Genomic DNA, 121,896 nt, shown 5'->3' with positions numbered 1-121,896 from the left:
AGCTGAGATCTGCCGGCACAGCGCCTGTGGGTAGGATGGAGCATGGCAGTGAAACGTGGGGAATCACACACGGCAAAAACACAGCCAAGGCGTGGCTGCCCAGGCCCAGGAGGAGCACTGGCTTTCTGTGAGTGCTGTTCTGGCAAATGAAGAGCTGCTGGCCATGGGCACAGTGAGCCCCAGGGACCTGTGAGTGGGGCTCTGAGTGTGGAGGAGCCTCCTCCCATCCTCCCCTGCAGAGGAGACTCTCAGGGCCGAGGAGGCCGTGGTTGCATCCCGATGCTGGGTGGGTGAGGTGAGCTCTCGTTCCTCCCAGAGGTGTCCTGCCCCGTGCCCTCGGCCGCCTCCCTCCTGCCCTGGGCCATAAATCAGGGTGGCCCTGGGTGCTGGGGCACTCTGGTGCCCCCCACCTCCCTGCGGGGTCTCCCTCCCGGGGCACCTTATCTGCTCCAGGGGTTCAACTTATCTTCGCTGTCACTTTCTAATGCTAGTTTATGGGCAGCGTTTTGTAGCTTAATTATGATGTTTTTCAGCATGGTCACGTGGCTCCAGAAGCCAATAAGGCACCGAAGTGGGTCCATCCTGGCTGAGCCTGGCCCCCATGGGGAGGAGATTGGCCGGTGTCCTGCCCAGGGCGGCGTGTGCGCAGCCAGAGCCCCAACACCTTCCCAAGAGACGCAGGTCCCCATAAATCCCCCAGCCTGCCGTGGACAGGGCACGGTACCCACGCCCCACGGAGGCTCCTCGGGTCGCAGCTCCTGGCCGGTGGCCGAGCGAGGCTCTCCCAGCCGCCGGCCCCACGCGCAGCAGCCGTGCAGCCGCCTCGCGGTGAGTACGTGTCCGTGGGGGGATCCGCTCCCCATCCCGGCCATCTCCCAGCCACGGCCGCCATTCCCCGCCATGGTGGCAGCCAAGGCCGGAGCTGGGGACGCGGCAGGGCTTGGTGAGGAAGCGGGAGTCGTGTGTGGGCCTCCGCTTCCCGTCCCGGCCCTCGGCGAGCGTGGGGATGGCGGCTCTGCAGATCACGGGCAGCAGAGCGAGGCCTCACCACAGCCTTGGCCCCGCGGCCGAGCTGCTGCTCAGAAGTGACAGATCAGGCTGCTGAGGGGTTCTGGGAGCCCAGCTGGCAGTACCTGGGGGTCCCCGGTCACCCAAGGGTTGAGAGTTGCCCATTGGAGCACAGGCAGCCTCCACACCCTGGAGCGGGCATGGGAGGCATCTGAGACCCCTTGACTTGTGGGGTTGGCTGAGCCTGTGTCCTGTCCCCACCCCACAATGGCAGGGATCACAGCCTTCAGCCCTGAGTTGCTTTTGTTCCTTGCAGTGTTTGCTCAGTTCTCCCAGCTCAGAGCCCCTCCCGGGCTCCTTTTCCAGGATGGCAGGTCCTGCTCCGTGGCTGCCTGGCAGCTCCCCCGGGAGCTGTGGTGACTGTGGGGGCCCTGGCTGAGGGCTGTGCCGGCGGTGGGAGCGCTCCTTCCCAGCCGAGCAGCGGCTGACCCGCGCTGCAGAGCGCTCTGCTGCTATTCTTAGCCCGGGCTCCATTGCTGGTGGCTCTGGAGTGATGCTCCACTGAGCCTGTTTCCTGCTTGCTGCTCTCCCTGCCAGCACTGCTTCCTACCCACTGCACCCGTGGGCAGCTGTGTGTGGGGTGAGCTGGGTGGCATGAGATCTGTGGGATGACGAGACAAACCATGCAGGGTCAGCCTGGCAGGATCAGCCGTGTGGGGCCGTCAGCCATGCCCTTCCTTTGCAGGGCACTGCCAGCAGCTCAGTCCCCAGCTGTGTGGGGCTCCAGGCACCCAGAGCCTCGGGCCCCAGAGCTGCTGTGCTGGCAGCAGGCTCCCACCATGCTGGGACAGGCTCTGCACCAGCCACGAAGGGTCCCTGACTCGATGGGTCAGCCCTGCAGGATGGGCTCAGCTCCAGTGCCTGGCTCAGAGCTGGAGCCTCGAGCTCCCGGTAGCCAAGTCCCAGGCGAGGTGTGTGGCCCGGGGGCATCCTGATAAACAGGACATGCTGGGAGCCAGGGTGCTCCTGTGCTGGCCTGCTGCCGTCATTTCATTTCATCAAGAAACCCTAATTGTGAAGCAGGATTCAATACCTGCTGTCTGACAGGCAGACCAGGACACCATTGGGTGCTCCTGGTGGGGTGCCCAGGGCTAGGTCCAAACTCATCTCCTCAGTGGTGGCCCCAGGGGAGATTTCAGGAGCTGCTGCACACCCCAGTGTTCCCCACACAGCTCTCCTGGGGCTGGCAGGAGCAGCTGGTGGGGGTGATTTTTTTCTCACAAAGCTGGTGGTCCAGGGCTGTGCACCGAGCAGAGCAGGCTCTTGCCCAGGCATGGTGAATTTTGCTCCAGCCCTGAGACTCCTGGTTCTCAGCAGGTCCTGCCTCTCTCAGGCTGTGCCCTCCAGAGAGGTTGGGGGACTTGTTGTTCCCCATAGATGGTGTGAGGGAGCAAGGAGGGTCTCACGCCCCTTCCCGCAGAGCGGTGCCCCTTGCCTGTCCCTGGGGGAGTCCCCGGGGGGATCCCCGATGCTGCCGAGGCCTGGCCGAGCCGCTCCCCAGCCCGGCCGCGGTGTCCCCGCTCCCCGGGCCTGGCGGGTCCCTCCGCCCCCGCCCCGTCCCTGCCGCCGCGAGCCGCCCGCTCTCCCAGAGGAGGTTCCCCAGCCCCGGGGGGCTGGCCGTGAGCCCGCACCAACATGGAGATGCTCTTCCAGGCGCTATAAAGAGCTCCGGCTCCCGCACCTGCCGCTCGGTCTCCACCGCGCCCACTCCCGGTCCGCACCCAGCGCCGGGGCTGGGGCCGCCGTCCGTCCCCTTCCCCGTCCCATCCCGTCCCGCTGACCACGGCTCGTCCCGCAGCAGGGCCGCTGGAGGGGATGGACTATTCCTATGATGAGGACCTGGACGAGCTGTGTCCGGTCTGCGGGGACAAGGTCTCCGGGTACCACTACGGGCTGCTCACCTGCGAGAGCTGCAAGGTAGGACCGGCCGGGGCCGTGCGGGGTCGGGGCTGCGGAGCCGGGGCCGTGCGGGGCCGGGGAAGCGCAGCTGGGGCCGTGCGGGGCCGGGAAGCGGGGCTGGGGCTCTGCGTGACCGGCGCCTTGTGGGGCCGGGGCTGTGGGGAGAGCGCTGCGCGGGGACGGGGGGTCCGGGGCTGTGCAGGGAGCGGGGACGGGGCTCTGCAGGGGCCGGGGCAGCGGGACCGGCCGCGGGGCTTCTCTCGCCCGTTTTCGTTAGCGGCGGATTCGCACCCGGTGGCGGGAGGGGAGCGCGGCCGCGACGGGAGCCCCGAGCGCGGCGGGAGCTTCTGCCGAAGGCGGGTGGCGGGGACGGGGTGTCGGTGCCGGGATGCCGGTGTCGGTGACCACCGCATCGCCGCCGCCCGCCGCCACAGGGCTTCTTCAAGCGCACGGTGCAGAACAACAAGCACTACACCTGCACCGAGAGCCAGAGCTGCAAGATCGACAAGACCCAGCGCAAGCGCTGCCCCTACTGCCGCTTCCAGAAGTGCCTGACCGTGGGGATGCGCCTGGAAGGTAGGCACGGCACGGCACGGCACGGCACGGCGGGGCGGGGGGCGGCGGGGCCGGGGACTGGGTCGGGACTGTGCGGTTGCCGGGACCGGTCGCGCTGTCCTCGCCGCCGCCACCTCCCCGGGCCGGTCAGTCCCGCCGCCGCTTCGATTCCGTTTTTCCCTCCCAAGTTAAGAAAAAAATCGTTTTTTCGCGTCGTGTCCTTCTTTTCCTTGTTTCATTTTGTTTGTTTCCCCGTGGTTCCCGCTGCTACGGCTTCAACTTTCCAGGATTTTTTTTTTTACTGGCAGGAAGGTTGGGAAATAGCAAATAAATTACTGTTTTCCTTAAGCACATAATTCCAGAAGCCGAGACTTAAGGAAAAACGTTAAAAATTATGGGGATCGCAATAAAACTGCCACAGACCCACCACGAATTATATTTTTCCTCTCGGTGACATTTAATATAACGGATTTCTGACCCCCGGGGGGACGATTCCAGCCCCACAGCCTCCGCCTCTCTCTGATGTCGGCGCAGAGGATCCCGACATCAGAGTCGGGCCCCGACAGCCCCTGCCGCGGGTTCTGCAATGCTCAGCATCCAGGAACGAAATGTGTTTGAGGGGACAGGTCGCCGGCACGGGATGGCAGAGCAAAGGCAGGGGCAGAGGAGCCCCCCACCCCCGAGCCGGCCGCCCCCTCCCCACACCTCCCCTGAAATCGTTTGCGTTTTGCAGCGGGTGGGAGTGGGCTGAGTCCTCCCGCCCGACCCCGGCGGGGCTGAGCCGGGCTCGCTGCTCGGGACGCAGCGCGGTTCATCGCGAAGTCCTTCGTGCTCTGGCAGGGCGGCCGCTCGCTCCGGGAGCGGGGTGGGAGCCTGCGCGCAGAAGCGCAGGAGTAAGACACAACATCGAGCTGCAGATTCAGCCCCTGCAAACTCCCTGCGTGGGCTGCCTTCCAAAACAGATCCCAGTTCCACTCTCCTCCCTGGGCTGGGGTTACTGGTGCCCTAAATCCCTCGGTGCATGCTCTGGCTGTTTTGATCGATGTCGCAAGGGGATTCGGGCGCTGGGCAGGAGCTGCAGACCCCACGGCAGACAGGCAGGGACAGTGCTTGGGGTGCCGGGGGAAAAAGGCATGGTCTCAATTTGTCCCTTTCCAGCAGTTTCTTTCGTGTACGTGTGAAGGTGCGTTAATCCCAGAGCTGTCCCAACAGGCTTTTCGTGTGTGTTTTCTTGCTGCTGGCTCCTCAGCAGAGCTGGGCAGATGAGGCAATCACCCAGCAAAGGCGACATTCCATGGAACCGTCTCTTTTGTAGTAAAAAAGAGACCACCTTTTTCAGCTCCGAGTATTTTTGGGCAAGGCATCTGAGGTGATGCTTTGGAGGTGAGTCTACAGGTCCACACAACAAGAGCACCGCCGAGGTGATTGATTTTGGGAACACAGTGTTGACACAGGCACCCCTCAGAGTGCCTGAAGGGAGGTGGCAGCGGGAGGAGAAGCACAGCCCTGGCTGAAGGCTGCCCACGGCCCTGGGGGCACTACCCATGGCACCTTCCACGTCCCTGCCCAGGCAAAGAAAGGTGGCCAAAGGGAGGCAGAGCCTGGCCAGCAGCCTGCCCCAGCCAGGGCTCTGCACTGCTATGAGAGCAGGCAAAGCAGTGCAGGTGGGAAGGGGGCTGAGGGTGCTGGAGACCCCTCCTGCCACCGTCTGGGTGTGTGCCTCGGGGGCCATCTGCAGATGGTTTTGGGGTTGTTGCTGGGGGTGCAAGCACTTCGTGGGTGGCTCCACTTGAGCCCCCTTGCCCTGGAGGTCAGGATGCATCATCTTCCTCTCGGCTGTCAGCCGGGACACAGCAAATGACAAGTTGCTCCCAATCCCAAGTGTAGCACAAATGGCAGGAAAAGCAGAGCAGGAGGGAATTAGAAGGCCTTTTCTCCCTTTGTGTTCTTGCTGGGAGAGGGGAGGAGGTGTATGCAGTTGCCTCTGGAGGGCTTGTGAGACCAGGCTGTGAGCACCTCTCGCTGTGTGTGGGAGTGCAGGCAGCCCTAGGAGGGTCTCTGCCTGTGCACCTTTGCCAGGGTCACAGGGGTTTGCTTTGGGATGCCGTCCCTGGGTGTCACTGTGCCCGACCTCGGGCAGTGCTGGGATAACTTCGAGCGCTTGTGCGATTTGGGTTTTGGTGCTCTCTGAGGTTTTTGGCCAGGGCTACCAGACCTGCCTGTGCCAGCTTGGACTGCCATCCTCTCTGCCTGTGTGGGACCCCAGCCGGGGTGTGCACAGGTCTGAGTGTGGCCGCTCTCTGGGACCCGAGCCGGGAGCTGCCCCGGGACAGCTCCGTGCGGCCCAGAGGGGCGTGGGCCGGCTCTGGGGAGCGGGGACACAGCACCCCTCTCTTCAGAGGCTGCCGCTGGCAGCCCGCTCCCAGCGAGATGCTGTTTTCATGAATAAAGAATGAGGGAGGAAGCCAGGGCGGCTCTCCTGGGAGCGCATTCCTGCTCGTCCTGGAAATGCTGCTGCTCCCGGCCACCCTCCGCCTTTCCAGCCTGCCTTGGGAGCGCTGGGGAGGTGCTCCAGCTCTCGGAGGGGGGGGCTGGCTGTGAGCCCCAGGATAAGTAGGCGAAAGAAAGGCAGAGGTAACAGCTGAGAGGCAAAGCAAGACCCGCTGGCTGTCAGCAGGAACACGAGATAGCGGAGGGGTTCTGCCTTTGATGCTCGCTGCGGGCTGCTCTCGCCGGCGCACTCCTCCGCTGCCGTCCAGCCCCCGCTCCTGCCTTCCAGCGATCTGGGGCTCTTCCGAGGGGGTGGCCGGGCAGAGCCCCCGGAGCACGGCAGGGCAGGCAGCGGGACAGGCTCCTTCTGCAGAGGAGCACCTGCTCCGTCGCACGTTGGCAGATCCTTGGGGTTTTTGGTTTGGTGGGAACATCTGCTTTGCTGCAGCGTCAGAGGGACTCTGCCAGCGGGATGCTCCAGCGGAGCCCTCGCCAGGGCTGGGATCCCCAGGGCCGGTGGGGTGAAGTGCATCCCAGCCGTGCTGCCCGAAAAAGGGGCAGAGATCTGATGAGAAGTAGCACGTGCAGTCTGGATGGAGGGAACCTCAGTCCTGAGGGGCCTGTGGGGTCCCAGGCTCTGCAGGGACAAAGAAATCCCAGGGCTGGTCCAGTGACATGGGTTGTCAAAACTAAAGTGAGTGTCAAATCCCCTCCTCTGCTCAGGCTTTAAGGGCTGTCCCCTCAACCCACGGGGACTGAAAGCTGCTTTTTCCCCCAGCTCATTTTGAAGTGAAAGCCAAATGTCTCTTCCTTTTCTGCAATCCCCAGAGGCTCTGGGGGTGACATTGGCTGGGCTGGGAGTGACACAGTCTTTCTGGGAAGGTTTCCCCAGTGCTCCCCAAACCCTTTTTGCCATGAAGTCGTGTCCCCCAGCATTTTCTCTGTGCCCTGTGGAAGCCCTGGTCTCTCTCCATGTGGGTCCACTGCAGTGTCTGCCCTCTCTCTGTCTCCAGCTGTGCGTGCAGACCGGATGCGTGGAGGGAGGAACAAGTTTGGACCCATGTACAAGCGGGACCGTGCCTTAAAGCAGCAGAAGAAAGCTCTGATCCGAGCCAACGGCTTCAAGCTGGAGAGCGTGCCTCAGATCATGTCCCCGGTGCAGAGTGACTACAGCCTGTCCTCCACCATCCACAGCATCCACGCCATGTCCAAGCCCCTGCCGCCCAACCCGGCCGCCCTGACGCCCGTGGACTACGAGCGCAGCCCCTACGGGACCCCATCCCTGGGCATGGCCGTGCCCGGCCACGCGCCCCTGCCCGGCTACCACTACCCCTCCTTCCCCAACCGCACCATCAAGTCCGAGTACCCCGACCACTACACAGCCGCCCACGAGGCCGTGCCTGCCTACATGTACCCAGAGACCTACCCCAGCAGCTCCCCCCCCGACATCCCCGAGCTCATCCTGAAGCTGCTGCAGCTGGAGCCCGACGAGGCCCAGGTGAAGGCACGGATACTGTCCTGCCTGCAGCAGGAGCAGGGCAAAGGCCGGCACGAGAAGCTCAGCACCTTCGGCCTCATGTGCAAGATGGCCGACCAGACCCTCTTCTCCATCGTGGAGTGGGCACGGAGCTGCATCTTCTTCAAGGAGCTGGAGGTAGGAGCTGTCAGTGGGATGGGCGCTGCTCCGGGGGGACAATGGGACACGGGCAGGATTGAGGCTGCTGTGATGTGAGGATGGGATGTGGCTGTGGGCAGGACTGAGGTGAAATGTTGTGAGGATGGGGAAACACCCGTGGGCACAGGCCTGGGGCCATCACTGCAGATCTGCTGACACGTGCCAGTCCTGCTCCCAGCTCCTGCAGGGCTGGAGGTGCCAGGGCCTGGCTGTGGTGCTGGAGCGATTCCCACTCTGTGTGGGGCTAATGATTTCAGATTCATTACAGCAGGGGCAGCTGTTGAGGCAATTGCCGGCAGAGTGACTGTGGTGTCAAGCTCAAGACATAATTGAAAAATGTAACGTTGAGGAATTATAGTTGAGACAATTCTCTCCCCTGCCTTTAGGAGGAAAATCGATGTGGTCAGGTGGGTGCTATTAGCAGCAGGCAGCAGGGGCAGCCCGAGCCTGCTCCAGAGCCACGTCTGCTGCCAGCAGCCCACGAGCGTGCCTGGCTGGGGGACACGGAGCTGACCTCCATCCTGCCAAGACATCCCCTCTAGCAAATGTCTCTGAACATTTACTGTGGCCAAAGGGGGGTTAGCAGGGCTAGAGCAGCTTCTGCCATCCTGCATATCTTGCCAAGCTTTCGGAAATTTTCCATTCATGTTCTGGGCTGACCTGTGATCCCAAATAGGAGAGAAAATTTTGCAACATGGTCGAAACCCAGAGAGCAACATCCTGGGGCAGCTGTGATGAGACTCAGGTGCTTTCTTGTGTTTCCAGGATGAGACTGTGCTGCCTGGCTTTGGCCAAAATCACCTTCTTCCAGTGGGACTGTGCTGTAGGACAGGACCAGGCTCTTCCCTGTGCCATGGGCGCCATGGGGCTGAGTGTGGCCAAGCCTCATGGCTCAAAATAGCCCCCATCGTTCAGAACAGTGTCAGGAAATGGCATTGTGGGGGTGGGTTGGGCTTGTTTCAATCATATCAGTGTCCAGCCTGGATTTTGGGAACAGGGTGGTTGTTGTTTTGCAGGAGATATTGTAAACAGTGTAAATTCAGTTCCCAGCTGTATAGCTGTGTAGCCTTGTAACTCCATTGTCAGCGTGATTGTGCCACCAAAATAGGCTGTTCCTGTGTGAATCGGTGTTGGCGGGTGCTCCTCCCTCCGTGGGACTCTGAGGGGGATGGCAGTGCCACAGGCCTCACCTGGGCAGAGCTACCAGTGTCCTGCTGGCAGCAGAGCACGTGCCCTGCCATGCTCAGGACAGGAGGTTTGGTGCTCAGTGGGTGCCCACATCCATCGCTGCCATCCTGGGGGCTCAAGTTTTTGCCTTATCCACATGGTGATTGTGGGGTGCATTCCCAGCATCTCCCAGGGCTGGGGACTGTAGGACCCAGAGCCCACCCTGGCTCCACTGGGTGAGGGAGAATGAGGCTTGGCTGTCCTTGGCTCCCTCCTGCGCACAGAGCCCTGGGCAGCTCCGAGCCCAGCACAGAGCAGCGCTGGTATCCTCAGTGCCCCCACCTGGGGCTGCCCCTGCCCACCCCACACAGCTCATCCTCCCTGGCCGGGGCAGAGGCTTTTCCTCAGGCATGGGAGAGCAGCCAGTGGGAAGCAGGAGCAGCTCTGAGAACCTGAATCCCCATTCCTGCTCCTGCCTGGCACATAAAAGGCAGCGGCGCTGGGGCGGTAAATGAACTCCTGCTAGTGCAGGGTTTATGGCTCTGCCCTAAAGCCAGCACGGAGCAGCATCGCAATCTCCGGGATCGATGGCACTGGCAGTCCCTGCTGGGGGCTCGGGGCTCTCAGGCAGGGCTGCAGCAGCCCTCTCCATCCCCTGGGAAGGTCTCTGTGAAGGTGACGGTCCCCAGCCCCAGCAGGGAAGGGCGGTTGGCTGAGGCCAGAGCAGGGATCCAGGCTGGAAAGGCACCGTGCCAGGACACCTCTCCAGGGCATCGTGCCAGACTGGCACTACATGGGAGGAGGTGCAGGCAGGTGAGAAGGGAGGGGTGGGCACGATTGCCCCATCACGGATTGCCCTGCCTGAGCTTGCCCAGCACTGCCATGCTCCTTCCACGGGGCTGTTAGCAGAGACCTGGCTTCTCCCCAGGGCCTCACAGAGAGCCTGGAGAGGAAGGAGCAAATCTCCAGGGGCAACTGCTGGCACACGCCTGGTTAGGACGAGCCTTTGGTGCCTGCCCAGGGAGAGTGGGAGCAGTCTCCCCTGGAGCTGGCCAGTCTAGTTCCCATTCCCATTCCCACCCTAGCAATCTGCCGAGGGCCGGAATGGGTGCTCTGCTGTCTCCACACTCCTGGCGTGGTGGCTGGGCTGGGAGACATCGGGGAGAGCCCCCCTGGCTCCAGCGCTGCGCCCGGGGAAGGAGGGGGGCCACGGGCTAATGGCCTCTTGACATCGGCTCGCACGCCACGTCCGCCCGCAGGCGCGGGGCAGTCAGATTGAAAACAGATTTAACTTCCCAGATATATCGTTTCATTTAAGGGCCAGTAATTCTGTCAGTCTGCCACTGACAAACGAGGGTCCCCATGCCAATCCGCCGGGAGACTGATGTCGCGGCACTCATCCCGTGTCACCAGGAGGAGAATTACGGACTGCGCTGGCCTTCGGAGGCAAGACTAATAACGCTGCTGGGCAGAGGGGATTTGGGGGCCCGCCTGCTCATCGAGGGCCGGCCAGAGCCGCGGCGCGAGGCCGCGCGGGCGGAGGGGGAAGAGGTCAGCGCTGACGCCCATAAATACGAACTTTAACTGAGTCTAGATGAGATGTGTCAGGACTGAGGGAAGATTTGCAGCATCTTTTCAGGAAGAAAAATATAGGCCGGGGGTGAAATATATTTTGTTGGGTTGTGAGTCTCAGGCAACTTTGTCCTTTCAGATGTAATTTTTTTATATGTATATGGAGAGATAGACAGAGGGATGTGCACGCATGCAGGCGCTTTTGCACACTCACATTGTGTCTGGTTTTGGTGAGGTTTATACACACGAGTCTTGCACAGCCTGGCTTATATAGGTGTCACTGCCATACCTACATATCAATATCGTGAACACAGGGTTGCTGTGACCTTTAGATTGGGATGAGCAGCCAGGAATGTTAAACAAATTGCCACGGTTTCAGCCCGAAGGCCAGGCAGGGCTGGGTGTGCAGCGGGTCCCTGCAGCGCTGGAGGGGCACAGCACAGCCGTAGGGTGGTGGGATGGTGCCGACCCCTTCCTCAGCTCTTTTGTGCCAAGGGCCTGGGGCAAACCACCCTCCATCCACAGGCAAGCTCCAGGGATGGGGCATGCTGAGGGCAGCACTGTTCCCACAGACCCAGGGGTCCCTGAGGTCACTGGGTCTGTTTGCCGGGCTGCCCTCCCTCAGCTGTGCTCAGAGATCCCAGAGCCACGACAAAGCCTATTTGCAGTCAATTGCTCCTCTGCCTTTAACATGTGGGTCATCTTGACCCCATCTCCTGGCCAATGGCCAGAGTGTTTTTGGCAGATTTAAAATCTCCTTCTGGTGGTGGATGCTGCAGCAATGTTTAGCATCCCGTGCACTGGGGGAAATGTGACTCTGCCCTGCATGCAGAGCCGTGGTGCCCGTGCAGCCAGGGCTGCAGCAGCCTGGGAGCCAGCAGGGAGATGGGATCCTGGCCTAGCCACACTGGTGTTGGTGGGTATTTGTTTTAAGATGCACATTGTGGTGGTATCTGGGCAGGGTAATGTGGACTGCACTGACCATTAACACCTTGGACGTGCGTGGGTTTGCCATTGCGGGGGGCTGGTGGACACCAATCCACTTTCACACTTCTCAGTAGCCAAGGTGATGGCTCCTGCTTGCACTCAGGAATTGCTGGGGCTGCTCAGGGCGCCGGCATGTGCCACACACCTGGCAGAGGATGTGGGGCAAATCCTGCACCTGAGATCTGGGAGGAAGGCCAGAGGGCATCTGTGTGGTGGGGTCGGGTCGAGGGTATCCGAGTGCTGCTGGGGCCCGTGGCTGGGGATGGATGTCCTGGCACCAGCTCAGGGCTTCCTGCCAAAGAAGGGCTGCTGGTGGGTCACTCTCCTTCCCAAAGCAGTGGCACCCAGGGTGAGGCTGCCCTGAACCAGCCATGCAGGGAGCAGTGAGCACTGAGGGGCTGCACCATCCCTGCATGGCCTGGGCACATTCTGGGAGCCCCAACACTCGCAGGGGCTCCCTCACCTTGTACCTATGAACCCACAGGGAAGGCTGCAGAAGATTTAAAACTACACCCACATGCAGGTCCTGCATTACCATTCCTGGGCAACACCATCCCTGCCTCTGCATGCCCTGCCTCCCCTCCAGCACCTTTCCCACAGAGAACTGCATTTTCTGTGGGTTGCAGCCCATCAGGGATTGCTCTTCCAGAGTGGGGAGGGTTTCACCACGTGTTTTGTGAATGGGTTAAATGCTCGCTTCAAAAAAAGATAAGGATTGCCTCTCAAAGACAGCTAGCATCAGGCCTTTGATAAAGCACTCTGAGGAAAAGCCTTGACATTAAAAGAGGAAGATCCTTTGCTTAACTTTTAACGGGAGCGCGTGTGCTGCCGCCTCGCTGGGAGGATTGATTGCCTCTGAGTGCCCTCCATTAGCAGCCCCTGCTCCTTCAGGCCAGGCCAGGGCGGGGTGCACCGGAGACCCCCAGCCTGAGCCCCCTGCAGCAGAGCCTCAGTGCCAGAGCAGGGCCGTGGGGGCTGCCTGCTGCCACCCAGCCTGGGCATGGGCACAGCCTGCCTGGTGCTGGGCACAACCCCACAGACCCCAGCCAGCCCTGACTGGCCCACGGAGCCCCCAGCCCACCCCATCACGTCCACAGGCACATTCCCCCGTGCCATGGCCATGTGGCTCTGGTGCACTGCGACGTTCCCAGGAAACACCGCGGCACGTTGGAGCGTGCTGGAAAAGGAACAGCCCTGCAGCAGCCATGAAGGGTGAAATGTGCTGCTGAGGGGCTTCAGGCTTCAGCCAAACACCCCTCAGAGTTTGGGAGAAGCTGATTAGTAATTTTTAAGGGAAGAAAATAAGATTTCAGAATTATTGAAGTGCTTTCTTTGGAAAAGCTAACTTTTAAAAATGGTTTTCAAGGCAAAACCTTCTGTCTGCCTCTTCTGGAGCTCATCCCGCTCAGGAATGAGGCACAGGAAAGAACTTCCAAAACAACACCCTGACTGAGCCAGAGCGGAGGCACTGTCCGGGACTGTGCAGCTGGGCTGGCCCCAGCTCCCTGCTCGGGTTAGCCCAGCTCCCTGCTCGGGTTAGCCACAGCTGCCTGCTTGGGTTAGCCACAGCTCCCTGCTCGGGTTAGCCACAGCTCCCTGCTCGGGTTAGCCACAGCTCCCTGCTCGGGTTAGCCACAGCTCCCTGCTCGGGCTAGACCCAGCTCCCTGCTGGGGTTAGCCACAGCTCCCTGCTCGGGCTGGCCACAGCTCCCTGCTCGGGTTAGCCACAGCTCCCTGCTCGGGCTGGCCCCAGCTCCCTGCTCGGGTTAGCCGCAGCTCCCTGCTCGGGTTAGCCACAGCTCCCTGCTCGGGTTAGCCGCAGCTCCCTGCTCAGGCTAGACGAAGCTCCCTGCTGGGGTTAGCCACAGCTCCCTGCTCGGTTTAGCCACAGCTCCCTGCTCGGTTTAGCCACAGCTCCCTGCTCGGGTTAGCCGCAGCTCCCTGCTCGGGCTGGCCACAGCCCCTGCTCGGGCTGGCCCCAGCTCCCTGCTCGGGCTGGCCACAGCCCCTGCTCGGGCTGGCCACTGCCACAGCCGGCCACTCGCCTTCTGGCAGGGGGCACCAGGGGTGCAGAAAGTCTCTATTTTGGTTTAGTGCAGAATGAGATTTTCCCCAGGGTTTTGTCGAGCAGCTGACCAGGAGCCTCACGCTCTGAAGTGCTGGGCCACGAACAGCAGCTGCTGCACTGGCTGGGGGACGAGGGGCAGCCCCACAGGTGGGCAGGAGTGGTGCCACAGCCCGGTCACAGTGCCCACAGCCCCACAGGTGGGCAGGAGTGGTGCCACAGCCCAGTTACAGTGCCCATGGCCCAGCAGGTGGGCAGCAGTCACTGCCTTCCCACCCCACCTGGTTCCCTGCACTGCCACACTCCCAGCTCTGGCCACCCACCACCCTCGAGAGACAAATCCCGGCGGCTCGCGCCAGCTCTGAGACCATAAAGCTCTTTCTCATCTTGCTTCTATTCCTTTTGCAATCTCCCAGCGTGGGTTTATTGCAGCCTCTTCAGCAGAACGAGGGCATTATCCAGCCCTGTGATGCTGCATCTGTCTTCCCTCTATTAACGGGGGAGCACAATGGCCCTGCAGAGCTCAGCTGCTGGCACTGGATTTGCTCCTCTGGGTGGTGGTGGAGGCAGTTCCGTAACCCCAACCCTTTCCCTACACCGGCCCTGCAGCAGAGGGGAGTCCAGGCAGGGCAGGAGCTCAGTTCTTTGTGGGAAGGAGTTGGGGTTCAGCGGAGAGCAGTGCCGAGGGGATGAAGCTGGTGACCTGTGGTGTTTCTTGGCAGGACAGTGGGGAAGGCAGCGTGATGTCTCTGCAGCTGCTGGCTCTGGCAGCTCACCCCACCAGCCACTGCTGCCTGCAGTCCCAGTGCCCTGTGAGACCTTTGGGGACCCTTCCAGGCAGTGTCCTGGCTCAGCCCCTCTCAGGGACAGTCCCAGGTGTTTCTCTGGGCACACACACACAGTGGCACATGTGCACCAGGGCACGTGGTCACAAGTGTGTGTTGGTGCGTGGGCAGGGCCGGGCTGGCAGCTGCAGGGCACAGCGATGTCCCACGCCTGGCGGCTCCCCCACGGCCCTGCTGCCCCCCCAGCCTGCCATCCTGGCCAGGACTCAGGATGGGCACTGCCTTCTTTCGTTTTAAAGTATCCAGAGGGGCTGTCTGGACACACAGGCTCTTTGTGCAGCCACCGCGTGCTCCTCCCGCGGTCATTTTGTTAAAATTTGTGTGCGATTTGAGGAGGTTGTGCCTGCTGGGGGAAGACCCGTGCTGATAAGAGCCAGCAAGTGCCACTGAAACATGTTGAGCTGCTTTGAAGCCAGCTCTGCAAAGCCACCTGCCCAGGGTCCCCCTTTCTGGGGTGCAGCTCCAGCTCCCCATGCTCACCCCAAGGGACTCCCCTCCCATGGGATGCCTGCTAGGCACAGGGTGGGTGCTGTGCACTGCAGCACGGTGGGTGTCAGCTCCTGCTCTCTTTCAGGTGGGTGACCAGATGAAGCTGCTGCAGAACTGCTGGAGTGAGCTGCTGGTGTTTGACCACATCTACCGGCAGCTGCAGCACGGCAAGGAGCACAGCGTGCTGCTGGTCACTGGCCAGGAGGTGAGGAATGGCCTCGGGACTGTGCCGGTGCTGTGGAGGGGCAGTGGGGATGGGCAGGGGCTGCATGGGGGAATGGAGTGATTTCTTTCTTTCTTTCGTCCCAGTGTGGCCAACTCGGCATAGGGCAGGCAGGGGGTGTTGTTACACTCTGGGTCTGCTTGTGCAGAAGGTCCCACCCTGTCCCATCCTGTCCCATCCTGCCGCACAGTTTCTGGCTCTGGAGAATAATGTTTCCTAAGGAAGACCAACAGTTCCCCCTGTACTGTCAGCAGTGGGATGGGAGCAGGGGCCCCTTCCCTCTCTGGAGGTGGCTTTTGGAGATGTGGTGCCTACAATTCCAGCACCCTGTTTAAAATGGTGTTCCCATTTCACCCATCAGTCTTTTTTTGACACCCCTGCTGCTCAGTCAGTGCTCAGGGCGGGACCCAGCTCCTGCCCCGTGTGAGGTGCCCTGCAGCAGGCTGTAGGGGGGACTGGGGCTGCCAAGGCTGATGCCACCCTGTCCTCCTGGCAGGTGGACATGTCGGCCATCGCAGCCCAGGCCGGCTCCATCCTGAACACGCTGGTGCTGCGGGCACAGGAGCTCGTCCTGCACCTGCACTCGCTCCAGGTGGACCGGCACGAATTTGTCTGCCTCAAGTTCCTCATCCTCTTCAGCCTCGGTGAGTGCAGCTGGGGGGCACGGGGGCAGCGCTCCGGGGTCACGGCCGTGCTGCACACACGGCCCGGGGTCCGGCTGTGCCACAAAGGGGCTTTTAACGGGGAGCCGGGAGCGAGAGCTGGCTCCTGCCCGTCCCCCTCTCCTGGCCCGGGACACAAAACCTCTCCCTTTGCGGGGCCGGGCTCGGCTCCAGCTGCAGGGGACGTTGTCACCCTCCGGCCGAGGGGAGCCTGTTTTGGTGGCTCTCCCATCGCAGCGGGCAGGGAAACAAGCGCTGATACGGCCGCGGAAAACAGGCGTGTTGACAGAGGCGGCCGGGCCGGGCCGGCCCTATCAGCCGGGATTTGCGTCAGAGAGCCCGGGCAGAGCCGCTGGGCTCGGCTCCGCGCTCTGATTAGGCTCAGCCTGGAGCCTGCGGTCGGGCACAGCCGGCGCGTTCACACCTCCCACCTCAGGCAGACTAAATAACTCCGGGGCCGTGCGCGCTGCTGCCAGAGCCCGAAACGCGCCCGGGGTGGCAGAGCCCGCTCCTGCCCCTGGGGTCCATCCCGGTGTCAGCCGAGCGCTGGCGCTGGCACGGTGAGCTTGGTGAGCATGGTGAGCATGGTGAGCATGGTGAGCCCAGCGCCGTCCGTGGCAGACCTGTCCCCGTCCCCACCCCTGTCCCCATCCCCATCCCTGTCCCTGTGCCCGCCCTGTCCCCGTTCCAGTGCCTTGGCTCTGTGCTTGCGCTTCTGCACCCGCGGGGTCCCGCCCAGGGACCAGCGGTGGGAGCTGCGCTGCTGCCCCGTTCTGCACCTGCAGCATCTCCTCCCTCGGCTTTCCTTTCCTCTGGAGCTGTTTGGAAACCCAGAGAAGCGAGAGACGATAATTGGCTGCTCAAGCAGTGATAAGGTGTGGCACAAACAGTGCCCAGGCTGGGAAATGAACGAGCCGGGGGGGCTCGACCCCGAGCCAGGACCTGCCCCGGCTGCTGCCCCGCGGGCTCAGCACCAACAGGGCCGGGTCCCCCCGTCTGCCCGGGTCCCCCTGTGCCCCCTGGCACGGCACAGCACAGCACAGCACAGCACGGCACGGCACAGCACAGCAGAGAGAGTGTCCCCCCCCGATGGCTTCCCCAGAGCAGCGGCGTTCAGGGAGGGCGTGGAATCCAATAGCCGTGTTTTCCCTTACATCATTTTGCCCCAAATGCAACTTTTTCTCTCCATATTGCAGAGCTCACTTGGAGTAATTTGCCCTTCGTAGGCTCAGCTGTAGAGGACGGGATTGTGTATTATGTGCAGAGGATGTAATTGCCTTTAACAAGAGAATTTCCACATTTACCACTCTGCCACAGCACAGTCAAAGCCAAGCCCTGTTCACAAGAGCTGCCATTTGAGTTCTAAATAGATTTCTCTCCTGAGCAGGTAAAGAGATTTAATTAAAATTAGGGCTTCTCAAAATAGCAATATTTATGAGGACGGCACAGGTTAGCTTTGTTCTACAGAAGGGCTTAATAGAGCCTTAATGGATTGACCTATCATTCGATTTCATGACTTACATTCATGAAGCAGCTACTCTTGGGGAGGGGAGGAAGAGAGGCTTTTATAGCCCACATTCCCTTAAGCGTTTGCAATTTATCAGCAGCTTCTCCCAAACAAAAGGAGCTGTGAATAGGAAGAACACTTGAGGGCATAGAAATAATCCTAGGCATATCTGTATGTGTGATGGGAGGCTTTGTCACAGGACAGTCTTTGCAACTGCTGCAGTGTCTCTAAATGAAGTGAGTCAATGTTATTTGGACAACATTCTTTATTCCTTGCAGGAATGAAAAGATTATTCAAATATTCAATTAAACAGTGAATAGGGTCTTTCAGAGAACCAGGTGAGTTCATCGAGTAGAACTAGCTATTGTTGAGCCAACTCAGGGGATAGATTTGACATTTATCAATATAACTTCTTTTTTTTAATGACATGCACAATAACCTTATGCAGATAAAGAGATTTCATAACAACAACCCGGGTAGCAGGAGACAATAGGAGCAAATGTGCTGTCAGAGAGAAAAGGGAAGGGTGATCTGATCCTCTGCATCTTGGCACAACCTGTGCCCTTTGTGCCTGCCCCCGCAGTGCCCGTGGCCGTGGGCATGGCCCTGGCTGTGCTGTGCCTCCCCTCCCTGGGTCTCCTCAATCCCCTCGGCCACACCTCTGCTCCCGGCTGGGCTGCAGCAGCCTTGGGTGCCACAATCCCTTCAAGGGACCCCAAACTCCCAGCTGCTTGGCCAGACCCTGAGCAGATTTCTCCGTTTGCAGCCACTGAGTGGGGATTTGGCACATCAGGCTGTGTGCAGCACAGCCAGGGGGCTGTGAGTGAGGCAGTGCTCCCAAGTACCTCATCCTGCACAGTGAATCCACTGAATCCACTTGGCCTGGATGGACCGTGCCAAGGTTCCTGAGGACCCTGCTGGGCAGGTGTGTGGGACCATGGCTGTGTGCAGGTGGCGATGGGGCAGTGCCCAGCACTGGTTCCTAAAGCCACTGAAATCTGTGTGCGGGGGCAATTGACCCTGCCTGCCCTGGTGCAGCTGCCTGCTGAGCTGTCACTGCCCTGCTGAGCTGTCACTGCCCTGCTGGCACCGGAGCTGGCAGCAGGATTATGGGAAGCTGCTGTGGCCCTGGCCAGGCGTGGAGGATTAGGGTTTCCAGGCTGGTGAGCCTGGTTGCCACATTGGAAAGACCAGGTTTATCAGGGAATTAATTCAGCCGCTTCCTCGACCTTCAGGAATTAAAGAGGGCTGACGGCAGCAGCTCCCAATGTGTCGGCACAGCTGGCAGCACCTTCTGGCTTTGCAGCTTCCTGGGCAGCGAGGGCAGGGAGACACCAGCCCTACTGCCAGGGGGTTTGGAATCTGTCTCCAGCATCAGGGAAGACCTGGGCAGTAGGGTAGGGATGGAGAGCCCGTGGCTGGGTAGGGATGGGGTGTGGGACCCTCCTGCACTGTTTTCATGCAGGAGCGTGGGTCCCTCCTGGCTCAGCCAGCACGGTGTGGCACAGAGGGGGCAGACCCGTGAGTTTGGCACCATTTCATGCCCATGCTCCCCCCTGCAGACGTGAAGTACCTGGAGAACCACACGCTGGCCAAGGATGCTCAGGAGAAGGCCAACGCGGCGCTGCTGGAGTACACGGTGTGCCACTACCCCCACTCCACGGACAAGTTCCGCCAGCTGCTGCTCTGGCTGGCCGAGGTGCGGGCGCTGAGCCTGCAGGCCGAGGAGTACCTGTACCACAAGCACCTCAGCGGGGAGGTGCCCTGCAACAACCTCCTCATCGAGATGCTGCACGCCAAGCGGACTTGAGCGGCCAGGGCAGGAGCCGGCAGCACCCCAGTGCCTCCAGCAGGGGCAGGGCCGGTGCTGGGGCGGGCAGGAGCCTCCCACCCTGCCTTCCTCAGCCATGCTATTTAACCTCTGCTATTGGAAACGCCCCAGCAGGTTTTGTACACAGCAAGGACAGTTGAGGCTGCAGGGCCGTGGCTTGGCACTGCCCCGTTGGCAGTGCTGACCTCCAGCTCCACCGCACACCCGGTGCCCAAACCTCTCACTTGCCAACCCGGCCCAGCAGCACCGAGGAGGGGAAACCCTGTCCCGGTTCTTCTCCTATTTCTGTTCCTCCTGCTGCCCCCACCAGCTGTTTCTTGACTGCCGCCATCCCTCCCCGACCCTGCCCATGTCTCAGGGCCCCTCGTGCACAGGGCAGGAGAGAGGGGAGGTGAAACCCCTCCAGGCTGGGGTTTTATGATGGCTGAGGTGTCTCCAGGCACCAGGGAACACACAGAGGTGCTGGATTTCTGCAGGAATCCACACAGAATGTGGGGGCTGTGCTGGAGATTTCGGCCCCATGCAGCAGTGCCAGGACCCCAAGGTGCAGATGCCGGGTTCCTGTTGCTGCCAGCTCTGTCCTGAAGCTGCCCTGGCCAAGACAGGGCAGGCAGGGCTGGGCAGTGCTGAATCCTCAGCTGAGGAGCGTTTTCCTAGTGCCTGCTGGTGCTGGAGGCAGCAGCTCTGTGCCAGCCACAGTGCCCAGAGCCCAGAGCTGCCCACGGGCAGCACAGCTCAGTCCTGCCCACAGCTGTGGTGGCAGAGCAGCCAGGCAGGAGGGAGGGGCAAGCTCCAGCATGTGCTCAGGATCTTGGGGACACCTTGGGATCTTGGGAGCTCTGCAGTGCCTCCCTGCATTTATCTGCTGAGCGAGTGGGTAAGGAGGAATAAGGATTGACCTGCACTTCGTGCTGGGCCTCCTGGCCCCCTCCTTTGCTCTGCCATGTCCCCAGGGGACAGCAAATGCTGTCAGCCACAGGCAAAGAGCTCTCTGTTCCTCCCCCATCATGGGATTTGGGCTCACAGACAGGACTGGGAGCACTGGGGTCTCAACCCCCCCAAGCTGGGCCGTGCTGGACTCTCACTGTTGCTTTCTCTCGGTCTCAGCCCCACCACTGGGGCTGGCCCAGCCCCTGCCCCACAGACCCCCAGCCCTGGGGGTCCTGCAGCATGGCTGGGGCTGTCCAGGGCTGTTCCCAGGGCTGTCCTGGTGCCCAGGGGCCACTGCAGCTCTGCAGAGCCGGTGCCTTGAGGAGCCACAGGGGCTGCGCCCGGAGCCGTTTGTGAAGCTTGTTAGACACAGAAGAAAGAGCATGTTTGTCTCTGCTTTAACACATTTGTGCATTTTCCTCCTGAAGTCTGTGGTTTGGTTTCACCTTCTTCTTTTTGTGAACTTAACTGGAGAAAATGTTTTGGGAGGTAAAAGACGTTTTATTTTCAGAAAATGAGAAGTGTCCTTAAGTGTCTCTCTCTGTCTCTTACATCCTTTCCTCCCTCTCATCCCTGCCCTTCCCCACTCCTCCCCCTTCCTTCCCAGGCAGAAGGTTACCAACTTCCTTGTCAGGAGCAAACCACTGTAATAAATTTTGCAGTTCATTTAAAATGGCAAACTTTGTATTTTTTGGCTGTCTTTCTAACCCTGGTGGTTGGTGCTCGGCATGGGGAGGGCTGGGTGTTTGTGGGTGCACTCCTGGGGTGTCACCTGCCTTTGTGGGACTGGGACAGCATGGCTGTAGCAGGGGGCTGCTGCTGCCTTTGCTTCTGGGCACTGGGGACCCCAGATTGGTTCACAGTGCTCCTGGGAATTGCCACAGTGACTCTTAAAGTGTTTTGCAAGTGAGTGCAGGAACAGCAACATTTGTGGGCAATTAGTGGTCCTTGCACCATGGCCAAACCCCCATCTCTGGGCTCAGCCACACAGAGCTGGCCATGAGCCCCTTCCCTTGGACACAGTGCAACAAGGAGAGGAGGTTGTCTTTAAAATCAGCATTTACTGTTGTCATAATCAGCAAAACCCACCACATTTTCTCTGTCTAAACTCTACAGAGGTAATAGGAGGAGAGGGAAGGAAAGCAGCACCCAGCTGGAGACGGGCCAGGCCAGCCGGGCAGGAACCCAAGCAGGAGCAGGGAGAGGATTTTTGTCCTAAGCAGCAGAAGATGCTATTGATGTCAGCTGGTGCAGAAAAGGCTTGGGGCCAGCTGCTGGCTTCCCTAGTGCATGTGCCTGTCCCAGCCCTGCCCCAGCTCAGGGTGCTCCCATCCTCACCACCGTGGGACCGTGGGCACTGCCTGGGCACAGCTGCCCTGGGCAAAGCTGGGCTTGTCCCCATCCCACTGCTCCAGCTCCCCCAACAGCAGCAACGAGAGCCACGCCCTGCAGTGCCAGTGCTGCCAGCAGGGACAGGGACAGCGGTGGCAGAGCCACAGCCCTGCAGTGCCAGTGCTGCCAGCTGGGACAGGGACAGCAGTGGCAGAGCCACGCCCTGCAGTGCCAGTGCTGCCAGCAGGGACAGGGACAGCGGTGGCAGAGCCATGCCCTGCAGTGCCAGTGCTGCCAGCAGGGACAGGGACAGGGGTGGCAGAGCCACAGCCCTGCAGTGCCAGTGCTGCCAGCAGGGACAGGGACAGCGGTGGCAGCGCTGCCCAGGCCAGCCCTGGCTGCCCTTCCAGGGGCTGCAGGAGCCGTGGGGAGCCCAGAACACAAGTACCCACCCGGGGGAGGAGCAGGGCAGTCATCAGCAGCAGACAAAGCCCCATGAGACCCCACACTGGCCCTGCCTTGGTCTGGCCCGTGGGGCTGGGAAGGAGTGCAGGGTGACAGCTCTGCCCGGGCTGGAAGCTCTCCAAGGGAAGCCAGCTCCTCCAACCTGCCATCCTTCCTGCTGGAGGAGCCTCTGCACTGCAGGCTCAGCACCCAGAAACTTCTCAGAAACCTAAAGCAAAAGAGAGAAGGTCTCAGCTCTGCTGGCAGCAGGGGAGGGCAGGGGTCCCTCCCAGGCCTGGGGGAGAACTGGTGGGACCCCACAGCCCCAACCTGCCGCAGGGCAGAGCTGTGGGTGCAGCTGGCATGGGCTGGCACAGCCAGCCCTGCCTGCCTGTGGTACAGCTCTGCCACCCCAGAGACCCCCTGTCCCTTTGGGGGTCCTTGTGACAGGGACCCAAAGCAGTCTCCATGCACAGGGCCATGGCTGTAGGGAAACCTCCTCTCCCCTGTCAGCCTGAGCACAGCACCCAGTGCTGGGAGCATGGGACAATGAGCTTTAAATGGCATTTAGGGACAACAGCAGCTCTGCCGTGGCAGGAGTGCCAGTGCCCCGTGGGCTGCTGCTCCTCCCCAGGGTACACGAGGGACTGCCCAGGAAGGGCCTTGGCACCAGCGCTGATCCCACCACGGTCACCCAGCAGGGCTGGCATGGACGGGGTCCATTTCTCCCCGTGACACTCAGGTGCTTTTCTGGCTTTGAATCCCAAAGACTCACAGATTCCTTATTATTTCAGTCCAAGCTTATGGAACACAATATGGTGAGAGTTGCAGAATTACTCAGTATCGATCAGTGGAAGGCTGGGCTGCACAGACAAGATCCATGTTGCTATGTGTGGCTTAGCAACATATAAATGTATTCAAACAGAATAATGAAATTATCGTGGGGAAACAAAGCAGCCATCACTTGAGGAGATGGAGGATGTGGAGGCCTCTTGGAGCCCTTGTTTGTCAAGACAAGGAAGATGGGACTTATTGTTTGTGCAAATATGTGAACCGCCCCAGCCATGCCCTGCTCACAAAATGTGTGTAATGAAGGCAGGCTGGGCTGGCTGCACAGAGCAGCTCCCTACAGCTGCCTGGAGCTCATTACTGCAGAACTGCTCCGTGGACTGAGCCCTTGTGGGGGGAGGCCCTGCCTGGCTCTTGCCACAGCCACACTGCAAAACTCCCCATTTCCCTGGCTCTGGCCTGGCACTCACCTGGATTTCATCCACCCTTATCCTCACCCATCCCACCTCCCACCTCCCCATGGACCCACTGTCTGTCCCTCCACTTGGAGCCACTGCAACACCCAGGGTTCTCACAGGAGTGTGGCTGAGGCCCTGGAGCAGAGAGGTGCTGGACCCCTCCCCAGACCCAGCACAGCTTTCCTGGGAGACACAGGTGGAACAGGGAACACCTTTCCTGTGTCTGCCACAGCTCCTGCTGGCAGCAGCACCATTTTCATCAGCTGGCTGGCAGCTTTCAAGTAAAGATATCTGGGGCTAAACACATCTCTTTTCATTAAACTGTTTGGGAGAGAACAAACAGAAGTGGGACAGTGTCTGTGCTGGGATGGTCTGTCCCCATCCTGGCACCCGAGGGCTCTGCAGCGCTTTGCTGTGTGAGCAGAATGTGAAGGCACAGGCCTGGGTGAGGCTGAGCTGCCCTGGGCCCCCCAGCACCCCTCAGCTGGGCATTGCAGCCTTTTGTTATCTGCTCCCATGGCTGGAGGCTCTCTGGCAGAGCCTGGAGCAGCAGGGGCAGCACCACTGCACGAACACAAGAGTGAGAGGAGAGCTCTTCTGCATCGAGACCTTCTCCTTCACCCTGGGCTCAAGGATTGCCCAGCCCCGGGGGCAGCCTGGGGGCTCAGGGGGTGCACAGCACTCCTTCCACCCTGGGCACAGCCTGGGGGCTCAGGGGGTGCACTGCACTCCCACCATGGGCACAGCCTGGGGGCTCAGGGGGTGCACAGCACTCCTTCCACCCTGGGCACAGCCTGGGGGCTCAGGGGGTGCACTGCACTCCTTCCACCCTGGGCACAGCCTGGGGGCTCAGGGGGTGCACAGCACTCCCACCATGGGCACAGCCTGGGGGCTCAGGGGGTGCACTGCACTCCTTCCACCCCTGGCACTCCCATGGCACTGAGCCCAGCCTGGTGTTCCATCACCCTCTGTGCAGACCTGGGCTTCCAAAAACACACTGAGGGCTCACCTGAGGAAACAAAACCAAACTAAACAACCCACATCTTTGCACAGCTGGAGTTTAATAACACACGTGGGCTATAAGATATGCAGCAGAAGGTGAGGGTGGGTGGACAGAGCACAAATGGCCGTGGTGGGTGCAGGTGTTGCTGCCTCTGAGACCCCACTCCTGCCCGAAATGCCACTGCAGCATGGTAATATTCCAATAGCTGCACAGCTACTCTGGGTGTTTCTGCCTTTCCCATGTGTCCAGTGTGGGGAGGAAAGCTGCACTGCTGCTGGGTGGCACCGTCTCGAAAATAGCCTGAGGATGCCCTGCTTAGACACTTCATGTGGAACAAAATCAGAGACCTGCTACTGCACTGCTTGCCTTGACAAAAGAAAATGTCACCGTGCAGAAAAAATATGATCACTGCACCCCTGGTGTGTCCTCACTGCACTGTCCACCTGAGGGTCCCCACCCAGAAGCAGCACTGGGAGTACCCAGCAGTGGTTCTTAGAGAAAATAAAGTGAGATATGCTGCACTTGTATTCTGAGGAGCTGGGGACTTGCCCAAAGCCAGGCTGGGAAGCTGAGGAGGTGGCAGGGAGCTGCCATCCAGCAGAGGGCTGGGGCTTAGGAGGGATTTCTGGTTTTAATTCTACCCACCTCCATGGTGACATTGGCCTTTCTACAACCTGAAACAGAAGAAGCTAAATGGCTGCTTTTAAGCTCATAAATCCAGCCCTGTCTGAATACCCACCTTCCGCAGCTTCCCTTCTTTGGGAAGCACCCACCAGTGCTTTCTGCCACAGCTGCTGGTTTGAAATAGCCCAGGGCAGAAAGAGCTGCTGCCCCCTGGGACAGCCCAGGCCCTGCCTCAGAGCAGTGGGGCTGGGGGCAGGCAGAGAGCTCAGCACCAGGAGCCTGCAGGGCCCCTCTGCCCCCTGCCCCTGCCCGTGTCCCCCAGGAGCTGGGGCAGACAAGGGTGTGCAGCAAGAAAGGTGCAGAGACATGGGCAGAAACCAGGCAGGGGCCCTGGGATGGGACCTTTGGCTGATCCGCAGTGCTGCCAGGAGAGGCAGTGCCACGGGCAGGGCTGCTGGGGCTGCACAGCCTGTCCCTCATCTGCTCAGGGGACACAGATCCCACAGCCTGGCCAGGACAGCACCCACCAGGGCAGTTTGGAAACAATGCTGTCCTGGAGCCTGAGCAGAAAGCAGCCGCCCTCTGGGCAGCCCTCCAGCACACAGCCACAGGAGCCAGCACCACCAACAAAAACTACAGAACGTGATGGAGGCAAACCTTACCTGAGCATTTGAACGCCGTCAGCTCCACGGCCTGGAAGAGGAGAGGAGGTGTTAGCAGAGGGTACGGCTCTGGTGCCTTTGCTGCTGGCTGCCCCCAACACATCCCTGGGGCCAGGCAGGGCTCCCCAGAGCCCACCCACCTCCTGTGCCTGCCCAGGAACCAGAGCCTTCGTCCCAGCCCCAGGGACGGGCACCCAGCAGAGGGTCCCCGGACCCAGGCGCACCTCTCAGGGTGAGGAGCTGACACCCTGCTCCTAACACCCGCTCTGGGGACCCTGCCAGCCCCGTGGGCACCCACCAGGCTGGATGCCATGCTGGACACCACAGGAAAAGCCAGGAAAGGATGAGGGCACCCCTGTGCTGCGGTGGGAAGAGCCCACACAGTCTGCACTCCGTGTTCAAAGGGTGGTAATGCTCTGGGAGATGTGAAATTCCTACTCCCAGTCCAACAACAACAACAAAGATCACCAAACAACATTTACAAAAGCTGAAACACGAAGAACATCTTGTCTGTGTTTGTATCTCCATTTGCTCAGTGTTTTGTCATTTTAAGTGTTTTCAAACGCCTTTAAGTAGCATCTTCTCTTCATCCAAACTATTGTGCAGCTGCCAGTGACATTCTGAGTGTACTGCTCACTGTGACTCAGCCAGGGAGCAGGGAAACAGCCTGGCTTACATAACTGAGGGCACTGACAGCAGCCCCAGCCCCCTGCAGCACAGGGCACACCCAGAGGGCACAGGTGTGCCCAGCACTCTGTGTGCCCAGCACTCTGTGTGCCCAGAACTGTGCCATGCCCAGCACTCTGTGTGCCCAGCACTCTGTGTGCCCAGAACTGTGCCATGCCCAGCACTCTGTGTGCCCAGCACTCTGTGTGCCCAGTGCTGTGCCGTGCCCAGAACTGTGCCATGCCCAGCACTCTGTGTGCCCAGTGCTGTGCCGTGCCCAGAACTGTGCCATGCCCAGCACTCTGTGTGCCCAGAACTGTGCCATGCCCAGCACTCTGTGTGCCCAGCACTTCCATGCCCAGCCCTGCCGTGTCTGGCACTGCCATGCCAAGAACTGTGCTGTGCCCAGCCCTGTGCCGTGCCCAGCCCTCTCCTATGCCCAGCCCTCTGTGTGCCCAGCCCTGTGCCCAGCCCTGCCATGCCCTGCCCTCTCCCATGCCCAGCTCTGCCCTGGGAGCTGCAGCAGCACCAGGAGCAGCCCCAGCCCTGCAGCACCTGCCTTGGCCAAGCAGGGAACCAGCACATTAAAAATGCAGTGTTTGTGCACAGCAAAGCCCCCAGTGACCCTCACAGGAGGGAAGCACTTTCTGTCTGTGCCTGCTGAGAAATGCCACGGCCTTGGCATTCAGGGGATCTGCTGCTCCTGCTGCCCCTGCCTCAGGGATCTCGGGTCCTTGGGCTCATCCCTGGGGCCCACGTCCTGCGCCTGTGCCAGGAGCTAACCCTGACCCTGGCTCACCCAGCCAGCACCTGTGCCTGGGAAAAGCATCACCTGAGAGAGCCCTGGTGCTTTACAGCACAGGGGGCCTGGTGCTGCAGCATTAACCACAATATAAATCATGAGAAATGGAAATATGGATTTTACTGAGTGGCTACAGAACGATATGCCAGCTGTAGAAGTATTATCTATTGGATAAATAAGAGCTGTCTATGTGACATAGGTTTTCAAAGGATAAATATTAGAGAGGGAAAGAGAGATCCTTCAGTGAGAGACTCATGAAAGTAGTGCTGGATTTTATTCTGAGGGAATTACAGCTCTTGTATGTCAAGTACACAAGGACTGATGATCATTTCAAAAGCAGGAGATGGAAGTGGGAGCAGAGTAGTCAAATTTAAATTGTTCCCTGCTTTAGGCCGTCCTTGCTGAGCTCTCCATCCCATGCAGGCAGCACAGCCCTCCTGGCAGAGGTGAGACTTGCCCATGGCACCTGCCCCACTGCCTGATTCAATCTGCTGTCCTTGGGAAAGCCTCCTGCTCGATCCATACCAGCCCCAGCCTAGGGCTTTATGGCCCAAATTCAGCAGCACCTCGTGCTCCTCTGGGGCCCTGCTCTGAGCCCCCTCCTGGCTCCCCATGGGCTCAGGGTGAGCCTTTGCCTTGGAATTTGGCTGAATTTGACACAGAAGTGTTCTGGGCCCACTTCTCTCCCTGTTGTCCCCCTGCCCAGGCTCAGGTGGTGTCCCCACAGAACTGCTGTGCTCTGGCAGGGTGCAGGTGAATAACAGGAGCTGTTACATACCGGTCTCTCAGGTGACATGATGGATGAAATGCCCATGGGAATTCTGGCTCCAAAATTTCCTAAAGGGTGAAGCAGCACAGTGAGTTCATAGACCAGAGAACAGAAATATTCCTGCTTTCCCAAGAACTTGGTGCTTTGTGTCCCCCACTGAAGCAAAGAGACCAAACGGGTTTTCTGCATCACTGCACCCACAAACTGGTTGGAAAATGCAAAACCTTTTTGCCCCAAAGCCAAAATCCCTATTTTCAACTGTCACCTTTGCCTCTCCTCCAGAAAATTAATTTTCAGATGCTGAGATGGATTTTTGCCTCAGGAGAATGCAACGCTGCCTAAGATGCTGATGAGACCACCCAGCCTGGGCTAACAACAATCCTCTCACCTCTGCTGGTGATGCTCTTCACTGGAGGGTCTCTGTGCACAGGGCTTGGCAGGGCAGTCTCAGGGGCAGGACTCAGCCTCCCCATGTCCCAGGAGGTCGTGTTCCTCGGGCTGGATAAGTAGTTGATGGGATGAGAGCAGTTCTGGAACGACAGGCAGGAGACACAGGACAGTGAAAGTTGCAATGAGCCTTTGCTACACCCAGATCCGACTTCAAAGATGGATTTCATCATCACTGCTTTGGCTCCCATCCCACCCTGGCAGAGCAGGCTGCTGCCTAATAGGGGATAGGCTATCTTAGGGTCTGTGGTGTCCAACAAGACCACAAGGAAGGCAGACAAAAATAAAAAAATAAGATTTCTTTCCATCATCCTCTCCTCAAAGCAGACCCACAGTACAGCTGGGACCCTCCTCTGGTGGGTGGCTGATGGATGAAGAGGCAGCAGGGATTCCTCCCAGCTTACTGTGAATGAGAGGGCTTTCTTCTTGTCCTTCATCCTCTGGATGGCATTCCTCACCTGCAGCAGAGCAAGGACATGAGAGAGGCCACAGCAGCTCCAGCACAGCTGGAGATGCTCCAGCAAGTCATGGAGAAAAAGTAGCCAGGGCTCCAGCAGCACATGGGGCTGTGCTGCCACTGCCAGAACCCAGCTCCCCCCAGTGCCAACACAGAGCTGCTGTGACCAGGGACTGAACCCATCTCTTACCTCACTGTTATAGACAGCATAGACCAGGAATATGTACAGGCCCTGGAAGGGACAGAGCAGAGGAAGGGTCAGAGATGCACAGCTGGTTTGTGCTCCTCCGCACAGAGCAAAGGGGCTGAGGAGCCCTGGGGTGGGTGAGGCTGGCACAGAGGGTGGGCACAGCCCAGCAGGGACAGCCAGGCGGGGGAAGCCTCCAACACCTGAGACCAGGCTGCTCACAGAGCTGCTGTCACACGCCAGGAGAGGGGCAGAGAGCAGTGGCACCTCGGGCACCGCTGGGCACAGCTGTGTGAGGGACGTGCCCAGAGCGAGCCTTGCCCGGGGGCCACAGCCTGGGGCTAATTACAGCTCCAGACCCACGGTTCTGGCCTTAAGGCAGCCCTATCTGGCCCACCAGATTTATGTTGTATCTGTGGGTGTTTTGTTATCGCAGCTAGATAAATCAGCTGCAGCAGGAGATGCAATCCATCTTGTCTGCAACGAGCCCTGCTCTCATCTGCGAGCTCTTGGCAGGCCATGGCAGCGGCCCCTGGCACCGTGCCCTGACCTGTCCTTCAGCCAGCAACGCTGCTCACTCCCCCAGACCAGATTTCTGGCCAGCCTTGCAAGGCAGGTCTTCCTTGAAGGAATCATTCTGGATGAGCGTGGGGAGGGGCCGCGGGGAGGGCGGCTGGGAGCAGAGGAGGAAGGAGAGGAGGCCCAGCTGCAGCAGAGGCTGGGAGCAGAGAGCCCCTCCTGCCCCCTCCCCTTCCACCCTGCTCCTGCCCCTGCCCCTGCCCCTGCTCTGCCCCACAGCACCACGGGCTCCCTCCTGCTGCTCAGCCCCTCTCTGGGTTCCTGCACTGCCTGGCTGCAGGAGGAGCTGTCATGTTTGGTGCCAGCACACAGCGCAGCCCTGAAGTCAGGCTGGGGCTGCTGCAGGCAAACAGAAAAGAGTCAAACAAAAGCCAACCCCAGCCACAGAGCAACTGCGCAGGACCCACACGTGAAGGAACGCTCTGGCCTCAAAGGAAATTCCAAGTGATCCGTAGGAAGTAAGCAAAGGGGCTGAAACAGGATGGCTTTCTCTCAACTCTGCAGCTTCTCACCAGCATTTATTTCTCCTCTGGGGCGATCTGCAGATTGTCCTGAACTTGGTAATGAGGGGATGTGTGCACATGGTGACAGGGCCACCACGGGCTGGGGTTCACCTGGCAGAGCAGGGCCAGCTCCAGGCTGGAGACAGCCAAGGGTGCCAGGGGAGCACTGCAGGCCTGGGTACAACAGGGGCCCATTTCTATTGAAACAGAAGGAAAATGGGAGATGGGTTGCAAAACTCTGATCCCAGTGGTTTGGAGGGCAGGCCCCAGTTGCTCTCTTGGCTTGGATCCCCTGGAGAAGGATTTGCCCTCAAGCACTGGGCAAGGGACCCTGAATACACAGTGCCAAGGGCTGTGACAGTCCAGGGAGTGCCCGTGGGCACCTCTGGTGAGGCTCAGCCCCAGCCCCAGGGCTGGGCTGCCCCGTGCTCAGCCCTCCCTGCTCCCACCTGCCTGCTGAGAACTCCCCCTTCCCTCAGACTGTGCTGGGAGAGTGGTGTGCAGGGCTGTGCAGGGATGTGCAAGGGTGTGCAGGGGTGTGCAGAGGTGTGCAGGGCTGTGCAGGGATGTGCAAGGGTGTGCAGGGGTGTGCAGAGGTGTGCAGGAGTGTGCAGGGATGTGCAGGGGTGTGCAGGGATGTGTAGGGGTGTGCAGGGATGTGCAGGAGTGTGCAGGGGTGTGCAGGGATGTGCAGGGCTGTGCAGGGGTGTGCAGGAGTGTGCAGGGGTGTGCAGGGATGTGCAGGGCTGTGCAGGGGTGTGCAGGGGTGTGCAGGGATGTGCAGGAGTGTGCAGGGATGTGCAAGGGTGTGCAGGGGTGTGCAAGGGTGTGCAGGGGTGTGCAGGGATGTGCAGGGGCGTGCAGGGCTGTGCAAGGGTGTGCAGGGATGTGCAGGGGTGGGCAGGGATGTGCAGGGATGTGCAGGGCTGTGCAAGGGTGTGCAGGGATGTGCAGGGGCGTGCAAGAGTGTGCAGGGGTGTGCAAGAGTGTGCAGGGGCGTGCAGGGATGTGCAAGAGTGTGCAGGGGTGTGCAGGAGTGTGCAAGGGTGTGCAGGAGTGTGCAAGAGTGTGCAAGGATGTGCAGGGGCGTGCAAGAGTGTGCAGGGGTGTGCAAGAGTGTGCAGGGATGTGCAAGGGTGTGCAGGGGCGTGCAAGAGTGTGCAGGGGTGTGCAGGGATGTTCAGGGGTGTTCAGGGATATTCAGGGGTGTGCAGGGATGTTCAGGGGTGTTCAGGGATGTGCAGGGATGTTCAGGGGTGTGCAGGGGTGTTCAGGGGTGTGCAGGGATATTCAGGGGCGTTCAGGGGTGTGCAGGGGTGTTCAGTGCTTCTCTAGCTCCATCTACAGCTCCCTTCTCTCAAGGTCTGCCGGCCTCTGTTGATGCTTTGGCTCGCAGGTGCTGAGCACACGTTCCAGGAGGTTTTGTCACCGCGTGTCCCTGGGTTCAGATATCCCCAGGCCCTGGAACAGCCCCAGGCCCAGCCATGTCCCGCAGCAGGGGCTCATTCCCCAGGTGCAAACTGCAGGAGGGATGCCTGCCCCATTTGGCTGCACAGGTACCATGTTAATTACCCATTATACGAGCAGATAAAAACTCTAATGAGTTTGTAACTGCCAATTTGGAACCACGCTGATGTGAGAAAAACTAGCACAAGAAACAAAATCTGAACTGGAAACCCGTGGCACCGGCAGGACCCTGCCAGAGAGGGCCGTGCAAGGTCTCCAGAGTCATATCTTGTATCTTGGAAGGATGAAATGAGTTTCCTCGGACAAAATGGCCCAGTGCCTGGGGAAAGCTGGGCTGGCTTCAGAGCTCAGGTGTCCCTGGCTGCAAGGACAGGCAGAGTGCCCTGCAGGTGCCAGCCTGGCCGTGCCCTGGCGCCCTGGGCACCCCCGTGGGGCAGGACTCACCTGGAGGGAGTTCAGCACGATGAAGACATAGGCCCAGACGATGCTGAGGTGCACCAGGAGCCCACAGAGCCAGGTGAGCCCCAGCACAGGCAGCAGCACCAGCACGGGTTTGGCCGTGGCCCTGGTGGGAGGGAGAGCTCAGGGTTACCCGGGCACATTTCAGGGATGGAACGCTGCAAGACAGGAGCTGTGGAACAAATTCCTCTGCAAACAAAATAAGTTAAGACAGGAAAAACCAAATATTTCACCTCCCAGACCCCAGTGTGCCAGCCCTGCTCCTCATTTATCACTGCAAGTTAGCAAGAAGGGAGCTCTTTGACGTCATCAGCCACGAGAAAACAGCTATTTCCCCCCAATTTCTGCTACAAGGAGGGTTTCTCTATTTGTTTTATTTGCACATGGATGTCACCCTGCCCTCCAGCAATGCCCTATCTTTGTGCTTCTGTAAATTTGGGAAAATTTATTTATGCTACAGGGGAACAATGCGTGTCTAGCAGGGGTATCCGGCGCCAGCTAACAACAATAAAAATTCACAGAGCATGATAAAGTAATGACTCAGACAGCAGTTTTTTAGAGGTCTCTCAGTATTGACTGATTACAGAAGTCCCCACTGCCTCTTCCCCTGTGTGTGTAACCCCCACCAGCCTTACTTTCAACCCACCAAGTCCCAGGCTTGGATTTCTGCAGGCACTGCCAAGGGTCTCCTGTCCCAAAGGGGTGAGAGTCAGGAGTGTGAGTGCAGATGGAGACCAGCACTGGTTCCCTAAGCTGAAGGTGCTGGCTGGGCTTCTCATCTGGGGGTAGAGACTGCCTTTGGGTGGGACACAGATACCCTGGGGGAGAGAATCCCTGCTGCCCCTGCTGCTCTGGCTCTCACAGCTCACTGTCTCTCACTCGGCTGAGCCTCTCTGGCCAACCTGTGCCAGTGCCTCAGCAGCTTCACTGGAAAGGATTTCTTCCACGTATCTAACACTACCTCACAGATTTCACACCCAGGGCAGCCCAGCTGGGAGAGCCAGGCCCTTCCCTGCTCACCAGAGCTGTGTTCCAATCTGGCTCTCCAGGCTGCTGTTGGGTGTCAGCATCTTGGATCTCCTGCGGGCGCTGGCCACGGTCACGGTCACCACGCGGAGCAGCACCAGGCTGTTCACCTGCCAGGGACAGAGCTGGGCTCACTGACATCCTGCAGCCTCAGCTCCACAGGGGGAGGCTCCTCTGCTGGAAACTGGGGTCAGAACTCGGGGACAAATGTCACTGCCAGGAAAGGCTTCACAGAGCTCTCTGCACAGGTGTGAAATCTGGGAAACTTATCCCAAAACTGCTCCTACAGAGCTCTTCCCTGTTAAAGGTGTGTTCTGGACCCCATGAACATTGGACCTTTTTCTGCTGCTGTGTTTTGTGTATTTCAAGGATGCAGATATTCCTGTATTAAAATCAGACCTTTAGCTAAGGCAAAGTCACACAGCACATTCCTAACTGAACAGCCAACCAAGGACTGGTCAGCAAAATTTTCTTAAAGCACTTTTTCCTATCAAAAAGCTTTTTTGATTAAAGAGATTTACTTGTACTGCAGAAGTCTATATAAAGCAAAACAACACTTTTCCTCTAAAAGCAGCAGGCAGAATGAGCTGCACCCCTGACTCTGCATTGCTTTTCTGGGAGCAGCCCCAAGGGAGTCCCCCCTTCCCAGCAGGGTTTGGCACTTACAGCCAGGATGAGGAGCACAGGCCCCACGAAGGCCCAGATGACGTTGGTCTGCGCGTTCAGCCAGCAGTGGTTGGCTGCCACATACTTGTTAAAGGAACTGGCAAGGGTCACCCCCACGATGAGGACTGGAAGCCCTGCAGAAAAACCCACGGGTTAAACCCTGGGAAAGGCAGAGGTGCCCCATGCAGGGTGCTGTGCACCAGACAATTGCTTCAAAACCCCCCTGACCAGACAGACTTCAGCATGAGCCTCCAAAACCCCACAAGCAACATCAATCCTCTGCAGCTGAAATCTGTCCTGGCTCAACACAGGCAGATTTACAAGCTGTCAGCATCTGTCTCTGAGGTATAAAGCATCCCAAGTCCTGAGTCCTGACCAAAGCAATTTATTCCTCAGATTGCTTTTTTAACAAAATGGACAATCAAAGACATAAACCAATCCAAAATACTTGAAGTGGTTGCCCAGTGTCCAACGAGGTGTGTGCTCCTTGAGCAGCACATCCTTAAAGAGGCCCCTCTTTGACACAAATCTCAGCTTATTCATATAATTCTATGTCCCTAAAGGGCTCCCTCAGAATAAAAGATGCTTAGTGAGGAACACATTTATATTTAATTACTATCAAACAACAGTGATGCTCTCCAAGAACAAGAACTTACCATAAATCTCCTCCTCCATTTTTTCTTTTTTTACTGAACTCCTGGATTAGAAGTATAACAAATGCTGCTCAACTTATATTTTAAGACTAGCAATTTGACAAATAATTCCAGAGAGCCTCTGCAGGGCACTGGCGCCCAGTTCTCATATTAAATTAAATCAAACAACTGTGTATATCTCCTATTAAAACTTTCACTAGAAAAGGAAAAGAATATTTTCCTGAGGAGCCAAGGCAGAGGAGTGTGCAGATACCCCAGCCTGTCATGTAGTAGAACTTCATTCTCCTGCCTTCACTCATGTTGACTGCCACCACTTTGCTCCAGAGGAGAAGCCCCTCCACCAGCATCCATGAGAAGGCTGCCATGAAGAAGAGGTGCAGGAAGGCAGTGACCATGAAACACAGCACCTGGAGGGACAGAAACCACACTGCACAATATAGATTTGTGCATCTCCAAACAGAGAGACACTTCTACCAGTTACAGGTAATTAATAAAAGGGTAAGGTGATTAGACTTTAATTTATTTAAGGGAATTAATAAACACTTCTGTTCTCTTGCTCTGACAGAGGCACTGGAGCCTGGCCACGTGGGCTGAACGGGCCATTCCTGCTGAGCTCACCTGGTTGGGCTTGGCCAACTCACTGACCATGAGCAGAGCTTCCCCTGCAGCCAGGGCAAGGATCAGGTTCTTGTGCACAGTCGTTCGTTCACTCTTGGGGACACTGGGGAGGGACAGAGGGAGCCCTGAGCTGCAGCCACACAAAAGGTTCCTCCCTGTCCCCTCGGGCTGTGCAGGCCTGCCTGGGCCACTTGCGGTCCCTCTGCCACTCCCTGCAAAGATGACAGTCAGAGGGGCAGAGCACAGCCCTGCTGTGCCAGCCCTTGGTGCTGGGGCCACTCTTGGGTGCAGCTGCTGAGCCCTTGGCCAGCTCCAGGGCACAGGCAGGGAGGGAGAGGTGGAGGGAGCCCCTGCCATGCTCACAAGGCAGATCTCTGTGCTTGCCAAGTGACACAGAAGGGTTGGCAATCAAAGAAATAGTCCTTGCTCCATTTATTTTATAAAAATTAATTCTAGCAGAGCAGCTTTTATAGTAAACATCGTTAGTAATTGATAGAAACCTTGCCACAGACATGCAGGTGTGTGCACAGATCAGTGAGCATCCCCACAGAAACAGCCAGGGCTGAGCCCCTCTCCAGCCAGCAACAAGAACTCCCCTGTACCACCGAGCAGCTCCCAGCTCTTCCCACACACCTGCCCCACCCCACGCTGACAAAGGACACTCTGAGAAAGGCTCAGAAAGGAGGAAAATATCAAGTAGAAAATACAGGGAAGGCTGCAAGTGCCCAGGCTTTTCTTACCCAACTACCAGGAACAAAATGAAGGTGACCATCAAGGCACAGAAGGAAACTCCACATCCAATGAAAGTCAAAGTCTGCAGGGTGAACTCCTCCTTGCTGGTCCTCTGCTCCACACATGAAACGACAGAAGACTCAAATCCCTCCTGAGTTAACCCCACCAGCTGGCAGTGCCAGCACCCACCCAGAGCCAGGCTCCTCACTCACCTCCATCTCATAGACCTGCAGCAGGATGGCAAAATTGGTGGTGTGGTTGCAAAAACAGGCAGTGGAGTCTGGGAGAGACTTGGCCACAGAGCAGCCAGCTGTGGACCACATCCCACCAGCATCTGGGCTAACGTGCAGCAAAAGCAGAGAAAACACAGGGAAATTACCCTTCACTTCCACAGAAAGCCAGGGCACAATGGGAATTGCAGTGTCCCAGAAAAGGCCGAGTTTAAAGGAGGAAGATGAGGATATCAGAAACAGGTCTTCACCTGGACTTCCCTTTGGTTCACCCTTTGTCTCAGCAGCTTTGCCTCACTCCGCAGGCACACAACGAAAACAGATCTGGTGTCAATGTGCGCATTAAAGAGTGGAGTTCAGCCATGACAGCTTCAAACAGAGCCCAGCTACTGCATGGCTCTGGGAAGGGCTCCCTGCACAGCCCCTTCACTGAGAGCAGCCCTGGGCTGGCTGTGCCCAACTCTGCCACCAGCTCAGCCTGCCCCAAACCCAGCATGGTGCCCTGCTCCCCAGGACAGGCCTGTCCCAGCCCAAGTTTTTTTTCACTTGAATGACTTAATTACCAATCTATAATATATCACAGCCTCAGTGTTCTCACCACAGGGACATCCAGCAAAAACACCTCCCAGTGCCAGGCAGGATCTATGAGGCTGGGAGTCCTGCATGTCTTTGGGTCAGCCCTGCATCTTGGGCTGACTCTTCTTTGCCACAGGTAACAACCATAATTAACTAGGGCTTTCCATTTGAGCTGGATATACCTCATTAAAGGTCACTTGCTTGTGAGTGACTTCTCCAAAGGAAATCTTCCCAGGAAAGCATTCTGCTCCCCAGACAGGGGATGTCAGCACACAAAGGAGGCGAAAAATTCCAGATCTCTACTCTTACCATTACATTTATATTGAGATGTTTGGTTTTCCAGTGCAAATAAAAAGCTCGTAAATCTAGGGACCTGAACCGAGACAAGGCACCTGAGGCTGAAGTTCCAGAAGGCACAGACGGGCCCCACCAGAGTATTGGGCAGGTCCTGCAGGCAGAGAGGGGAGAGAAGGGGTCACACAGGCACTCCCTGCAGGACACGGGGCGCAGTCACTGCCCCGGCTGTGACGGCTCTGCCAGAGCAGGACAAGCACAGCGTCGGGGCAGGGACAGCCCCTTCCCAAAGCTCGGGGACCGTGCCGTGCCCGGACAGCCGGGCGGGGCCGTGCGGTGCCAGGACAGCCGGGCGGGGCCGTGCCAGGACAGCCGGGCGGGGCCGTGCCGTGCCAGGACAGCCGGGTGGGGCCGTGCCGTGCCAGGACAGCCGGGCGGGGCCGTGCCAGGACAGCCGGGCGGGGCCGTGCCAGGACAGCCGGGCGGGGCCGTGCCGTGCCAGGACAGCCGGGCGGGGCCGTGCCAGGACAGCCGGGCGGAGCCGTGCGGTGCCAGGACAGCCGGGCGGGGCCGTGCCAGGACAGCCGGGCGGAGCCGTGCGGTGCCAGGACAGCCGGGCGGGGCCGTGCCAGGACAGCCGGGCGGAGCCGTGCCGTGCCAGGACAGCCGGGCGGGGCCGTGCGGTGCCAGGACAGCCGGGCGGGGCCGTGCCGTGCCAGGACAGCCGGGCGGGGCCGTGCCAGGACAGCCGGGCGGAGCCGTGCGGTGCCAGGACAGCCGGGCGGGGCCGTGCCAGGACAGCCGGGCGGAGCCGTGCCGTGCCAGGACAGCCGGGCGGGGCCGTGCGGTGCCAGGACAGCCGGGCGGGGCCGTGCCGTGCCAGGACAGCCGGGCGGGGCCGTGCCAGGACAGCCGGGCGGGGCCGTGCGGTGCCAGGACAGCCGGGCGGAGCCGTGCGGTGCCAGGACAGCCGGGCGGGGCCGTGCGGTGCCAGGACAGCCGGGCGGGGCCGTGCGGTGCCGCTGGCAGCGGGCACAGCCCGGGGTACCTGGGCACGGTGCTGCAGGCGGTAGCGCACGGCCGTGCTGATCTCCTGCTGGTCACTGAGCAGGGTGGCTGAGATCACCGCTGTGCCCACCGAGGTGCCCAGGTACCTGCCGGGGAAGGAGCTGCTCTCAGGCACAGGAAGCACGAACGGGATCTCCCGGGGTACCGGAACGGCTGCGGGGATCCGGGTGCTGCCGAGGGCCGGGCACGGGGCACAGCGGACCCTGGGGTACCGGGCACAGCCCCAGCGCTGCCCGTCACTGCGGCGGGCACCGGAGCATCCCCAGGGCTCCGGCGGAGCGGCTGAGCCGTGCGCGGGATGCGCGGGCGGCCATCCCCACCTAGCGTCCGGAGCTCCGGGAGCGCAGCGAGCCCAGAGCCACCGTCCAGGGACACCTTGTGCCAGCCGGGGGCACCTGCAGCAGCCCCCGGGGGCTCTGTGCCCCGCACCCCGGCAGAGCCGGTGACCCGCGGGACCAAAGGCACACAGGACACCCCACGGGGCAGCCCCAGTGCGAGGGCCGAGATGGATCGGGATAAAGCTGACCCCAAAACCCTGGCACCAGCTCAATGCAGATTTGAAAACGAGCCCTTCCGTGGCGCTGAGGGCAGCCCTGGGGTGCGGGGGGCTCAGTTTCACTCACTTCTGTCCCCCATCAGGGGCAGCCGTGTCCTGGGCCACAGCACTGCTGGACAGGCAGCGCTGCAGGGAGCCGTAGCCAAACCACATGTTCTTCACTGTGACTCTGTGCAGACCTGCAGGGACAGGGACAGGGACAGGGACAGGCACAGGGCAGCGCTGGACACCCCTGCCCTCCCTGGGGGTGATGCTGGGGGTCCAGAACGCCCTCAGCTCCGAGCTGTGTCTCTAGAGGGGCTGTGCAGATCCTCTCCCCCACAGCCCATCTCCCTTTTAGCAGGAGTGTCCCCTCCCCACGCCTCTCCAGACCTTATGTGGCCAAGGTAAGGAGTTTGTGGCACTAAGGAAGGCCATGCAGAGGTACCGGGGGAGCTCAGGTGTGGTTACAAACCTCTGGATTTCAGCCTTTGCATTTCTTCCGCGGGAACTTCAATGAAGTCGTGCCTGCCCTTCTCAGGGGTCTGACCATGTAGGCCTCATCACTCAGCTGCTGCTCACTCAGCTCCAGCTCCCTCACCTCCATCCCTGTGCAGAGGTCAAATCAGGTGCTGAACCAGGTCAGCCTTCCTCCAGAGCCACTGCTGCAGCAAAGTACCACAGGGACACTGGACCCAGCCAAGGCCAGCCAGGACCCACAGCAGCAGCAGCAGGCAGGCAGGTTCCTTTCCTTGCAAACCAAGAGCATCTGGGCTCAGCTTCTCCCATGCCCAAGGGTTTCTTACAATGCTCTTGCAATCCACAGCCTGAGAGGTGCCCTCACACTGTGACACTCTGCACAGAGGAAACGGGGAGCAGGCTGCAGGGCTGGCAAGAGTGAGCCAGAGGAGCAGAGGAGCCAGGAGTGGATTTGGGCTGGGAACCAGACAGGGTGACTGATCTGGGTCTTGGTGAGATGCCCTCCAGTGCCACTCACCAATATTCCCATGTTGGATCGTGATCTTTGTCCTCTCTGTGGTCAGCAGTGGGACCAAGAGTGACACCATTCTGTCACAGAGCTCAACCACAGCCATGGGCCCCCTGATAACCTGCAAAGGCAGAGAGAGCAATGGAAATCAGCACCTGTACCATCAGCCCTCCCTCCCCACAGCTCACAAGAGTTCCCTTAAACGTTTGGTCCTTGGCAGAAAAAAAAAAAGAGAAGTTGAGACTCAAGGACAGCACAAGAGCCCGTGGTGGTGCAGCAGGCCAAGGAGGAGCAGGTGAGGCACACAGCACCACACTGGTGACACCAGTACCTGGCTGATCAATGACCACGTCCCAGTGTTCTGCTCTTCCAGAATTAACTCTGCTACTTCCATGTAATACTGGCCCAACTGCTCCAGCATCTCCAGCTCATCTCCCTCCTGGATTTCCAAATCTGAAACTTGCTTTAGTAATTGAAGGACTGCAAGGAGGTCAGATGGCTCAAGCACGGGCACTTCTCCTTCTCTCAGAACACTTGCCAAGATATCCAGAGCATCCAGAGCCACAGAGAGGTTCATGTCTTGCACACCACTCATGAAGACACTGTCAGGAATCTGTCATGGAAAAGGGGGTTTAGTCCAGTGCAGAGCCCTGACTCTCCCTGATCCTCAGCTGTGCCTTGGCAATGCCCTGCATGCCCCTGCTGGCACCAGGACCTATCTGGCCAAGCAGGAATATCCTGGGGGAAGGGATCTCTTGTCCTCTGTGCAATGAGTCAATCTGAAGCAACGCTGCTTGTTTGATCACAGCAGAAGTTACAGCTGTGTTGGTCACAATCTCCAACAGCAGCTCAGGAAAGGTCCCAGGCAGAACTGCTGGCAAGGTGACCTCAAACAGCTCTAGGTGCCAACACACCCACCCCAGCAGCTCCTGCCTGCCCCAGGTGCCAGCTGCCCCTGCTGGGGCTGCAGGACTCACCACAGTCCTCACTGCAAGGGTGTTCACACGGCTGGCAAGCGAGTGGCTGGACTCCAGCTGAGCTCTTTTCAGCTGCCAGTATGCATCTGGGGACAAACCAGAACCACAACCACTGCTGAGGTGTCCCACAGCGTGGTTAACACATGCCACGTTCAAAGCCTGGGCAATGGTCCTCAGATGGTGGCTAAGTCTGCAGGACAGGCAGGACAAGGAAACTTCACAGCTGCATTTTATTTTTAGCACAAGATCCCATCTGGAGAGACAGTTTCACACTCCCTTTCTGCCTCTCCCCATGCTCCCCTGGCCAGCGAGTCTGGGAATGCCTGGACTGGGAGGCACTGACAGCCCTGCACCCAGAGCCATGCAGGGTGTGCCACCACTGCCCAGCCCAGCTGGGGAAGCGCCAGCCCCAGAGGGTTTTGCATGTGACCCCTTCAGAGCAGGGGCCTCCCCATCCCTGGCCACCAGCCTAGCCAGGACCTCCAGGAGTCTGAAGCAATGCATGAATAACTAACAGATGCTGTACCCTTGCTGTAGTGACAGATGAAAGGCAAAGGCTGCAAACAAGATGCATAACTGAATCCACTGCTGCCAACTTCCAAAACTCTGCATTCCTCCACAGGCCCTGTGGAAACACACACAGACAGAGCGGTCTCCTGGGGACACGGCATCCCCAGCAGGCATTGCCTTTCCTGGAAGCCCTGGCACAACAAATGCTCTGGGCTGTGCCTGCAGAGCCAGGATAGCGGCCACAAGGACACTGAGACTTACCTGGGCAAAGAAGCTGCAGGGCCACTGCCTGGATAGTGCTCTCCACTTCCAGGGCATTGGAGCTCCACCCAAAAACCAGGTCCTGCTCTACCACCCAGCAGGAGCGAACTTTCTCAATGTGCTCGGTGCTGAGGACTTTGTGCCAGATGTGCAAGTCAGTGATGTTCCCACTGAAGGACTCCTTTGCCCTGAAGGTGCCCCCCAGGGAATCCTGGTCCTGCCCAATGATGAAGGTGCCCTGGCCAGAGATGGCCTGGGGGGCACAGGGTCCCACGGAGCACAAACCACTGGCTGCTGCCCTCCTCTTCCCATCAGCATAGATGGCCCAGGTCCCGTTGTCCTGCTGCCAGGTCACACAGAAGTGATGCCACTGCCCATCAGCACGGAACACGGGCAGGTAGGGGGAATGGTGCCCGTGGACAATGAGAGCAAACCGAACAAAGCCCTCCTCATCCACAAAGCCACGCAGCTGGAACTCGTTGATGAAAGCAGGCACGGCGTAGGAGAAGATGGTGGCAATCTCCTGGCTCCTGGTGTCCCACTGCAGGTGGGCACAGGCTGTGACAGCAGGCAGGGCTGGGAAGTCAGAGAGCACCTTCACATATTTTGTGTCTGTTTTGTCTCTGAATACCAGGACTGGGACAATGTGGCCACCTAGAAGGAGAAATTTCAGTCAGCAGAAAGGAAGAAGCATAGGCCAATAAAGTGACAATAAAAAAACCAAGGGACAATTTCTCCAGTCATATTTTTCAGTATGAAAGCACCTCTCAATAGCCCATGTCCACTTATACTCACGTCTCCTCTTTGTTTTGTGCAGCACACTGTCCCTTTCCTTTAGCCAGACAGAGCCTCTGATGTGGTGGGACTGCAGCAGTTTGCTGAAGGAGCCTCGTTCACTGTCCTGGGGTTCAAGGAGCAGCTGGGCAAAGTGCTGCTCACAGTACCTGTCAGCTTGCCACCAGTCCAGAGCAGCGCCCACATATTCATATGTGTGTCCTGGGGTCTCAATTGTGACGGGAGCAAAACCTGGAGGAAGACACACACACAGCCTGGGGAAACAGAAAGCCTCTCCAGCCCACAGTTAAAATCACTGCCTCGTGCACCTTGGGAGAGCTGCTGGCAGGAGCTCAGGTCCCCATTCAGCCCTTGGGCACAGTGTGACAGAGCTCAGACCACATGGGACCTGAACTGAGGGGTGCTGTGGCTGCTCTCTGCCCAGGGCTGGAGCTGGGCACACGCCTGTGGGACACACAGACCACGCTCAGCTCAGCACAAGGGAAAAGCTCACTCTGCTATGCCTAGAGATGGCCCTCAGAAAAGCTTGTTCAAAGCAGCTATGCAAAAACAACTTCACTTGCTTTATCCCCGAAAAGCTCATCTCAGCTTTTGCACTTGCAGATGCAATTTTCAGGCACAAAATAATCTGTTTGATTTGCAGTTGCAGTGGGGCACAGAGCAGCAGCTGAGCAAACAGCCTGGCAAATATCAGCTCTGCGAACAACATTTTAGGCACAAAACAGAGTAACAGAAAAAGTTTCTTTACCTTTGTTTGCACCACCAGACACCTTTTTTTTCTCTGTGCTGGATATTGCTTGTAAAACACATAGAGAGTGCTGATAAAAACACTAACCTTTAGAAGTCTGGTTCTTGGCAAGGGTTGCAAAGGCAAGGAGACTCCTGGACAGACTGACCTGGTGGAGAGGATGTGTTGTAACATGCAGAGAAACCCAGAATAAAATAAAACCCCAAACACCCAGAATAAAAAAAAAAAAAACAAACCCCAGTAATACTTACCAGAAAGCTGAAGAAGCAAGAATCATGTCTCAAGTCTCTCCTAACCATGCTGACCAGCTGGGAAGGTTTCACCCTTTGCTAGAATAAATAAAGTATTACTGGAGATGCATCATGGAGACAGAAGCACTCTGCAGAAATGGCATTCCCTGACAATGCTGCTTTCCTCAGAAAGTCTCAAAACAAAAAGGAGAAAATTACTCCCTCTGAAATACCTGTCCTCAATAGTATCTTATCCAAAGAATTCCCAGATCTTCTCGAAGACCTTAAGGTCTCAGTTTAACATTTGTTTGCAGCATATAAAATAATTAAGCATAAAACACAGAGATGTGTGATATCAAGGAACAGGCAAGACCGCAGAGCCTCTTCATCTGCATTAACTAAATAAAAAAGCCACCATAAATGGCATCATTAAACTGTGTTGCATCACCGTCAGCTTTTCTTGTTGCCTTTAAAACCTGCAGGACCAGAGCACCAGAGCAGACCCTGCAGAGCAGCAAATCCAGCCTCCGTGAGCCCAAACACAGAGCCCAGCACCACGGAGCCATCCCGGGGAGCTCAGGGCTCGGCAGCGATCCCCCATCTCCCCACCCCTGCCCCAGGGGGAGCAAACTCCGAGTGCAGACAGTAAAAAGCCCAGTAAAATCATAGATGAGGCACGTAAAGACACAGGATGGAAACTGGCAACGCCAATGCAAACAAGCCCCGGCGCTCCGGGCACCGGCACCGCCGGCTGTGAGTGATCTCTGCTCCCCGCGGGCTCTCCCCTGGCGCTGTAAAAGCGCATTTAAGCACTTTGCTGCTAAGGGACTTGGGAGATCCGCTCTGCAGCCCGGGCTCTGGGCTCACAGTCTTCCAAAGTTCAGCGGAGACTTTGGAAACACCCAGCACAGCTCTTGGCCCTCCAGGGAAAAGTATAAATCTGATGGGTGAGAGGGAGCCATGGCTTTGCCGATCTCCCTCTCCTCAGCCCGCACCCGTAGCCTCAGGTGTCCTCTTCTCCAAGGAGGGCCCTGGAGATGGTGCGGACGAAACCTGGGACCCGCTTTGGGCAGAAAAACGGAGCAGTGGGGAGAGCCCGGTGTCCCTGCGGGGAGAGCCCGGTGTCCCTGCGAGGAGAGCCCGGTAACCCAGCGGGGAGAGCCCGGTGTCCCTGCGAGGAGAGCCCGGTGTCCCAGCGAGGAGAGCCCGGTGTCCCTGCGAGGAGAGCCCGGTAACCCAGCTGGGAGAGCCCGGTGTCCCTGCGGGGAGAGCCCGGTAACCCAGCGGGGAGAGCCCGGTGTCCCAGGGGGGAGAGCCCGGTGTCCCAGCTGGGAGAGCCCGGTGTCCCAGCTGGGAGAGCCCGGTGTCCCTGCGGGAAGAGCCCGGTGTCCATGCAGGGAGAGCCCGGTGTCCATGCAGGGAGAGCCCGGTGTCCCTGCGGGAGAGCCCGGTAACCCAGCGGGGAGAGCCCGGTGTCCCAGCGGGGAGAGCCCGGTGTCCCAGCTGGGAGAGCCCGGTGTCCATGCAGGGAGAGCCCGGTGTCCCTGCGGGAGAGCCCGGTAACCCAGCGGGGAGAGCCCGGTAACCCAGCGGGGAGAGCCCGGTAACCCAGCGGGGAGAGCCCGGTGTCCATGCAGGGAGAGCCCGGTGTCCCTGCGGGGAGAGCCCGGTGTCCCAGCTGGGAGAGCCCGGTGGCTCAGGGCACCCCGGGTCTGGGGCCGCCCCGGGGAGCCCGGGCAGGGCCGAGCTCCTGCACGGCCACGGCGGGACAAGGGCGAGAGCCCGGCGGGGCACGGAGCTGCGGTGTCCGGAGCGGCGGAGAGCGGGAACCGCGGCCGGTCCGCTCCGCTCCGAGGGACCACGGCTCCGCAGCCGCTCCGCATCCCTCTCCGCATCCCTCTCCGCATCCCTCTCCGCATCCCTCTCCGCACATCTCCCGCACGCCGCCCCTCGCAGCCCCGCCGGGCCCCGCACACCGCAGGTGCCGCCGCTCCCTGCTCGCTCCGGGCCCGCTGGGCAGCGGGACGGTGACTCCGAATTCCCGGGGCGCTGCTGGGCACCCGCACCCCACTGCCCCCGTCCTCACCCCACATGGCCCCCAGGACGCCCCTCCAGCCCACCCCATCACCAACATCAAAGCACTCACAGCCCTCCCTGCTCCGCTGTGCCAGCAGCGCCGGGATCTTCTTCCCGGGCGGTCACTGCTCCATAGAAGTGTCCAGTAAACCTTCCCAGAAAACCTGGCACATGATCATGGCAAAGAAATCAGGGAGTGGGGGAGTGACTCGGGATCCTCACGGCAGAGAGAGCCCCAAACAGCCCAGGAGTGCAGCTGAAGGGGGGCAGCTCTAGAGATGTCCAGGGGGCTCCTGGTGCAACGTCCTCACCCAGCAGCTTCAGCATCCCGGCGTTTCCTCCCACCAGAGCCTGCAGCTGCCCCGGGGGGAATGCCAAGGCCGGAGGGTCCAGGTCACCCCCATGGCTGTGGCACTCCCCAGCTCACCAGCCAGAGCTGCTCCTTTGGTTGATGCCCACTCACCTTTGCTACAGCAACAGGCACACAGTTCCCACTCCTCCCGTCCCAGGAAATGCTTGAATCACACCATGGATTCACCAGCAACTGGCTTTTGTTCTTCAGGGTCTTCGTCTGGGAATGAAGGCAGTTTTCCCATCCCAACGCCTCTGCTCTTGGCAATAAATCTCCCACAGAAGAATGGACCTTGGAGGCAGCTGCTCTGGAGCTTAGGTGCCTGTTGGAAGTGGCCTGGCGTCCCTGGCAGCGTGGCACGGAGCGCCAAGGGCCGGCCAGCAGCATGGCAGCCCTGCAGGAGGCTCTGCTGCCCACTGAGGCTTGGCCAAAACTGGATCCTGCTTCCCCTGGGAATGGAGAGAGCAAAGGGCACGAGGCAGAGCCCAGCTTTAGGCCAAAGAACTCAGAGGGAAACTGCAAAATGATTTCAAATTTAGGGCTGGATTAGGTTTAATGAGAGTTAGAGTTTCCCAGTACACAGCAAAACTGTGGTCTTTGTGCCTGTGTCTTAGAGAGAATGAATCACCTTTTGTAAGAGCACAAAGTACGGTTTTCTGGTAGCATCAGAAAAGGGATCAAGCCCTCAGCCTCACTCTTCTCTGCATATTCAAATAAACCTTCCTCTGTGCACATGCAGGGAGGTGAAGGGAAGTTTCCTGTGATCACTGAATGCCACCCAGGTTTCCAACCTCACCTACACCAGTTACCTAGATTTAAACATTAACTGATTTCCATAAGTATACACTGAATTTTCAAATAAGACTTGATGCTTTGGCTGGCATCCAGGATGTCTCTAGAGACCCTGGCAAGAAGGCACCACTGGCATTTCAAAGGAAAGGTCACAGCCAGCAAGTGGGAACCAACAGTTGGAATCTCATTGGCTTCACCTAGAATCACACTGAAAAGGCTCCAGAGAGTACAGCCCAGGAAGAGTGGTTCCTTTGGACCTCCCAGCTCTCCAGATGATTTCTGTGCCCACATGGGCACTGCCAGCTGTTTGCTCCCTGCCACGGAGCAGATTCGTTGCCATCAGTGCTGGCAGCTCCTCCCTGTATCAGCACTAATTCCCACAAAGGCAGTCAGCTGTCTCCTTAGGGCAACTCAGCTTCTGGAATCACCTTCATGCATACACCTTAACATAAATCAGAGATGACAGAGTTCCTGGAGTTAAGAGGTGTCTGTCCAGCACATGAAGACCTTGGCAAGCAGACATACGACCTTGGGATGGTTGGATGGCAAAATCCCAAAGCACTTTTAATGCTGGTAAATCTCTCTAACAAGCAGCTGAGCAAAGGGCAAGTTGTTTTGTGCCATTTGGGTGATGCTGTCACTTTGGGTTAGCTTGGTTTGGAATAGGCTGCAGTTCTGTTTACACTCAGTCAATTTAAAAAATCAGCTCAGGTGCATTTTAGGGGACGTTTCCTTAGCAGTGAGTAAACCCTGAGCTGCCACCCTCAAGGCACATCTTTCACACAAGCCTTCCCAGCACATGGGCGAGCAACATGTTAATCTTTATAAATCAAATATTTGCCAAATGGAGTAGAAGCCATGTGTCTGAGCAAGATGCACTGAGAAATGGAACAAAGCACAGAGCGTGTCAGAGATCACTCAGTCATGTGCAAGTCTGTCCCTTGCAGAGTTATCCTTCAAAACAGCATTCCCCTAGCCCAGTTGTACAAATTATTCTCCTCCAGTCTCTTTTTGTCCTGCTGTTTGCTGCTCAGAACTGACAGTCTCTAACCCAACTCCTCCTCACTTGGTTTAGTGTCACCCAAAGTTTCATCAGCACCAGTTTTGACCCAAGGCAGGGTTTCCCAAGGGCTGATTCAGTAGAAGAGGTGCAGACTTACCTCCCTCCCCAGCACTGGGGCTGTGAAAGTGTGTCACACCACTGCCATAGCACAATTATTTTACCCTTTCACACATCTGAATGTTTCTCAAGCTGCTGCTGGCCTGTGCTGCTGCAGGTTCTCCACAAAAGGAGATTCATCAGCACTCAGGAAGCAACTAACGCTGCACTGCAGTGCTCAGGCCATGGCACAGCTCCTGCTCCTGCTCCCAGGGAGCCCTCAGGGCAGGACATCCCATCCCTGACACTCCAAGCAGGCTCTTACACACACTGCCACTCTCACATGGACCAAGCTGGCAGAAGCAGCAGTGCCTGGAAAAATCCAGACAGCTCTCGCAGCCCCTCTGGACACAGGCACAGGGTCAGCACCTGGCCCCACACTCCCCTAGCCTAGAAAACAGGTCTGTACCTGCACAGCCACCTCTGACTGGCCAGGGAGCAGCCGTCAAGTGCCCAGCTGGGACCTGGGATGGCAGCTGCCATTTCCCATCCACAGCTTTCTTCAGGTACCCAAACAAGTTCCTCACCCTGCACACTGGAGGTCTGCACTGATGTGATTTTATGGCCAGACACACACATCTTTTGCAATGCCACTATTTGTCTATTTCTCTCGTTTTCCTCTCCCCTTCTCCTTTCAAGTCTGTCACATCAGGGTTGCCCAAACTTCCCGATGCTACAGGCTTCCCATCAAGAGCCTGGCAGGTGATGGATATGTCCCCAGGAAGCTGAGGGGAGAGGGCACAGGGCACAGGCAGAGCAAAACCTCCCCAAGGGGACAGGGTGGCCCAGGGAGGTCTCAAGAGCCTGCCTGTACCAACCACCTCCTCACACAGAGCATGCACATCTCTCCTCAGTCCTGACTTGCATCCTGGGGACATGGAGCTGATAGCAAGGAAAAGATTTTCCTAATTTTCCTCTGGCTTTCCTGATTCCTGTGTGTTGGAAGAACACCTGCACCAGGAGAAAAAAAAGTCTGAGACTTGCTGACCAAATGAGTTCCTTTCTAGCAGCTGCTCCCTTCCAGACGCAGGGCTGGTCACAAGCAGCCACTGACACAGCTTGTGTCACTCACTGCTTGTGTCACACACTGCCCGTGTTACACACCACTTGTGTCACACACTGCTTGTGTCATACACCGCTTGTGTCACACACCACTTGTGTCACACACCACTTGTGTCACACACTGCCTGTGTCACACACCGCTTGTGTCACACACTGCCTGTGTCACACACTGCTTGTGTCACACACTGCCTGTGTCACACGCTGCTTGTGTCACACACTGCCTGTGTCACACACTGCCTGTGTCACACGCTGCTTGTGTCACACACTGCTTGTGTCACACACCGCCTGTGTCACACACTGCCTGTGTCACACACTGCTTGTGTCACACACTGCCTGTGTCACACGCTGCTTGTGTCACACACTGCTTGTGTCACACACCGCCTGTGTCACACACCGCCTATGTCACACACTGCCTGTGTCACACACTGCTTGTGTCACACACTGCTTGTGTCACACACCGCCTGTGTCACACACTGCTTGTGTCACACACTGCCTGTGTCACACGCTGCTTGTGTCACACACTGCTTGTGTCACACACCTGCCTGTGTCACACACTGCCTATGTCACACACTGCTTGTGTCACACACTGCCTGTGTCACACACTGCTTGTGTCACACACAGCTTGTGTCACACACTGCCTGTGTCACACACTGCCTGTGTCACACACTGCCTGTGTCACACACTGCTTGTGTCACACACTGCTTGTGTCACACACTGCTTGTGTCACACACCACTTGTGTCACACACTGCCTGTGTCACACACTGCTTGTGTCACACACTGCTTGTGTCACACACTGCCTGTGTCACACACCGCCTGTGTCACACACCTCTTGTGTCACACACTGCCTGTGTCACACACTGCTTGTGTCACACACTGCTTGTGTCACACACTGCCTGTGTCACACACCGCCTGTGTCACACACTGCTTGTGTCACACACTGCTTGTGTCACACACTGCCTGTGTCACACACTGCCTGTGTCACACACCTCTTGTGTCACACACTGCCTGTGTCACACACTGCCTGTGTCACACACCGCCTGTGTCACACACCACTTGTGTCACACACCGCTTGTGTCACACACTGCTTGTGTCACACACCACTTGTGTCACACACTGCCTGTGTCACACACTGCTTGTGTCACTCACCACTTGTGTCACACACTGCTTGTGTCACACACCACTTGTGTCACACACTGCCTGTGTCACACACTGCCTGTGTCACTCACCACTTGTGTCACACACCACTTGTGTCACACACCACTTGTGTCACACACTGCCTGTGTCACACACTGCCTGTGTCACTCACCACTTGTGTCACACACTGCTTGTGTCACACACCGCTTGTGTCACTCACTGCTTGTGTCACACACTGCCTGTGTCACACACTGCCTGTGTCACACACCGCTTGTGTCACACACCACTTGTCTCACACACTGCCTGTGTCACACACTGCCTGTGTCACACACTGCTTGTGTCACACACTGCTTGTGCTGCTGCTTTGCTTTCAGGGCCTTTGTAGGGCCAGTCATTTGGGAGACCTTTAAACATTCAGAGTGCAAGGTATGGAGTCCCCAGTGTGGAACTTGCATTAGTTAGGTAAAAAATCTTCTCTGTGGAGGCTGCTGCTTATTCCTGGTCCTGGCTGAGCAATGCAGAGCTGCCAGAACTCTGCAGCCCTCGAGTGCAGAACCTGCCTTGGTTTCATTTCCTGTCGTATACTGACAACTACGAGACATCTCAGCTGAGAAGAAAGTTTCCTCTGCATCCCCAGACTCACATTTCTAATGCAAAGAATCCTGTTCAAGTGCTATTTTGCTTTCTAACTAGTTTGCAGAGTTAGATTTAACCAGGGTTTTATTTTCTTGTTTTTGCTTCTTAAATGCCCCCAAATCTCAGTGAGGTTGGTTTCAGCAATCTCATGTGGACATGCCAGCCTTAATCTCACTCTTCCAGGCCCTTCTCATTGTGTGGGATGAAAGCCCAGCACAGAGCCTCCCCGTTAATTGCCAGCTTTCTGTTCCCAGTGACAGGTGTATTGTCTGGAGGAACAGACCCAATTGTGTCCCTGCACTGTGGGACATCAGCTGCTGATATTCCAGAGCCTTTCAGGGAGCTTGGGCATGGCTGCTTATTTAGTGCCATCATTTACAAATCTGTGTAGCCCAGAAACTTCATAGAAAAAACAGGAGCTGCCTGTTTTACTCATCTTTTTGGTGTTGGTTTTTTTTTTTTTCCCCTCAAGCTAACTACCCCTAAATCTCCCATCGTCCTACCAGCAAGACAGGGCATTTGGTTCTGATTCTCTTTGAGACACTAAATCTTTCTGATACCTTTTTTCCATACTTTTCTAATGAAGGGGTTTTGCTGGTTTAACCAGACACCCACTGTGCATCTGCTTGAACCTGGAATCGCATCTAGGAAAACCGCTGCAAACAGTCATTTCTGTGAGGTGTCAATATGCACAGGCTGAGGTCACAACCATCGTGGGGAGATGGTTCCTGTCCTCTGGAGGCCCTGAGGAACACCCTCAGCGGGGATCTGGACTTGGGGGACAGTGGCTGTGCCTGCTTTATCGAGTAAAAAGGGGAGCTCTGGTGCTCAGAGTGAGGAAAGGCAGCAGCAAGAGAGCTCCTGAGAGATGACAGAAAGCATACAAGAGCAATATTAGCCCCAGATTGCATCTGTCTTTCCCGTTTTTCACATGAAAGGCTAAAGCTTTCATACGTGGCTGTTGCACAACAGCAGAGCTGCAGCCACCAGAAACACAACAGACCATTCAGCAGATGGCCCAAGCCTCTGCTGCAGGAGCCTGGCACAGAGAAACCATCTCTTTGCTGGCTTTAATCACGCCAGGCACAAGACAGGAGGGTCTACAAACAACTGGCAAAAGCAGCTCCACACCACTTTAGAGGAACACAGATGCTGAGAATGAGCCAGCACGTTGTGTCCAGCTGGGCCCCAGGGCCTCCAGGGTTTGGGAGGTCAGATAACTCAAGTGTGCATTCCCAACCTGCACTGGGAATCCCCCCTCACCTCCCTTCTGCTGACATCCTGTCCCACGGAGGGAGACAGTGTTCCCACATCTACACCTCTGCCAGAAGCTGCTCCCATTCAGAAAATGGCTCTTCAGGAGCTCTGTGGAACTTCCTTCACATCTCACCTCTTGTCTGCTCCAGCTTCAACCTCTTCTTTCAGTTTCCAAGAAATGAGGGCATCCTCTTGGACTCAAATCAACACTCCATTTCCTCTTATGAATTTAAATATGTCAAATCAGTCTGCTTTTGGGAGTTTCAGTTGCAATGAAGAGGATCCCAGTAAGCTCACCTTCTCTCCTGCCTGGGCAAACACTCACTCCGTTAGCTTAGGTTTAGCCACAGGTTGGTAAAGTTTGAGTCTGTCTAGTTCTGATCCTGTCAGAATTGTATTGAAATTCTTCTGACAGATTCTTGGCTTGCAGCTCGTTAACAGATCGTTGTTGAGGCGAGATGTTTGAAATTAGGGCGGTTTGGAACAGGAGAGACACATGGCGCGTTTATTCTCCAGTTCAGCCTTTCTCTCCCTGCCTGGCTCCACTCCTGACACAAGTTCACCTTGGGACATTACAGGGGTTGCTGTTTGGGAGTTAGGAACACACAGCAAGCAGGAGTGTGCTGGAATAGGCAGCAGGCAGAGCCGTGGGGAGGATCAGGAGCACTCCCAGGGCTCTCCCTCCTGGCCAGTTTGCTTTGCCTCTGACCAGCTCTAATGAAAACCTGTCCTGAGCAGGGCTGGGTGGTGCAGAGGCCAGCCTCACCCTGTGAGACTTGGCTTTTTCTAACTCCTTTATTCTAGAGAGCAAAAAATTGCCGGGTGATTTCCTCTAGCTACCCTGCAACAGCATGTTTGCCTCTCCCTCTGCAAGAGCAGGTGCAAGCTTCGTAGAGGAGAACCATACTGAAAATTCTGTTAAACATTCCAAGTTACCCAATGTGTCTTCAAAAGGTCCAAGAATTCAAGATGTCATTTGTCATTCACACTTTGAGAAAGCACTGAACACAAAAGTGGGAAAGCAGGCAGGTGTCAGTGCAGGCACCAAAATACCTGGGAGTTTGTACATGACACACACAGTGAAGACAGAGCTCAGCACCTGCTGAGATAGCACCAAACATTCCTCCCATCCCAAGCAAGTTTTAAAAAACGTGTCTGGAGTGCTATTTAACTTCCCTATCAGATGTCTTGTAGGATGACAAACCTGGATTGCAGCTTTGTTAAGGCTAGAAACAGATTTCAGGACTGCTTAAAAAAATAAAGAGAAAAGTTTGTGTTTTTCAGGCTTGGGTGCAGTTCATTGTAGCAAGTTGAGGTGAGCTCTGAGGTGTGCAGCCCTCTGAGTGTTCCCAGATGTACAACCAGCACTTCTTTAGAGATGGGACCAGAGTATTAAAAATTGAACCTGTCACTCTCCTTCCCAGTGTTAATTCTTCTTTTGGACTTCCCCAGCTCATCAGAACAGCAGCATCCTCCAGCTCTGCACAGAGGGGGTGTCCAGGGACACCTTCTGTCACCCAGAACTGCTACCAGGGCTCAGGGCCACCAAAGGGCTCTCGAGGACATCAACAGACACTGGTGTCTGCAGTGCACACCAGCCCAGAATTGCTACATTGCCAAAGTATTGCTATATTAAATATAACAGGTGTGGGAAAGCCCATGGCAGACGATCAGAGAAGATTTTATCCTTTACACCATCAGCTGTGTCTCCATTAATGGCACTGGAAATGGGCGTCCCAGGCAGCTGAGGGAGAGACGAGGCTGTGTGTGACTCCCAGCCAGGCGTTTCCCAGCAGTAGATGGAGCTGGTGGTGCACCAGGGTGGCTCTGGAGCAGGGAGGAGAGGCACCTGCACATCTGCAAAGGGCCAGTCCTGTGGACCTGGAGGATGGGAGAAGGCACTCTGTTTCTGGAAGGTAAAACAATAATTGTGGGACATCTGCTTAGTTGTCAAGGACCAAAAGGGAAATAAAGCTGTTGTCCCCTCTAGCTAAAACCTGCTGTTTCCTTTTCCCCAGACTCCCCACCACCAACTGCTCCACAGTTTACATGCCAATCCAATTTTGATGCCTGTAATTCACCCCAGAGACTGTTTATTTTAACTTTATCAAGTGAAGAGAAAAACAACTGTGTTAGAATGAAAAAAGAGCATCTGGCAGCAGGATATTCTGTCTCTCAGACAGTTTCCCAGCTTTACTGGTGCGCAAGAACTTGGGATTTCAGTTACCCAAGGGCTGAAAGAAGGGGAGAAGAGCGTGCAGAGCACAGGTTCTCTGGGTGTTTACTTCAAGGATGGTCTTGCCTGGTCTGGTGGCTTTTTTCTGCAAGATTGTCACAACCAAGAGAGAGGCTGGGGTTTGGATTTCTTCCCGTTTTTGTTCTCTCCCATTGGCAAGTTTTTTTGAGCATTGGAGGAAAAAGTAGACATTGTCCAATAGCTTTGCCCACCCATCCCATTTTTGTTGTTCATCTGGAGAACACCCTGATGGAGAACAATAATTTTTCAATAATTAGGAGGGACAGTGCAGACATGCAGATCTGGTTTGACACAGGGGACCCTGGGTTCATTTTCCTGCAAGAGAAAGGGTGTCAAGTAATTAATATTTAATGTTTGGAACGAATGGCACTTTATTTTTTTAATTAATGAGGTTTTTAATTTCAGGCACTTATAATATCTGGAAAGCAACTGTGCGTGAACTTTGGAAAAATCTCACTCTCTGCCTTGCTTTTTGCACATCCTTTCTGCAGATGTTCCAGAAGTTCTGCTCTCCGTGGATACATTTGAGCATTCCTTTAATGGTTCAGGACACTGGAGGAAAAGTTAAACTGGAGGCTGGATGTAGTTTACTCAGAAAGCACTAAATTAATTTTAGTGACATACAGCAGAACTCCTGCAACTTTGAAAATGGTTTTTTGTTTGTTTTTTTGTTTTGTTTTGTTTTGTTTGGTGATTTTTTTTTGGTTTTGTTTGGGTTTTTGGTTTTTGGTTTTGGGGGTTTTTTTGCCACTGAACCATTGCCAGCACGTCGGTTTGGGGTCGGTTTTGGGTCGGTTTCGGCTCCGTTTCACGCAATTTGTACGGGCGGAACCCAACGCTCGGGCCGGGCCCCGCAGCGCCCCCCTGCGGCCGCCCCTCCCCGTTCTGTCAGGCCCCGCCCTGTCAGGCCCCGCCCCGCCAGGCCCCGCCCCGCCAGGCCCCGCCCCTCAGCGCGCGGCCCCGCCAGACCCCGCCCCTCAGCGCGCGGCCCCGCCGCCATTTCGCTGCCCCGGAAGCGCTCGCGGCCCCCCCCCCCCGTGCCCGGCGGAACATGGCGGCCGTGTCCGTGCTGCGCGCGCCCGCCGGCGGCTTCAGCTTCGACAACTGCGCTCGGTGAGGCCGGGAGCGGGACGGGGCCGGGGGTAGCTGCGCGGGGCCGGGGGAGTGCGGGGGCCGTGGGGCCGGGCCGGGCGGCAGAGGCGGCACCGTTCCGCCCGGCCCCACCGGCCCGCTGTGTTGCAGGAACTCGCTGCTGGAGGCCGAGCTCACCCAGAAGGGGCTGCGGGTGCCTGCGCCGCGCAAGACCGGCACCACCATCGCCGGCGTCATCTTCAAGGTGAGGCGGGTGGCGGCGAGGCCGGGCCGGGCCCGCGGCGGAGGCTCCGCGCTGCTGAGTCAGCCCCGGTGTGTGCCCGGCCCGGCCCATCCTGGCCCCGGCCCGGCCCCCGAGCTGCCCCCGGAGGAGGTCGCGGCCTTGGGAATAATTCTCCCTTCCTGCAGGATGGCGTCGTCCTCGGAGCGGATACGAGAGCGACTGAGGGGATGGTTGTTGCTGACAAGAACTGTTCCAAAATACACTTCATTTCCCCTAATATCTAGTAAGTGTTACAGTGCTTTGTTGGGTAGTAAATTGTTTATTTGGTATGGTATTGCGAATTGTTGGTACCGGGGCTTTTAGCAGTGTTCTTTACTAAGAGCAAATATTAAGCTTTCTTTCAAAATTATATTTTATTAGCAAGGCTTGGGGGTTCATGGTATTCCATTTACACTTAAGCAGGCTCTCTTGTTTCACACTCTCTGTGCGAGAACTTAATTCTCTCAATTTTACAATGAGAAAGTTTCTGCTTGTCGCCTGAAGCACGGAGGTTTCTGTCTCCTTTTCCTCACTTGCTGATCACGTTCCTCAGCTGCTGCGGTGCGGGCACAGCTGCAGACACCGAGATGACCACTCAGCTGATCTCCTCCAACCTGGAGCTCCACGCCCTGTCCACGGGTCGGCTCCCTCGAGTGGTCACTGCCAACAGAATGCTCAAGCAGATGCTCTTCAGGTAACTGAGGGGTTTCTTGTTTATTACCCCTGCTGGTAAGACCACCAGATAATGCTTAAGGAGTGTCCTGTCTCAGCCTGCTTGACCTTCATAACAAGACTTCAGGAAAGATTTCATAATTGCTCTTTGTTTCATGAGCTTCTTAACTGAGATGGAAGAGAAATGGAGTCTGTGGTGTTTTACAGAATTATGTAGTGATCACACAACAGAAATAGAAGGGTATTAGTTTAAAACATAATCCCACCCGTGAAAACTGCTGTGTATCCTTGTGGTGAGAAGGCTGGACCAGTAACAGAGTAATGTGCAAGCTTATAAAGCTGGGAGTGATTTGCAATAGAATCACTGCCTCAGAAGGTCTGCTGGACACTGAAATAAGCCATATTTTAGTACATTTCTCACTTTACTGCTGCCAGCTGGTGAAAGCAGCCTGTTCAGTGCAGAGCTGTACCTGCTAGTTGGGGAGCAGTTCCCAAGCCCTGTATGGTGTTGAACAGCCCCAGCTGAGCCCTGAGCCTCAGACTCACAGACAAACATTGCTCCCAGGTACCAGGGCTACATCGGGGCCTCGCTGGTGCTGGGGGGCGTGGACGTGACGGGCCCCCACCTGTACAGCATCCACCCCCACGGATCCACCGACAAGCTGCCCTACGTCACCATGGGTGAGTGCTGCTCCGGGGCCAGGGCAGGGAATGCCTCACATTGCTACCTACAGGGGTTTTAGTTAGAGCTCCTTGTGGGCTGAGAGCTCGTGGGCATCAGACCACAAAGATAAAGTTGTACCTGGGTTTATAAGGCAGGTGCACTGTTCTGTTTCCTCACAAACATGGGCTGGGATAAAACTCAGCTGCCAGGAAACTGATATTGGGAACATTGCTCTGTGTGATTTCACTTGGGGAACTTGTGTATTGTTTGGAAGACTTGGGTTATTTTAAAAGGAAGCTTGTGTTTGGTAGAGCCACGAGAGTGTAAGAGAAAGTTCAAATAAATATATCAGCTAATCTGAAAACAAAGTGTGTCAGATTAGCAAATCAGCCTGTGCCTGGTGCAGCTTTTGAGCTGCTTCTGTGGTGGGAAAATACACATTTATGGATTGTCATTAATATTCTCTGTTTCTGGCTGGCATCTTTGGCTGGAACAGCTGCTCGGGAGGCGGCGGAGGTTCCAGTTTCCGCGGGTAGCGGTGTAGCGAGGCCGGCCTGATGAACGCCCGCAATTAGCGGCGCCGCGCGGGCCGGGCGCTGCGGCGGCCGCTGGGTGGCGCCGGCGGGCCGGGCACGGCGGGCAGGGCGCGTGACGTCATCGGGGGCTGTGAGGGCTGTGGGGCCGCGGAACCGGCCCGAACGGGGCCATGGAACCGGCCCGAACGGGGCCATGGAACCGGCCCGAACGGGGCTGTGGGGCCATGGAACCGGCCCGAACGGGGCCATGGAACCGGCCCGAACGGGGCCGTGGGGCCGCGGAACCGGCCCGAACGGGGCCATGGAACCGGCCCGAACGGGGCCGTGGGGCCGCGGAACCGGCCCGAACGGGGCCATGGAACCGGCCCGAACGGGGCCGTGGGGCCGCGGAACCGGCCCGAACGGGGCCATGGAACCGGCCCGAACGGGGCCGTGGGGCCGCGGAACCGCGGAACCGGCCCGAACGGGGCTGTGGGGCCGCTCTGCTCTCCGCACATGCTGGCTTTCCTGCCTCAGTTTTCCTGCCTGTCGGGAAATGCTGGCAGCTCCTCTTTCTCTCCACAAAAATAGCACGGTAGCACACTTAAATTCAAACGAGGGGGCAGTAGAATATCAGAGGATTAAGTTTCGTGTAGCTTAAACTTCGTTTTGCTGCGGGCAGTACCAGGTGTCTGCGGTGCCCACATTCTTTTTGGCCACGCTGTCAGACAAAGCCCTTCTCAGCATCAGGGTCCTTCACCTTCCCACCCCTGGTGCACTGACACTTCCTCCAGTGACCAGCATCTGTTTTAGTAAAAAATTAGGTAATGCATATAGGTGAAAGATAGAATCGAGCCAGCCCAAAAACTATGACAAGTCAAATTTAAGATAACAGTTGGAAATGTATTTCAGTCTTACTTAGACTAATCTATTGTTTTTTGGGGTATTTTATCCCAAATGTTCGAAAGGCGGTTTATTAAATCGGGGAGGTGTGTTTGGCCAATTAACTTCTGGAAATTAAATAGGAACGGTGATTGAGAAGTTGAGTTTTATTTTGGTGTGCTGGTCTGTCTGGATGGATAGTGATGTCCCACCTTGCAGGAGAGATTTAAAGGGTACACAGTGCTTACTCAGGAGTGAGAACATCAAATTAAACTGTTTATGCTGACAAAGGACAAAATTGGATTTCAGCAAACGATGCAAGATTGTCTGATTGCTTGGCTTGTCTAGGAAAGCTTCTGGCCAAGGCTTATAATGAAATGCATGCATAAAATTAAAGCCCTTGAAGTGTGTAGTTGAGCTTTCGGAAGCAGGCAGAGTGCTCAGGAGTCTCTGGTGGCTGGAGCTGCTCCCCTGGTGCCAGTGGTGCTTCATATTCATAAATCAGCTCTTCATTGCAGTGGCAGTGTCGTGCTGCAGAGCAAGAACTCCCACTGCTGGGAGCCAGCCCCCAGCCAGGAGCCACGCTGAAAAATGATCCCAGTCCAAGGGGCTGCCGAGATCACGGAATTCTTACCTGGGATGAGCAGCAAATTGAATAACAATCAGTGCGTGTGAATAAATGCCCTGTCACAGAGCCTTGGCAGTGATGGATGAGCAAGTGCTAAATGTTGCTCTCCTAGCTCTGCACATCCTCTGGTGTGGCAGCAAACAGGTCCTTGGGTGAGAGATGGACTGTACCTGGCAATGAGAACTTGTCTTCAGTGAAGGCTCTGCTGAAAAGATCCAGGGCATCTGCTTTAGAAAAGCTCCTGCAGTTTTAATTCACAGTGAAAATTTTTTTTGCTATGTATCAATAATTATCTTTCACTTAAAATCAATACTGAAGTGGCACAACTCTCGAGTGAAGACCAGATGGTATTTTTAGTCAGTTTATTAAAGTTGCATACAGAAAATTTAACACCTTGGTTGGGAAAAATCAGGAAATGACCAGTGTTACTTAAAGAAGAGAACAGTAAATTCTCTTATCATTTCATAACTTCCCTGGTTCATACTGAAAAGCATTTGCCTCAGAGTAGTTCAGCTTCTGTAGTTCTGTAGAATTTGTTTGCAGTCAATATTTTTATTTATGTAGATATTAGATTAATGCTTCCTGAATATTTGGTTCTGAAGTAGCTTACTGAAAATATATGCAAAGTAAATTCTTTGGAATTGAGATGGCATTTTTTACTTGATGTTAAGTGTAAGCATTCTTAGCAGATAGATGGGTTTTAAAGATCTGAATGGATTTTTTCCTGAGTGCTATATAATACAAATAAATTATGACTTTGCTAATTATCCTTATGACACATTATCAGATGGCTTTCCTGGAGGTTTTAATGGATTTGAGCTTGAACTGCTGCTGAATCTGAACTGGTAGTGGCTCAAATCAGTTACTGTGTGTATGAGGTGGGGAATCCATCCCAAGTTAATGGATGGTGTTTTGCTGTGTTTGGATTTTGTCCTTCTCCAGACTTTATGTTTGGGAATTGTGAAGCTTGTTTCTGCATAAAGGCAAAGCATGCTTGTTAAAAATGAATTATTGGTGGGCACTGAGTGCACGGACAAGAGAGCAGCTGTTTCCCCACACACAAACAAGTTCTCCATAGACCCTTAATATCCAAGTTTTCTGTGTTTTTATAGGAGCTGCAATAAGAAAACCGTGCTTGCAATGTTTACTTAAGTTGCCAGTTTTATTGCCCACTCTCCTGTCACAATGCAGCTTTCAGGAGGCAGCTGGAGGGGCTGGAACATTGTGGGGCTGTTTGGAAGGCCAGTGGGGTGGGACAGGGACAGGGATGCTTGGCTGGGCTGGGAGGCTTTTGCTAAGGGAAATTTTAAACGTAGGCTTGTTTAGGATTTATAAGCACTAGAGAAAAAATGAAGCCAGTCTATTCAGCTGTTCCAGCTTCCTGTTCTGCTAGAACCTCCTTAGGATCTTGGGTTTCTGATGTAAATGTCTACATGTAGGTTTAATTAAGTTAAGACTTTAAACAACTCTTTGAAAATTTACATTTTAGGACTGTCTGGATTTATTTATTTAAGGTTGATAGTAGATTTAGCATTTATTTGTGTCTCGGTAACATAGTGAGATAAATAATTAAGTGTAATTCTTTATGTATAAAGGATTTCATGCACTGTAACATAAAATTCTCCCTGCTTTTTTCTGTTTTTTGTCTTTAAGTTACTGATTTCCTGCCCATAGTTCTTTTGGGAACTTCTTTTTTAAAGGAGCTGGAGGAATTCAGCATGAGCCATGTATGCAATTGTGTTATCAATAATCTTTTATTTGTCACTAGAAGTTTTAAGAAATTAAGATCACTTTTCCCCAACTAAATAGCTAATGTAGTAATTTTGGTCAGATATTACATTTTGAGCTTTCTTTTTTTTTTTTGCACTTTTTCTGGTCTTTGTAATCTGATTTTGTGAACCTTTCCCCAGGAACAGGGCTGTTTTCCAGCTTTGAGGCTTCCCACTCAGCTCATGGTCGGCCTTCATTTGGGAATAGCACGAATGTGGGCTTGGTTTGAGACCATAGCCCAGATTTTTTTCCCCCTCTCATTAGAAATATTCCTATATAATTCCAGAAGAATTATTATTTTATTGTTCAGGTTCCTTTATTTGTTTTGGCACGTGCTTTATTTTGACCTTGTTTGAAGGGTCAGTAAAACTCCTTTTATTTGTGATTTGTTCTGTGATATCAGCTGTTTGCATCAGCAGTTCAGCTTTCCTATTAGTTGCTTTAAAATCGTCTTTATTCTCAGTTTCAGCATTTAAAAAATGGGGTTGTGTATTGCTCCAAGGTGTAAATGAATAGTCATTGCCAGCAATACAAGTGCATACTTAGAGTGTCCTACTGCTTTTAGATGTGATGTATTTGGTACTGTAAAGGTAATGATCCTCGACCACAGCAATATTCTGTAACAGGAATATCTGTCATATTCATCAGGATTACCATGTTCATTGATTTGTGTCTGTAAATCTGCTGTTTCAACCCTTTAAATTTGATCTATAATTGGACCTCCTTAAATGGTTCAGCTAAGGTAGTCTGTATTTTCTCAACAGTGTCACTGTCAGCTTCTCCTTTTTCATTATACATTCAGCAGACTTGATAAAATCAGCAGGACACCTCATTTGAAACTGTTTAATCGCTGCCTTTTGCTTTCACTAAACCATTGAGGTGGTCAAGCGATATACACAAATCATTTTAAATAGGAAATATGGCTTTCTCTGTGACCCAGCTAAACAGATAGCACTATGCAAAACAAGTTAAAAAGTAATAAATGCCAAAAAATCTTCTAATTGGAGTAAAAAATTGCAGCTAACTTTATTCACTCCCCAAAAGTAGTGCTCTCTGAAATATGGGTAGGGCCACCGACAGACAAGAAAATCTTCCTGAAGGCTCACTCTTTCTGAACAAAGCAAGTTTACAGTTTCAAATAGTGCCATCCTGCTTTTTGTGTACAAATGTGACAAAAAGAACATTTATAAGCCTGCAGTCACAGTGCTTTGGGCAGAGATGGCTCCTGTTCCATCACTGCACTTGTACTTGGTCCTTTCTGGAGAGGAACGTTAAACTTGTGGCTTTGTCTCTGGCACTTTGTTCAGCTGTTATTGCTCATTATTGTAAGAATAATGGCACAGAGCAGGAGCACAATTCACTGTTTAACTGCAGGGAAATCTGCTGGCGGCAGCAGCCCCTGCCCTGTCCCACTGCTGGGCTGCTCATCCAGCCTTGGAGCCATCTCCTCTCCCCAGCACCCCTCAAAGAGGGGCAGGCACGGACGTGGGGCGGGAGGGATGGAGGAGCAGTGACTGCAGACTGTGGCATTCCCCTAACTCTCTGTTTCTAACCCCATTTTTGTGCCTTGTGTTCAAGATGGCAAGGAGGAAAGGCTGTCAGGATGGGCCTGTGCCCAAAGCTGTACCCCCAGGATTAAATCGGGTTCTCACTTAGTGTAGACGCTGTACAGTGCAGAGGAAGCTGTGGTGGGCTTGGTTTGGTTTGTGCTGATGAAATGACTGTATTTTTCTCTAAAAAATGGCCATACCTAAATGCACTGGCTGAAGGGCTGTCCTGGTGTTGTCACCACAGGTTCTGGATCGTTCGCGGCCATGGCAGTGTTTGAAGATAAATACAAACCCGACATGGAGGTGAGTCCTGGCTTTTAAACCTCAGCCTTTCTTCTCTCAGCAATCCTCATCATCATAAGAATTTAGGAGGTTCGAAACTCTAAAAAAGGTAAATATGCTCTAGTGTTGCTGCACTTAAAATGTTCTAATGTCAGCTTTCTGCAAAGCTGTAAAAATTGATGGGGAAAATCAATAAATTTGCAAGAAGCTGTATATATGTATGGGAAAATGTGCAATTTGAATGTAGGTGAAGGCTTTAAAAACATACAGCTTACTGGTTGTAGTTTACTTCAGCAATTTACCAGCCCTTGCACAGTCAATATTTTTGTTTTTCTGTCCCTCTGTCCTTCTCTCTCAGTCTTGAGAAGAGAATGCATCTAAAAGTCTTCAGATGCTCCTCATTTTTGTAATGCAGCTGCTGTGGGTGATTTCCTCCTCCTGAAGTGCACTGTGGTTTCAGGTGATGGTCCTGTAAATCCACAGTTCTTTTCTACAAAGCTGGTAAATGAAGTTTAAAATGTGAGATGATCTCCTGTACCGTGGTACATCTCCTGACAAATCACAGTGTGCAATTCCAGCAGATTTTGTAAAAAGCAGTCAAGTGCCCCACCTTGTTTTGAGAAGTTTGCCATTAGTTAATTGCCTCAGCATGAGTAAAAAGCAGTTTTCCAGTTATCCCTGGCCCCTCTCCTGCCAGTACCTAAGCAAGAGTTGTAGGTGTGCAAAGTTAGGGACACACAGTGGGATCAGGATGGCTGTGATTTGGGCAGCATCTGAAGATGCTGGACTTGTGGCCTCAAGTATATTTACAGTTGTTATCAGGAATACTGGACTATGTTTAATAGGCTCCCAAGTGTCTCTGGGAAGGATCCTCACACCAGATGGCTGATAGAGCCACAAGAGAGAGAGGAAGACTCTGTTTTTCCCTCTCCCCTCGCGCTGCTGCAGGAGTGAGCGCTCCCTTGTGCAGCCTCCTGCGTGACTGCACTTGGCACGTGTGCCATCCACTGCAACCACGGATGCAATCCCTGGGAGCAGCAGCTCCAGCACTACGCTCCTCTTTCCAACAACAAACAGCAAAGAGCTGGGCTGTGGGACTAAAGTTTTCATTTATTCTCCAGCTAGCTTTCAAGCTTAGATTTTAAGTCATTTCTTGTGTTAGAGCAACCAAAAAAGGCACCAAAAACTGGTAAATCTCTAAATTTTCCTATTTCGAAAGGTCACCCTCATTAAACTGTCTTCACACACTACCATAAGTGGCAGCAGATAGTCACTTATAACAGGCATGGAGAAATGCAGCCTACCAATTTGTTGAAATAGATATTTAGATCTTTGAGACTTGCATGCACCTTAACCCTTCCTTTGGTTTTCCTGGATAATCTGTTATCTAGTAACAGTTCAGGAATTGTATTAACCGAGCCAGCAAAGTTTCATGTGCTAAAGTTCAATGGTACTCTTAAACACTTCCTCATATTCTGTTATGGCTGTGAGTTTGTATTTACATTCCAAGTCAGATGTGGGATTTTTTTTTCAATTAATTAATAAAATAACAAATATTTCAATTGAAATGAATCCAAATTAAATCTGAAATATGCTATGTATATTTTACATAAAACTGGCTACAAAATGGCAATGAAGATAAAATTGCTGGAGACTCATTTAATAAAATTGGTAGAAAATTATTATTTTTCTGTCAAGATCAATGCTCCTTTCTTTTGCACTAATTGTCAGAATAGCTTGCTAGGGCTACTGGAGGGTAGTGGTGTGCTTCAAGACCATCACATCACAGAAAAATGATTCAAAGGCAAACTGTCCTGCACCCTCTGGTATCAACTTGCAAATTAGCATCTGGAATGTAATTAAACAAGCTTAATGAAAGTAGCAGCTGAATACTACTGGAAAAGACAATCAGCTTTTTTGCCTCTGATATATATTCTGTACTATTGAAGCTGATCACCAAACACATCGTGTGAGCACAGTTAAAAAAAATTAGCATTTATTTGAAGAATAGGAACTGTTTTTCATTCTGTTATGCTTTTGGCATGCACTGGTGTCCCAGGAGAGCCGTGCCACAGCAGATAGTGCACAATATTTATAAATCCATGACAGGCAATAATAGCAACTTGAAAAATTCTTTTGCTAGAATTTCAAGTTGAGAGCTGCCAAAAGCTGAGAGGATCAAATCTGCAGTGGCAGCTGCTGTGCCCTACAGTTAGAATTGTAGACTTTGAAGATGCTCAACTAAAAAAAAATAAAAAAATAATAAAATAAAAAAAGACTGCAGGCTTAGCCAATTTTTGCAGGTTTCTAGAGCCCTGGCTCCCTGTCTTTTGAAGATGAGTTGCTGAAGCTTCTCCCAGTGCCTGAGGCATGCTAACACCAGCAGGATGTATTTTTTCCATAGACTTAGTGTGTCTTCAGATTTAAGTAGCACATGCGTTATCAGTGCCAGCTGTGATGGTCCTTCCCTGGCTGCAGTGCTGGGAGAGGATCTTTACCCCCGTCCTTCAGGGCAGCTCTGGAGATGGATGGCAACGCCCCCGAGTGCCCCTCGTGAGCCTGATTTATGGAGGCAGGGTGTGTTTGTGGGGAAGGAGTGCTGGCCTCTAGAGGAACCATTATAGATCGCTGAGGATGGGAGCACTTTCAGCCCTGAAGGCCTCTAGATGCTTCAAAAATGTAATGCCAAGCACCTAACTACTGTGGAACAATATTAATCTGTCATGTGGGCAGCTATAGATCTGCTTTAAAAAACGTACGTGGAAGAACAGCACATCTAATGGAGCGTTTCCAGCTTAGATCTTTCATTGGAGCCAATTTTTCTTCCAATAGAGCCGCCACTGGTTTTAAACCTTACAGTCATTTTGTAAATGCACTTGTGCCTTCTGGTGTTAAACAATAGTGAAGAAATACTTTGAGTCAGTGGATATGGAAAGCATTGTGAGCTGGGGAAAAAAGTCTACAGTATTAAATGCTGGAATTCTGCATTTATGTATCCTGTGGTGGTGGAATTCCTCAGGAGATGGGGAGAGGGATATATTTTCTTCTGGTATTTGATTTCTGGTGTTTGAAAGTAGAAGCATTTTGTCTGTAGAATTACTTGATGCTCAGTGGGGCTACGTTGTAGACTTCTTGTTTAAGCAAGGAAAGGCTGCTTGTAACTTCATTTCTTTTCTGTATTTCATCAAAACAACCAGGTTTAATAAAAAGAGGGTGCAAAAGGAAGAGAATCAGAAACCTCAGAAAACAGAACTTTTGCAAAGAAAAGAAAGTAAATCTGGGAGTAGCAAGTTAGGAGCAGAACAGGTGGAAGACAGGAGATAAGAGACAGTCTGGCAGATACTTAATTATTTCTAGGATAGATCACCACAAAGGTGTGAGATTATACTTCCAGTCATTTCAACCATTTCTTAAGTGTGGCAGGAAATCAAGTGGTGCTGAATAAAAACAAAAATACCCTGGAGGGTAAGAAAGATGAGTAAGAGAGGACTGTTCTGTGTTCCACATGGAGCACAGACCTCTCGGTGCTGCAGCAGCAGCTGTGCTGTCCCAAAACCTGCAGCTGGCTGTCTCCTGGTGTGCCTCAGTGACCACTCTGCAGTGGGGGCTTTGGCTCACCTGCTTGGGTGGGACCTGCAGGGGCTGGTGAGCAGTTTGGCAGGCAGGTTTGGGTGGAGTGGCTTTTGAGACACTTCTGAGTCGCCCCTAAGCCATAAGTGAAGTAGGTGAGGAGCAGAGAGCTTTCCTCAGGATGCTCCATGTGCTCTGGGATCTTTGCAGTATCGAAATGCAAAGTAGCCTAATGCAGCTTTTGCTGTGCATCTCTAATTCCAGTAAAAAAAATGCATCAGGCACACTACAAAATATGAAAACATGTAACTTTCTTCCATTTTTAAGCAGCTGACACATAGATCCTTCAAATGTTCCTGTGCTCACATTTCCTACTGTCCCTCAATATGGGAGAATTATTTTTGTTTATTAACTAGTGACAACAATGCTGAGCTATTTTTGGGACCTGTCACGAGTCTCTAATCTGCAGCAGTGGTTGTCTCCGCGGCCCTGGTGCGGTGTGACAGGGTGGGAGCAGTGACAGGCTGCAGATGAGCCCGCTTCATTAGCCATGGTGATCAGCTCTGGGCTCAGGTGTGGCAGCCGCGCTGATCCCCAGCTGACACTGCTGCCTTAATGACTCTGCAGGACGGGCACCACTTGCTGGGAGGTTTGTGGGCTCCACTCTGGCAGCAGACAATGGAGATCAAGCCAGACTATGGGAGTTAGGCTGGAGAGCCTGCCTGAGATACTTGAACCCCCGTTGGTGTCAAACACGGAATTAAGTAAATGGGGGAGGGACATGAGACAAAATCTGACTTGGTGAGCAAAAATCAGGACTTTGTGTTTCTGTGCCTGTGTATTTCATTATCCAGTGACAGCAACTGAGGCTGTTAGTGGCAGCATCTTCACTCGTTGCTGCCAGAGCTTGTGGCACTGCAGTTTTCAGCTTTCCTGACATAGCTGTGTTTGTGTCTCCTGGAGACAGGGATTTCCATGGGTAAATATCAGGTCTTAGTGCATACAGTCAGCCAGAAAATAAAGGCTTATCATACCTGTTTCTTATTCTTAGGTTAGATCACAATTATCCCGTGGCAGCCTGGTTTCTGCCTGACACGTTGGACAGTTTGTATTGTTTTCATCATCTTTCACAGAACTGTGCCGTGGATCAATTTCCTTTGTGGAACTAGTGTTAAACAGGAAGTCTGGGCTGATTTGGAATATGCCAGCTAGGTGTGCTCTGGCATGGCTGGGATTGCAGCAGAGGTGTTTTGTGGGGTGCTTTCTGAAGGAGAGAAAGCCTGGTTTGTGTGCTAAAGTCGCTGGGACACTGCCGGCAGCACCAGTCTGAGATCCCAGAGATACCCAGCAGTGCTGCCTTCCAGTTTGCTGATTGCAGACTGTATCAAGGGAAATAAATGTTACCTTTGTGTAAATTGGGCCTTGCTGCATGTCAAAGAGCAACAATTTCTTCACCTTTATGAAAGTAACACTTAAACTTTGTCCATAATAATGTAGACAAGCTGGCCAGAAGCAGAGCGCTGTGTTAAGGGATCATTTCACTGCACAGGGTAGGGGAAGGACAGGTAATTATTTTTGATGCATTTCTCAGGAGCAGGTGTTCCAGTTTAAATTGTTCCAGTTTGTATATCTCCCATAACTGCAGAACACAGGCAAAATGTACTGGCAGATATTTCACATGGCACGCAGCCTGAGCGCTGCTCCCGCGGCGAGGCCGGCGGGGCTGAGGGCAATTGCTGTGAGGGAGAGGGGAGGAGGAGGAGGAGGGAGCCAGCCTGGCCTTTATGGAGCATTTTGGTGTGTTAGGAAGGATATATTACCAGAGGGCCCAAAGCTTCTTCTCCAAATAAAACATTGACCTTCATTCCCTTCCATCCTTTTGTCAGAGGTAAAGCAATGGTCAGATGGGCAGAGTTTGCTTTATTTTAAGCCAGACGTGTTATTGCTTGATATTAATTTTTTTATATGCAGTAACATAAAATAACTTTAAGTGTAGTCTTTTGCAGGGTTTGCATATCTGGGTGGCTGAGGGTCGGTGTGTTACTGCAGAGCAGCACAGAGGGGCCAGAGGAGGAGCTGCAGCCTGGCAGCATTAACAGCTCTGGTGCTGTTAAGCCAGTTCCAATTTTGAGAATCAGTTCCCTAAAATCCCAAGAACTTTACTAAGTGATGGATTGAATGAGTTTTTGTAATCGTTCTTAGTTCAGAGAATAGGAATAGTGTTAGAAGAAATCCCATAGTTGTGAGAAGAGCTTGTAATTTAATTCTGTGCCATCGGAAATATGGATTGTACTAATCCCCGTGTAGGGAATGACATACAGCAACTAATGTTATTGAATAGTAGTTCCAATCATATAAGTTTCTTGTCTTGGCAGGTAATTTGGCATAAATTGTTAATGTAAATCCAGGTTAGTGGGGAAGACATTATTTTACTAAAAAAGATAAACTGCTGATTAATTCAGTATAGAACTCAATTACAAATTGAAAGTGTCTCTGCGGGACGCCAGTACCCTAAAGACAGCAGATGTTGAATTGATACTCCAGCATATTTCACCCTGGTATGAAATATTAACGTGGTTTATTATACTGATGGTGTATGATATCAGAGAGGGGGTGGGGATGAGCCTGTGCTCACAGGCAGCTTCCTCAGAATGGGAAAAAACTGTTATCTCTGAGAATAATTACCAGGGACTACTGAGCTGTTTATTTGAAAGTTCTTAGCAGAAGATGGTTAGAAAAATAAACATTTAGTGACACTTCAGTCACAGTGAATCCAAACATAAAACACATAGATCTAATTTTAAAATTTTTAAAAAGAGACAAGTTGGGTCATTCCTTATTCTAAGGCAGCACTGGAAATGCTCTTTTTGGGGGGGAGACTTGTTAAACCTGAGCGGTTTAAAGGACATATGCCAGCCCCTTTCCTGACAGCCATACCAAATCTGTTCTTGCTGCTGGAGCCTTCCAGCCTCCCTTACAAGAAACAGAAAGTCCTTTGCCTCTCAGGTTTGTTCTCTTTGGACTTAGAGCAGACTTCAGCATCTCTTCCAGGTACAGACTGATCTCCACCCCAGCCCCTCACTCCCCATACGCTGCTGATTCTCTTCCAGACTCTAATTATGCTCCTGTAGGTGCTTATGTCCTTCAAGAGGTATTGCTTTCTACCCCCGAATTCCCAACACTCCTTTATCGATTTATTTTTTGTTGCCATTGTCCTTCCTGAAGCTTCTGATTTTTTTTTCTTCCCTTCTCTTCCCAAAAACTCTTGGGGATTCTCATTTTAAGTAGTATCAACTTTTTATATGATAGTATTTGAAAAAATCTCATTGTAAAAGACTGTTTTGGTAAGTATTTGCATTTGTTTATTCTTACAAAAATACTTGTTTATGTTGATATTGTACTGATCGTGCATTGCATTTCAAATACTTTCTAAGAATTGCTTTGGGGAACTGCACAATGTATTGCATCTCTAACAGCATCTGGTAACCTGCAGAAGGGATTAATTTTATTTTGGTAAGAGAAAAAAAAATCAGGAATTTCTAAAGTTTTAAAATCTGGAAAAGACATCTCCTGTTTAACTTGCTTGTGAAGTTACAGAATGTGAGGAAATAGTGTTCACAAAGCCATTCCAGCTGCTTCCTTTGCTGCTGGAGCGTAATGATAAAATTGTTTACAGGTTATTAGTGAAGACAGTATTAATACAGTGTAGAAGTAGCCTCATCTCCTGTAGGAAAGTCTCTTTTTTCCTTCAGTAGCACTTGAAATTTGGAAATTGCTCAAGTGAGAAGAGAAAGTTGATCCAAGTCATATAGAAGAATAATGTGTAAAAGTTGCTCCTTGGTGCTGTTTGGGACTCATGGCACAGCAGCTGTGAGAGGCAATCCATCAGCTCTGAGTGTCTGCAAACTGCAACTCTCCAGATAACAGGTTTAAAGTAAAGATTTAATACAGCCTCTATCTGCTGTGATGTTGCAGTGACAGTTTAAAACTCATTCTCTAAATCTCAGCAGACTTTATAGCCAGCAGTGGGCCCATATAAAGCTTAATGGCATTACAACACATAAATCATCTTTTAAAGATGCTACCAGTAGCGCCAATATTAAATGCAGACAATTGTCTGCGTTATAAATAATTTATCAAACAGCGTTTCAGATGAGCCTTCCGTGCTGAGTTATTTATTTTAGCCCTTGCTGCCCTGTTCCTCAGGCAGCCCTTGGCAGTCCCTGCAATGCTGTGGTCAGTGTAATGAAGCTGTCCCACGGCTCAGCCCTGCTGACCATTGCAGCGCCGCCGCCAAGCGCTGCCGTTTGTCAGGCGCGGGTAAATGGAGCTGCACATTGGAGCCAGGGGACACATTGTGGGCTCTGGGATGGGGACAGACAGATCGCCCCATAAAGTGCTGCTTGTCACCGCTGCCTCGCCGTGCACTTCATCACTCGGCCGTAATCTCATTTAAGGAGCGCTGGGGGCCCCAGAGGAGGATATTCCCAGTTAGCTTGGTCTTTGCGACCATAAAGCACGAAGTGCTCCTTTTATATACTCTGAACTTTTAGGGTTTTTTAAGATTAATTATTATAGTGACTCATTGAGGGCCCTGTACTTGAGACTGTGTCAGCACTTTCCTGCTAACCCCTTATTTTGTGACTGTAAGTAGCAGTCCTTGCTGAACTCCGTGCAGGATCACTGTAAGGAATACTTGGGGTTTTTTCTTGTGGCTGTTCTGTTCAGCTTTGTAAACTGTCAGAAGAGTAGCAGGAAGCAGCACTGAGGCAGGGTTTTCTAATGACAATTATTCCATGTTCACAGACTGAGCTGCACTGTGTCAGTGAAGGAGCTGAGGTTACAGCCTGGGCTCTCTGTGCAGTGGCTGCCTCAGTGCAGTTACAGCTCAGCTCTTCCAACTGCACTTTATTGGGTATTTTTCAACTATTTTGATAATGTGATAGAATATATTTTTAAAGCAAATCAGATTTAAATTAGAGGAGTCTATGAGGTTTGCAGTGTTGACTCAAAAGGATTCAATTAAAAGGAGGAGTGGAACAAACTCCACCCATCTGCTATAGTTTTCCTAAGCTACTTTTCTTACACCTAACCCTCATATAGCTTAAAATTACTCTGCTTTTGCTACCACTTAGTTCTTAGACCTACACATACTTCTTTGGTTTATTTACTTTCACTATAGTACTAAAAACCTCTGTCTGCAACAAATTATTGACAGTCTTATATCAGTTAAGTGAAGAATTACTTGCTTGTCAGGATTTTATTGCCCAAAACACTGACGGAAAGGTTTTTTGGAAAGGATTATTTTTGCAGCATGGCTGTATTGTTCTAGTCAGCTTGGTAGGAAACGTAATTCAATTTATTATTTTTTATAAAGAGTAACAGTTGTGAAGCTGGGAGTGAAGTAAGAATTGCTGCTGTTCCTGTAGTTCAGTGGAGTCTGTGCCCTGCTGCCATGGCTGTTGGCACAGGAATGCTGCCATTCCCACTGTCCAGAGGGGCAGCAGGGAGTGCAGGGCAGGCCCAGGGCAGGCAGGGAGCAGCTGAGCTGGTTTTGGGCTCCTTGAGCCGCGCTCAGGGCTGGAGCAGCTGCAGTCGGGGCTGAGGCCCCTGGCCCTGCAGCCCCTGGCCCTGCAGCCCCTGGCCCTGCAGCCCCTGGCCCTGCAGCCCCTGCAGCCCCTGGCACTGCAGCTCCTGGCACTGCAGCCCCTGGCCCTGCAGCCCCTGGCTCTGCAGCTCCTGGCACTGCAGCCCCTGGCCCTGCAGCCCCTGGCCCTGCAGCTCCTGGCACTGCAGCCCCTGGCCCTGCAGCCCCTGGCACTGCAGCCCCTGGCCCTGCAGCTGTCATGGGGCAGGGGCCTGGCACACACAGGCTGTGAGAATGAGGCACACTGGAAAATGCTGCATTTATCAAATTCAGTATTGACCCCATCTCTTGTTCCTGGTGTCTGCTGACAGAAGATTATTCCAAGGTGTGAAATAGCAGCAAAGCAGTGAGGAGGGAGCCTGGGAGCCTCAGCATCCCAGCAGGATCTGCTGGGTGAGCTGAGCAGCCACTGCTGCACAACCTGGGGATGAGTCCACACCTCTGTGTCCATGGATGTGTGCCAGCCTCACTGTTTGTGTGCTGAAACAGGCAGCTCTAGTTTTCAAGTAAGTAACACACCTTTGAGAGAAAGTAAGGGGTCCACATTCTGTGGTTTGTACTTTCTAGGCTACTGAAAAGATTTGTGTATGTATATGATGTATGCATATGTCCATATACATATTTATATGTTTTCCTTGCATTCTGACCCTCTGGCAGGTGACAGGGGCACAGGCTCAGTGGAGCTGAGGGTGCAGGATGTCCCCTTGCTGGGCAGGGCTCTCCAAGGCCAGTGCCATGGGAAGGGTGCAGGGCTGGGCTGAGGAGCTCTGGCAGTGAAAACATTTCCTTTGACACAATTTAAAATGATACATCAAGAAAGGTTCCAGCAGGAGCTGAGGCCATGTCAGATGGTTCCTGATGGCCCTGAGCTGAGTGTGGCACTTTGCTGGTTTGGAATAGCCCCAGCCCTGGCTGGGAGCTGCAGAGGGAACCAGTGCTGCTGGAGAGGCTGCCAGTGCCATCAGTGCTCCCCAGGCCTCCAGAGCAGCACCAGGCATGTGGTACTGCTGAGGGGGGGAATGTGATCTTACGGATCTGGTGTAATAGTCTAATGGATATTTTGATGAATTTGAAATGTTTCTGTGTAAAAGATACTCCTGACTGCTGTTGTGTAACGTGGGCACTGTTGCACTCGGGTTGCCTCTAACTCGTAACTGTGTCTTGGTTAGATCCATTACTGTAGCAAAAGTTCCTCTTTTGTTTCACTTCAGTGGTACAAAGGTAACCAAGCTCAGCATTTTGGCTGCAGTACTGGTGATTGGAGGGTTTGGTGCATCGTTTATTGTTCCAAGCTCAGCCTCCACAGGCACGGGGAGGCAGAGTCCTGGGAAGAGCCAGCACTGGGCAGTGACAGCTCTTCTCCCTTCCCAGGAGGAGGAGGCCAAGCAGCTGGTGCGGGACGCCATCGCAGCCGGCATCTACAACGACCTGGGCTCGGGCAGCAACATCGACATCTGCGTCATCAGCAAGAGCAAGCTGGATTTCCTGCGGCCCTACGACGTGGCCAACAGGAAGGGGGACAGGTGAGTGGGCCTGAAGCTCTTGTGGGGTCCCTGCTCTGCCTGTTTCCAGTAATGCCCAGTTCTGTCAGTGTTCCCTGTCTGTAGAACTTTCAACTAAACAGTGCAAAGGAGCAGCTGTAGCAGCAGCTGAACAGAGGCAAATACATTGGTGGAATCATTCTAGAGTTGCAAAATATAAGTAAATTGCTTGTTCTTTGGTTTTTAGCACAAAGTCCCTCCCCACTTTGAGAGCCCACTGATTTCAGTAACAACCTTTCCAGTTATGTGGCAGTGTTTTTGGGAGCAGTTTCCTGCAGTGCTGGTTTATCTGAGACTCTGTCAGTTATTGCAATCAGTATAGATTTTGCAGCAAGCACAGCTTCTTTACTTTGGACTTTTACAGGAAATGTCTAAAGCTGATCAGTTCTATAAGTTTAAATGCAAGTTTTCCTCTATACCATCTTCCAGACTAATTTTCCCCCATTTCTTTACTAGGTTTGGTAGGTACAAGTGTGAAAAAGGAACAACTGCTGTTCTCACAGAGAATGTGGCACACCTGGAGCTCGAGGTGGTGGATGAGACCGTGCAAACCATGGACACATCCTGAGCCTGGTGGGTGCTCAGAGAGCAGCTGGTGCAGAATAAAGAGGCTCTGCCCACTGTCTGTGTGTCTGTACCTGGTGCTGTTGCTGCTGCTTCTCCCTTCCTCCTTTAGAGCAGGTGAGGCTCGAGCAGCCCTGAAGGGCTCTGGGAGTGACCCCAAGGGGAATGAGCAGGTGAGAGCTGTGCTCCCCTCCAGGCACCACCTGGCACTGGGGGCAGACAAGGAGCTGCTTTGTTACCTCACTCCAGGAACAAAACAGCAGGAGTAAAACTGCTCTGCAGAAGTCGAATTTGATACATTTTGATTTAATAGAATGTAAGAAAACAGAGATTGGTGGTTCTGAATGGCTGCCCTTGCCCCCTCCAGCAGACGCTGCTCTCCTCCTTCACTGCAGGTATCACTGCTCATCAGGGGATGGTGCTGTTACTGCTTCCCTGTTTGCTGTAGATACAGGGCAGATCCAGCCTCATTTTGAGTCTGATTGTCTTGTTATTCACCTCCACTTGGACCTTTAATACTGGACTTTTTTGTTTTTTAAACAAAGGTGTTTATTTTGGAAATAATTTTTTTATTTATCTAAAAAGGCACAGTTGCAAAAAATTACCTTTTGAAATACATTTCTTTATAAGCACTACGAAATTTCATGTAGCAAGAACATGACCAGACTTCTCCAGATTCTCATACTTGAGCTGAGCTTCCCTGGAAGCCATGGCTCCAAGGAAAGCTGCAGTGGAACCAGAGAGGTTCAGGCTGAACTCGGGGAAGTGCTAAAAGAGCTGGTATAAATAACCAAGCTGGTGGGCATGGAAATGGTGGGAGCAATTTGGTGCCTCCACACCATTCTCCTGCTGATTTAAATTTCCCACATCTCTCCCGAGAGCAGCAGCCTCAACTTTCTGCTGAGAAGCCTCAGTAAGTGGCATCTTCCATTAATGATACCAACCATATTCACAGCAATTAATGGCTTTTCTTGGTACCCTATACAAATATTCCCAAATTTTACAGGAAGTAGTTGAAGATGGCACTACAGTTTTCCTTTAAGTAAAGAAAAGTAGGTTAAAAAAATCCACTAAAAGCATATATATGTATGTAACCCCCTAACCCTAATCTTAGTTCAAAAAAGTTAAAGATTGTAAGCTTTCTTTAAAAAAAACAAACCAGGCACAGGCTGCATTTGAAGTGTCTCACACAAATGAATACATTGGCACGAGCCCCTGTCCCACGTGGCAGCGGCCCTGGAGCAGCACAGGCTCAAGGGTTTCCTCTGGAGCACAGCCCTGCTGCTCCTGCCAGGCACATGGAATGGAGACACTGGAACGTGAATCCACGCTGTTCCTAAGGCAGTGACTATTTCCATTGGCAGTAAGGAAACAAATCATTGATTCAATGAATGAATTTAGCTGGTTGACAATTTTCATGCCGTTAAAGACGATGACTCCTTCAGACCACGTTGAGATTTTATAAACATTCACATTCTGTAATGAGCTTTCACAGTTTGAGAGAAGGGGCTGATCCTATGCAGAATTCCATACACAAAGTGTTTCATTTATTTTTTTTAAATTTTCCAAGTGTTTAAAACACTGCTGAAGTTCCACCGATAGTACCCGATGTACTATTGGACATGTAAAAGTCTCTGCACCAAAACTGAGTTGGCTTTGAGAAACACTGGTTTTAAACAGGAACCTGGAGGTGAAGAACCATTCCAAAAGGGAAAAATGAGGGAAAGGAGCAGGAGCAAGGCTGGCAGGGGTTTGCTTGGCGTGTTTATCTTTTCCCCAGGCTCATGTTTAACTCATCTCTGACAGAGAAATGAATCATCAAAATACTCTTTACGTTTTCAATTAAGAAATCATGAAACAAAAGGATTTCCCACCCCCCCAACCCTTCCCAGTTCCTAAGTCTGAAGAGGAGGAAATTAATAAAAACATAAATGGCTGCTTTAAAATATACCAAGTAAAAACTGAATTTGCTATTAACCATTTGCAGAAGAGGCAAAGTAGCAGTTATACAAATTACACAAAATCTATGGTAATCCTTACATTAGTATAAAGTGATTTCACTGAAGGAATTATTTCAATATTTCACATTACAGTTAAGATAGAAGGTCTGGCAAACGCTGAGCCCTCGGTAATAGCTGCTATCCTAGATTACACACGACAGTTTTAAGAAAGGACCCTTAAATGATCTACCTCCGTAACATTATTTGCCTTAAAAATAAAAAATAAAAAGAATCACTTGCAATACCTCACAGAATCTTCACGTTAAAAGCACAACCACCTGTAAGAGTCCTTGTCAAATAACCTGCAAATGATGGAGCCTCTGCTGCGAGTGCTCAACCTCCCACCTGTGTGACCTGGCACCAGTCGCTTTCAGCTGAGAAAAAGAATTCAAGTAAGACTGAGCTGTGCTGGCCCTGGCTCATGTGCTCGAGGTCCACACGTGCATTTGTTTGGCTATTTGGTGCACGTAGCCGATGTCAGGCCTCTGGTCTGGGTCGGGGTAGATGCACATGCTCACCAGCTCCCGCAGCTGCAAGACAGCAGAACAGACGTGAGTGAATCCTCGGGACTCCTGCAAGGGCTCTGGGAGCGTCTGCCCGAGTCCCCTGCCCGAGAGGGGAACCTCCACTGTGCACGTGCTGCTGGGCAGAACCCAGGCATGTGTCTGTCTCGTGTCTGTGTGTCCCGCCTCCAAAAGAGCCAAGAAGAATCTTTTCTATCAAATCTTCACTAAAGACTTAAATCTTCCTCAATCCCAGAATATTTTACATCCCAAAGGAGGACGCAGCCTGTGCTCCCAGGGCTGGGGAGAGCATGGGACAGAGGGAGGCACTGTGGCACAAGCAGAACAAGGAGAAAGGAAGGAAGGAAACCCGAGATCACTTCCAAGATGTGGGAGGTGAGGAGGGACCTGCCACTGAAAGGGAAGTGAGGAAAGGGGGAGCCTGAGCTGAGTTCTCAGGAACTGCAGTTGTGCTGCCCGTCCTGCACCACCCCCAGCACCCAGCACTAAACTCCAGCCTTCCAGCATGAAGAGTCTGACCAGCACTTGTGGACCCTAAGCTACTGGACACAGCTATGAGACCCTGGTGCTTCCTAAAAAACCTTTATGAGGAAGAGAAACTGGTCATTGATTATGTCTAATAAATAAAATGCAGAAGGGCTGGAGTCTCCCCACCTCCCAGCCCTCTTTATTGTGCACATGAAAGATTGTAGCTTTTAATTATACAGACACTGAAAGCTGCTGGTACCCCTGAGGCACCAGGAAAAACAGCCTTGAGCCTCTGATCTTCTCACATCCTCCCAGTAGCCACAGTGCCAATTATTTTACCGGTAATTAAAAGCGTGGCCATAGAGCTATCAAGCACACGGCCTCGGCTGCATTAACAAACGTACCCCAGGATTCCAGCTCTGGATAGAGCCAGGCCAGCCCTTGCTCCCAACCCAGACCTGCTGCCTGGCCCTGCCCATTCTCTGGTGACTTTGAGCAGCTCAGGGCAGGGACATTGCAGCCTTCACAACCTTGAGACCCCAAAGACTGAACACATATCAGCCCTGACCACAAAACTCCCACAAACCACTGAAAATGCTCCTAGAGCTCTGCCCAGGGCCTGTGCTATCAGTGCCATTTGTCCAAACAGGAGCTGTGTTCCCCTGTGCCCGCAGCACTGAGACACAGCCCGGGCAGTTCTGTCCTCACAGGCATTCAGCAGTACCCACAGGAACCACGGGCTGAGCCTGGATCAGCATCTCCAGTTACCAGCAAATCTGTTCCCAATATAGAAAACCAATCCTGGCTGGATCCCAGCTCCTCCTCCTGCTTCCAGCAGCATGCAGTTACTCACAGGGGGATGTGGACTGGTGAGGCACAAAAAGCCACAGAGGAGAGGAACATCCCTGAAAGGAAACTAAAGCTTAAAAAACACTGCCTTATTCCTCTTTCTTGTTCCAAGGAAGTACACACTGGATGCTGTTGGTGCTGGAGCCCTGTTCTAATTCCCTGTTTGTGCTGTTCCAGTGAGCACCAGCAGCAGCTGAGGAGCTGCAGCCACAGGCACAGCCTCCCCAGCATCCTGTTAATAGTGCATGAACCATCTGCAGTTCTCTGGGACCCGGCGCCTTTGAGCTCCAAACCATCCTTCTCACCCCAACTGTATCACTGCACTCCACACACTCTTTAGCACTGCCAGAGGGAGGCCAACAGACAGTAATTGTAAAGACAGGAAACACATCTGTCAACTTACACTAATTCCTGCTGCCAACAGGCATATCCTGAAATGCAAGCTGCAGCAGCACAGCAAAGGGATGCATGGAGCTGGGCGCTGCTACGGAGCTTGGGGCAAAGAAATGGTAAAATTCACTTCTACAGCCGAGTTCTCAAAGCACCGTTTTGCACGAGTTTCTTGGCCGGGAAAAACAAAGCAAAAAGTGAAGTTGGTGCAGGGTCCCTCCCAGGGCGGAGGCCAGGCTGTGCTCGGTACTTCCCGGCTTCCTGCCTCCTCCTCAGGATGCTGAGGTAGAGTGAAACAAAAGAAAAACCCCATAGGATGTAGTGAACATTCAGAATGCCATTAGCCATTTCCTTTCAAAGAGAAGGCGCTGTAAGAAATGAGGAGGTAAAGGAAATCCAGCTGCTTTGTCTAGGTGAGGCAGAAAAAAGTCAAGCTCATCTCAAGAGGCCCTGAGGAAACCCAGCACATGTGTCTGCAGCTGGGCCAGCAGGAACTGGGACACTGGGTTTATGCACTGCTTCAGATGCTGCTGCCCATCCCTCATGGCCAGACACACAAACCTGGGCAGCTGCTGTACAGGTCTTACTGCATTAAACTAAATGGCTTTTCTTTTTGTCTTAAAATGAATCCTTCCCCACTTTGTCACACACTGAAGAACTCATAAACAAACATAAACAAACATATCAGTGCTCTTTTATGAAATGTTTCATGGGAAAGGAAACAAGGAGAGGGCTTTCCCACAGCTCACTGCTGGTTTCTGCCAGCACCATAGACTTTCATTTTGACAATATTCCCCATATTAAGAAATCTTTTTGTCTTGATTTAGCTCATCAGTATTCAGACACCACAGAAGTAATTTGCTCAGCCAAGTATCCAGGACCCAGCTGGCCATCCCCTGTTCTTCCCTGGATGTGAGGGGTTCTCCTCCTGGGTTCTCTTTCCCTGTGCCTGGAGAAGCTTCACTGCACCTCCCATTCCCCTGCAACCACACTCCCAATTTACCTTTTCAGAATAATGTTCAGCTGGAAGAGGTGGGTAGTCACATTGCTCTATTTTTTGGCAAAGAGAAAACAGGTTCATTTTATCTCCATAGAAGGGACTTTGCAGAGCTGCCATCTGGAGAGAAAAAAACAGAAAATGTTTCAGAAACACAAAGGATTTGAAAGCCCTTGGTGCTGCCAGTTTGCAAGAGCAAATTCTGTTCTCTGGCAGTGAGCAGAGCAAGGGATGCTGCTGCTCCCAGCCCAGGCTGCTCTGAGACAGCTCTGCAGCCCCTGTAGGGCTGGTGCCAGGCTCTGCCAGGGTTCCCAAGAAAAAACCCTAAGAAAAGGATGCTCAGACCAGCAGCCCATCAGCAAGAACTCAGCTGGCTCTAAGACAACTCTGAAACCCTCTCAGATACAATCATCTCTCTCTATCTTTGAACAATTTAGCTGCTTAGAAGATGAAGAATCTTGCAAGCATGAGCAATGTACTTAATCTTTTAAAAAAACCCTAAACAACCTCAAAACAAAGGTATCTCCTGCCAGAATTCTGCTATTTAGAAAAGAGTATCCCAGGCAGATATGAGAACAAAACTACTGAAAATGTTCATCAATCTGCTCCTTTTCCTCTCAGTTTCATCCCAGGCCAGCTGAAGCTGATGCTTCTCACTGCACATTAAGGGGGTTATTTGATGATTAATGGTCTGTTGCTCCTTACCTGTGCAGTGGAAGTGTCTGGAGAACTACGGCTCTTTCTGACCCACAGTGAGCTCCCAGCAGGACTGGAGAGAGCCCAGACCAAATCCTCCAATCTCTTACCCCACAGTGAGGAACCAAGATTGGTGCATTCTTAGTGATTTGTGACACACAAGCAGTTCTGTTGGGGCTGGATTGCCAGAGACACTGCAGGAAGGGGCTGCAGCCAGGGGGTCTCAGCAAAAACACACATCCAAGTGCTGAGCAATGCAGAACACACCAAGTTAAACCACTCTGGGTTTAAAACATACACCTGTCTTTTAAAGAACTTGGGGAAGAAACCTGTGTTTCTTCCTCACTCCTCACCACTACTATCAGGAGTAACACTACGTTACTCCCCACAAACCCACAGCCCTGAGGGTGAAGCGTCTCCTGACAGGATCCCAAAGAACCCCAGCACTGGGCAAGAGCGCCTGGAAGATTTTTGAAGTCAAAAGGTGAAGAGTAACTGTTACTTCATGACTGTCATGACAGTAGTAGGCAACTCAGTAGGAGAAAAATGACACAGTCCAATTAGAGACTCTACTCCCCAAGTAGGACTGATAGCAAACTGCTCTCAATCAGCTAAAACTAACTGGAGAAGCCAGCACAGACTGTTCCAGGGAGAGCACTAATGGGGGCAGGCATTAGGGAAAACACAGAAAGCAAGCAAGGGTTAAACAGGGTCTCCAAGATCTCAATACACACATCAATAATGCCAGGGAGGTTGAGAGGGGTTTTCCAATTCCCATTAACTTTCCATTCCAGGTTTAGTTAAGTGCTCATGTGCAAAAGGGAAGGAATGAAAAGGACACGCTGTGGGGTTTGGGGTGGTAAATGCAAGGAATTAAAGTGGAAAGAGAGAGCACCCAGTTGTGACCACAGCAGCCAGGGCTGCAGGGCCATGACCACAGGCACTGAGAGTCTCTCACTAACCACAGTTTGTGATGCTACACTGGGGTTTGCTCCTGACATTTTGATTAGAGCAATTACCCCAGGCCAGGCAGATCTCCATGGCAAACGCCCACCATGCAGCAGGACTGGTTCAAACATCCAGAGATGGGAATCCCTGTTAGTGCTTAAATTGATCATCTTGCCAGAACTGCTGAAGTCATTGCTTGTAGCTACATTCTGGGAATTAACAACTTATTTTTATCCCCTCCAAGTTATCTTGCTGACAGATATCTACAGGAAGTGAGGGATGAAGACAGTTACTACTATATTGATAAGATTTAATAAAAATCACTATTATTATCAATGTCAAAGTTAAGTGGTGCTATGTGGCATCACGTCCCAAAGCCCTCAATGTTCCCTAAGTGGATTCCAGTGGACACACATGTCTCTGAAGGCAATTTGTACATTAAATCTCTCTGCAGCTTATCTACACAATCTATCTGGAGAAATATCAGAAGTGACTCATATCCAAACAAGCATCCCTCCCTGACTTCTAAGCCAAATGGAAAAACATTCTCCTTACAAGACATAAAAGCAGATAAAATAATTCCTTCAAAGACACGCAGATCTGATGCTAAATTTTCAAAATTCTAGAAAGTTTAAGAAGTCAAGTAGTTGTTTAACTACTAAGCATAAAATTGGTACCTGTCCAGTCCTCCCTGGAATCTGCAATATCTCACAGCTCCTGCTCCCTAAGTTAAGGTTTACCTACGTAGGAAGGAAATTTAGAAACGCTTCACATGCCAAATTTTTCAGATGTTACTGTAGTACTGCTACTCCTACCAGAGAATTATGTTTAGTGTGCAATTAATTCAGCTTCTTGAAATACAAGGAGTACCAAGACTCCTGTGCCATAAGGGGACCATATTGCCTGCAACAAAAACACATCTTAGCACAAGGCTAAATATTTCTCTCTGCATAAATCTGGGATCCCATCTCCGGGAGCTCAGGCTGCAGTGACTCAGAGCACCCTGGCACTGCAGCAGAGCTGGGCCCACTCTGACTGCTCCCAACTGCCCAGGGCAGGGCCACAGCCCAGCTCTGAGCCTTACAGATGTGATGGGGAAATGTGCTTTTACCCATCACGTCCCACAGTGTTTGTTTAATTAACCAGCTGAAGTGCTCACAAAATGAACTACATTTCTGTTTATTCTCTAATTTCATGTGATTACCAGAAGTTCTGTTGAGAAGCAAAATGTCATCAGTTCCCATAATTTGTTAACCAAAGAGGATGTGAGCAATATTCTTGACTATATATCCCAGGGATTTTAATTCCCTGGGTGGGGATAAAAGCTTTCTAAATGCTGGCATGCACTGTCACTTGAATTGGAAGGACCATCCATCTAAAAAAGATTTAGATTAGATTATAAAGAAGTACAACACTGTTTGATACCCTTTGATCCCTGCTAAAAATTAAATCATAAAACCAAAAGCGCAGTTACAAAATCCTAACACTTATTTTCAAAATACATGTAACAGCTTTTAAGAACAAGTTGCACACTGGGCAGTTCATCCAAATGTGTCTGCTCTGAGTCTGTGCCTCAAGCTGTAAGACAATGGACAATTAGAAAAACTTCCAGCCATAATACAGTAGTCAAGAGACACTGATTTCACATCACATAAAACCTCTGTTTTTCCTTACTGGAAGCTCCCAAGATTAAAATACCACAATTGGTCAGAATTCCATCTAAGAAACCAGTACCTTGCATTCAAATGAATTTGCTATTTTCAAAACAAAAAATAGTCAGGAAAAACTCTGACTGTGCTGCCCTAGCAGAGCTCTGCCCCCAGCAGGAAGGGGGTGCAGGAGCTGCCTTTTCATGGCTCCATCCTCCACATCTCCTGTGAGCCCAATTCACTTTGGGTGGCACAGCCCCTTCACTCGTGCTCAAAGGTGCACAGTGAACACCAAATGCTTCTTCCAAGGATTCTCAACAAGCTGACTACAGGCAGTCTGACCTCCTCAATCCCTGTCCCAAACTGTGGTTATGGAAAACCCAGGAGAGAAAAAAGTGAGAAGATACTTGCCTCATACAACAAACAGCCCAAAGACCAGATATCAGATTTAAAGTTATAGCCGTTCTCGTGTATTCGCTCTGGGGACATATAGTAGGGAGTTCCCACTGCAAAAACAAACAAAGCAGGGGTTAGTGCCTTACAGGTGACAGAGACTTCATTCTAGGGTCAGCTGTAGCACAAAGAGCTGATTAGAACCAAATATCATCATAAACAGAGCAGACAATGGTGAACGTGGTTGAAAATATTTTCTGTATTTCTGACATTTGGGAAATGTTTTGGATCCCTTCCAGGCTCCCAAGAACTTTCAGAGTGTCTCGGATGGACACAGCCACCGGAAGGGATCATGCCCTTGGCTCACCAGGCTGCTCTGGGGGTCGTGCCTGTGACCCCAGAGCCAGCACATCACTGTGCTCAGCTGGCAGGGCACCGGCTGTCACAGGGGGCCTCTGACAGGTCACCAAGCCCAGCATCAGCCAGGAATGCAAAACCTGTCTGAAAAAACTAAGATAATTCCAAGCTTTAAAACCCTGCTCCAGCTTGCAGCTATGTCCGAAGCTGGGGGATTTCTATGTACTTCCACAAGTCTGTACTTTATCAAAAGAAATTTACTCAGTATTTTGGACAGGAGTTACAGGAAATTATTAATAAATTCCTTACCTCAAAAAGGTTCTTTTTAAAATCCTAAATAAGTTTCAGTTGTGGTACTGAAAATACAAGACATCCTGGCAGTCTCAACTACATCAAATAATCCTCAGATACATCATTTATTAAAACATCCAAGCACTGGATATGCTCTTTTCTCCTGCTTCCCCTTGCTTGTCCGTCCCCTGTCAATTTTTTTTTTCCTTTTGGCATTCCAGTGTATCCTTCTCCTAATTAAAGACCTTTTCTCACAAGATGGAAATGCTTAATTTGCCTGTAATATTCAGTTTACAATTTCTCTGTTTGAAAAGCTGCCTGAAGACAGCTGCAGGACTAATAAGCTGAAGGATGGTGCTAGAGGTGGAAGAACAGCCACCAGCTTCCCCAGCGTTCCCATGGAGGGATTGCACACTGTGGGAAACAAATGAGTTCTGGGGCACAAAGAACAACCTGGAGAGGCAAAGCCAGGCCCTGGCACCTGCACATGTGACCCAGCACACAGAAGGTAATTTATTTGGACCCTCAAGATGTTCAGCAATCAGCTGCCCTGTGTGATGAACTCAGCTCATGCTTCCAGGTCTTTCACTTTAGAATTTACTTCCCTTTCAATGTGAAGAGAATGAGAGGTTACATTTTTGCAAATTCTCTAAAACTAAATATAACTTCAATGAGAAGTTATATTTTTGCAAATTCTCTAAAAACTACAACACAGGGAGATGCCTTTGTTTCCATGCTCAGGAGGTGCAGGTCAGGCTGGCACAGCCCCAGGCCTGGCTGGGTTTAATTGCCTGTGAAAGGCCCCTGTGTAGGGAGGAGACCTGAGCCCTGGCAGGAGTTAAGGATTTCCACTGGGCTACACAGAGTAACTTCCTGGGACACCAGGAGCAGACAGGACTCCTTCAGAGGCTTTCCATGGCTCTGTCCACACGATGGACAGAACAGCTCTCCAAGTAATCCCCACACATCTGCCAGGTTTCTGTACAAGAACTGACTTGGCTGGGATAGCACTGATTCATTTTCCTGCTTAAAAATATGCAGCTGCAGAAGAAATGGTGATTCATTCCAGGAAGTTGTGGAAGACACTTCTGGAAGTCCCCACTGAGCAGCAGCGTAAGACGCTTGCCCAGCTGCTGCTCTGCCAACCGTGCCAGGAGCTGCGGGAGCTGTGGAGCACGGGGCGGGCAGGAGGGGCACGGGGCGGGCAGGAGAGGGGCACGGGGCAGATGAGAGGGGCACGGGGCAGATGAGAGGGGCACAGCAGCAGCCCCACTCGTGCCCGCTGTGGTGCCCAGGCTGCTCTGGCACTCCGTTATTCCAGGTCACGGCGTGGGCACCCAGAGCAGCGCGTGGGCTCCAGCGGCTCTGCTGGGCCCCACTGTCGGCTCAGATCAGGGCTCCCCGGCCGTGCCAGCGGTGCCAGGGCTGTGCCAGGGCCGTGCCAGGGCTGTGCCAGGGCTCAGTGCGTCACCAGCCCCGCTGCAGGGGCACGGGGCTGCTCCAGCCCATTAAGGGCTCCGGGAGCGCTCCACGCCTGAGCTCCTTTTGTGGAGCCCACCTTGCACATTTACCTATCATTACTGTAGTCTTGTCAGCAAATGTACAAACAAGCAGGGCTCTGCGTTTCCAAACTGATGCATTAATTTTTAAATAACTGTCATGATAAAAGACTGACAAGGCCAATTCTCTTTCTGGCCTGTCCAACATTACGTGGGAATCTCCTGTAATGAGCATCTTCTAGGAAGCTGCACAAGGCTTCCAGTGCAATCAGTCAGGGCTCGCCCTTGCATCCCATTAGTCAATTTGACAAGAACAGTCTAATCGGAGACTATTAATCAGAAACTTTCTTCAGCGTTTGCCCTGCTGAAAATACAAAATATTGCTCAGATTCAACATTACTCACCAGGTGGTAGAGTAATGCATTTCAAGTTATAAAGGTCGCAAAACCACAGGGAAGATTATGGTAAAGGAAGGAGCTTCCTGCTCTGTTTCTGGAATCGGAGCCCTTCACTTGAACATCAGCCACTCCAGAGATGCCAGAGCATTCCTGCACATCTCCCAGCACTGCCCATGGGCAGCTACAACAGCCCTGGGATGGCTGCAACATCCAAGGTAAGGAAATGCTAATTATTCCCAGTTAAGATTAGGAGCAGAGTCTCTTCTTTCACAAAGAAAACACAAAGGCAAAGGTGGCAAACTTATTCCAAAAATGAAATTCAAATTCCATTCCTCTCACATCTGCAAACATGGCTCAGCCATGAGCAATGCTTCCTCAGAAACTCATCCCTAGATGAAATCTACTTACTCTTGGAGAAAAACAATAAATATTTTGTGCACAATATCGCAGCTGTTGTTACAAGACCTGTTGTCCTAAGCTCTTTTTTTTTTCATTTCATTCATATCATTGAATCACACAACCCTACCAAACTCCTTATAGTTCTTGGTTGGGTTGGGTTTTTTGGTTGGCTGGCTGAGTTTTTCACATGTAAATAGTACAATGTACCTGCAGCAATTCTGCAGCTCTCTTTTCTTCCACAAATACTGAACTAGAGGCAAACCAATAACTCCAAACACACTTGGCTGGTGACATTTTCAGTGGATTTCTTGTGTCCATTTTTTTCTTACCAAGTCCTGATTACCAGCCCCTCCAAGCCCTGGGATTTTGTTTCAGATGGCAAACTGGCTTGGCAAGCAAAAGAAAGAAAAGAAGGCAGACAAATGGTCCATTTATTGAAGAGCTCTTCAATTCCTCCCTGCTCACCCTGACATGCAAGCAGGAACCAGAAGGAACATGTAACAGCCCATGTACTCCAATCCAGGGCTATTGGCATGTTCTAAACTGGGAAGACTTGACTTATGTGAATCTCCCAGAAGGAAAATCTGCTCCAAGTATATTCTTGTCCAAGAATAAATAATAAATCATCTGCTCCAAAACAAGACTATTCTGTGTAAAATTGGTTCCTTTTGGGGTTTCGTTGGATGTTTTTCTTATTCCTCTTGTTCCTTCAAAATGTAAAGCCAGTCAGAAGTTCTGGATAATGCCAAGTTTATTTGGCTAAAAATGGACATTATACCAGTTCTCAAAAAAGTTATCCATTGTATTATTAATGGAAATTCTCTGAATTTATTATAGCTCCTACTAAAACAAGATCTATCAAGATTAATGTTAAGTTTGCCAAGTCTAAAATTAGGGAAGGAAGGTGAACCACCGTGTTGTAACGAGTAGTAAAATTCACCTCAGCTACACCCAGTACCTTGCAAACATGGATTTGCTGTTAAGGCTTGTACAGGAAGAAGCATCTCCTGTCTCCTCTCCAGGGAGAAGTGGCAGTGGAGGTGTCCCCCGTGAGCTCCCGCAGCCCCAGCTGGTTCCTGCTGCCCGTCCCCGCACTGTGAGAGGCTGGGGGTGCCCGTGCTGCCCCTGTGGCAGGCGTGCCCATGGAGGGTTCCCAGGGGCCAGGGCTCTCCCTGCCCCACGGGGTCGCGCTGCCCCGGCGCCGCTCCCGGCTCCCGCCGGCGCTCGGAGCTCGGCGCTCGCCGGCATCTCACGAGCTGTGTACAGGCAAATCTTTCATTTTTCTTTCATTACCTCGGCATGTACTGTCACTTAATTTTTATGTATGCAATCCTCCCTGACAAATATGATCTGCTGCCTGGTAATTCATCTGACGTTCATTCTGTTCCTTGCTCTAATTACGGCTCCGTTCCCGCCGCGGCGGCGGGCGCTGCCGAGCCCCTGCTACACCTGTCAGCCGGGTCGGGGCTGCCTGATGCCCTTTCATGCCAGTCTGCTGCTAGCAAATACAAGCAAAGGGAGAAATGAGATGAATATATTTGCATAAGCCGCACGTTCAATTCATGGGTCAGCAGCCAGAGAAATGATGGCTCGGGGCGGTTGCCAGGGCAACGCAGCAGCGGGAAGTGCCCGGCCCCGCTCGCGCCCGGCCCGCGCCGGTGCCCTGCCCTGGTCTGGGGTGCCCGTCCCTCACAGCTCCCTCAGCAAACGTCTTCATTAAAGCAAACCCAACACCAGTCCATTTCCTGCTGCTACAAAACCTCTAGCTCTGGCAAATTATCAAAAAAATAGAAAGAAGCTCCACGTCTGCGTATTTTCTGATTGTTAAAATATTCTTTTTCACTGGGATCCAAGAACCGCTGAAAATGGTGATGTGCCCACCCCTCCCACAACACCTCCAGTCTCACTCACTGCTCCCCCTGTCCTGCACCTCTCACCTGTTTGCAGGACGCTGGTGATGTGAGGAAGGGCAGGGTTTGTGCACCAGGGGCTGAGCTCTTCCTACTCCAGCTTTCTCAATTAAGAGGGAGCAGCCCTGGTAAAGGTCACAGGCTTGGCTTACATGTGCAGCCAGTTTCCAAGCCCCAATTTATTCTTATTAATATAATAAGTGCAGCAGTCAAACTGGATAAGATCATATAATTAGACATGATCATATTTTGGCCTGTTCAGATGATGTGATTGTAACTTCCTGTGAAGAGGAGGATTTATTTTCATCTATTAAGTATGGTGGGGATATATCCTAGGACGGCTTTTGATACAAAGGGAAATCTGAAATCTCCTGTTTTATGAAAATAAACTATAGAAATGCCTCCTATTTTTTAAGCACACACAATACAAGGCAGGTATTTTCCTTCCTTGTGCACTGAGAAGCCCAGTGCTGCTGGCCAGGATTAGCAATGAAATTTGTTCACATCCAAAAAAGGATTCAGCAAGACACACTCAGCAGAGGAAATTGCACAAACAAAAATGTGAAACAAATATTGTGTGTTCCAAAGTCAACTGAGAGACATTCGTTTAAAAGAGCTCAAATATTGCATCAAAAGCCAAAGTTCTTTCACTGCTGTAATACAAAAAAAAAGCACCTTTGGGACTCCAAAAATTCAGACCCCTTAATAAAAATTGAAAATCAGCCACCTCTCAAGAGGTTACAGACACAATTATGAAATACTTTATACTGTAAGACCTGAAGAATGAACTGCATAACTATGCAATTTTCTATAGCACTAGAATTAATGTTAAAACTAAAAATGAGGAAGACGACCTTGAGATATGTGGAAGGTATGAAGAACAGCTGGATGTTTAAAGCATAGGCCAGATTTCAAGTGAAGTCCCTTTTTGGGACAGATGAGCCGTGAGGGCTCACCCACCTCAGGCAGTCCCAGCCCCTGTCAGGGCAGAGCCTGGGCCAAAGGCAAAAAGGTAAAAGGTACTGGGGGGGGGGGAACACTGAATTCCAGCAAGCACCGTGCAGCCAAAGTGCTCTTTAGAGTGGAAAAGCTGCATTTGCCACATGGGCTGTAAAACACACACCAGGCCAGGCCTTCCTGAAAAAAATAACAGGTTTTTAAACAAAAGATACCTATTAATGCCTCCAAAGAGCATTTAAAATGCAGTCCCCATGGCCTGAGTGCCACTTGTGTCACCACGGGGGGATGGACACCCTGCATTTGAACATCAGAGCTGAGAGCGCATGCCAGGCCCTGCTTAACGAGTACCAGCTTACCTAAGGAATGTGCTGCAGTGGTTTTAGAACTAAAAAACCGGCCTAATCCAAGATCTCCCAGCTTCACCACCCCTGTGGCTGTTATAAACACGTTGGCTGGTTTTATGTCTGCAAGAAGAAAAAGGTAAAAGGTCAAAGCCACAAAAGGTTATTTGGTTCTAATGCTGCAATAGAAGCATTGCCTGGAGCGCTCACGGTACAAAGGGGCTCGAGCAGAACTTGCTTCTTTAGAGCTTTGATAGGCTCAGCCTTCCAAGGCTTCCAGCTCTGCACAGACACAAAAATCAGAGTGTACTTCCTAGCACACAAGAAATACCAATGAGGGAAAATGTAGGAAACAGCTCAAGAGAACAGAGGCAACCTCTTTAACTGCTGGAAATCAAAGACATGAGCCCAGTTCTCTTTGGGAATGATCACTTTGCACAGGAAACTGCACTGCCCACCACCAGCCCCTCATGAAAAGGGTAATTACTGTTCCACATATACATACATTCTGGGCTCTACACAGCCCAGCTGGTTCATAGAGGGTAGATATCACTACAACCCCAGTTTCCCAAGCAGTCATGTCAGAACTGAGTGAGAGGCTCTTTCCTCATTTTAGAGCAGAGCCAATGTGAGAGGCTCCCCATTTCAGCCATTACAGACCTAATTCAGGTACAAGTGATACACTGCATCAGGGGATGTGTAATGGAGCAAAAATGATATCACATTGCTGAAAAATACAGTGAAGAATTCCTCCTTCAAAGGAGAAGGAAACAACAAGCAGCCAAGATGGGTGCTGGTACCTTTTGGGAAATTTGCACTTCCTGAGTCCAGTCCTTCCCAAAGCACCTCACTGACACTGAAAGCAATAGTGTAATTTTTGGATAGAGCTCAAAGTTATAAGATGTTCTGAGACAAGAGACTCAAAAATAATTAATGAAAATAGAGAACAGGTTATGAGAGTGTGGGACATATTTGTATTAATATTTCAGAAAAGCCCGCAAGACAGGAAAACTCTTCTCAACTCTCTAAGGTCACAGCTAATATAATGAAGACTATTTCTTAGAGTTCACTGTATCCAGGAGTCTCAGCATTTTATTTCTGACACTTTTCTAATGGCAAGTTTGACACTTCTACTTAATATCAGTGTCTGGAATACAAAGCAGCTCATCTTCCTAATACCACCCTCACTTCGGCCTGAATGCTTTAACGATGAGGCAGAGACAGAAGGAGAAATCCATCTCGCAGGCTCCAGCCTCTCTAAACATGCATTGGCTGAACATCAGCATAATTGTTTTTGAATGTAGGCGCTTACTAATTGGAACATTATATTATTATTCAGTGAAAAGAGACTGAATTAATGTTACCTCTGTGCATCACCCTGCGGGAGTGCATGTGTTCCACTGCACTGCATAACTGCACAAAATATTTCCACACCGTCCTTTCCGGGATTAACCGTTTCTGCTTTTTAAAATACTGTGGGAGGAAATAAATAAAAGATCAGTGAAAAAGCAACATATTTGACTCGTTCCTGGAATTGTGTTCGTCAGCTGCAGGTTGCTCACGTCTTCCAGATCGGCAGCTGCATGACTTTTCTTCTGATTAGCTTTTAACTCCTCCTCTCTGTGTGGAAACTTCGCTGCAGTTCGCTAATTAACAACTATTATGAAAAATATGCTTAAATAGGTTTGACATTTTTGAATGGACACAATTATGATTAGCATTAATCTCCTTAATTACCTTGCAAAACATATTTAATGCCTCAAAACAACAAATGTCTCAAATATTTTGCCTTAAGAAACAAAGGCCATTAAACACCCCCCTTGTAAACATTCGTTATTGCATTGTCTACTAACAAGAATAAGGAAATCTGCTTTCCTTTTTTAAAAGATGGCCAGAGCATCAATAAAGCATCCATGTTCCTTCTGTGATCAGGTAGAATAATATATTCTATTTCATGCATAATAGGAATACTAAATGCCCTGCACGCTGCAGTGAGGCAGAGAGAGGCTCTCCTGATCAGCTGGGTGTGCTCAGGCAGCGCCGAGCGCAGCCGGGCCCCGTTCCAGGGACCTCTGGTGCCTCAAAGCTCTCAGAATAATGGGCAGCACAAAGCAGCACCACCGAGGGCAGCGTGGCCCTGGCTCCCTGCAATACTGGAGTCTTCTTCAAGCCACTACAGGAATAAAGAGCCAGCTGCACACTTCAGTGAAGGCCAAACATTGCAGACCTTCAGCTGCTCTCCCTCTTTTGCAGGGGGGCACCCCAGCCGTGTCTGGCAACGCACCCAGGCATCCCAACACTGCAGGGTTCAAATCGTTGGTCCCTGGCTTCTCACTGAGCCAGCTCTACTGCCAGAGCATTAACAAAATACCCTTCAACACTTCCAGAGGTTTCTTTTCCCATTGCTCCTCGAGCCCTGCCACACAGGGTGGCACTGGGAGCACCAGGCGCCCTCCTGCCTCAGCGCAGCTGCACTTCCTCCTCATGGCGCCCGTGAGAATTCCCACCTGCAGCAGGAATAAAGGAAGGCAATGGCTTGCTGCCCCTTTCTGCATCTCATGCTTTCCCCCTCAGCACTGACATCTGATGTCCATTGTCAGATTCCCTATTTTATGTGAGATGCTGTTACCAGTTCGTGTTTGACTCGAGCAATGGCAAATTTTCTTTTGCAGATCAGCCGTGAAGGGGCACGACTGTGCAATTCCCCAGGCAGCAAATCTGACAGATTGCAACAGTCTCAACCCAAAACTGGAGAGAGAGCACAGAGGACTTACAGAGGGTGAGGGAGAAAGTGTTATATACACAATAAAATTATTTAATTCTTATTAAAATATTTAAGAGTGGATATGCAAGACCACAAGTGATAATTTTCTAAATGTCATGTCCAATAAGGTTCGTCTGACATTTACAAGGAAGTCCCAACTCTCCAGTGGGTTTTCCTGCAGCTCTACATCCCTCATAAATAATGCAGGCACCGGGGCATGACAGAGACAGGCCCTGGGTTTATCACCCTCACACCTTGCCAGGGTTGTCACTGCTGCTCCACCAAAAATCCACACAGGAGCTTCAGCTCCCAGGGAGGGAGAGATGACACAGAGGAGCTGGTGGGGAAACTCCCCTGCTGCAGTGCAGCTGGATTTAGGAGGCAGCTTTTGTTCCCCCTTGGCTTTAGAGCTTGGTTTTTACCTCTGTTAGAAATTGTAAAAATTTAATTCCTAGATTTGCACCAGTTGAAAAACTTCATTTACACGACCTTGAAAAAAAGAAATGCATCTTCTTCATGTCTGAAATACAGAGGGAACACAGAGCTGTGGACACTGGAAGCCAGCACAATCCAGAACTGGGCAAGGCACCAATCCAAGACTCTACCAGTTATGTTTTGGAAAATGTAACTCTTATTATAAAGACACAGAAAGATATTTTTAAAAATAAAATAGCCAACCCTGATAAGCAAATGAACATATTTGTCAGTATTTTTAAACTAAAAACTACAGATGACTAAAAAATACAAATATTTCATATAATGAAATCTTACAATTCTGTAGGTAAAAGTTTTGTAAGCCAAGAAGGCCTCACACAGCCCTAACTTCTGCTCTCACAATCCTTGGGCTTTTTCCATCTTTGACCACAACCACAACCGGCCCGAGATGAGCTGCAAGTTTCCCAGGAAATGGTGGGAAAAGGGCCGAAGGCAGCAGAGCCCCAAGGGAGGAGGGAGGCCAAAGGCAGAGCTGCTGTGCCCCCCAGCTGCCCTTCCCCTGGGTGAGGCTGGACTGGAGCTCCAGGCTCTCCCAGGATGCCTCTGCCACCTGCTGCTCCCAGCACTCGCCCAGGGGCTCTCCTGTCACACCCAGCAGATTTTCCTGGATCCTGGAAATTCAGCCACTGACTATGGACTGAATGGGGAACTTGTTTGACAGCCTTTGGCCTAGTGCCTCATGGCTCTGCTGGCAAAGAAAACAGATCTGTTAATAAGATATTTTAACTGTGACAACAAGGAGGAGGAGAACTTTCCAAACATTCATTTATGATAATTACAGAATAATGATGGCAAAAACCAGGTAAAACATGGAGAGAAGGTTGAGAGTGCTAACAAACATGATATAACACATCTGTTCTCACAAGGGATGTATGTCTAAAGATTAACATGTCAAAGAAAATATAAAAGCAGGTGGTAACAGCTTAACTAAAGCTGGTTTGCAGCAATACAAGTATTCCTAAGAGCAACATAAAAGAAGAACAAGTACTTGAAACATTTTCTCAAACCCAAATCCCCACTGCAAAGGAAGTCAATAGACTTCCTTGAATGTCTTCAGAGTGGCAGACAGGCGCTGTGAATAGTGAACCCAACAGTAATTAAATGTCCCCATCAATCATGGACTGAGTAAATCAACCTTGCAAATAACACACGTGTCCCACCAGATCACAGACACTTCCCTCTGCAGCAGTGACCAGAAACTCAGGGCATGGCTGGGGGTATTTAAAATGCCATCAGCCACTTGGGTTCAGGTCTGGAAGCAACCCATGGGTGTGCAAAACTGCAAGAGGAGAAAAAAATGTCTCCAACCCAGCTGTGCCCACCCCACTGCCTCAGGCCTGTCTAATCCTGGAAGTCTGCAGCACCTCCAGGACGGACACATCCTTACCTTAATCATCTGAGAGAGATCCCCAGCATCAGCCAGCTCCAGGACAATGTTGAGTTCATTGTCTTCAATGAAAGAATCCAAATACTTAATTATGTTAGGGTGGTTGAGTTGCTGCAGAGGGAGGGAATGCAAGAGGAGCGGTTACAACGTGGTGAGGACAACTCCAGACACAGCACCTGCACCTCCTGTGAGCCACGAGCAAAATCTCCACAGTGGGGGCACCCACAGCCTGGGCCAAACTGCTCCAGCCAAAATCCTGGGAGAAAGCATTTCCCACAGGCACAGCATCCTGGAGGTGTCCTTGGCAAAGAGCAATTCCACCCAAACAGGCTGAAACAGCCTCTTCTACTGCAAACTGGCAAAACATTTAAAAGCAATGTCCTGAAGGATGCCTTGTTAAGCAATTACAAAAAATATGGATTATCCCCCATTAAATGGAAACAAACCCCCAGATGTTGGTTACAGTACTCAAGGTCTTTTGCCCCTTAAAAGAACAACAAAACTAAAGTAAAACTTTGAAGGAGAATAAAACCACACAAATTGTACATGTCACTATCCAATTATTTATACTGGCTTTTTCACCAATTCCTTTCTTTCATTTCAGTATAGTTCATTCTTACATTCACAACTGATGCTCAATTTTTTTTTTCTAGAACCCAAAAATATCACAGATCCTCTTTCTGAATGTAAACCTCAGCACTATTTTCCTCCTTAATATTGAGCAACTGGCTCATGTTTATCCTTCCCTACAGCCTACAGACTCAGGCTCCAACTGCATGAATTTGAACAGAGACCTCCAAAATCACAGGCACAGAAGTAATTATTTAATACTTTTAGAATGAAATTTGACTAGCTAAACTAAATTTTTAGCCTTTTGCAGTCTGTTACATTTACTAGAAATAGGTATTTAAAGTGCAACACATCTATGTTTTTAACCAACAATTTAAAATAAGGTACTAAGGCATCAAAATCACTACTTGTTTTAATCACTTAAACAGACTCTGGTTTCAGAGCCTTTATCTAAATTATCATTTTTCATTTGTGATATTTATACACCTACATACATGACATGCATAGCCAAAACTGCTCTCTCCTTTACTGTGTAAGCTTTATTTGCCAACCTGAAAACATTTTTTTTCCACAAAATAAAACAAACAAAAAACAAAACCCCAAGGAAAGAAAAATTTAAAAAAAAAAAGTTATTATAAAATTCTTACCTTCAAGAGGTCAATTTCTTTAATGCAATCTTGCCTTGCCTTGGCATCCATCATTTCAAAAATCTTCAAACACAAAAGCATAGAAGATAAAAATGAAACAACAACAAAAAAGTACTTTATACTTTAACAAGCAGTTGGTGTTTCCTTCCCCAGTTTGTACATCCTCTACTGTAATGAGTATTCACACAATCCCCAGATCAAAGAAAGATCAATGTTTTCTTTATTTTGAAACCACCACAGGGATAACATTGGGGTAAAACTAATTTTAAAACCCATAGGCAATATTCTAACCAGCACGAAAAAGAAAGATACAAGTTTGTGAATCTGATGCTGTGATTTTCATTGGTTTAATTATTATCAATTTCATATAGTAAATAAAAGACAAAATGTTTAATTTTCTCTTTTAAACAGATACAGCTCCCACTGATTTCTCTGTAATAATTAACAATAACTTTGAGCATTAATATTCGTTCTGCAATGATTACTAAATCACTGGAAATGGGAGTTTGGAGGATTTGTTGAAGGATTAAAGGCAAATTTCTTCAAATAAAATGCTGTTCTGAATACTGCCCAATACTTTCAGCCAAGTTTAAAACAATCTACACTTCTGACATCCAAGTTCTCACAAATTCTTCTCCAACTCCACCAGCAAGCCCCAGCCTTCTCCCCTTCCATGTTCCTGTGGTTCAGCTGTGTTGGGATGGCAGCTCCTCATGCACCAGCACAGCCACAGGCCCTCGCTGTCTCACACATTTAATAACAAGTTGGTGAGCCCTCTTCATAAAGAAAAGGTGAAATTTGAAATAAATATGAAATGGCAGCAGTGCTGTGCAGTCCTGACGCGGACACAGGAACCCCGTGAGGGGCGATAGGGACCAGACCCTGCAGGGCAGAGCTGGCAGCCCTGGGTGGTTCCCATCCCACCCCAAAGCAGGAGCTGCATGAAATGCTCACCTGCACCTTCTTCAGAGCCACAGGTTTCCTGTCCAGCAGACAAGTAGCTTTGTAAACTTCGCTGAACTGGCCTCGCCCGATCTTTTTCTCAATCTGAAAATCTGCCAAGGTGCAGCGATACGGGTACGACGTTAAATGTCTCTGTCAAAGGAAAGGCAGTCAGGGACCCCAGAGAGCCACTCGGCCCCTCCTGCTCCCCTGCTCGCGGGCAAGGGCTCAAACTTGGCCCCTGGGAGTGGAGAACATCCCACCACAAACACACCAACTCCTGGCAGATGCAGCAGCAACACGGGCTGGAGGAAGCCAAACGACTCCTTGACAAAGGGAATTAAAGTCTTGCCTTCCGTGTAAGTAACTAATTAATCCCCAACTGCTCTGGCTCCTTGCACAGCCTCTGATCAGCTCTGCCTGCCTGTGTCACCGGGGAGGTGCAGCCCAGCAGTGCCAGGTAAACAGCCAGGCAGGCAGGGAGGCACAGCCTAACGGGGAGCAGGCACCCCATGGACCCCAGGGCTCCCAGCAGCCCCGCTCGGCTCCTCTGGCACCAGCACGGCTGCCAAACAATGCTTAAAAAAGAAATTACCAAAATTAATTACTCCAAGTTAGCACACGTGCCAAGCAGAACATTTCTGAGTTTCAGCATCTTGAGCCGTTTCAGAGTTTGCACCAAAACACACAAAAAGAGAAGTTCCCAGCACAGGCTGGGGGTGGGGAAGGGCTTCCCAGGGATGAGCCAGGCCTGCAGCACAGCCACGCCCAGCACAAGTGTCCCGGGAGGGCTGCACGGCTTAAGGAATGACTATTGCTACCACTGCCATGCCTAATGCAGCAGGAGAGGGCTGGAACTGAGATCTGAAATGCAGGAACAGCTTTCAGCCCAGCGTTAGGACCTGCAGCTACTTCTGAAGGCGAGTCCCACGGAAAGAGGAAGGTCATCATTGGGAACCCTCCTGTCTCCCCTGCACTCTGGAACAAGTCACCAGCTATGAACTGCAGTCAAAGTTTGGGTCAGCTCTCAGTGCTTGTGCTGTGCTTGGAATTATGCTGCATTCACAGAGAGAACAAAAAACAAACCAAGGCTCAAGTCTAAGGATTCATGTCTCCAAGTTTGGCAGGGTACACTATCCAATAAACTGGGAGCATCCTCTCAGTGATGGGGGAGCAGGTATCCTACAGTTATCAGGTAAAGGGCAGAAGGCCACAATTGCTTTGCTTTATTGTTCCCATACATTCTCCTCCAAGTTACTGAATTATCACCAGAGCAAGGCAACACAGGATGAAACAGAGAAACAAAAATTCCAACTGATCAGCCCCTGCTGCCTTCTCAGTTCAGACTGCTGTGCAAGCTCCTTTTGCAGGGGTCTGATAGACAGAAGCACTCCTCCCTCCCATCACAGGGCCTGGGAAGGCCCAGCTCAGTGCAACCAACAGCAGGCCCTGCACTGTGTGCCTGACAAAGCCAGCAGAGCCTCACTCAGGGATCTGTCCCCTTTGCCTGGCTCCCACCAGGAACATCTCTGCTCCCCTTACCCCAGCTGCTGAGTGAGTTCCTTCACCTGTACACACAAACCACTTTCCCCAGACAAAACAAAGGTGTCAGCACATAAATGCACAAAACACTTTTTCCTAATTTAAAAATAGAAAGGAATCACAGCATTTCCTTCACCGTGTGCCTCCTGAGCTGTTCTTGAGCAGTAAGAAAGTCTGAGCAGAAGTTTTTCTAACTTGCAGTTACCATTCACAATAGAAGCAGCACTTCTAACGTTTTATGAGGCAACTACTACAAAACTTTATTTTTCAGAAGGAAATCCACACTGAAATCAAGGACAGTTTCCACTCGCCTTTCCTAAATTGTTAAAGTGTGTGTTTACACCAAGAGTGCTTACATGTAAATTAATATTTCAAGCACGTGCCCAGAAATATCTACCAACTTCTGAGCTTGAAAGCATAAATAGATGTTAGGCAAGTGTGAGGGGAATGTGCCCCAGCCCCCTGGCCATGGAGAGCCCCAGAGCCTGCTGGTGCTGGGGGTGATGCTGCCCATGCCTGGACACCTCTGCTGATGTGTTCCAGCACCTCCAGGACTGCAGCTGCACATTTACATATGCAATGACCTAGATTTGCATGGGCTATCACAACCTATCAGACCTAATTAAAGTAACGGAGCTTTCAGAGAGGGCAGGAGATGTTTGATTATGGAGCAAACCAGGAATCGTCCTCAGGTGAGCCCAAAGAGCACCAGAAAGCTCCCTCTGACCACAGGCCACCGTCCCTTCTTGCTGGAGCTGAAGGGTGGCAGGAGGCTGCTGAGCAGCACTGCAAGGACACCCAGAGCACCCAGGGGCCTCCTCAGAGCCACAGCCCTGCCCTGGCACCCACTGCACTGAGTCAGGACTCTTCACAGGGGGCTCTCCATTGCTTTCTAGTCCTTCCATAACTAACCACCACCATTCTTCACAAAGCTGGCAAAGAACCAATCCAAAAGATCATGGGTTGTTTCATTCAAACCCGTGATCTTCATTTCTGCAAACCTCAGAGTTTTCATGCACAGATATCAATTGTGTGGAGTAAGATACCACCATCATCGTCTAACTTGTCCATTAAAAATACATTTTCTCATTTTTAGGACACATTTAGGCTCAGGTTTCCATAAGTGCAGTAAAATCAAGCCCCTGCCTCAACAGATCAGGTGTCAAGGTCAACAATGGAGCTTGAAATAAAAAAAAAACTAAATGAAAAGAAGAAAAGGGGATTAAAAAAAAAAACCAAGCAAGCAAAAGAAATCCCAACCCTGGACAGTACAAAAACGGAGCTGTTTGCACAGTTCTGTTCCCGGGGCAGCTGTAGGAAGGGCACAGTCTGGGAGTAACTTGTTTTCAGACAAAGGCTGTTCTCTTCATGCACACAAGGAAGTTTCATTCTTCTCCTACTCCATGAAAAAAAAAAAAGCGCCAAAGAATTCCTCATGCAAATAAAAAACCCATTCATTTTGAAGAAGAAATGCAGAGATCGTTCCAAGAACAAGCTCTTCTGGACATCTCCTCTGGCATACATGTGCTCTGTGAGATGGAACCACTGGTGCCAGAGCAGAGATTCCAAAGCTGGCAAAAGCAGGCAAGGGCAGCCCTTGTAAGAGCTTCAGGAGGAATTTTGCCAGGGCTTTTAGCCTCCAATTTTGAGGTGTTACAAGATTGTCTGCAGAGCAGAATTTGTAAGGTTTCTAAGAACAGGATAGGATGCCTACCCACCCTGAATACATTTGTTGTGTTTTATTTTTCTTCATGAGTAGCTGTCCAGAATTTGTGTTTTGGGATGGGGAAGAACAAGAAAAAACTCTTCTGTAGAAAGACTTTCAATCTCCAGAACAATTAGTATTTGGCCAATACATTTACCTCTTTGTAATGACCTAAGATCCAGGGAAAACCTGAGCAGCCCCAAGAGAACTGTGGGAGCAGCTGTGCCTGCAGCCTCTAAGCCCTTGTTTTGGGCCAAGGAGCACCCTGAGAGTGAAACCAAAATATCCCAAATACAGCCCCAGAGCAGAGCCAGGCCTGTCCCCTGCTCCCCCCGAGGCACAGGGAACCCACGGGCTGAGAAAGGGGATTGCTCGCTGCTAACTGCACAACAGAGAAACCCAGAGTGCTAATGTTAATTAATAATCAAGTCAGTTGTTTCACTGCTGATTGGCATGTGGAAAACAGGCACCAGTCAGCCCTGCACAAAGGGCTGCAGGCATTTAGAGTATTTGTAGTCAACCTAAAAACTGTTAGGATTAGTTAACCAACAGTTAAAAAGTCAGACAGTCCAATCTTCAGATGCCAATAAAAGCATCTTTCCTGTAGAGCCATGAAATGAAATATTCTTTAGAAGAGTAAAAACATACTCGCCCAATTAATTTTCTGAAATCTCATTAAAAAATTTAGCCCGACTAAGTCATACACTTCTGACCTGAATTTTAATTATCTTTACGCTGGATATAAGGTTTTTTCTGATATTTGCAATGCATCATTAATTTTAAAGGAACGGTTTCCTTGCTTCTAAAGTGCATACTTCATCTGAGTGACATTTACTGTAACTAATTTCACCTTTAAAAGACATCTGCAGTGGTACTGGGGGAGCTCCAGCCCCTCCTGCAGAATGTGCACACATTATAAGCAATGATTTACTATCAACATCAGTATTTCAAACCCTTTCAGGATGTCCAAAATTATACACCTGCCTCCATTCAATAATGCCTACCTGAAAAGAATTTTGCATACTTTGAGGCTGAAATTCCAGTGTGAATTTATGAGAACACATTAGAACAGATTGATTAAAGAAGGAACTTCTAAGCTTGCAAGAGATGAGGAAACTTTTAAAATATGGATTATCCTTCAAACAGGTAGCCAAGTAATTATTGAAGAATACATCAGGTTTTTCAATTTGAGCTTCAAAATTAGACTACACAGTCATGAAATATCCTTCACCTGACCTGTTACCTGGAATTTAAAGTTTGCTGAAGAACTTGGTTTAAGTTTCAAAGCTTCAGCATCCCTGAAAGCATGATTGGGATCGATCCTGATATCCAGATATTCTGGGCCTGTCTAGACATTTGTGCTGCTACACCACAAGGGAAGAGAAAAATACCAGCTTGGAAATAGCAGGACAAGGTGACATTCACAAAGAAATTAAAATTACCATAGAAATAATCTCTTAACAGCTCTGCTGCTAAAATGTGAGTATATAAAAGAGCTATTTAAAAGTGAGTTACTGTGTTTATTTAGTATGAAAACTAAGTGAAAAATTACAACTATATTTTTATATCACTGATTTACTCCTAAATAATTTTTATTGCTCACTGCTACTTAGTGTTTATACACGAAGTAATCTGGAGACTTAAATAATTAACACCTTCATTCTGGAACATTGCTAGAAAATGTTCTCCCTCTTGCTAATGAACTTCCTTGGGGTATTTCTGGGCAGGTATGGGAGCCAAAAGCCAAAACTGTCATTTCATTGGACATTTGAAAAAAATGTTTGTATTACAGATAACTTCTAAGTACCCAGCATTACTCAAAGGTTTCATCTTAGCTAAACTACAGCAGTTCAAGACAGAAAAGAAAAGCCTGACTCATATTCTGTACTGATGAGTTATAGAGCAGAAACAACACCTCTGCCAGAACTGACAAAAAAGAAGCTTTAGGAAGCAGCATAATTATAGGAGAAGCTTCTGGGAGAGGAGCACGTTGCTGCTCCGGACTTTTGGGGGCTGGCACAGAAGTTTGTAATGAAGGGGCTGCAAGGAAGAGAAGGCTGTTCCACACAAAGCTCCCTCCTCATCCAAGGCTCTAAGAACTCATGTTCTGGTTTTTATTGCTGAAGTTTTTATCTCTATCATTAATGACATTTCTCATAAGACCAGTTTGGTCAATTTTATCTTCCCAAACCTCCCTCCCACAAACCACTACACAGCATGTCTGGATTACTCAGATTTTTCAGAAGAAAGAAAGGATGCAATTTCAGATTCTCCAGGTAAAAAGTATCAGAGATTTGAAAATTTTTATATAAATATATTCCTGAAAACTGGAAAAACAGAAATATGTCATCAGCAATCCTATCATGCTACCAATGTAAGGCTTCTCAACACTACCTTTTTTGTATGCATTTTTCCAGTTCCTTGGTAGACTGTATATTTTTGTTTTTCAGGTCTTTTTATGTTATTTTGACAGCAAAACCAAAGGCAGTCTTCCTGCAATTCTAATTCCAAATTAGACCATTCTGAGAACAGTTTCCTAGAGCCCTCCATTAACAGAACTTGGGTATTACCAGAGTTGAGGGCAGGTTTCACTGAACAATGACCATACAGCAAAATGAGCCCACTCAGCATCAGCATCACAGCAGAACACAGATTATTAGCTACTAATTACACTTAACTATGTCATTACAAATTCTAACATGTGCTCCAAGATGCCATGAATGTATCTGCTGCACAGGAACACTTCCTAATCTTGTTCATGAAATAATTACAGGGGCACTATCCTGCCAAATGAGGCAGTAATTAACCCTAATTGCTCAAAATGCAACTGGCTAATTCTCGGAGATTAATCAAGGGGATTCAATTATTATTAAATGACTTAATATGACAAATTGCTACATTAGGAGAGGGGGCTTTGCTCCACACCATGGTACTTTCCCAGCAGTGCATTCACTGTGTGCACAAAACTCCCCCTCAGCAGAGGCTGTGCTGGGCACTGGCAGAGCTTTCCCAAGGAGAGTGGGATTGATCTCCAGCTCAGGGACCCTGCCCACCCTGCTCGGGGACCCTGCCCACCCTGCTCGGGGACCCTGCTCACCCTGCTTGAGGACCCTGCCCACCCTGCTCGGGGACCCTGCTCACCCTGCTCGGGGACCCTGCCCAGCCCTGCACTGCAGTGGGAACAGCAAAGGCTCACCCCATCCCTCCCCACAGTCACATCCCACCACTGCTGCAATTCTCTTCTTTCTGACAGCTTTCCATGCTCCTTTTGGTTTATTCCTTAATACAACACAGGGGCAAAACTGAATTGCTCTGATCAACAGAACACAGGCTGAAAAGTCAAGCAGCCAGAATTCACAAAATCCAAGTTTCATGACTACACAGACTGTGGGTTAATCCTGGTTTTAGCTCCCTTCTGCAGAAAGGCAGGAAGAGAGAGGAGCTGCTACAGTGAAAGTTCATTATAGTGTGGACAAAATACATTACAGGATGAGTTCCAGAGACTCGCAGGGAGCCTACAGTTCCATGTGGAATGAGCTTTTTCTTTTATCTGGTAATTACTTCTCCAGCACTTACTATAAAAAGAGATAAAATACATTTATTCACTTACACAATAATCTATTTTACCTTGGCCTTTTCTTCAAAGAATCAAAGACATGAGAAAGCCAACTCAGTATGTTTTCATAGGATGATTTAAAAACACTAGCTTTGAGCAAAATTCAAACTATTTCCTCTTTCTCTTACTATAATCAAAAAGTGGGTTCAGGAAGCTGTCTGGCAGAATCCCAAACTGGATATTCCCTACAACTGCTACAACTGCACTAAAAACAAAAGGAGGGGGACAAAAGCAGCTAAATGCTAAGAAATCAGGAGACCCTTATGGAACGAAGGCAAGAAAAGACAGAGGGAGATGGATCGGACACCCACACTTACCTGAGGATCATGCTGGAATTCCTGCCCTGGCAGCTTGCACAGAGGGTTGTTCTGGTCCCCTAGATGATGAGGATGGTTGTGCTGCCCTTCCATGGTATCATACCAAACTCTGCCTCTCGGCTCTGCTGAGGCAAAAGAAAGGGGAGAGGTTTCAGGCCAGCCCAACACAGCAGTCAGAAATGAGAGTCTGCTCCCCTTCAGAAATGGTACCAGAACCTGCAGAAGCTGTAAAGAGCTGCCCAACAGGCACATGAGACATCCCAGTGCTGAGCAACACTGTGATCCCAGATTAACTGCTGCTCTGGCACAGGGCTGTGCACACACTTCAGGAACCCCGTGGGCAACAGTGATGGGGCAGCTGTGGGACACCTCCTCTGCCTGCAGAGAAAGAATGACCCTACCCAGATTTTCCAGCCCTACTCGAACCATTTGTGCTCTGGCCTGACTCGGGGACAAACTCTGGTAATTCTATCAGCTGCTCAGGGAAGCAGGACTGCATCACAGCACTCCCTGCTCCACACCAGCTCTGGGGCCAGGCTCTGTCCCCAAGCAAAGTCAGGCCCAAAATACAGACACAGCACTTAGAGAACACCCACAATAAATACACCCATGTCCCTTCCCCAGAAAAGGCCATTCACAGGTTTTGGTCACCCCTTACCCACACCCTGCCATTCCCAGCCACATCATTCCTGTCCTTGGCACTGACTGAAGCCTAATGGAGACAAGGGAAGATTTAGTGGCCAACACAAGCATTTGCAGAAACTTATTTCAAGAGTTTTGGCAAGTATTCACCCAGTGAAAGAACACAACCTGACCTCATTAGTGTATTAATAGTGCGTGCCTGGCACTTGGGCAATGACTAAGTCTTAGTTTAAAATACAAAGGTATTTTAAATATTTGTGGGAGTGGGGGAGAAAATATGATGAAGAAGAATTTCTGCAGCAAGTAGTGCTCAATTCTTTTAACAGTTGTCTGTGAAATAAACCCTTAGCTCTGGCAGATCTTTCCCAACACCAGCTACCATAACACAGGGGGAAAACAGAGAGACTCTTCTCATGTCTCAAGCAAATGAACCCTCACTCTGACAAAAGAGCTGCAGCTCCTGCCACACTACACAGGTGAACACATGGGCTGCTCTCAATAAAAACAGCTTCTCAAAGTCAGTACCATGAAACTCCAGTGGGGGAAGGAGAATCACTGCTAGTATGAAGAAGTTTGATTTTAAGATCTTTTCAGTCTCAAGCATCTGTAGGTTTATTAGTAATCAGGTGAAGATACCTAGATAAAACTATGTCTCAATACTGACATTAAAGTGCCCTATGAAATTCCTACCTTATGTTATACTGCTGGAACTATCTTAATTATTTTATTATTCAAGATCTGAAGAAAGGCAGTTTACTTGAAGGGAGAGCCACATGTTCTCTCTCTTACAAGCCCACACACACAAAGCAAAGCCTAGTTCCAACACAGGAACCTGGACATGGCACATTCCCAGCACAGAGACATGTCCAGGCAGGGCCACTGAAGTGTCTGCAGCCTAGCACTGATCAAACTGGGCATCCACGGTGCCCTGCCTTCCAAAGGGCTAACGCTCAAAAACAGGGGAGGGGTTTACTGATTTACTTCTGGACATGGGAACCTGAATGCCCTGGCCATAGCCCAGTCTGGGCAGTCCCCAGGCTCTGAGGAAACTCGAGGAGCAATCCTTGCTGTGAGGGAGCACCAGGGGCAGGGGCTCACAGCTCAGCAGAGCCCACAAGCAGGGACGGCCAGGGCAGGAGCTGCACTCAGGCACTGCTTGTTTGAAGTGCTGCAGCTGGAAGCAGAGCAAGGAGTAAGAACAAAATAGCAGCTTTGGAAAGAGATCCAGCAGAGCTCACATGACAGCACGGAGCCCCTGACACCTCCCTCGGGACAGCGTGTCCTGCCCAGGCTGTCAGCTGGGCTATTCCAGGCTTTGGCACTGCACTGGCAGGGAGAAGGGGAATCCCCGGGAAGGGGCTTCACAGAGGATCTTCAAAGAGCAGCCAAACACACACGGGCACTGCACTGCAGCAGAAAAGGTACAAGGTACACTCTTAACACCGGCCTGTTTTTACTTGGCATTGTCTTAGCTCTGCACTTACCCTTTTATTCCTGCTTCCAAATTTCCTACAGAGTTCTGCAGTATCACACATTTTCACACTGAGTCTTGACTATGACTGTAAATCAAAACATCTTTAAATTGCATGAAGCATCACACAGCTTTCCAGAAAGTGAATAAAAGAACAGGATCATCATTAACATCACAGGAAAAATGGCCACAACCCACATGGGATGAACAGCTCCTTCTCCCACACACTGTCACCTCACTGCTGTACAGTTATTACTCCATGCAGCAGCACTCACAGGTAACCTGGGTTGTTTCCAAGTACAGGGAAAACAAAAACTCTCTTGTACAGTCAGCTCCCCTGCCACATCCCCAGCTGCAATTCCTCTCTGGGTACCAGTGTCCATAGACCTAATCAGTAGAGAGCAAAACACAAAATCCCATCAAACTCCTGATACCTTGCAGGTACCTGACAGGTGGGATTCTCAGGGCAGAACAGCCCAGGGCACTTGGTAGCAAAGGCCAGGATCATTAGTTACAAGACACTCATTAAGGAGCAGAACCTCATCAGCATCCCGGCACTCAGTCCCAGCCGCCCTGGTGCCCCGGGTGCTCCTGGTGAAGCAGCTGTGCCCAGTCTGATCGGGTATCACCATGTGTCTCAGGATGCCTCCAACTCAACTGCAGGCCAAATTATTTGCTCCCAGATGTATAATCAACATGACAGGACCGTGCACCTCTCGAGCAGGCAGCAAAGCAGCAGCTTGTGCTCAGTGTTACAACTGCTTTCTGTACCAGCACTTTTCACCTCCCTGCAAGACACAGCAGCTGCTCTGTGTGCCCCGTGCTCAGCCCTGCTGCTGCCCACCACACACACACACACAGAACTGAGAGCTCAAGCACAGATATGTCACATACACAAATCTGCTTTCCCCCTCAGTTACTGTGTGCCTCTCTTATCCTCCTACACAGGAACTTGTGGGGGAGCCAGGAGGTCCGTGTGGGTACCTTGTGTAAAACAAACAGAAACAAAACAGCAAGTCATATATGGCTCCAGAAATCCACAAGTTGATTAAAACCAGCCAAGTACACGACTTAACCTAGCGCACAAATGTCCATCTTTTACCACACACGGGGAGTTGCCGGAGACTGAAATGCAGCAGGGCACACCCAGCAGGCCCCCAGCTGGCTGTGACACATGCAGGGATGTGCTGCCCTCGGAGCCAGGCTGCCACTCCTCCTGGAGCCACCACTGTGCTGCTCACTGCAGGCTCCCCAAAGGCTGCAGCAATGCAAACTGTTTTACAGAATAAACACCACCACATCAGCACCACTTTCTTCCTCCATACTGCCCAATAATACTCTTCCTCTTCCTTGCTCATAAAATAAATCTGCCAGGATACTCTATGAGATTACCTATATATTTAAATGATGATCTGGGCTTATGATTACATTATCGCTGTGGTTCAGGGTAGGTGCTCTGGGGAAGGCAGCCCAATCCTAGGAGAGTATTATTTTCGAGTGACTTTTATTGTCCATTACTTTACACCATTTCTGTCACAGCTGTGATGCCTGGTAGGAATAGTTCACAACAGAAATATCTTTGTCGTTAGTATTCTCATTGCAATTTAGTCAGATCAACCTTTAAATCTCATCCATCATACTGAAGAGCTTTGGCAAAGCGAGCACAGTAATATATGCTTCCATGCAAAACCTAATTACAGGCTAGGTTAAAAAGCCTACCCTGTTCCTTCTGCAGTGCAAGGTGACAGGAAATCCTGAGCATCCCTTGGTTTCTCACTCTCCCTTTTTGCTGGTGAAGTGCGTAACCCGTTCATTACAGCAGACTGATTCTGTCTGGCACATGACAAACTTACTTGAACCTAACAATTAAACTTCTGACAGCGTTTCCAAAAGCAGAGAGTATTTACTGTAAATGCCTGACAATTTTTTTCCTCTCTGCTCATCTCTCTCAACAGTCACCTTATGATGACTGGAAATTACCATAAGCAAATAGCAGTCTAACATCCAAAAAACCCCTCATGTTAATGTGAAATACACACCTGCCAACACTGAAAAAAAAATGAATATGAATGTTAAACGAAACAACACGAGGAATGGCACTGAAATGCTTGAGGAGAGAACACTGCAAGAGCACAGTTAGAGAATGTGATTCAGTAAAAAACTGCCCAGCAAGAGCTGCCTGTGGAGGGTGGTGGTCGTGCATGGCCACCCTGCCCTGTGAGGGGGACTGGAGCCTCTCACCAACAGCTCCGGCTGCACTGAGGGAATTCAAGCAAAAATTGTTAAACAGAGTCCAGTAAATCACCCAGAAACAGCTTCTGAATTTCAGGCCTAGCATCACGATGAAACTGCACCTATAGTCACACACACAAACATGACAGTGTGAGTTACCTGCAATCTGTAACCCCCTGGGAAGGATGAGGGTCCTTGTGACAAATTGACCACTGAAGAGAAGAACGGTGGTTTAGTCATACCTCACATTTCAGAGGGTTGGATTTACCCTGAGAGCAGATGCAGATGGGTTTCTGCTAAGACTTTGTGCAAACCAGATTTTCAACAGCCAGTAAGGGATGGGCTCCTCAAAGACCCCAAATCCCCTAACTGAGAATGTTTTAGTGAAATGGCTGAAAAGCCCTGGAGCTTTTTCATACCCTGTCAACAACTGATACTCATTAAACAAATGCTGTGACAGACACCATAATTCACTGTTCCATACCTAGAAGCAAAATGACATTAAGTCAACTATTTAAAGCTCCGCAGAGTCATCTCTCTGTGGATGTCAATAAAACAAATGCTTCCTGCCAATAATTAACTGTATGAAACATCCCACTCTGTTTCAAATCACTACCTACACCCTGCTCAGGTCTGTATTCCCATTCTAAGCAAGCAACATTATAACTTCAAATACTCTGTCTTCTAGTTTGGGGAAAATCTAGTACAATGGCTTGAAAATAGCAAGGTTGGGCAGAGTGTGCTTGGCTGGATCACTGTGTTTGAGGATGCCACTTGAGCTAATACAACACTTCTGAGAGAACATTTCAAGTGCCCATCTCTCACCAGGTAGGCAGGCAGATGACTTCTAATTTTAGTTTTAAGTTTTAAAAGTTTTGGCTGAGTTAAGGGTTGGGTTTTGTTTGGTCGGTTTTTTCCTGTGTTGTAGTACCAGCTCCCTAGAACTTGGTCCTAAACCAAAAAACATAGTTGTCTAAGTCTTCTGGACACATTTCAGATGCTCAGCAGATCCATCCATTCCAAGGGATGGTTTCTCAGGGCTCCTATTAAACAGCTCCAGGATTAGTGCCAAGAGCACTTGGTGATTCATATTTTAAGGTGAATGTTCCTTCTCACCAGCTTAACTGGACTATTCCCACCCCTTCTTTCACTGCACTCAATGTCCTAGTAAACACTACATGTAAATATTTATGTGTGATGTTTGTGTAGGATGTAAACATCAAATCCATATTCACATCCAAAAGTCAGGATGGATAGCAGCCAGCAGCATTTAAAGGGACAATACTTCCTCTGAAGAGAGGTGATACTGTGACCATGGGACAGCAACAACAGGTTGCATTCTTGCCCTACCAGTTTTCACTTAGGTGTGTTTCAGTAAAGTAACAAGCCAACCTTAATTTATATTCTTGCAGTTGCAATTTTGAGCCCTCCAGAAAATTCACTGTATTCATTTTTATCACCTTGGAACCATTAGAGCCAGATCTCTCAGGCCACCACCACTGGTAATGAAACACATGTCAAAAATAAACACATACCAAATCTACCTGGAATTTTACTGTACTGCTTACCAAGCATGTGACAACATGCTCACGTTTTAATTTATAATGCAATAAAGCTTTTAAACACGAAGCCAACTTATTTAAGAACACTTCTGTTATCCTTCTTGGAATTCATTCATTTCTGATGAAGGGAAGATTAAATATAGGCTGGAAATATATTCATAACGTAAATGTTCACAGAAAGTGCCAGACATTTTCACATCGTTAAATGCTAACTGAAATGAGTCCCATCCCGTGGAACACACACTGTCTGTACCAGCAGCACCTCCTCCGTTCCAGGCTGGCTCCTGGCACAGGAGGAACCATCTCACTGCACTCCCAGCCAGGTGACAATGACAGCTGAAATACAGCTCCGCTCTCCTGCAACACCTGAAGAACCCTTGTCAAGAAGAGTCAAAACTCAAGCACTCGGGCAGATGGATTGTTCTGAGGCTATGGTGAAACCCCTCAATCTAAACCAACTCCTAAAATAAGTTTCCACCAGACACAACAAAGAATCCAAACTGTTTTCCCAGCTGCATCCTGTCAGACACCTTTACTGACCACCCACCCCTCACAGGAGCACAAGTGAACAGACCACCTTAATCTGGTAAGACAAAACCAGAACTAAGATCCAAAGTTCAAAAAAAAATATTTGAATCAGCTCTGCTCCTACAGGCCAAACCCTGAACATGGCATCCATTCAGCCCAGCCCGTCCTCAGAAAGTTTAACAAAGTTTTCTATAAATCTTTATGTACATATATGTTTGGAAACACCACCACTTAGCACTTCCAAATATCTTTTAATTAGAACACTTCCAAGCACTCAAGAAGTATTAAGCAAACCTCACAAAAATACTTCTGAAATACTGCTGTAATTTCTGAAATGTTTGAGAAAGGTAGATCAAAGTACGAGAGCAAGCCCATGTACCATGGCTCAAAATCCACAAAACCTGCTGGAACCAACTCTGCTCATGCAGCTTCTCTCTCCAGCCATGCTGTTGGCTATTAAAGACTCAAATCATATCTCTAATCCAGGGAAAAGGAATGGAGGAAAATAGAGATATATGTTCCCCCAACTTCAAAACATCAAAACAACAGCTTGAAGTATTTACATTTCCCATAATCAGAAGGAAAAGGAAATGATGCTGAGAATTGTGCAGCCCAGCCAATCCAAAGATTCATGTGATTCAAATCCAAAAGCAACTTCAAAGCTACCTCATAAAACTCTACCCAAAATGTGCAGGCAGCCAGATGTTGGCATCGCAGGAAGAGCTTTCACAGCATCTGGATCCTGCAAGCAACAGCCAAACGGAAGCAGAAACTCTTCTCCATGTAAAAATATTTAACATTTCTCTACTTACAAAAATAGCTGTGCTAGAAATAGCATCTGTGGGTTTCCACCCCAACATAACTGGGGCAGAAAAGTGAGTGAGTGAGTGAGACTGCATTATCAATATTGCTACTAAATGCAAGTCACCTTCCCTGCACATTCCTGAGTACCTGGAACAAATGGCACAAGTTTTCCAAAAACCAATGCAGCTCTTTAGTTCATCTCCCCCTTCTGTATCCCTGCATGCAGCACATCTCCATCTCCCCTCCCACACGGGCACAGCTGTGCCTAAAGAACAAGATTCATTCACCAGTACCTTGCAGATCAAGGCTACAGGGTAAAACAAAGATCTGTTCTTTACAATGTCTGCAGAGCTACTTTTATTACTTATTTTGATGACAGACAGGGTTAATGAAGTTCTTGCAGAGAACTCTCCCTTTCCTGGGCTAAATGCCCAAATTCTTTCAGGATTCACAAGACTTGTCTATTTAAATTGGGTCCAATTTTTTTCCCTACAGAAAGGCCTGCACAGAATGTTCTGAAGAGAAGCTGGGAATTAACCTTTCAAGAAAATTATAACTAAATGTGCAAGCTCTGTATAAGAGACAAATCACATTTCCCACTGTATTCTGCCCTCTGTAACAATTTTCTATTGCTCTAATAAGCTTCAGTGTTGAAGCATAAACTCAGTAGTATCAGATTATTAAAAACCATGAGCTTACTCATGGAAACAAGAGTTCTGCCCAGCCTGCATTTCTTTCCCAATCTCCCCAATGCTGACACCTTATTAATACCTGTGAATAACACACTACAACTCATCAAAAGAAATTTTTCAAGTCCAGCAAAATCCAGGTGCAGCTATAAGTTGGAAGCCACGTGGCAAGGCAAGTGCAAAAGCAGAACAGTCCCTCTTCCTTTTCTGCTTCATTAGTGATGAAGCAGAAAAGCTAAAATAAGACATTACAGTCACTCCAAAGCACAAACCAGGGGAACTAAAAGAAATCCCAATAAGTCAGTCACAGAATAAGTTATTGCATACCTTAATACACAAAGAACTAAGTGCAAACACAGGTAGAGAACCATTCCCACACTGTTTACTCTTGGATGGTAAAGTTCTTACATCTGACACACAATGTTATAAATTGAGTAATTGACCCACAAGGAAGTAAAGAGCTCAAGAGAGTTAAAAATTACCCTATAAATACCATAAAGATTAACAGGTTTGTAATACCCACCCAAGAAGCGCTTACTCTAAGTAGAATGATTATGAACACACAGCAAGAAGATTTACTCCATGGCCCTGAGCTCAGTATATACAGACTCCACAAAAGGCAGCACTGCTTCTTAATACACTGACAGCTGAGAGTCACTCCTTGGGTTTCCCAGCTGATTACAGGGTGGCACACGGTTGTGACTTACTTGGTTCCTTAAAATACAGTCATGTTTTTTAAAACCTTTTAATTGTTTCTTTGGGGGGGGGGGGGGGTGTTACAATTTAGTATTTCTGAGACTCTCATTTTTTTACAACTCTGATAGAAGAGCTAATGAAACACCAGCAGCACAAAGAATTAATCCGAATCTCCATGAAAGAGGAAGGAATTTTTGTGTTCATGTTTGGTATTTGTGTGCCCTGAAACCCTACTCTTGGGGAAAGAAACTTAAAATACCTACAGCTTTTCTCCTCGTCTCCTCACTGCAATGACAGAGATTTGCTCCAAGAAGCAGAGCCCACCACAATCCCTCCAAGAAAGGCTTCACATTCAGAGTGTTCCTAGGAACACTTCTGCAGGAAACAGAATGTTCCACAAGGAGAAAACTCATGCCTTTTCAGGATGGCAGCAACAAGACACTGGAATTCCTGAAAGGAGCGTATTGAATGTACTTTGAAGCTGTCATCTGTGCTGTAGGTGGGCATTCCCCAATTACTGCACCCTCTGCAGGGACTTTCCAACTCCACAGTTTAAATATCACCAAGTTAAGAACAAAGTTACTCTCCCAAGCCAAAGGGGACAGTTGGCTCTAAGGAAAGAAGACAAATTGGAACTTACATTATCCTGGACCACTTGAGGCAGAGACAGTGGCGGTGTGGGAAGTGAGCACCAGCGAGCAGGGGTGAAGGAGCTCGAGCTGTGCCTCCCCAGCTCTCAGAGGCAGCAGTCCCAACCACCCAGCACCCGCTTTTCCTCTCAGCAGGGACTGAAAACTCCACTCCCATGCACTCCAAAAACCATGAGTTTTTAACAGGCTGGTGGATACTTCCCACCTCACAGCAAGAGGGCTTCCCAAAGACCCAACGACAAAAGTAACTGGAGAACAGGATCTGTCACTGAGCTCTGCAAAATGAAAGACTTGCAAATCCTCCCCAGGGTGTGGAGCAACACCTGCTCTGTCAGCAGGCTGAGCTGGGACCGGGTCACAGCCTTATCAGAGCAGTTTCTGGTCCCTGCAGTACCACCCACGTGGTGAGGAGACCGTGATTCATCTGGAGACACTGCGTGGAGGAGCACGGTGGCAACAGCCTCCCCCGAAGGGACAGCACAACCAGTCCCAGAGAGTCCCACCACATCAAACAGCGAGGGTGTTTGGGCTCAAAGGTGGGAGGATGCACTGAAACAAGACACTGAAACCTCCCCTGGAAGGTCCCTCAGGTCTGCTGGCAGTGCTGCCTTGGCTGGAGGGAACACTCTGACAGCCACTCATTTTGGAAGGTGCTGTGCAGTGCAAAATGTTATCACCCTGCTCTGAGGGGAATCTCTGCCCTTTTCTCCAGCACTGCCACACTTGGGTTTTTCACCCTTGGTTCCTCCAGCTTGGCTGGTTTGGGAAGGTTTGAGTTCATACACCCCCATATGTCCTCCTGCCACCAACACCACATCAGGAGCGGTCCCTGCCCGCTAAGAGGGCTCACTTCCAGAAGGGGTGTCTGCAACAGCAGCAGCAGCAGCATCTCCACACTTGGGAAATCAGCATTTCAACACCATTTCCAACTGATGTTATACAAATAATCCATCCATCCATCGCTGAATTCAGAAAAAGCCTTTTACACCCTGGACTGGGATGAGCCCACCCAGAGGCGCAGCCACATCGAGGCTCAGGGAGCTGAGCAGGGACCTCTGCTCCCAACAGGGAAAGCTCAGCAGCTTCACAGAGAGACTGCTTCAGACTACAGCCCAAGCCAGTCAGTACTTGGATAAAATAACAAAAATAATTGCCTTCCTAAATCAAATGCATTGATCTGGCCAGACTGGTGCTCAAGGTCTGTCCAAGGGCAGGCGATGGACTGGAACATACTTTGATTCATCATCTGAAGCACAATTCAAAGGTTGGAGTCCAGAACTGGAGACCAAAGTCACTCAAAACAAATGAACACAAAAACTTTAAGAAGTAATTCAGAACTGTAAAATGCCTATAAATAGTCCATGGGGGTTAAACCAAGAAAGACAGCAAGGAAATCACTATAAAGGAGACACTGGACACCAACAGCAGCAACAACTTTGTCATTTAAAAAGAATAATCCTACCATCTTCTGCACTTTGTGATTTGACATGTTGTAACTATTTTAATAAGTTTATAATTGCCATGGTGAACTAGCTCATAGAACAATGAACTAGCACATCCAATTTATAATCCCAAACTTCATGCAGTTCTGTGCAAAACTCCATTTCTGCCATCTCAGGATCTCAGCAGAAAACACTCAACCTTAAACCTACTTTTTTTCAGACTTACTTATACCTGGACTCAACTAAAAATGTGGATTTGCTGATAGTTTCTAAACGACCTGACTTTCTTGGGTGAAACACAGTGCAAGCACAGGACAGACCACACCACCTGATCTTACCAAAACACAGCAGACTATAGAAGTCATGAACTACCTGCAAGGACCTTTTTTTTTTTTTTAAAGATGCAATAAATAATACATCTGACTGCTCAACAAGCATCTGTGAGGCTTCAAGAATGCTTTGGAGTACAAAATTCCCAAGGTTGCATTCACTTACACCACTTGGTTTCAAATAGATACGAGTCTGCTGTCGGTTCACTTAAATGTGTAACAGGAAACTCAAATTTGACTAAAAGGTTGTATTACATTACTACAGGGTTTATATGGAAACCTTTTTAGAAGGAAGAAGCTAAGGGTTTTTTTCCTCCCCCATCTGCGACAGACAGCTGTTCACTGCCTGGAATCTCTGATAGCAGACACTTAAAGTAGCACCACGCTGAAGTAAATAATTTAGAAATTTAATTTCTTTAGTTGTACTGACACTGTAAAATTATTTGCAATTTATTGTATCATGCCATGTTATAAGCCATGTCACAAGATTTAACACTGGAAACTACATATAGTTTTAACTGAATAGAAAATGCAGCTTTTTGCTGAAATATTTTAAAATGTTAAAAAATAATCCAAGAGACTTCTCATGTCTGGACAGCAATGGCACTTACAGTGAGTCCAGATGTTTAAATACTTAGAACAGGTTAGAACTTGAAGTAATCTTGATTCAATTCAAGGTGCATATAAAAAATATGTCAAGATAGAAAAATACTTGTCTGCCTGTAAAAAGATCTGACACTTTCACAGGCCTCTGCATTTGAACCACTATTAAAAATAATTCCTTGTGCTTTTCTGGTTTTAAACAAAACTTTACTTCCAGGTTCTAGAACTGCCACTTGGTCACACACTCAGAACCTCAGTTCTACCCATCCTACATTTCAGCCAACTCCAGACAGCAGCTCCCAGCCTGGCTTCAGAAACACACACCTCCTCACCACCCCCAAACCCTGTGAGAAAAGAATTTAAAGTACTTTATGCAGTTTAATTTTCTATGTAATTTAGACACACTGCAGCAATTCCAAAAAGCACTATGACTTTCAAGTCAGACCTAAATCTAGATTTTGCATGCAAATGTTTTGGCTTCTGGGTTTTTTTCTTCAAAAAGAAATACACTGACTGGGCCAACATCACCTCTCAGTTTGAACACTTTGAACTCTTCTTGCACTCCTAGATACTACATGTTCCTCCATTTAACTTTCGAGACACAGCTCTGCAGTGAAACATGGAATTCACAAGTGGAGACACCCAGGGTCCAGCCTGTTCCCAGGGCACCCATCCCAGTCCCCAAAAGCAGGCTGGGATCCCTCAGGATCCAAGGGAAAAGGCAAGGACACAGCCTGGGAAAGCACCACCTGCCCTTCCAGCAGCCACAAAGAGCCAAGCCCTCAACTCTCTTGTTTAATCAAGCCCCTTTTGGCTCCTTGGTTTTACACCGGTTCCCAGTGAGCTGAGCCAGCCCACGGGATGGGGAATGCCAGCCTGGGAACACCAGGGGAACCTCCAGCCCAGCAGCAGCTGAGTGGCACAAGCCCAGCCACTGAGACTGCCTGGTGCTGACACACCGAGTCTTCCCCACTGCTCCCATCACTGGAGATAAGGTGCTCTTATCTGCCAGGGTGCTCCCTGACCCGCCAGGAGAGCAGCAGGGCCTGCCTGAGTACTGGCATGTGCTTGTACTGAAAGCTTTACAAAGGCTGAGTACAATAAACACAGCTCAACAGCGTTTGGTAACAGAAAAAAACTATTTCCAAGGCCTCTGCCTCTAAGAGGACAGTGTTCCCTTTGCCCATTTTAGACAACCTTTAACTCCCATGTGATTCTGTCCTGGGAAAGGCCACTCTGTCCAGTCCGAGGAGTGTGCACAGGCACAGCACCTCCTCTGCTACCATGCCTGTCCCACAACCAGGACAGAGCAGCTCACATTCTCTTGTGACATTTTCAGCATCTTCAGTGGCAAGTGGTATCAAGGTCATCATCATAAAGTATATTTCAGCTGCATGACTATTAAGTTTTTTGCCTTCAATATTACAAGATTTTTTTTCCTGCATCTTGTATTTATACTGGCTACAAGGACACATATCACATAATTTCCTACAAACAGCCCAGTCAAGCACCTGGGGAGGTGTACACTGGGTTAGTCACCAGCTGCCCATAAAAGGTAAAACAGACTGGTTCAGTGAGTTTCCAAGGCAAATGCAGGAGTGTGTGTCATGGGCAGAACAGCCATTCACGACCTCCAGAACCATAATTCTGTGCTCAAACCATACAAAGCAACACGACCACTCTCTGTCTATACAAGTGCTGAGCTGGAGTAAAACTGTGGAAGTTGCAATTAGAAACAGGTTTGTTCAGTGGTGAAGGTGAGCCCAGCTTCTAAAATGAGGTTCCATGTACTTCGTGTTCTCATTGCTGAAGATCACCATGACCAACCTCCTCTGCAACAAGAACCTCTAAGAAAAGCAAGTTAGAATGACAAAAACTAAAGCAGAAGTTAGGCTATAAATTCATTTTCCCTAAGGACCCATCTAAGCTTTCATTTAGGACAAAGCAAATGTCCTACAAGGCCCAGATTTCCACTTTCGTCATTTCATTTTTGAAATCATCCTGCAAGTACTTCCTCTGCTCCTCCAGCCACAGTTCCTTTTTTTCTTGCTTTAAATTCAGACTGAATACATTTGATTTCTCCCACCTGCCCCAGCTGTTGGCTGCTGCAGCCACAGGGGTTGGTCTGTTCTGCCAGGTTGGTTGTTATTATATGTCTTTCATAGCCTTGAGGTCAAATATATTTTGCATCACATAAAGGAAGAAAAGATGCTAAAATACATCCACTAATGAATCCTTTACACATCTAGAAAGCTGCAGGTGTTCAGGAAGGGGACTTGTTGGTAACCACCCCCATTTTACAGCCAAGAGAGCAGAGGCAGAGCAGGAGAAAAACTCACATGGGCATTTCTGGCTCCTACCCCCATTCAAACAAAAATACTCATTTTACTCTGAGCAAACAACAGCTCATTCAATATGTAAAAACCTCTTTCAAGCCATTGCAAGAGCCCTTCAGACTAACGGGTAGGTGTGAATAAAGCCCAAAAATACGCTGCATGAGAAGCATCAGAATCACTATTTTCTCCAGTACAGCCTCAATAACTGCAAGAAATGAGAAAAAGCCAGTGTAGGCTCAATATTTTCAATGTATAATTCAGTGTTATATAGACTGACACAAAACTTTTCAGGCAGGATCATAGAGGGCAAGTACTGCAAAAAAAAATCTGTTTCCCAATATAGGCTTGGGGTTCAAGTTCTTCATCTGGTTTTCTCCCAACGAAATGAACAGTGAAGAATTTGAAAAGGTATATAAAAAACATTCCAATTATGCATCCATCCTCTCTCACAAAATACCTATTTGTCAAAAGACAGAATTCCAGAGGAAGGAGGGGAAAATTAAACAAGCAGAAACATTTTATACATCACAGGTGTTAAGAAAGCAAAAATTTGGTTCTGATCTGACAACTCCTTTGGGGTGACAGCAGTCACTCACATTCCATCTACAATCTCACTTCCCACAGAAGATGCTCTTTTTCCATCATAATAAAAGTTTCTCACAGCTCCCATTTTTTTAGGTCTCTAAGACTCAGAGCCAGAGGAAACAGGCAGCAACAGTCTTATCTAAAAGCAGTTCCTTCTTTTTTTTCTGCTGTTGCTTAACAGAATATGACTGTCACAAAGAATGTCTACAGGAAAGAGCTTGACTCAATGTCAAGAGATGTCTCAAATGTGAAAGCTGTATAAATGCTGCAGAAGTTAAACGGTTGCTTATAGTGATTCACCAAAAAAATGAACTTTTAAAGGAGACACCGAACTGACAGCAAGACAGCCACAATGTGTCAGGAACTTGCATCACTGGACTTCTAATTGCTACAATATTTCCTATCAAGCTACTTCTCCTGCAATAATGCCATAGGCAATCACCATGGGCAGAGCTATTCCATGTGTGCGAACAGGCAGGCAAACAGATGGGCTCAGAAATTCACCGTTATTCTAACCATCATAAATCACACTTTGGAGGGAAAAGATGGTATTTGATAGTTCAGCTCTAGCATGTGCTCTCTCCAAAGCCATGTGTAATCCTCCGGCACCGGGGGTACCGCGGGCTCCCACCTTTGGAGAGAGAGCGGCAGAGCGCAGCCCGGGACCGGGAATCGCCAGGATGGCTCTCAGGAGACCCCAGCAGCCGGGCAGGGTCTCGGGGCCTCCCGCACAGCCTGGGGCTCCCTGCGCCAGCCCCGGGAGCCCCACCGAGGAGACAACCGAGCACATCCCGGGCTGGGGGGAGCGGCACTCGGAGGGGCGCGGGGCAGGAACGGCTCCCGCGGGGAGCGTGGGCTCGGAGCAGAGCCGCTGCTGAAATGGAAACCCCCCCAAACCTCCCCAAAGCCTCCGAGCGACACCGGAGCGCGCAAACGCTCGTGTTTGTGTCGCGGTCTCAACTTTGCTCAAGTCGCAAGGCCGCCGCTCGGCCCGTCCGCCGGCGGCGGGGCTGACCCGCCCGGTGCCGCTCCCGGCCGCTTCCCGCTCCCGCCCGGGCACGTGCGGGCCCCGCGGCCCGGACCCCCCGCTCCCGCACGGCCCCGCCGCTCGATCCCCCCCGCCGCCCCTCGCTCGGTCCCGCGGCCCAGCCGGGGCTGCCCGGAGGCGCCGCGCGGGGCCGGGGCCCGCGGCGGGCGGGCACACACGCACGGCGCGGCGCTGGCGCGGCCCGGCGGAGCGCAGGGCCCCGTGTGCTCACCTGCGGCGCGGCGGAGGCGCGGCGGTGCCGGCGCGGGGGCGCGGGAGCCCCGCAGGACCGAGCGAGCGGCGCCGCGTCCCGCACGGAACTTCGCCGCGCGCGCGCCCGCCCCGCGCTCCCGCGCACGCGCCGCCGCTCGGGCGCGCGCGCCGCCGCTGCCACGCAGGCCGGGCGGGGGCCGCGCGCGGGGGGCGGCGCGTGCGCGCTCGGCGCCACCTGCGGCCCCGCACCTGGAGCGGCCCCGGCGGCCCCGGCACCGGCCCCGCAACGCGGCGGGGCCCCGCGGGACCGAAGGGCCGCCCGGCGCTCCCCCCGCCCCGGCTCCCCGGGCCCGGGATCCTCTCCCGCCCGAGCTGCGGGAGGCCGGCCGGGGCCGCTCGGCTGGGAGCGGGACCCCATCGCGGGTCCGGCCCAGGCGTTTCGCAGCCTCGGGCCTCAAGTGCGGCGCAGCCGAGTTCCTGCACGAACCGGCCTGAACGGGTTTGGCTCCAAAATCTGTCCGGCTTTTGGGATAGAAAATCCTCAGTCTGCAAATTAAGACATGAGTACTCGACCTAGATTGAATTTGAACTTCAAATTCAACAGGTTTTTTTCACAAGTGAACACGAACGTGGCAATAAACCCCAACCAAACGAGCGAGGCTCAGCAATGGTCCCTGTGCAGCAGCGGGGCTCGGGACCAAGGCAATTGCTCCTATTTTGTCACCTGTTGTCACTTTTGTCAAACTTTCGTGGAGATGTTTGCTGGTACGACTGGAAGCTCCCAGCGCTGGCAGGGCACAGTGCTAACAGCATCCCTAGAGCCCTAGAGCAGCTCACAAATGAAACACACTGTGCCAGCAAAAGCACCTTTGCTGCTCTAACCATTTCCATGCAGCCCTTTGCTAGTAAACATGCTACTTTAAAGTGCTTTTTGTTGTTTTTAATCACTCCTGTAGGGCAGACGAGTTGAAGTGCCCCGGCTGTGAGCAGGGAGCCAGCGGGAGGGGAAGGTCGGGCACCCGCCATGGGTGAGCCCTGTCCTTCGGGACAGCGCCGTGGTTTCAGCGCGCTGCCCATGCCCGGCCTCGCTGCTCCCAATGCCCCAGGTGTGCCGCAGCTGTCTGGAGCAGGCAGTGGCACACGGTGCCGCCCTGCCCCGCAGCGCCGGGGATTTGCTGCCCGCGCCTTCCCGGGAGCAGCGGGAAAGGCCCCGCTCTGCGTTCTCTGCCCCTGTTCCAAGGAAATGCCTGCAGCCCTCGTGGCGTGTTGCTGCTCTGTCCCCTCTCTCTCGACTGATTGCATCACCTCCACCTACACCAGAGCTGTGGGGAACCTGCTGCCCAAGACATTTCGGTTCAAATAAGTCACTTTTTCCAGCAGGCTCTACTTACATACCTCAAAATAATTCTGTGTTTTACAGAACCTGAAACATGATGGCAGATCTTTGCTCAAATGGCTTTTATCCATAGAAACTCATACTTTTAGGAAAACCTTCTTGCTAAAGCAGTGCCACCTCCAGCATCCAGAGAGACCAGAAACTGCTGTGGTTGTTTGGGAAGATTTTAACTGCTTCTTCTGGAAACATCACTCGGTTTTGGTTTTGTTATAAAGCTGTTTACACCTATCTAATAGAAATTCACTGTGTTCCGTTTGGGTGAATACAAACAAGATCCAGGGCTTGAGTTTCTGATACATTTAAGAGACAGTGAAAGTCGATTCTCTCTCCTGGAGCATTTCTGATGGCGCAGAGTTTCTCTCCGGGGTGCAGATGCCTGCACAGCTCTGCAATGCTTCTCACTAGAGACAGAGCAATAGACACAACAGATGGAAACTAAGAGGCCACCTGGTTTTAAAGCAAATCATATCATCAATCTATCAGTACAAAATCTGAAACATGGGAAAGTGCTTAGAGAAACAAAATTAATTCAATTTTTTTTCTCCAAACTCAATTTTCCCAAAGTCTGTTGATGTACCATTTGCAAAAATGCATTTCTTTCTCTTAAAATGAGAATGTCAGTGGATTGAGGTGAAAGAACTTAAGTGCTTTACATCAAAACAACAAAGAAATATCTATTGTTAGGCTGCCATAAGTTACCGTCTTTCTATTCAGTAAAGCTGCTTTTAAAAATCTGCTACGTTCTTGTGCACAGCTCCAAGATCCAGGTTTTTCATGGCTAAATTAGACAGACCAGACAGAATTAATTTAAATTATCAACAGCAATTCAGTTAAGAAAGAAAATTAAATTTCCTCAATTAAGTCTTGACAGAAATAGACTTTTGTTCATATCTGTGCTACAGTTCTGTGTGAAATTCTCTTTCAAACAACCCCTGAAGTGAGAATTTTCAGATTCTTATGTGTTTCAGGGTCTGTAGGAACAGCCACAGATCAAGTCTCCTGAAGTGTAAAAAATGTATTTTATACACACTCATCTAAATGAGGGTTGCATCATTCACAGATCCCAGCTAATCATTTCATTTAATCAGTTAATTATTTTATACAGTTCAAGGATGGGTTGATGTACGTCTTAATCTGCACTTCTTAAAATCACACTGATTCAATTGTCCAAAGGAATTCTTAGTAGTTACTGTAAGTCTGTAAGGAATGCAGAATTACCTAAATAAAAGTATTTTAAATAACTTATTTTTTAACCTAAAACACAAAGAAATCATCTTTTATGCCTCTAATGCATTTATAGCCAATACTCACAAGGTTGTAGAGCACCCACAGCCTCCTCACTATTTACAGCCCAATGCTGTAGCACTGACCCACTGGGAGTGAGGCCACTTCATAGTAATTGATCCAACAGAGCCAAGCACAGCAAGGGAGCACTGTAATATCAGGGGCTGAGAGCATTAAACCAGGAACATTCCTGTGTTACTTGTGGGTATGGAGATTCACAAGTCCGTTTTGGGAAAACTAGAATGATCTTGGCCCAAATCTTTAAGGATTTTAAGTCAACATACAGTCAATTTGATTGATTTGCTTTATTCTGGGAGCTAAATGCAACTGTCACTGTATCCTTCATCCTCAGTCCATTATCGATAAATTCCTGGCCTTACTGACTTAATATATACCTATTGACTTATTTATTTTCCATTCCTAACAGCACACAGAGAGCAGACTGCTAGAAGTTATTTTTCAGGGGAGGAAAAGCAACACAAAAAAACAACCAAACAAACAAACAAAAATAAAGACATTCCCAAAATAACCTTCTTCTTCAAATGTAAATTGTGGAGTTTAAGGAGAGCCAGTCTTCCAGCAGTAGCTGGAGAAGCCAGGCTGTGGATTCCTCCTTCCACAGGCAGGGCTGCAGCTCCCTCCACACAGGCTGAGTTCCACAGAGCGGCTGCAGCCTGCACGCTCCGGCTCAGATTTCCATAAGGTTGGGTCCCAGAGGAAGCATTAATGCTGAAGGAATGCATACCAGCGTGGAACGAGGCGAAAAGGCAGCACAAAATCTCTCCAACAGATTGCTCACAGAAACACCTCTTTTGTACCATATTTAAGATCTGTAGATTGATCTCATGAGCATTTGTGCAGCAGTTTACTCTCAAACTGATAAGCGTGCTCCGAAAGGAGAGAAACAGAATCAAGGGAGATTAAAAAGCGTTGGTGTTGGGGCAGATAAGGAACCGAGAGCCACCACGTGACTCAGAAAGCTCCAGCCCGGCTGCCTGCAGATCTCATCAGGGAACCAGATGTGACCAGTGGCAGAATATCCTTCTCAGCGTGAGATCTGGAGGATGTGATTGCCATCCAGGAAAGGGGAGATGGGAAAGTATGATGGGGAAAATGGCCTTTTTTATAGAGTTTAATTGCTTAGAAGAAAGACACGTTTTCCTTTAAAGAAGAAGGGATGCTCAAAAACAGGCTCAGGAAGGTGTCTGGAGGAAGGAGCAGGATTTTTCACATGGACAGAAAACTGAAAATCGCTTCCTCTTTTCTGGTGGTTGTGTGTTTGAAATGACGAAGTGGCAGCAAACAGTTCTCATTCATTTCTCTGGTCAGCTGAAACCAGGGTGGGGCAGTGCAGAAAAAGTGGAAGAGGCCTGTTGTCCTCTTCTCATAGAGCAGGAAATTGTGCATTTTCATTCATGAATTTGTTCATTGTCCTGCATGGAGAGGACAGCTGGGAGAGATGTTCCAT

The 121,896-nt window shown here is 51.0% G+C and overlaps 4 protein-coding genes across 5 annotated transcripts; 2 read left to right on the top strand and 2 right to left on the bottom strand.

Moving 5' to 3' along the window:
• The first annotated feature begins 2,883 nt into the window (after nt 1-2,883).
• NR5A1 (nuclear receptor subfamily 5 group A member 1) lies at nt 2,884-19,572 on the top strand. Its single transcript, XM_036393995.2, has 6 exons — nt 2,884-2,985; nt 3,402-3,543; nt 7,026-7,666; nt 14,898-15,017; nt 15,532-15,679; nt 18,767-19,572. The coding sequence occupies exons 1-6, from the start codon at nt 2,884-2,886 to the stop codon at nt 19,012-19,014; spliced, it is 1,401 nt and encodes a 466-aa protein (XP_036249888.1). The 3' UTR covers nt 19,015-19,572.
• Nucleotides 19,573-24,603: 5,031 nt separating this feature from the next.
• Nucleotides 24,604-42,589, bottom strand: ADGRD2 (adhesion G protein-coupled receptor D2). The gene is given in 26 exon segments (XM_054516987.1): nt 24,604-24,665; nt 25,278-25,308; nt 27,524-27,582; nt 27,903-28,044; nt 28,366-28,419; nt 28,609-28,650; nt 31,599-31,719; nt 32,634-32,749; nt 33,306-33,439; nt 34,212-34,365; nt 34,577-34,679; nt 35,317-35,420; nt 35,521-35,647; nt 36,507-36,562; nt 37,457-37,562; nt 38,100-38,211; nt 38,487-38,558; nt 38,561-38,620; nt 39,009-39,120; nt 39,331-39,612; nt 39,977-40,062; nt 40,503-40,601; nt 40,748-41,401; nt 41,543-41,773; nt 42,378-42,438; nt 42,542-42,589. Coding segments are annotated over 26 exon segments (3,228 nt in total).
• An 11,661-nt stretch (nt 42,590-54,250) lies between these two features.
• Nucleotides 54,251-72,958, top strand: PSMB7 (proteasome 20S subunit beta 7). Its single transcript, XM_036393702.1, has 8 exons — nt 54,251-54,359; nt 54,489-54,582; nt 54,747-54,844; nt 55,154-55,294; nt 55,838-55,953; nt 61,526-61,584; nt 72,152-72,303; nt 72,778-72,958. Exons 1-8 carry the CDS (start codon nt 54,298-54,300, stop codon nt 72,887-72,889), a joined length of 834 nt encoding a protein of 277 aa, XP_036249595.1. The 5' UTR covers nt 54,251-54,297; the 3' UTR covers nt 72,890-72,958.
• Nucleotides 72,959-73,433: 475 nt separating this feature from the next.
• On the bottom strand, nt 73,434-117,853 carry NEK6 (NIMA related kinase 6). 2 transcript variants are annotated; one of them, XM_036393700.2, is made up of 10 exons: nt 117,768-117,853; nt 101,940-102,061; nt 94,772-94,912; nt 93,818-93,880; nt 92,601-92,711; nt 89,319-89,427; nt 87,970-88,077; nt 81,818-81,912; nt 78,120-78,233; nt 73,434-75,415 (listed from the first exon to the last, which is right to left on the bottom strand). In XM_036393700.2, exons 2-10 carry the CDS (start codon nt 102,030-102,032, stop codon nt 75,305-75,307), a joined length of 945 nt encoding a protein of 314 aa, XP_036249593.1. In that variant the 5' UTR covers nt 102,033-102,061; nt 117,768-117,853; the 3' UTR covers nt 73,434-75,304. The 2 variants fall into 2 exon arrangements, with proteins under 2 accessions (XP_036249593.1, XP_036249594.1); XM_036393701.2 differs by having other exon boundaries at nt 101,940-102,064; nt 117,768-117,817.
• Nucleotides 117,854-121,896: the final 4,043 nt, after the last annotated feature.

The sequence above is a fragment of the Molothrus ater genome, chromosome 20, assembly GCF_012460135.2.
Source record: "Molothrus ater isolate BHLD 08-10-18 breed brown headed cowbird chromosome 20, BPBGC_Mater_1.1, whole genome shotgun sequence".
In the NCBI taxonomy this organism is placed as follows: Eukaryota; Metazoa; Chordata; class Aves; order Passeriformes; family Icteridae; genus Molothrus; species Molothrus ater.
Note: the sequence above shows the minus strand (reverse complement) of the source record. Positions and strands in the feature narration are given on the sequence as shown.

What these genes read in the sequence shown, in the direction of transcription:
- NR5A1 (XM_036393995.2), top strand. Translation starts at nt 2,884, where the DNA reads ATGGACTATTCCTATGATGAGGACCTGGACGAGCTGTGTCCGGTCTGC. An exon ending in CGTGGGGATGCGCCTGGAAG is followed by an intron (nt 3,544 to 7,025) that starts GTAGGCACGGCA and finishes CTCTGTCTCCAG; the next exon opens with CTGTGCGTGCAGACCGGATG. An exon ending in TGCTGGTCACTGGCCAGGAG is followed by an intron (nt 15,018 to 15,531) that starts GTGAGGAATGGC and finishes TCCTCCTGGCAG; the next exon opens with GTGGACATGTCGGCCATCGC.
- PSMB7 (XM_036393702.1), top strand. Translation starts at nt 54,298, where the DNA reads ATGGCGGCCGTGTCCGTGCTGCGCGCGCCCGCCGGCGGCTTCAGCTTC. An exon ending in TTCATTTCCCCTAATATCTA is followed by an intron (nt 54,845 to 55,153) that starts GTAAGTGTTACA and finishes CACGTTCCTCAG; the next exon opens with CTGCTGCGGTGCGGGCACAG. An exon ending in AATACAAACCCGACATGGAG is followed by an intron (nt 61,585 to 72,151) that starts GTGAGTCCTGGC and finishes CTCCCTTCCCAG; the next exon opens with GAGGAGGAGGCCAAGCAGCT.
- NEK6 (XM_036393700.2), bottom strand. Translation starts at nt 102,032, where the DNA reads ATGGAAGGGCAGCACAACCATCCTCATCATCTAGGGGACCAGAACAAC. An exon ending in AAGAAATTGACCTCTTGAAG is followed by an intron (nt 92,712 to 93,817) that starts GTAAGAATTTTA and finishes CTCCCTCTGCAG; the next exon opens with CAACTCAACCACCCTAACAT. An exon ending in CTGAACATTATTCTGAAAAG is followed by an intron (nt 75,416 to 78,119) that starts GTAAATTGGGAG and finishes GCTGTCTTGCAG; the next exon opens with CTGCGGGAGCTGGTGAGCAT.